Consider the following 114,746-nt stretch of genomic DNA (forward strand, 5'->3'; position numbering starts at 1 on the left):
CAGGATTCTCCTAGAATCTGGGAGAAGTCATTACAGAGGTAAAGTAGGCAAGAGGCTAGGATGGAAACAAATGCCTTCTGCGTAAAGCTAGTTATTCTGAGTCTTTGACAACTTCCGGGACCAGACTTCAGTGGGTGCTGGAATTTGTTCTCTTTACCACATCTTTTTTTTTTTTTAACTGTACATATTTACATATATACACATATGGCGAGGGAGAGGGAAAGTGATGACCTGAAGCTCTCCTTGTAGAACAGGAGGTAATAAGGATATAAAACAGGTGTCTGAGAAGGGGGAACCAAGAATAGCCACCATTCATTTAGACCGGCAAGAGTTCTCTGCAGGTAGCAGCCTGAGAGAGCTAACTGGTGCACGCTCTTTGGGGACAGGCTTTTTTGCTTTCTGTTTGTTCGCCTGCAGCCAGGGTGCAAGTTCATTTGAAACTGACCGAATTTCCTCCTCACGTCTGATCAAGTAGACGCTTCGAGACTAGTAGATATTTCTTTTGAATGCTATTGCTGTTGTTCAGCTTGAGGAGGAAGAGATTGGTAGAAATTCTGGCTGGGTAAGGGGGGATTCCCGGCGATGAAAAAGGGGGCACTTAGAAGCCGGAGGAAAAATCAGCAGCTCCCCACCTCCACATCTCCTGTACCCCTCACTCTCCGCCGGTGACCTGGCGTAGAGACCCCCCGGCGGCAGCATGAACATTTGATCGGATTTTCGTCAGCGCCCTGCAGACTGTCGCGCGAGGGGCTGTGGACGTTGCCCTCTCTGTGCTGCTGGGGATTCGGCTTTGGAAGGACAGGCTCTGCGGTCGCCCCCTCCCGGGGCTAGCTCTGCCCTGGGGCCAGGGCGCGGCGCCCACCATGCCCCACTGCCCGCCGCTCGCGCTGCTCTGCGCGCTGCCCTGGCTCCTGCAGGCGGCGGGGACCCGGGTTCAGCCCCCAGCGCCGCGCAATGACCGCGGCGACCCTACCAGGGGCGCTGACTTTGATCGCGTCTACAGCGGGGTAGTGAGCCTCAGCACCGAGAATATCTACTCCTTCAACTACACCAGCTGGCCCGGCCAGGTAAGACACTTGCTCCCCTCTCTCGACTCCTAAAACTTGCCGGATTTCAGAGCCCCATTGCTGCTTTGGGTTCCCCCTAGGGGATAGACCTTGTGAGACCTCAGGGACCAGGGAACCCAGGTTCCTTTTCTCCTCCGAAGCAATCACTGCGCTGCCGCCGACCTGCTGCAACCAGCCTCAGGGACAACTCTGCTTCACCTCGCGCCTCCCCTGGCCTGTCGCTGGCGTTCTGGGCTTTGCGGAGGCTTTAGTTTCCCGCACAGTCTGCAGGTCCTGGCTCCCCGCGGGGCGTTTCTTCAGGAAAGTCTCATTTCTGGAGATTCGGGAAGTGGTGTGAGGTGGGGAGCGAAAGGCCGCACCTCTGTTCCTAATCCCATGCGGGAAAGGAACCTCATCTCGTTGGGATGATCCAGCCAGCCCCTTCTGTTTCATGGCACCAGGGGAGGGAGAGCTGCTCAGAGCCTAAAATGGGAATTGTGTGCGAATGGACGGAAGCTGCAGAATCTCTGTGTTCAGTAGTCATTCCCTGAGTGTCTGTGCCGTTGTCACGCGTCAGGCTTCAGAGACGCCAGAAGACCTGGTCAAAGACATAGGAACTGCAGCCATCAGGTTTTGGTTTTAAATAAGAGAGAATAATTGTGTGAAAGTTCTAGACCCATTTCTGACAAGAGTTGAGGTCAGATGAGGAGGGAAAAGATGACTATGCCTTCGACATATATATTCTGATTATATAATGTAAGAAAACCCATATAGTTCGCTTTTTTCCTCTAATATGGTACCTCTGCAGCACAGGGTCGAGGGAGGAAGCAAAACTCCCCAGCGTACTTGCCTGTGGACCTATTTCTCATAGAAATGTGTTTATGTATCTTTTACTATGCCAGCATTTCCTGCTTCTCAGAAAATTGCAGAACCAAATAAATGATGGGGATCGAATCATACGAATACCTCTCTGATTCTCATTCAAGACTAGAACTCAAAAAACCTCATTGTGTCAGATAATGAGTGAGGCTGTACTGAACAGGAGGGGCCCCTGTGCGTATCAGTACTCCCAGACATCTTTCAGTTGTGTGTAGTGAGGAAGTGCCCTGAGTGCCCAGCTCTAGCCTGGCACCAAATCCTATGGTGTTGTAACCATGGCAGCACAGCCTCAGATTGTGTGTTTTGTAGCTAGTAGAGCGGCTGTGTGCAGAGCCATTCCATGGTAGATAACCAGGAGGGAGCAGTTTTTTGTTTCCTGAGCCTCACAAATCTGGCCTCTTCCTTACCTGTGGGATACCCACCCGCTGACTGACAAATGACATGGTGAGGTATGTCTAGCTCTGTGATTGGCTTGGAACAGAAAAAAAAGCCTGAACAACCGTCCTTTCTGGGGTAAGTGTCATCTTACCCCTAAATCATTGGTAAAGAAACTCAAATAACATCTGCCAAGTAAATTCTGAGACCAGGCTTTGATATTTCTTGCAAGGAGGAAGAGTCTCTGCTTTTGAAATGTTGCCTTTGCCTCCCCTGCCCCCTCATACTGTATGAGCTTTGCAGTTGAGATTACCTGCTTGACTTTTCTATTAACCTTGAGCTATTGAGGGCAGGGTCACAGTCACTTACTTCATCTCTGTAGCCTGGTACCTGTGCACAGTGTGGCACAGAAGAGGCTGATAAAAGTTTTTGCAAAAATGAATGAATAAGCAAAGAAAGGCTTAAAGAACCTTTAAGCTGAAGTTAAATAAAATGAAACATATTGTTGTTTTCAGCAAGTTGGAAAATGTGCAATCATTTCAGGTAAAAACATGAAGACAAATATTTTCTAAAAACAATTTTTTTTACAAAAACAATTTTTAAAAATTTTTTCTATTATACTATTTTTATTTGGCCTATATGTGTGTTGAAATGCCCTTTATTTTATGAAGTAATTAGTTTTTAAAATAAGTTTGCATAATACAACAGAAAGTTGACAACCTAAGCAATCCCTAGAATTTTCCTAAAAATGTTTCTAGTCTGAGAAATACAAAGTTGGGACCCATGGGGCTGGCAGATAACAAAGATTTCAGTTATGTTAATGCCAGTGTTCACTAAAAAATAAATCAGATGACCTCAAATCTGACAGTTTTTAGGGAACAATCTTTAACATGCAAATAAGACGGTGGAACCCTCAACCCACTTGCTATGGGAAATTATCCCCTCTCCTACCAGCCAGACCTGCTGGTTTCTCCAGAGATGACATTCTCCTAATCTGTTTGTCCAAACTATTATTCTCAGTCTCTGTTGGTGGCCTGTTCTCTTCTTGGTTCTTTTGGACCCGTGTTGAATACTAGCTCACAGCCCTTTCTTCTATGAACACGAACCTGTTGGATGTAGCAGAATTTTACTGAGTCTGGACTAACATAAGTAAATTACAGCACAGCACAGAATAGGTGACAGATTAAGTCAGAAACCTAGGCAAGACTGTCCCAATGATTTACCAGCTACTCCCTACCAGGGAGGCATCCCAAGGTAGTGGCACTTTCTTTCACACCCCCAAATGCTGACCTCCACCCTCAAATTTTTGTTACTCTCCAATGTTGTGCAAGTTTTGCCTCCATTGCCAACCCTAAACTCACTAAGGGGCTTTGCTAGATAAAGATCTGTGATCTCCAGAGCAAAAGCATAGACATACGTATTTTTCCTTTAACCAGAACAAAGTCATGTTCAGTTAGATCTTGCCACCTTCAGGGTCATTATCTACCACTACTCTTCAGTGTAACAAAGAATTTGGTTTAGGGGGGAAAACTCTAGTTTTTGAGCTTCAGAACTTTTTGACTTAGTTCTTCAAGCCACTGTTGCTTGCCATTGCTTTTCCTGCGCCTTGCAGAAGAAAGTCAAATAAAGTTTAGGCTTTGGTGAAGGGAGGAGGCTGTTGTGGTAGGCATTGCTCCCAATCTTTCCCGTCAGCCATTGCATATCCGAAACCAACACCGTCCCAGAGAACTCTGTAGCAACCTCCTGTCATGCTAGTTGGCTGAACTCGGCACCAGGAAAGGTCTCTCATGCCTTCCAGGCATAAAGTAATGTAAATAAGAAGTTGCCTTTTAAAAAAGTTCACTGGTTGTTGTCTCCTTAGCCATACAGAAGCTTTTCAGGTTAATGAAGTCCCATTTGTTTATTTTTGTTGTCGCAATTGCCATGACAGTCTTCTTCATGAAGTCTTTCCCCAGACCAGTATCTTCCATATTTTCCTATGCTTTCTTTGAGGATTTTTATTGTTTTGTGTCTTAAATTTAAGTCCTTTATCCATCTTGAATCAATTTTTGTGAGTGGGGAAAGGTGTGGGTCCAGTTTCAGTCTTTTACATGTAGACATCCAGTTCTCCCAACACCATTTATTGAATAGGGAGTCTTTCCCCCAGTGTATGTTCTTGTTTGATTTATCGAAGATTAGGTGGTTATAAGGTGTTAGTTTCATTCTTGGTTTTCTATTCCGTTCCAAGTGTCTATGTCTCTATTTTTGTGCCAGTACCATGCTGTCTTGACCACTATGGCTTTGTAGTACAGCCTAAAATCTGGTATGCTGATGCCCCCAGCTTTATTTTTATTACTAAAAACTGCCTTAGCTATATGGGGTTTTTTCTGGTTCCATACAAAACATTGAATCATTTTTTCGAAATCTTGAAAGTACGATAGGAATGGCATTGAATAGGTAGATTGCTTTGGGAAGTATAAACATTTTAACAATGTTGATTCTTCCCATCCATGAGCAGGGTGTGTTCTTCCATTTGTTAAAATTCTCTGCTATTTCCTTTCTGAGGATTTCATAATTTTCTTTATAGAGGTCCTTCACCTCCTTCGTTAGGTATATTCCTAGGTATTTCATTTTCTTTGAAACTATGGTGAAGGGAGTTGTGTCCTTAATTAGCTTTTCATCTTCACTGTTATTGGCATATATAAAGGCTACTGACTTGTGGACATCGATTTTATATCCTGAAACATTACTGTATTTTTTGATGGCTTCTAGGATTCCTGTGGTTGAGTCTTTGGGATTCTTTAAGTTTAGGATCATGTCGTCAGCAAAGAGGGAGAGTTTGACCTCCTCTGCTCCCATTTGGATTCCCTTTATTTCCTTGTCTTGCCTAATTGTATTGGCTAGAACTTCCAGCACTATGTTGAATAGTAAAGGTGACAAAGGACAACCTTGTCTCATTCCAGTTCTAAGAGGAAAAGCTTTCAGTTTTACTCCATTTAGTAAATATTAGCTGTGGGTTTGTCATAGATAGCTTCAATCAGTTTTAGAAATGTGCCACCTATGCCTATACTCTTCAGTGTTCTAATTAGAAAAGGATGCTGGATTTTATCAAATGCTTTTTCTGCATGTATTGAGAGGATCATATGATCTTTATTTTTGCCTCTGTTAATATGGTGGATAACGTTTATGGACTTGGGTATATTAAACCAGCCTTGCATCCCTGGGATGAAACCTACTTGATCATGATGTATGACTTTTTTGATGATAAGCTGTAATCTATTGGCTAGGATTTTGTTGAGAATTTTTGCATCTATATTCATCAGTGAGATTGGTCTGAAATTGTACTTTTTAGTTGGGTCTTTTACTGGTTTTCGTATCAGGGTGATGTTTGCTTCATAGAATGTGTTGGGGAAGATTCCTTCTTCCTTGATTTTTTGGAATAATTTCTGCAGTACAGGAATAATCTCTTCCTTGAAGGTTTGATAGAATTCTGGAGTGAAGCCATCTGGACCAGGGCATTTTTTGGTTGGAAGATTTTTTATTGTTTCTTTAATCTCGGTGCTTGAAATTGGTCTGTTCAGGAGCTCTATTTCATCCTGGCTAAGTCTAGGGAGAGGGCGTGATTCCAAATATTGATCCATTTCCTTCACATTGTCAAATTTCTGGGCATAGAGTTTCTGGTAGTATTCAGAGATGATCTCTTGTATCTGTGTGGGATCAGTTGTTATTTCCCCTTTATCATTTCTGATTGAGGTTACTAGAGATTTTACTTTTCTATTTCTCATTAGTCTGGCCAATGGTTTATCTATTAAAGCAAAGAGACAACCTACACAATGGGAAAGGATATTTGCATATTTTGAATCAGACAAAAGCTTGATAACTAGGATCTATAGAGAACTCAAATTAATCCACATGAAAAAGGCCAACAATCCCATATATCAATGGGCAAGAGACATGAATAGAACCTTCTCTAAAGAAGACAGGTGAATGGCTAACAAACATATGAAAAAATGTTCATCATCCCTATGTGTTAGAGAAATGCAAATCAAAACCACCCTGAGATATCATCTAACACCAGTGAGATGGCCCACATCACAAAATCTCAAAACTGCAGATGCTGGCGTGGATGTGGAGAGAAGGGAACACTTTTACACTGCTGGTGGGACTGCAAACTAGTACAACCTTTCTGGAAGGAAGTATGGAGAAACCTCAAAGCACTCAAGCTAGACCTCCCATTTGATCCTGCAATCCCATTACTGGGCATCTACCCAGAAGGGAAAAAATCCTTTTATCGTAAGGACACTTGTACTAGACTGTTTATTGCAGCTCAATTTACAATCGCCAAAATGTGGAAACAGCCTAAATGCCCACCAACCCAGGAATGGATTAACAAGCTGTGGTATATGTATACCATGGAATACTATTCAGCCATTAAAAAAAAATGGAGACTTTACATCTTTCGTATTAACCTGGATGGACGTGGAAGACGTTATTCTTAGTAAAGCATCACAAGAATGGAGAAGCATGAATCCTATGTACTCAATTTTGATATGAGGACAATTAATGACAATTAAGGTTATGGGGGGAGGAAAAGCAGAAAGAGGGACGGAGGGAGGGGGGTGGAGCCTTGGTGTGTGTCACACTTTATGGGGGCAAGACATGATTGCAAGAGGGACGTTACCTAACAATTGCAATCAGTGTAACCTGGCTTATTGTACCCTCAATGAATCCCCAACAATAAAAAAAAAAAAAAGTTCACTGAAAGAATGGAGTGTCTAGTTCAAAGAAGAATAATGAAAAAAATAATTGAAAGTGCAGGTAGGGCAAGATCATGCTTCATTTCATTTCTCTGGAGGGGAAGTGTCTAGAGACTCCCTTTGAGAGGAATAGGGTTACACTGTGCAAACAGGGTGTTCTGTAACCACAGGGCTCAACCAAACTGGAAGGAAATCATCTTGCTGGGAAAGTTGCCATGGATTCATTTGACTGGGACAGAGGGTACAAACACAGGTTTACTGGGAAATGAGAATACACTGGTAGAGACAGGTGGCAGCCACAATCAGATGTTTCTGTTTGAGCTACATGGTGATAAGAAATCTTTAAATAAAAATCAACCGCTGGGCAGCTTACTGTCTTCTCTGTGGTTTCCAGTAACAGGAATTCATTGTTCGCCATAGAATTTTTGAATTTGAAATGTTTCTCTGGAAATAGTTCTTTTATTTTGTATATTAACTGAGATATTTATCTTTTAATGATGTATATCATACATTTCTAAGCCCAAAGAACAATTCTTGGCCTTGTTAATATCAACCAGAAGTTGTATAACTTGAACCAGTTATACCAGTTTTTTGGGTGGACTCTCTGTGGTAAGTTCTGGCTATACACATAACTAGTTACAGAATTTAAAACTTTGATATGATGGCCTACTTCACTCCTTCTTGTATAGGAAATGATTGCTCTTTAGGTACTGAGGCCAGCAAGCTTCTTCTGCTGTCCTCCTCATCCTTGTGTTGAACTAGACTAGTGCTTGTTGGAGGAACAGATCATCTCATTAGCATATTACGTGGATGATTGGTCACTGTCTCAGTCCATCTGGGCTGACATAATAAATCAACTTCAGCAAATTCCATATCTGGCGAGGGCCTGCTTCCAGCTTGTAGACAGCTGCCTTCTTGCTATGTCCTCATATGGCCGAGAGAATAAAGACAGGAAGCATGATCTCTTGTATCTCTCATTGTAAAGGCACCAATCCTACCATGAGGGCTCCACTGTCCTTGCCTCATTACTTCTCAAAAGTCTTATTTCCAAATACCATCATATTAGGGGTTAAGTTTCAACATATGGATTTGGTTACAGTATATGACCATTCAGTCCATAGCAGTATCTCCAGTATCTCCCTCATTTTTCTCCAAGACTCTGAAAACAGTTGTTTATAGGCTGAAATTACTCCAGTTATGGTTCAAACATTATGGTAGACCTGCCTTCTACTGCCTACCTCCAGACTTGATAATCAGGTACTAAATTATAAAATGGATTCTCTAAATTTGTGCCACCCAATATTGTAGCCAGTATCCATACCTGGCTAATGAGCACTTAAAATGTAACTAGTATGAATTGAGATGTGCTATTAAGTGCAGAATACATACTGTATGAAACAAATAATGTAAAATGTGTCATTAATATTGGTTTTATGTTTGATAATTTTTTAAATTTTTTTTAATTTTTATTTTTTTATTAAATCATAGCTGTGTACATTAATGTTATCATGGAGCACCATACACTAGTTTCATAGACCATTTGACAGATTTTCATCACACTGGTTAACATAGCCTTCCTGGCATTTTCTTAGTTATTGTGCTAAGACATTTACATTCCACATTTACTAAGTTTCACATATACCCTTGTAAGATGCACCGCAGGTGTAATCCCACCAATCCCCCTCCCTCTGCCCACCTCCCCCCTCCGTCCCCTCCCTTTCCCCCTTCCCCCTATTCTTAGGTTGTAACTGGGTTATAGCTTTCATGTGAAAGCCATAAATTAGTTTCATAGTAGGGCTGAGTACATTGGATACTTTTTCTTCCATTCTTGGGATACTTTACTAAGAAGAGTATGTTCCAGCTCCATCCATGTAAACATGAAGGAGATAAAGTCTCCATCTTTCTTTAAGGCTGCATAATATTCCGTGGTGTACATATACCACAGTTTATTGATCCATTCGTGGATCAATGGGCACTTGGGCTTTTTCCATGACTTAGCGATTATGAATAGGGCTGCAATAAACATTCTGGTACAAATATCTTTGTTGTGATGTGATTTTTGGTTTTCTGGGTATATGCCTAGTAGAGGAATTATAGGATTGAATGGCAGATCTATTTTTAGATCTCTATGTGTTCTCCATATCTCTTTCCAAAAGGAATGTATTAATTTGCATTCCCACCAGCAGTGTAGAAGTGTTCCCTTTTCTCCACATTCACGCCAACATCTCTGGTCTTGGGATTTTGTGATATAGGCTAGTCTCACTGGAGTTAGATGATATCTCAAAGTAGTTTTGATTCGCATTTCTCTGACGATTAAAGATGCTGAGCATGTTTTCATATGTCTGTAGGCTGTGCGCCTGTCTTCTTCAGAGAAGTTTCTCTTCAAATCCCTTGCCTAGCCTGCGATGGGATCCCTTGTTCTTTTCTTGCTAATACGTTTGAGTTCTCTGTGGATTCTGGTTATTAAACCTTTGTCGGAGACATAACCTGCAAATATCTTCTCCCATTCTGAGGAATGTCTGCTTGCTTCACTTACTGTGTTCTTGGCTGTGCAGAAGCTTTTTAGTTTGATCAGGTCCCAGTAATGTATTTCTGAAGCTCCTTCAATTGCCCGGGGGATCCTCCTCATAAAATACTCGCCCAGGCCGATTTCTTCAAGGGTTTTCCCTACATTCTCTTCTAGTATTTTTATACTTTCATGTCTTAAGTTTAAATCTTTAATCCAGTGAGTCTATCTTAGTTAATGGTGAAAGGTGTGGGTGATAATTTTTTGATAGATTAAATATAGATTACAAATAGATATATTTTAAATATGAATATATTTATAAATATTTTTTGTATATTCATATATATTCATAAAATTATATTTCACCTGTTTCTTTTTACTTTTTAAATATGGACATTAGAAAATTCTCAAACTGATATGGTGGTTCACATCTTATTTTTACTGTATGGCACTGCTCCAAGTGCTATAAGACATGAAAAAAGTCACACATCCCACACAAAGCTTTGGTGGGAGGAAATGAGACCTGAGAAGGTCGTATTAGATAAGTAGAAGTTTGATAGACAGAAAGAAAGAGTTTCTCATATGAAAAAACATATCTAATTTCTTTTTTGGCAAGACTGCACCAAAGGTGGTATTGTATATTTCTCCCAGGGGGCACATAATGATTGCTTATCTCTTTTTTTGATGATAGCCACTGTTGATCATCATTACCTAGTTCCATGAATTCATTAGGAGCAGTAAGATATAAATATTTTAATTCTATCATTTATTTTTCATTTTATACACTGGAATACTTCTATAATGAGAAATTTCTCCTCATCAGCTAATTGGTTACCTTAAGCTGCTGTTTGTGAAGGAAACATGGAGTAATGATTTGTTTTTTACCTTTATTTACCAATTTTTAGAATACTGAGTTGGTCTTCTAGAATCCTAGTGATTAATGAAATTTTATTTAGCATAATCATGAGCTTATAAGTTTAAATATATTTGACGCATTATAATTTATTGCAGTTTTTATCCTTATTTAAATCAAAATGTTCATCTTTGGCCAGTGAAAACCAATTCAGGTTGGATCCTGAATTCTCTTGGTGAAATTTAAATGCTCTCTGACAGCTTCCTTGCTTTCTTGCATGAAAAGTTTTTCTTTCCCCATTCTACAATCAGCCATTTCTCTAGGAAGTTTGGATTCTTTTAATCTTTTTAGAGATCACAACTTGGGAAATAAAGGCCCTTACTGAGAATGGATAGATAGCTTTTTTCTAAGGCTTTTCAGTGGAAAGAGCTAAGACATACATTATATCATAAGTTTTACTATAACTTCTATTTCAAATTCACAAATATAGGGTTTTTACATAACCTCATTGGTATTATATCTCCTATCTGTTATGCCAAAAATCCTCATTCTCAACTAGATCAACTTAGTTGCTGTCTTAGTCCAGACGTGTTGCTATAAAAGCTAGAGAATGTACAAAGTGAAAAGGTTTATTTGACTTACAGTTCTACTGGATGAATGATTGGGCATCTGGTGAAAGCCTTATCCTGTTTCCACTCATGGTGGAAGAAGAGGAGCCAACATGTGCAGAGATCTCATGGTGAGAGAGTAAGCAAGAGAGGTGTAGGAGGAGGTGCCCCGCTCTTTTATCAACTGGCTCTCACTGGACCTAACAGATCAAGAACTCTTTATCACAAGGATGCCACCAAGGCATTCATGAGGGATCCACCCCTAAGACAGAAACACTCCCATTAGGCCCTACCTCTAACACTGGGGATCAAGTTTCAACATGAGGTTGGGGGCAGGGGAACATCCAAACTAGAGCATTTTCTTTATTCTATAGTACTCATACCTTTTAAATAATATTAACATTGCCATCGACAATAAGATTATTGGGAACAGTATAAGATTTATTTTTACAATTTTTAAAAACTTAGATTATATTTCATCTTGAGTGTTGAGTTAAATTACTGTTTCCTAAAGTAACGTGGCATAGTTCCTTTTAGTGCAGTTATGCTATCAGTTTGTTAGGTTCATTGTTATATTTTGCTCTGACTTTTAGAGATTGCTTTTTAGTTTTGTGTGAAAATTAAAAACAAAAATCAGCAAAATATGCTATATTCAAAGAATCCTAGCATCTACTCTTGTCCTCCACACCCCCTTCCTTTACTTTTTCTATATGTAACCATTTAAAAATGTATGGCCTATAAAATAAAATGGGTTTTTTTAAGCAAAGTTTTTGTCTTTGTTCTAATGGTTTCCTTTGTACTAACATGTGTATATAATGCCCTTAGTCTCTTTGTCTATTATTTCTCAATTATGAGCAATATTGAAATTAGCTAATAATCTTCCTCTCCCTTTCTTCAGCTCCCAGTCTAAACACTTAGTTAATCCTATAAAAAAATTAATGAGCTTGGGTGTTAGTGATCCTGGCTCTACAAAAACGTTTTTAAAAAAAATAGCCCTGTATGAGTATGTGTGCTTGTAATCCTACCTTCTTGGGAGACTGAGACAGGAGTATCTCTATAACCCAGGAATTCGAGGTTACAGTGAGCTATGATTGCACCTTGGCATTCCAGCTTGAGTGATAGAGTGAGACCCTGTCTCTAAAAATGAAAAAGAAAAAAAGAAAGAAAGAATGAACTTATTCTATCATATATTCTCTCCATTCCATTCACTTTTCATTTTTGTTTAATTGTATCTGCTACATTACAGCATGTAGTCATTACAAGCCATACTGCCTTGCTTATAACCAGTCTTGGTTCTATAGGTACATATATATTTAAAGCTCTAGTTTTTATGTTCATGTCCTCCAGTCATCTTGTTTGTCTAAATCTTATTCTCTAAAGAGTAATTGAGGAAGAAGTCCTGGGAACAATACTTCCAGAATTCTTTCATGTTTATAGCAGTTTGCCTGTTGTCTTTGTACTTGAAGGACAGTTTGGCTGGATCTGAAATCGTTGGCTCATATGTTTTTCTTGTTCTGAATATGTTACTCATTTGTCTTCTGGCAAAAGTGATGACAAAATGATTTTCTTTCCCTTCCAAGTAACTTTATTTTTCTGCCCAGATTTCTGAAACAATTTTTCTGCTTTCTTTAACATCTAACAGTTTTACCAAACTATATCCTATAGGACAATTTTCTCAGGTATGCAGTTACAGCTTTTCATCACATAGCTTCAATAATTATTTTTTAATTCAAAATTTTTTTTTAAATTAGAGTTTTTAGTATTAGTTTGTCCCAATGTTTGATTATCTCCTTTAGGAATTCCCTTTATACTTATGTTGGCCCTTCTTTGTTGTTTTCTATAGCTATCATTTAAAAGAATTACTTTTATTCTTTATTTCCTATATGAATTTAAGGCTTTTTTTCTTCATTTCACCTTCTATTTTCCTTTAGAATTATCAAAGTATTTATTACATTATTTTGCTCCTTCAAATTCAATATTTATTTATGAAATAATTTTTAAATTTCTAATTTTTCTGAATTCTGCCACATTCTTTTTTAAACTTTTATTTTCTCTAATAATCTCATTTCTGAATTTTTAGAATTATGATCTATATTGTTCTTTCATAGTTTTTAAAGGTTTTATAATTTTTAAACTCCTTTTTTAAAACCCAGCTATAGTCTTTATCTGTCTTATAGGCATGGTTTCCTGCTGCATGTTCACTATTTGAAATGATGATTTCTGTTTCTTAATCTCTTTAACTTAGAAATTAGGTTAGTAGAGTATTTAGCTGCAATCACCATTATTGCTCGTGTGTTCATTAGATAAGTATTCTTATTTTTAGAAGAAAGTAAGTATTCTTAATTTTAGAAAAGAAGCATAGATCTAGATGGATTTCCTAGCTTCCTTCTGTTGTGTTTGTGAAGTGATCAAAGTATGATTTTCTTTCTGAGAGCTGTTTCATAGCTCCCCTCCCCATTTTATGGAGACTTTCTCTTTCTTTTGCCCGTATATTCTCCATCCTGCTTGATTTGAATTCAACACACACAGCTTTTTCTATGGCAGAATTTTGTCTTGGATAGCAGTTTTTATTAGTTAATTTTGAGAACCGATGAGGCCCACACTTTTCTAGAATGTTCTATACTTCCTCAAGTATCCTTATACTTACCCTTCAGTTTCAGTTATTGTTCTCAGATTGGCCCTCTAGTTTTCTCAGTGAGCGCCTTTTGAAGAATTTTAGGGTTCTCTGATTCTCTGACCTATAGAGCTCCTCTGCTTCCACCCACAATTACTAACACTGTAAAGGTATTGAATCTATTGATAATTTGTTCCCACTCACTCACCTTCTAGGGTTTATGGGGATACCTTTTCATTTTGGGGTTTTTTAAAGATAGTCTCCATGGAATTTTGTTTCTATATCCCACTTACTCTGTTTTTGCAGAGGATGTCAAGAGGTTTAAAATCTATGCTGCTATTGACACCTTCCTAGAATCCTCTACCCAGCATTTATTTTCCTATAAATTTAAATTTTTAAATAACTTAAAACTTATAGAAAAGTAGAAAGAACAGTATAGTGCCCTTCTCTCATATTTCTTAATTAACGTTCTGTCAAATTTACTTTATAATTCTCTCTTGAAGCTGTCTACTTTTTCCAAACACTTGATTGCAAGTTATAGACATGCTGTTCCTTTGTCTCTAAATACTTCAGTGTATCTTTCCTATGAATAAGTGCATTTTCTTATATAGTCATTAAATAATTATAAAAATCACAAAATTTAACTTGATTATAATGCTACTATTTAATCTATAGACCTTATTCAAATTTTTCACCAATTTCTCAACAATGTCTTGTAAAGCAAAAAAAAAAAAGTGACACTTTTCATTCTGGTCCAGGGCCCAATTCAAGAATACATGTTACTTTTAACTGTCAAGAAATCTTTAGCTCCTGAATATGGAAAATTTCCTCATTCTTTCTTTGTTTTTTAGGACTTCAACATTTTTAAAGAGTATGGTCAGTTATTTTATAGAATGTTCCTCACTTCAGATACGTCTGATGTTTTCTTATTATTTTCTGATTATTTTCTTATTATATTCAGAGGATACAATTTTGACAGATTGACACCACAGGATGGACATCACATCCTTAGTGCACCATATCAGAGGCACATGCTACTGGGCTTTCCTATTACTAGTGTGGTTAACACTGGTTTCTTGATTGAAATAGCTTCTCTCAGCTTTCTCCACTATAAAGATACTATTTTCCTTTTACAATTAAAAAATAATTTGTGAAGAAATGCCTTGAGACTATGTAAATATCCTGTGTCTCATCAAACTTTCAACTAGTCTTAGCATCCGTTGATTCCTCTTGCCTGAATCAGATATCAATGTGATGGTTTCCAACTAGTAATTTCCTAATTCATTGTTCCTTTTACAATTATCAGTTGACATTCTACTGTAAGAAAGCTTTTTCTTCTCTTTCATTTACTAATTTATTTGTTTACTTATTTATTGTATTTATATCAGTATGGACTCTAGATTTTTATCAGATTCAATTACTCAATGCTTTTATTTACATTAAAATAACCTACCATTCTATGTATTATGCGATTTTTTCCCCTTAAAATCAGTTATATTATCTGTAGATAGTGGGTGTTTTCTAAATATTTCACAATAAAAGTGTTGACTTTTACCTGGACAAGGACAAAAAACAACTCAGAGGCAGAGCGGTACTGGAGTAGATCGTGAAGTGGCACACGGGAGATGCGTATTTTTGTCCCTTTAACTACCTCTAGACCTTCATCAAATCCTGTTTCCTTCCTGAGCTTTATTTTCCCCACTGATAACAAGATGAGAAAATTATATTTTTGATCCTATTTGATCATTATCAATATTCTGATATTTTTCTGCCATGTGTGAGATTATTTTTTTTCTTAACCATGGGCAAGTAGAATATACTTCTTGCAAAAAAAAAAAAAAAAAAAAAAGTATTTCTAACTCTTTAAAACAGGGGAATGAAAACTTCACTGTTCTTGAAAAACTACTTTTTTTTCTTCCTTTTGAAAAGTTTCCTGTGGGGCTTTACACCAGTTGGAAGAAATTTGTTTTGTTTTGTTTTGTTTTGTCTCCCCTCCTGCCACATGTGCTAAACTAGTATTCCAATTTTTTTTCCCTTGCTGGTATTTCTGCTGAATGTCATATCAATAAGCTTGTTACCATGTTGGGTTTGGCTTTGGGGTTGTCATTTTGTTTTATTTTCTTAACTGTTGTGATAGTCTCTTCCAAGAGGATATTTTAGGCATCTATGGAGAGATTTTTAATCTTTCTACCTTTCCTCTTTTGATTTCTACTTAATACTTGAAGCATCTTATATATAATTTCTCCACTCTGAACTTGAGTCTAAAAGACCAAGAGAGTTGAAGATATTATGATACCTGGAAACTTCTTTGATACTGAAAGATGTCAACATTTGTTTCTCTTTTCAAACAAAAATAACCACACAGTGTTGATGTTATCACATGTTGCCATTCAGCACCCAGCGTGTGTTAACCAGCTCTTCCTACATTGTTTAATTCTGAAGCTAATGGAAGTCCCATGTCAACACACCAAGATGGTGCATCAATCTAATTGATGCTGCATCAAATTAGATTCACAGGTGCATCTAATGACCTATTTGACTTGGGGCCTCACCATACTTTCTACTTATTTGTAAAAGAAAATATTGAACATATCATGACCCCTCAGATGGTACAGTCTTTTCTATTTCACTAAAACACACACACCACACACACACACACACACACTTAAAATCATTTCCTTTTTTATTTTCTTTTTCTGGTTTTTTTGAAAACGGAAACTTTGTGGTTTTCTTAGTACAATAGTTGGCTAGCAAGGAAAAAAAGGCTGAAGATACATATTTTACATAAAAACTGAAGTTAACAATAAAAACATTATATTCTGTTAAGTCCTAATTCTAAATCCTTTGGCTTTCATATATGGTAAGTCTCTAAGAGTATGTGTTAAAATAGTACATACAGGAAAAGCTGTTGATTTCATCTTAAAAGATAATGTTCTAGAGAACATAATAGAGAGAACCCAGAAATAAATCCATATGTTTGAAATGTTGCTAGGAAAACTGAATCTTCATAAGCAGAAGAATGACACTGGATCCCTATCTCTCATGATATACAAAACACAACTCAGTTACACCTGCGGTGCATCTTACAAGGGTACATGTAAAACTTAGTAAATGTAGAATATAAATGTCTTAACACAATAACTAAGAAAATGTCAGGAAGGCTACGTTAACCAGTGTGATGAAAATGTGTCAAACAGTCTGTAAAACCAGTGTATGGTGCCCCACGATCGCATTAATGTACACAGCTATGATTTAATAATAAAAAAATAAAAATAAAAATAAATGGATTAAAGACTTAATGTAAGACCCTAAACTACGGGCGGTGCCTGTGGTTCAGTCGGTAAGGCGCCGGCCCCATATACCGAGGGTGGCGGGTTCAAACCCAGCCCTGGCGAACTGCAACAAAAAAATAGCCGGGCGTTGTGGCGGGCGCCTGTAGTCCCAGCTACTGGGGAGGCTGAGGCAAGAGAATCGCTTAAGCCCAGGAGTTGGAGGTTGCTGTGAGCTGTGTGAGGCCATGGCACTCTACCGAGGGCCATAAAGTGAAACTCTGTCTCTACAAAAAAAATAGACCCTAAACTACAAACCTATGAGAAGAAAGTACAGGAGAAAAATTTCAAGACATTGTCTTTATGGAGAAGACATCAAAAGCAGAGGCAACAAAAACAAAAAATAGACAAATGAAATTACTAAAAAGCTTCTGCACAGCAAAATAAACCATCAACAGAGAAAAGAGATAACCAGAATATTGTGAAAAAATATTCATAAACTATTCATCCAAAAAGGGATTAATATACAGAATATATAAGGAATTCCAACAACTTAATAGCAAAAAAAATAATAATACAATTAAAAAATGGGCAAATGAGCTTAACAGGTATTTCTGAAAAGAAGATATATAAATGACCAACAGATACATGAAAAAAAGGTTCAGCATCACTAATCATCAGGAAAATGTAAATCAAAATCACAATAAGGTATTACCTTATCCCAGTTAGAGTGACTATTGCCAAAAAGACAAAAAAAAAAAAAAATGCTGGCAAGGATGCAGCAAAAAGAGAACTCTCATGCACTATTGGTGGGAATGTAAATTAGTAGGGCCATTCTCAAACAACTAAAAATAGAACTACCATATGATCCAGCAATCTCACTGCTGGGTAAAGCATACATACAACAGAAAGGAAATCAGTGTGTCAAAGAGATACCAGCACTCTCATGTTTACTGCAGCACCATTCACAATAGCCAAGATTTGCAATCAACCTAAGTGTCCATCAATAGATAATTGCATAAAGAAAATTTAGTATATACACACCCAACCACCCGCACACACACACACACACACACACACATACATATACAATAGAATACTATTCAGGCATAAAAAAGAACGAAATCCTGTTCATCTACAGCAACATGGACAAGCTTGCAGGCCATTATGTTAAGTGAAAGAAGCCAGGCACAGAAATACAAATGCCATATATTCTTTTTCACAAGTGAAAGCTAAGAAATTTGATCTTATAGAAAGAGAGAATAGAATAGCAGTTACTACAGGGAGGGAAAGGGAGGTAGAGGCAGAGAAAGCTAGAGGCTGGTTTAAGGATATGAAGTTGCAACTAGAAAGGAGGACTAGGTTCTGGTGTTCTATAGCACTATAGGGTGACTATAATTAACAATTTATTGTGTATTTTCAAATAGCTAGAAAAGCAGATTCTTAATGTTTCCAACACAAAAATATTATAAATGTTCAAGGTGATGGAATGTTAGTACCTTGATTTGATCATTGTACTTACTGTCAGAATATCACACTGTACCCCATAAATATGTATAATTTTTATGTGTCAATTAAAAATAATGATAAAAGAAAAAAATTAAAGAGAGTCTTTCATTCCTAGAGGGGGGAAATTTAAGCTGAGTGTTATACAGCAAATATAAATTATATATTAAATGTTATTAGTAATAAACTTAATTAAAATAGCTTTGCTGAAGTGATTCCTTACCTCAAATTCTCGTTCCCTCAGTCTGTTTGCAGTGACAATAAAAGACCTGAAATTGATTTTGCTGTTAGGAAGAAGTAAACAGAGATGCTGATCTTGTTGAAGATTGAGGGGGGCACTTGTCAATAGGTTGAATGAGAAGAATAAAGCTGATTTAAAGGTGTCTTATACTGAAAGGGTAAAGCAGAATGCAAGCCTTGTTTCCTGATTAGAAAGCTGTCCACTTCCCTGACAAATCTTCAAAAGACTGAGATATTTTCTCTCTACTTGGACCACTGAAAAGCTTTTTAGGAACTAGTTTTCAAATCATAATTTTAAGAAACTTCCTTTTGGACCTAGCTTTCTGCGATTGATCCCAAGGCTGGCCAGCAGTGTCAATGTATAATTATGAAAGTATTGGTTTATTTAAAGGTGAAGATTATATATTTTGGTTAAACTCTAAGTATTTGAGTAAAACACTTTTTTCTAAAAATGGTGGTAAAATTAAAGTTTATCTGGCATCACCAAGTAACTTGTCATCTGGGACAAAAGCATTTTCTGACATCTGGGATACTTACAGTTGATACTCTGGACCTTCCAGAGTGTAAACTAAAGCTTCTCTCTGCCTAATTCAGGATTCCAAAGTATTTCAACTTCATTTGCTTCCTCACTGATAACTTCTCTCCAACCCACCTTCAGAGTTTTCTTGTTTGTTTACATCTTACATTGTTGTGGTACACTAATAATGAACCAATATTGATACGCTATTGTCTTTATTATTAACTAAAATCTGTAGTTTACATTAGGTGTAAACTAATGGTAACACTCTTGGTGTTACACAGTTCTTGAATTATGAGAACCACACAATGTCATATGTCTGCCATTATGGTATAGTAAAAAATAACTTCACCCCCAGAGTACCCTCTATAGTCCACCAATTCATCCTTCCTTCCCTTTCACTGATTTTTTTGCTATTTCCATAGTTTTGCCTTTTCCAGAATTTCATATAGTTGTAAAGGAGTTCAGAATACACCACTCCAAAATATGTTACTCTGGCATATTGACAATTTCGAGTTAAAGGCACTTGGAAAACAACAGATGCAAAAAGATCACTCTAATCTTCATCCTGTTTTTTAAAAACAGGAAAGAAATTATGTGTGACAGATACCCTCCCTATGCTAAAAAGAAAGCAACATCCTTATCATTATGGGTCAGAAGTTGAGAAAGAAGGAAATCTGTACAAACATTGTTAGACTAAGACTTACCTTCTTGGGTACTTCTCCACCCTGTTAACTACCTTAGTCTAAGACCCCTTGTTTTTCACTTTCTCACAACTTACTACTGTTTGTCTACTTCAGTGTATACATGTTCAAATCTAACTGCATCTCTGGGTCTTCATTTCCTCGTGAGGGCTCTGAGTCATGCAAAACTTATATTAACCTTGTTTGCTTTCCCCTTGTTAATCTACCTTGTGTCAATTTAATTCTCAGGCCAAACCAGTACCCTAAGAGGGAAGAGATAAAATTTTGCCTTCCCTGCAGTTGGAATGCACCCAGAACGTAGGTTTTTCATACTTGCTTCTTGTATGTAGCACTGTGCATTTAAAGTTCCTCCATGTCTCTTCCTGGCTTGATAGCTCATTTCTTTTTGATGCTGAATAATGTTCCATTGTCTGGGTGTACCACAATGTGGTATTTTCAGATAGCTAAAAGAATAAATATTGAATGCTCCCAATACAAAGAGGGGTAGTATGATAAATATTTGAGGTGATGGATATGCTAATTACCCTAATTTGAACATTACATGTTATATTCATGTATCAAAATATCATAACGTACCCCACAAATACGTACAATTTTATGTGTCTATTAAAAATAATAATGAAAGCAAAAAAATTTTCATGATAGAGTTTCATTCCTCATGGAAGATGAAGAATATACGTTATTAAACAGTCGGTATATATTGTTGATTTTAGGATTCTACCTTTGTCAAGATAGAATCTTAAAGCTAAGTCTGCTTAGCTACAAAAATGCAATTGGGCCTTTTTTCTGTTCTTTTTTCCATAATTAAAATACCCCTGGGAGCCCTAAGAAAGAGCTAATTACATTTTAAACTTAAGAGCTCAAAGTATCTTTTAAATCACCCAATCTCTTCTCACTTAACAGAGCAGAAAATAGAGGGTCAGTGATACAAATTTCTTGTCCAAAATCATGTAATAATTCGAAGCACATGCACACCAAAGGATGACCAAAAAATAATAAAATAAAGAAAGAAAAAGGAAGGAAAAAAAATCAAAGCCAGGAATGTAATTCAGCTTCCAAAGGATCTTTCCTCAGAACATTTCTACAAAACCACTCTTCCTCCCATCAGAGTACATCTATTATGCTTGTCAAAAAAATAAAAACAATTCTAAAATATCATAGTCATACTTTAATAGACATGTCTTTTGATCATGTAATTTAAGAGCCTATACCTAACTCCCTTACAATTACTGAAAATTGAAATGAGATTTTGTTGTTTATTGTTTCTGCCCCTCGATGCCAGGCAAGGAGGATTAACACTAAGTCAAACCATGAAGTTGTCAGATTTTCCTCAGTGTGTCAAAAAGCCACCCGTGGTCTTACCCCAACTTCCTGTGCAGCCCAGAAGGCCAACCTTTATTACATGTTTTTTTTTTTGGTGTTTTATTTTCATCAATGCTGGGTTCCTTCTTTGTGCCAGTCACAACAAAAAGAAGGAAGAGACAGGAACATTTATCCTGCCTGTTACTTCAGCACAATATGACTTCTAAGAACAGGTATTTCTGGGTCTCCATTAAGCAGGCATGAAGATAAGCCGTGACAAACAGGACTGACTATTTCTGTCCCTCTTGATTTAATTGCCCTTTGTGGACAAAGTGACACACAACTATCTTAATTAACCTCCTAACTGGGTGCGTATGTTATAGGCCAGAAAGGTAACACATGAATGCCCAAAGTTTTACAGTGTTTTATATCCCTCTCCACTACGTGATAAAAAAAAAAAAAATCCCGTGTTTATCTTCCCTCACTCTTCATACCATCTTCACCAGGAAAGAGGAATTATAGCTTTCTGGGAGGGAAACAATGTTGACCTGGGTAACAAAGGGATATAAATATTGCCAGATAAGGAGAAAGACAAGCAGGAAAAGAGTTTATTATTATAGAAGGGTATTAAGTAGCTCTCAGACTTGAGTTACCAGGCTCAGGCAACATCTGGAAACCCAGGAGCCTAAGCTGCAGGAAACGGTAGCCACACTCATGTGGTAGGAACGGTCTGGTCGAGGTTCTCAGCATGGTACCACCTCCACTGCCATTGGATATAGCTGCCCCTGGAGCCTGTGGCCAGGTACCCCACTGATGCCACCATCACCAGTGAATTCTAAATTCTCCCTGCATCTTTGTGTCATTCACTCGAGAATGAAAGTACCAAGTAGGTGCCTCCAACTAGGTCACATATCTGGCCCCTTTAACATCCTTAGGCAGCCTTGCCTCCCTCAAACTCACACAGTGGGGTAGAATGGGGCAGTTCCTCCAAAACATGAAAGGGTTTGGGCTGCTGAGTAGCCCCCAAATCAACCCCAGCAAACGTCCTTATGGGGTAGGTTCAAGCTATATGGCATTTGTCAAAAACATCTATGTGGACTTAGACATAGGCAGGGATCAGGATGTGGCAGGAAGACAGCCGGGCTGCTGCAGCCCTTTATCTCTGCCCATTCAATGAGGATATCTCATCTGAGCATCAAAGTAAATTCAAGCAGTATACATCATCCCTGCCGTGATGTTTAGAAATGATATTCTCTCTTAAACACAGCCCTCCTTGAAGCCCCATCTGCTTGTCTTAAGAAACTGTCTTTGAAGACTTTGAAGAGGAAGATGCTTGCAAATGATGGGTTTTGTCTTGTTTAGAAAGCAGTTCTTATCAGGTAATACTTATATCCTGACAAACGCTCATTAGAAGTTATAAATGACAGTCTGACAATAAATTCTATTACCAAAATAAATAGCTGTGAATATCAGATCATAATTCTTACAATCATAATGATAATTTTCTACAGCTGTTCCATCTTCAGAGCATTAATTAAGTAGGCCTCAGAAGAGCTCCAGAAGAACTTTGCCTGCAGTGTGTTCCGTCAGCATATAAATAAAATCCAGGGAGTGGATTCTTGAGTTCTGCCACAAACCATAAAATAATTATTTTAGCAAGAGATAGAAATAAGCAGGGCATTTAGAGAGGAGAAAAGGAACCACGCACAGGAGATGAGTGTGCTCAGGCAGCTGGAAGGCTGGTGGATCAACCCAAGGTGCTGGCTGTCTCCCAGGAACAAAAACCCAGAGGTGCTATAGCCAGAGGGAGGCAGAGGGGCTGGGACATTCATGCAAAAACTGTGAGAAACACCAGACAGACAGGAAGTGGTTAGATCTTGGAGGGAGAGGCAAAGGCAGCCCACAATAGGTTAGAGCCTTTAGGACCTACCTGTCATGCCACCAGTTCCCGTGAAAATTGTCTAGAGCAGCGTTTCCCAAAGTGTGTTCTAGGAAACAGTTGTTATGTAGGATAAATAGTCTTGGTACCCACTGCCTGTAGGAAGGGTCGAGGTGGAGTGGAGCTTAGCTATGTTTTGACTGCCCAACATTGGAACCCCATTCCTATGTGTTTGGGGGAATTTCCTATTTCATGAGCCTCAGCTGGAGGTAGACCACGTTCAACTGCAGAAGCTGAACACCAGGCCCTTGGTTTCTCAATCCGCCTCTCACCTTCACCCCAGCAAGCCCAGGCATGGCAGGTGGCCTAGGCACTGCCAATCAGATCTGCCTTGCCCAGACTTTGACTTGAGAACCAATGACTCCAGAAAGCAGCTGCCCCCTGCAGCAATAGAGAGAACATGGGGTTTCCAGGGATAACTATGTCAACAGGGTGGTGGTACTTAAAACCTTCCACGGGTTTTCTATTGCACTTGTAATAGAGTTCCAACCTCCCTAACATGACATCACTCTTCACACAACCATGCTCCAGCCAAACTGACTCTCTTTTAATTCTTCAAGCATATTTCTCAGCCCCAGCCCTCAGCTCCCCTTTCCTGTGTCTATTACACTATTTCCTGTGGACATTTCTCTTGCTGTGTCCTCCCTACATTTTTCTGGTTAGTTCTTACTCGTCCTTTTGGAAAATATTCCCCCAAAGTTTATGCCGTGCTCTCCCATGGAACTGGAACTTTAATAGCTTTTTTAACTGGCATCTCCTAGGCAAACCTCTGCTCTTAAAGAGGAGAGTGACTGTGTGTACACTGCTGACTAATATACCTCCTGTGTCCAGAACAATCCCTGGCACAAGATAGCAAGTCAAATATTTATTGATGAACAAAGTTCATTCTAAAGTAGCCAGAGTCTGACTGTGTATCATTCTCTATTCCTAGCCTGCCAATGATTATACTTCTTTTCAACATTTGCCCATGTTTTTATGGGAATTGAAAATTTTAATATAAAATTTAGATCATAAACAGAAAGATGAATGCTTACATAAATGTATTTCTGTCTAGGTTATTGTTGGCATAATAAAATTGGTGAGATGAGGTCTGGAAAGCACTCTTCCTAGAAAAGTGTTCTGAATACAAAATGCTGAGAATTTAAAAGTATAGGGAATAAATAGCTCCCAAGGGGTAAACTGCTCTTTTCAGTAAGATGAATGAGCTGTTCCAAGCTAGCTGGAAACCAAGCTGTGAAAAGAAATCAATATCCTGCATGAGATAGTCCGTATAACCTTTTCCTTTGCCAGGCCTGATTGGGTTTATAAGCGTATCTCCACACACCGACAACAGACCGTCAATAACTGATTGATTGATGAATGGATGAGAGTGGGAATAGCTCTGCCTCCTGTACTTCCCGGTGCTCTGTGAGGTCACAAGACAGCATCCCACATCGTCTGCCAGGTGACTGATGAAGCTGCACAGGGACAAAGGCAGATGGAATAATCTGAGTGTTACTGTTCCCGCTCTACAACTGAGGGAACTAAGGCCCAGGGAATTTAAGTGATTTGTCCAAGACCACCTAGCTAGTAGATGTTAGGGCCAGAACTAAAACAGGGTCTACATATCTTTCTTTATTGTGGTGTAAGCATACAGAAGATAGTTTCTCAAGGCTGAATCAGGCTGAGGGAATTGTAAACAGTCACATCAGTAGCTATAGGAATTATTTTAATCTTTCTCTTTTAAAAAAGTCCAACCTATGATTGAAGCAGCTCAATTCTCTGCAGTAATTGTAAAAACCTTGGAATAAAATGCTTCATTTATTATGACTCTGCTAGCCTCTAAGAAGAAAAGGACTCGGGACTGCAAGGCCACTTAGCTCAGGGGCAGCTGTGTTATACAACAGACACATAATGGACTCTCCCCAAAGTCTTGCCTTCAATCAGCCCAGTTATGACACATGAGCCCATGAAAGTCTTAAAAAGTAAACTGAGCTGAATGCAGTGGTTCACGCCTGAAATCATAGCACTCTGGGAGGCAGGAGTGGGTGGATTGCTTGAGCTCAGGAGTTCAAAACCAGCCTGATCAGTAAGACTCTATCTTTACTAAAAATAGAAAAACTAGCCTGACATTGTGGTGGGCGCCTATAGTCCCAGCTACTCGGGAGGCTGAGGCAAGAGGATCTCTTGAGCCCAAGTTTGAGGTTACTGTGATCTCTACCCAGGGTGACAGAGGCAGACTGTCTCAACAAAACAAAAATAAACTGAAACACAATAATCTTTTTTTAAGAGTTTATTTTAGCAAGCAGCAGTTCATCAGTTGGGCAGCTCCAAACCAGAAGTGGTTTGGTGAACTCAGCTAAGGGGCTACAAGAGGACAGCTTTGATAGGGTAAAAATAGAAGTAAAGGAAAAAAAATTGATGATTACAGTTACACAATTGCCTTATTTGGTCTATCCTCTGGAAAGTCCCTATTATATAAGTTAGTTTGTGGCTTCTGATTAGTTGACCTTAAATTTCATTTTTCTTTAATATAGGCATTTGTAAGAAATAGCTCAATTTAAGTTTTGCTTATGTTTGCAAATCAAGGAAGATCAAGGACATTCATGAGCCTAACTGGCTTTGTCTGCTCAGGGATTCTTCAGGCCTATCCTAAAGAATTCAATTTACTTTCACTACAAGTAAGTACAAGCTGAAAATAAGATTACAGTCAGCAGAAGGTGAAGTTTATGAGAATGATTTATTACTTAAAAATCCTACAAACATAGGTTGATTTGCTATCCCAAAATATATGTTAAGGTCTTAACAACTAGAACCTATGAATGTGACCTTATTTGGAAGGATGGTCATTGGCATATGTGATCAAATTAAGATGAGGATGTTAGGGTGGGCCCCAATTCAGTGTGACTTAAATCTTTATGAGAAGAAGAAAATTGGACAGACACACACAGAGAAAACAGCATGTGGAGACAGAGAAACGCAGGGAAAAGGCCTGGTGACCACAGAGACAAAGAAGGGAGTAATGTGGCTGCAAGCCAAGGAAAGCCAGGGATTGTCACCACCACCAAAAGCCGGGGAGAGGCAAGGAACGATTCCTCCTGGAGTCTCAGAGGGAGCACGGCCCCACTGACACCTTGCTTGCAGACTTCATCTAGCCTTCAGAGCTGTGGAGAATAGATTTCTGTTGTTTTAAGCCACTCAGTGTGTGGTACTCTGTTACAGCATCCTGGAGGAGAAGAGAGGGGATGGGAGGGGAAGAGGGGACAGGAGAGGGGAGGGGAGGGGAGGCAGGAAGGAAGGAATGGGAGGGAAGAAGGCAGGAAGGAAGAGAGGACAATGGAGGAAAAGAGAAGGAGAAAGGAAAGGAGGAAAAAAGGAGGAAGGGGGGAAGGAAGGAGACAGAGAGGAAGAAAGGGAGGAAGGAAGGGAAGAAGAGAAGACCAAAGGACCTAAACCCCTGCAGATTTACACTCAGTAAACACACAGTTACTCCTTTCGCATTTGAACAAGGGAACATCAACAAATGGTGTTTTACAAGTAGAGTCAGCTTTTCAAGATCATACAAGCAAACAATGGTGTACTTAATAATGAAAACCAGTAATCTCTGATTCTTGATCTGATGTTCCCAGTAAAAGAGGCTGCAGTCTCATTATGTTAGCAAAAATAAGCTAGATTATTTTCATCCTTTTTATGCAACAAAAATACATTACTTATAATTTGGAATTTTTCCCTACATGTTTGGAAAGATTAAAAAGGGAGTCTCTAAGTTTTAGGACCTTTCATAACTGTGATCTGTAATATTAGAGATGGAAGTACTTAATTCTCAGAGATACACTTCAATTTCCTGCTCGTAGTAAACATAGGAAGAAAACAAGATCTATGTAGTAAAGTGCTCTTGTTGTCATGACAACAGGAAGAAGCAACAGGAGGAAGAATGTTAGGCTGTTAGGAATCGTCTGTTACATGGTGTCAGGGTCCACTAAATACGGTCAAAACCCTGGCCTTCATTTAGTTTAGCCTTTACAGGCTTACTTACTTCATTGCCACAAATGTAATTCAATTTTGTCAGCTGCACGTTAGCCTCAGGAAAGACAAAGCATATTCTGAACAGGCTCTTTATCTTTTCCTGGGGTAATACATTATCTGTTCGTCTTGAAAAGCCGCCCAGTGTGTTCTGTCGCCTACTCTCATTTTTTTTTTTTTTTTGCAATTTATTATGCCAGTATCTCTGAGTTTGTTTGTATTATGACTTGTAAGCTTATTATCAAATAATAAAAAAGCAAATGAATTACAAGAAACAGACCACAAATAAAATGAGAGTGTGGAGATGAGCAGAGCACTGGGATCAACACGGCGGTCATACCTCTGTTCTGCCAGATAGTTTCAGTCCCAAAGCATTAGCTTCCAGATGTGCTCTAACCCTGGTGATCTCACAGATGTGGGTCTTATAATAATGGACAGTTGGCAGATCACTGACAGATGGGATCATCCCCTGAATCATTTCTTTACAAGGGTCCTTCCCAAAGTATAGACCTCAAACCATGTACATCAGAATCTCCCAGCATGCTTGTTAAAAATGCATATTTTAAAGTCCCATTTCTGATCTGCTATATCAGAAATGCTAGAGGTTGACCTGAGGGATTTGGTTTGCTAAAAGGCACACTGAAATTTGAGAATCATTGCCTTAGATCAAAGTTTGAAAAAAAAAAAAAAATGAAGGAATTCCCCCTGTACTAAGTACCCAAGAGAGCAGAGGAGGTTGCCTGCGAAGTGAAAGAAGGGAATCAGACGCACTCAGGATGCAGCTCGCCTGCTTCATAGCTTTCCTTAGGTTTTACCTTGGCTCTCAGATTTAAGCCAGACTAAATGACACCGCAGGGTGCCATCAGCAAAACCCAGAACGTGGGACTTCTACAGAGTGAACTGCTGCTTTGTGAACTGCTTTCTTTAACAAATGCCCCCCCAAAGGAGGGAGGGGCACCCTAAAAGAGCCTCAAAAGAAAAATGAACCAAATACAACGTGTGGATCTCATTTTTACCCAATTTTTATTAAACTAAGAAGAAAGCAATGTTTTGAAACTATTGAAAAAATTCAATTAATCATTTCATGAATAAAATTAATTGAATAAAATTATAAAATATATAAATATATAATAAAACTGAATAAAATTCAATTAATTCATTAAAAATTCAATTCAATTCATTTAATAAAATTAACAAGTCTTTAATCTATAATATTGTGTAAAAAAGAATCTTAAATGCATATCATTATCTCATTTAATAAAATTAACAATTCTTTATAATATTGTTAATTTTAATAAATGAGATAATGCTATGCATTTAAGATTCTTTTTTTAATCTATGTTTCATTAAAAAAGAGGAGGCTTTATATTTTAGAGATAGAGATTTAACTGTTTACATATTAAATAATAGGATCTTTGGTGTGTACTTTAAATAATCCAATGGGAAATACGGAGGAAATCAGAAGAATAAACAAAATGAAATACATTTGTTAGTAATTATTAAAGCTGGATGATAAGTGCATATGTATTCATTATACGTCTTGTTATTTGGGGAAAAACTTGAAAATTCTTCAGAGCCATGGAAGGCCTTTTCAGCAGAGATGGGACAGATGAAATAGACATTCTGGGAATCCAGGCCTGGGCGTGGGAAGACCAGCCAGGGGGCTGACAAGGAAGGGTGCAATGGTGAAGGGCCGAACTGTAGAGTGCCATTGGGAGTGGAGAGGAAGGTCTGAGGACAGTAATAGGTAGAAGCAGTAGAACTGTTGATGGAGGGAGCTAAAGAAGGATCACATTTTACTCCAGCTTGGAGGAATGGCTGTAGGTGGGGCCACTCAATAGCAAGAGAACACAGAAGAAATTAAAGTTAGAGGTGAAAGGAGTGATGGCTTCCATTTCAGACACATTGAGCTGGAGGTGCCTGTGGAACATCCAGAGTTTAGGAAAGAAGGTCTGCCCTAGAGATCTGGTTTTGGCAATGATCAGCTGCAACATAATTTCCATGGCAACATGTAGGGTACAGGTAGGCACAAGAAAACACTCCCTGAGTAAACACTTCCTATCAGATTAATAAATTACTCTCGGACTGTTTTAACCTTTAGAAAGCAAAGCAGTGGTTTGATCATGGAGAATGTTACAAGAGAACCAAGCAGCAATATGTGATACCCGGGCTCTTCTTCATCCTCTCAATTTCCATACTGAATGTGTAAAAGATCGTCAGGGTTTAACTATAGGATTTTCTTCTTTCGTTTTCTTTCCTCCAATAAAGAAGCTTTCAAGAGAACACTGGGCATTAAAAAAAACACCTCATGTGGGAGATGAATTTCTGGTTTTGCTTTTTACCTTCTTTTTTTTTTTCTCTTCCAGGTTGCCTATGCTATTAAAAAAATTAAGCAAAACATTAAAACCATCTAAAAATCCAGGCCCAAAGTTTAATTTCCTATCTATAATACAGCCATGAATGGGTTAAATTCTTGGGTTGACAAGTGTATTTAGAAGGAGCCATGGAGCTTCTGCTTTTTAAAAAAGTATTTTAGGTCAGGGATTGATTTATACCTTGGAGCCAGACAAAGAGAGGAAAATTCAGCCCCTGCGATATCTGTTGCTGGGAAAGCGTCATGATTTGTCATTGGTGAGAACACAAGGCCATCTGCCATCCTTTAATAAAATGTGGTCATAACATTTTTGTTTGAAGCACAGAATGATTTACCAACCTCAAATTAAAGTTTTTCAGCAATGGAGGGTCTTAGAGGGGGAAGATTAGGGGTGATAGGGTTATTTTGTTTTTTAGATATTTATATTTTTAGGATTTATATTCAAATAAGAAGAAAACCATACCAGCAGCTTTGTGTTTGTTTTTGTTTTTGTTTTTGTTTTCCTGTTCTGGGTTTATTCTCAAAATCTTGTGCTGACTATGCAATTCCAACTTCTCAGCCTGCTATTTGAAGACTCCCTAATTTGGCCTCATCCAAGACCAACTGAATGAGAAGTTTGGCAGGTTGGACCCAGACATCATTTTTGTTGTTGGTGGTGGTGTTTGATGGTTTTAGTATCTCCCCATGCAATTTCAATATGCAATCAAATTAAGACTCACTCTGGTTACAATACAAAAATAACTGGGGCATTTGGATTACCTCTGGGGAGAAGAAAATGGCAGCAATTAAAGTTTTTCTGAGCCTCAGATGGCAGTTGCGCGCATGTGTGTCTGTGTGTGTGTTGTCTACGTTACCTCTCTCTGCCCTGCCATGCAGGTGACTGCCGTGCGGGTGTATGTGAACAGTTCCTCTGAGAATCTCAACTACCCAGTCCTTGTTGTGGTTCGCCAACAGAAGGAGGTGCTGTCCTGGCAGGTCCCTCTGCTCTTCCAAGGACTGTAAGTGAATTTTTTTTTTCCCAGACAACTTTGCTGCATTTGGTTTTCTTCAATGTCCTAACCGGGTTTTTTTCTAGTGGGAAAAGAAAACAGACATTTGGAATGTTGAGATATTATGCATACAGCATGCAAAGTGCAAACAAAGGTCATGGCACATGCTGGGGGTACAGCAGTGGAGAAAAAACAAATTCGCTGATCCCAAGGAGATTTCATTTTCTCAGGGGAGAACTATGTATGGCACTATAGCACCAATAAGAAAAATCTCAGAAGGCAAACAAAATGGGCACATAGTATGGTGTCACATCATTTTTAAGGGTTGGGGAATTTGAGGATTGCAATAATAACTCTGATAGCCTTAACTTGGATTTGGGGACTTCCATTACTCCTATTTTAGCAAAAGTTTGAAGAGTAGAAAAATGGAATCAGCTGGTTGTTTCATCAGGACAGTTCTCCCTCAAAATTGATATATTTGTCATCACTGAAGTAGGAGGATGGTTAAGTGTAATGTAGATGCGGCTTAAGTGAACTGGTCAGCTCAGAACAATCCTCATGTCCCTGTTTGAAATTTAAAACAAAAGGACTTGAAAACAAGTTTGGAAATGGGCCGTCCTGCTCATTCTCTTGTTCGTGTTGACTTATCCCTCCCTTGGCTGCTGCAGATACCAGAAGAGCTACAACTACCAGGAAGTGAGCCGCACCTTGTGTCCCTCAGAAGCAACCAATGAAACAGGACCCCTGCAGCAGCTGATATTTGTGGATGTAGCATCCATGGCACCACTGGGGGCCCAGTACAAACTGCTGGTTACTAAGCTCAAGCACTTCCAGCTCCGGTAAGCAGGACTCATGGTGGCCTTTCTCTGTTTACTTATCTGAGTTTCAGTTCAGCGTCCATCCTCCCAGACGAGCATTCTAGAAGCATATTATTTTAGCATCTTCTGAGCTCTCCCGCCCATATCGATGTCATAGGGACATAATAGGGGACTGCAGAGGTGCAGAGGGTAAGAGCAGTTGACCTCATAAGATAAATCTGGTTTGAAGGGCGGGGATGTGTGTTTGTGTGAGGGCCCTGTCCAGTCTCTAGTCCAGAAAAGAACTACTAGTGACTGGGTACTTTTGAAGTATTAACCAGCACCACACTTCTGGAGGAAAGTTTGTTTTTGTTTTAAAGAAGACTTTAAGCTATTTTTCCTAAACGTATTACTATTCTGGTTTTCTCTTTCCAGGTTAAGAATGTAGGTAGGAATGTGACTTTGTCCTTTTCTGGAGTGATTAGTTTTACATTTGCTTCTGTTTTTTTTTAAAAAAAATAAAACAAACATGGAAGCCCACTGAAAACAATAGGCATGAGACCTGGACCCTCCACCAAAGAAGCTACCCAAATGGTCAAAAAATACTGCCTCGTTAGCCATGAGAAATATAAACTAAAACTATGATGAGATCCCACTATAACTACCGAATTGCTATAATGTGAAAGGCCTGACAACAAAGTTCCACTCCTAGTTACATATCTGACTCTTAGATATGGAATTGTGGTATTCATTCAACGGATATCCCCTAACAACAGGGATAAATTTTGAAATGTTAAGCAAAAGAAGGCAGACAAAAGAAATACATGCTGGTTGATTCTGTTAATATAAAGCTTAACAACAGGCAAAACTATTCTGTGATGTTAGAAGTTAGGATAGTGGTACCTTTGGGGAGGAAAGAAAAAGTACATGGCTATGTTTACCTGGTGATAATTTTTCAGATATAACATATGCTTATAACTATATACTTTTCTATATAATGAAAAAGGTAATTTAAAAACATAAGAAAATTTGAAAGGAGTATATGCCACTTTTTTAGAGCTTATATTTCTGTTCAGAATGTTCTGCTCTATTGTAAATTTCTCTTTGAATTTGCTAAGGCAGTTTATAAAGATGTCTGTAGCCCATGGAGTTGCTTATAGGAATTAAATATTTATCTCAGTCTGCTCTACTCCCTTTGCCATGGTGCTATACTGTAGAGACAGCCAGACAGAGGGATGAATGAATGAGCACAAGGATAGAGAAATCCTCATTTTTCCCAAGTCCTTCCATTAATTCTGGTGTTGAAAAAAATGATCTGATAACGTCAAGAGCAAAGAGTACTCTATTCCCCACAAAAATAAGCAGAAAAAATTCTTTAGTGCAGTGGTTCTCAACCTTCCTAATGCTGTAACCCATTAATACAGTTCCTCGTGTTGTGGTGACCCCCAACTATAAAATTATTTTCGTTGCAATTTCATACTATAATTTTTGCTACTGTTATGAATTGCAAGGTAAATATCTTATATTAGGCGACCCCTGTGAAATGGTCGTTCAACCCCCAAAGGGGTCGCAACCCACAGGTTGAGAACCGCTGCTCTAGTGGATATAGTCCATCCAGATCAATTAAATGAGGATCTCTGGGGGGAGGTTTGAGCACTGGTATATTTTTGGAACTTCCCCCAGGTGATTCTAATGTACAGCCAGAGTTGAGAACCACTATCTGAAAGCAATTTCTAAATATGATGCTGAAGTTTAATTTAATAACTTAAAAATCTATTTATAATATTTAGCCATAGGGGAATTCATGGATTTTTGATGGGCATGGTAGCACATTATAGTACTTGAACAGAGTGCAGTTGGAACTTCAGAGAAGGCTTGTCTTTACTGCAATCAGTAAAGGTCTCTGTGTCTTTGACCTGTCACTGTCACCTGGTGGCAGTGTACTTGAATTGTAGGGCTCATTTTCTGAGAGGTTAATTAGACCCTTTGGAGATTTAAATTCTGCAAAACGGAAGTCATAAGGTCACAATTCTGTGTAAGTGTCAATGAATGACTTACATGCTGCTGAAACTGCAAATCTATTTCCTCGTGTTTTCTGTTTTTATCTCTTAAAATATAACTTAGCCTCAGCCACCAGACATTGAGAGAATTTCAAAATGCACACAGTTACTAGGACTTTTATCAGAGCAAGATAAACCCGAGAAGAGATTGGTAGCTGAGATACATGTTTCTTCCTCTCTGGCTCTACTAGCCTTGCTGGTGACAGAGACATCCGGAGGATGGAGGGAAGAGCTGAGGATTGTGATGAGAACTGGGATGCAGGTATTGAGAGAAACACTGAAGAATTAACTCAGAATTTCTAACATTGCAATTTCTATGGTATGTTTTAGAGTGGCAGACTCTGGAGTGTGAATAGAACACATCTGGGGAATTTTTCCCCTACCGTCATAAATTTTAAGAATTGAAGGGCCTTTGGTAATCTAATCCACCCGCCTCCTTTTCAGAGATAAGCAAACTGATGCCCAGAGAGGGTGAGTGACTTGTTCAAACCCACATAGCAAGAAAAGGGCAAAATTAAGACTAAATTCTACTTCTGGCTGTCAGTCTGAGCTCTTCCCACCATAACATGCCATTTTTATTTTCTGTTAAAACTATCCTCTCAATTTGTATGTTCCCCTAAATATGTTTTTCAATTTGATAAAGTATTTATTTGTTCAAATCCATCTTTAAAAATAAAACAACTCTGACTTAACACTTTGCTCCCTGCCATCTACCTATCTCACACACATACTTATAACTGCCACAATTCTCCTCCCCACACTCCAGTGGGTGTTCAGAGTTGCTGGAGTGTGAAGTTGCAGGCAGGAAACAGAAGCAGGCTGTAGAGGCTGGTAGGCTATAGTCCTGGGGTGAGAGGAGCTTAGAAGCGATGTTAAGGAATGTGGACAGTAGCAAATGCTGGCATGGTTGTGGAGACCAGGGAACACTTTGACACTGCTGGAGGGATTACAGCTAATACAGCTTCTGTGGACAGAAATATAAAGAATCCTCAAAGAGCTAAAAGTAGACCTTCCATTTGATCCCAAAATGCCATTACTAGATGTCTACTCAGAAGAAGAAAACATTTTATCATCAGGATGTCCATACTAGAATGTTTATCACAGCTCAATTCACAATTGCTACGATGGGGAATCCACCCAAGTGCCCATCAACCCATGAATGGATTAATATACCGTGGTATATGTGTACCATGGAATACTATTCAGCCATTAAAAAAAGATGGAGACCTTACGTCTTTTCTATTAACCTGGATGGAGTTGAAGAACATTCTCCTTAGTAAAGTACCCCGTTTCCCCGAAAATAAGACATCCTCCGAAAATAAGACCTACTTACAGGAAAGATAAGACGTCCCCTGAAAATAAGATCTAGTGCATCTTTGGGAGCACACCTTAAAATAAGACACTGTCTTATTTTGGGGAAAACAGGGTATTGCAAGAATGAAAAAGCAAGTATCCAGCGTACTCAATGCTAATATGAAACCAGTACATGAACAACTACATGCCCACACAAGAGAAAAACACAATTAATTCAAGTGGAAAGGGAGAGAGGAAGAAGGAGGGCGCACAATTTAAGGGTGTATGGCACACCCCTGGGGGGAAGGGCTCAACTACAGCTTGGACTTTACCTAACAAACTCAAACAATGTAACCCATTGTTTGTACCCTCAAATTAACCTGAAATTTAAAAAAGACAATAAAGTTGTAATATAAAAAAAGACATGTAGACAATTGTCTACACTGTGATGGTTCAAATACATTCTTCTATAGTGTGAAGAATGGATTTGAAGGGGACCAGATTGGATGAAGAGAAGTTAGGAGGCCAATGCAATGGTCAAGATAAATAATGAGAAGGTGAACTGAGCAACTTAGGAGGTGAAACTGATAAAACTTGATTGGAGACGAGGGGAATAGAGGAGTCAAGAACAACCGTGCAGCTTGTAGATAGAGAGTGGTGCCACTAAATTAAAGCAAGAATTTCGAGGAGGGAAAGAACTGATGCTAAATTTGCTTTTGGATATGTCGAGTTTGAAGTACAGAGTTCTGGCACAGGGTTGGATATATGCCAGCGTGATACTCAGGGGAGCAGTCTGGGTTAGAGATAGCAGGGTAGTACTCTAAGGAAGTAGAAACCCCTCAGGAAGCATGGTCCACAAGGTGCCTCAGGCAGAGCTGGAAGAAACGGGGCTTGGAGAATCAGGCAGTACCCAGCCTTGATCTTTAAGATCTTAGATGCCGGCCTAGGGAGTTGATATTTCACCTTTCAGGTTATAGGAGCCATTGAAGGATTTAAACCATAGAATAGCATGGACAGATTTGATTTATACAAATGACGTTAGTGGCAGCGTGGAAAATAAATCAGATGGAGAAAAGAGTAGAGGCAAATAGACAAACTAAAAGTTGTTTGAGTAAAGAAGAATAAAAAATGATTAAAACTTGAATGTATATGGCCGCAACAAAGTTGTGAGGGAGAGAAAGAGGCAAATTATATTCATGGGGATAATTTACAAATTCAACAAATGCAAAGGGTGCCCCAAAAATGTATATACATTTTAAGAAGTGTTATCTCTGTATTACTTTCTGAAGTTGAATTGAAGTCTCCATTGCTGATCAAGCATATGTAGACATGATACCCACATCTATTTTACCTGCAGTTGATACACTTTTTGGGAAAGGTAGATCTTACTTCCACAAGATATCTTAAAATATATATAAATTTTGGCACCCCTGTATATGTGGCAGGATAAAAAATATAGTTCTATATGAATACTTGCAGGCTTCCACCATCCTCTAGCCTTCTCAGTAGCGATTTTGAGTCTGTTTTGAGAGGAGAGAGTATGTGAGTGAGATAGCCCAACTAGCATGCTGTGCAAAGTGATCAATTTTTTAGAGAAAATGGATGGGTAAGAGACTTTGAGTGCATTCTATGGGTTATACTGTAATCACCCTTTGGTATTTGGGGAAGATTACAGTAAAAGTTTACATTACCTTTCCTTGTTTTTCTTGCTGATGCTATACTGGGCAAAGATGGTGCTGCAGATAGGAACAGGTGCATCCAGGTTACTTTCACACTAACAGAATGAGGAGGTCTTAGTGATCAATCAGTTGTGGAAGGCGACAGAGAGGGAGGAATCCAAAATGGCTCCTACAGTGGCACTGGAATTCTGGTGAGGTTTACTGACAAAGAGATAAGGTCGGTCAGGACCGAGGAAGGGGAAGCAAGTCCTTTTTGATCACGAGGAGTTTGAGGTATTTGAGGGACGGTCAAGTGCAAAAGCCCATCGGGTGATCACTAGAGACTCAAAATTGACTGGCATTTTGTGGTATTTATAACAAATAAATATAAATGTAGACCTACATGAATATATAGGGCTAAAGGAAATGAGAAGATCAGAGAAAGACTGAGGGTGACATTCTTATTTAAGGGATGCTTAAGGAACAGGAGCTATTAGAAGAGGCCGAGTAGACACAGCCAAATGTGAGGGAGAAAACCAGGACAGCAGGTATCATAGAGGCCAGGGGAAAAAAAACAAAAGGAGTGTCAAATGTCACAGAGAAGTATAGTTGACAGTTAAGTGACCGGATTCAGTAATTGAAGGTGCTATTGTCTGAAGGTTTGTTTCCCAAAATTCCTATGTTCAAATCCCAGTTCCCCAGGGGATGCTATAAGGGAAGTCTTGGGGAGATGACTAGGGTATGAGGCTGGAGCCCTCATGAATGGGATTACTGCCCTTATAAATGAAGCCTAAAAAAGACCCTTGGCCCTTCCGCCATGTGAGGAAGCAGCAGAAAGTCACCATCTATAAGGAAGTGGGTGCTCACCAGACACCAAATCTGCAGGCACCTTTATCTTAGACTTCCCAGCCTCCATAGTGTGAGTAATAAATTTCTGTCCTTTATAAGCCACCTAGTCTATAGTATTTTGTTATAGCTGCCTAGACAAGACTAAGACAGGAGGTGACAATTACTCTTAGCAAAAGCAATCTCAAGGAGATGATAGAGAAAGAATCCTGATTCTTTCAGTAGTTAGAGGAAAGAAGGAATGAGAGATGTAAGTAGACTATGACAGAAGCAGCTGGTTTGTGAAGGGGAGGGGAATATAGGGCATTAAAGAGATAAGGGACGCATTTGGGGGAGCTATTTTGTTTATTTTAAAAATGGTTGAGACTGGAGTATATTTATAAACAAAGGGATTGAAAGGCAAATTAAGTTAGATGTTTGTAGAAGCAAAGTTGAGAGAAAGGTAGAAAGGATAGGAATTTAGTGTGAGTGCAGAGTTTATACTGAGACCTGAGGGATTCAGGGCAGAGGGCTGAAGGTGACAAGAGAGTGGGTGAAAAGGTTAGGTAATGAAGAAAATTCACAGCAGATGGCAGTGAGGAGATACCAGAGGAGGCTTTTCTGGAGTCCATAGTCCAAGTGGATAGTAGGGTATAATTTTCTTCAACAAGCAAAGAGGTGGTAGTTGAATGCCCACTGTGCTCTGTGCTAGGGCTAGCTAATACAGGACGAGACCAGTAAAGTGCCGTGACACTTGTCGTCTCTGGAATTCACCCAAAAACTACTGAACTTGTGTCCCTGCCTCTCTTTCTCTTTACCCTTTCTCCCCATCCCTTGCCTTTCTTCTTTCCTCATTTTGTTTGTTTGTTTGTTTTGTTTGGTGGTGTTTTGGGGGAGTTTTTTTGTTTGTTTTTGTTTGCTTGGTTTTTGAGACAGAGTCTTGCTATGTCGTCCTCAGTAGAGTGCCAATGCATCACAGCTCACAGCAACCTCAAACTCTTAGGCTTAAGCGATTCTCTTGCCTCAGCCTCCCAAGTAGCTGGTACTACAGGTGCCTGCCACAATGCCCAGCTATTTTTGTTGTTATTGTTGTTGTACTTGTCATTGTTGTTTGGCAGCCCAGGCTGGGTTTGAACCTGCCGCGTATGTGGCCGGTGCCCCGGCCGCTGAGCTACAGGCGCCGAGCCTCTTCTTCTGTTTCATTCTTCTTCTGTCTACATTTCTTCCCCATCTTTCCGCCCCTGCCATGGGCTCCTTTCTGCCTCTTCTTCTTGTGTCTTCCTCCACACCTGTATCACTCTGCCTCCATCTGTGGACCTTTCCCCTTCTCCCTATGTCCTCAAAGTAGCTCAAACAAGAAAACAAACTTGATTTTTAGTACTGAGTAAGCTTTTGCTTCTTCTGTTTATGTTTTGAAACAACTAAATAGAAACTTAACCTTCTTTCTCTAAAACTAATGGTGTATGAGTTTCAGTTAGGTAACTCTGTTGGTTAATGACCCTGGATGAAAGAAACCTTCCCCCCTGTTTGTTAGGGCCTGTGTGCAGGGAAGCAGAATGTTTCATTTGCAACAGACTCGTTTATTTTGCACATAGTGGTGATTCTAGGAGAAAGAAAGGACTTAAATGATAGTCTTCAAGACAATAATGTTTCCCAAGTTTGCATTCATTGTACTAGCAAATAAAATGAACAAGAAAAAAAAAACAGAAAATGTATATCAATATCCATGCATTTCATATTACAATTGAAATTCAAATAATAGGAGGATATTTTTAAAAATCTGGTCGAAAAAGACAGGTTGCTTCTGAAATATCATACTTTACGCTGTCTGTTGCTAGCCAAGAAAATTTGTGTCCTCTTCATTCTTCTGGCTTCTTGGCAACAAAGAGAATTGAGGCCTTGTGTTGTCATGGTAACAGCGGGTGACACTCCCCAGACTGCTGAAAGGGCCCTACCCCGCCCCCACACAGCACCGCAGGTCCTATCTCAGGCTTTGGACTCTTCTGGAGCAGAAACACAACTGGGTTTGACACTGACTTTGGCATCTTTAGGTGTCTTAAGACTAGGAGTTTTCAACTGTGTTTCCACAGAACCAGCCCTCAACATTGAAAATTATTTCTGTTGAAAGCAGTTATGTAAAAATTGCATCCATTGTTGCAAGCTAAATTCTGAGCCCAGTCCAATGACAGCCTAAATGGTTGTGTCATTACCTTTATAAAATAGTGCCCAAATTTTATAACTTTTAAATAGCACCTCTAAGTATATACTTCTTGCTTAAATATTTTGACATGACCCTTCTAAAGAAATATTTGATTTTTTAAAAAGTTAATTTTTATGAGAGAAAAATTCAGAATGGGAATGAGAATCTTCAGAGGGCTCAGGGTAGCCAGCTGATGAGGGCAATCCAGAAGTTTAGGTTTAGAAACCCAGAAATAAAGACTACCTCAGGAGGGTGGTAGCATGTGCCCCCAAGGGTGGCAACACAGCTGCCCAGAAACTTGAGAATGCCATAGACTTGTGGAGTGATCTTCATGGATGGCAAGGAGGCAAGAGCCAGAAGCAGCCCTTATAAAACTGTAGAAGAGATGAAATTTGCCTTTTTAGTTTCCAACCTTTTGAATGTTTCACAGACCACACTCTATCCTACAAATTTATGCTTCCTTCGTACACTTCACACTCTCCTATCCTCCAGTGCCAAGATCCTTGATTGCTGCCTTTCACAGAAGAAATGGAAGTAGCTAATAAAATTATTCACAGTAGGGCAGCACCTGTGACTCAAAGGAGTAGGGCGCTGGCCCCATATACCAGAGGTGGTGGGTTCAAACCCGGCCCTGGCCAAAAACTGCAAAAAATAATAATAATTAAATAAATAAAAAGTAATTCACAGTAAATTACTAATTGGAAGCTCGGCGCCTGTAGCTCAGCAGCTAGAGTGCCGGCCACATATACCAGGGCTGGCGGGTTCCAACCCAGCCTGGGCCTGCTAAAACAACAATGACAACTACAACAACAACAACAAAATAAATAAAAATAAAATAATAATTACTAATTGGAGAGAAACAAACTTCATTCTATTCTTTTGGTGGTATTTACATTTTAAAGGAGGGCCTTACAGAGCAATGCTCAACTCAAAGAAGACTAGATTTCAGAGAAGAATTTTGGCTGGTATGGCAGCAGCTGGGGAGGTGCATGAAGCAGGAAGAGCACACTCCTACCCCTAGAAGCTGTCCTGTGGTGGTCATCTAGTCACCATGTGAAAAAATCACCTTTTGACAGGGGTCCACGAAAATTATTTTGAAGTGGCATCTACATTATCCAAAAGGACCTCAAATCTGTGTTTTCCCTCTCTTTCAGCCCACTTCTGACACCTAAACCCTGTGTTTGAATTCTTAAGAGAGTCCTAAGGTAAAAGTGGTTACAAACGTAAACAGAGTACTCACTTACATAGGTATGGCTGCGTGGATATTTAAAGACATGAGAACAATGTCAGCCCCAGTTTGGTCATTCTTGAGAGTTGAGGCTATCAAGTCTCTCTATAGTTTATTTTAGCAGTTTGATCAGACCAGAGCTTCCTTCACAGAGGGTAAGGCTCTCCTCACATTTAGTTTAAACTGGCTTTCTTTTAAATAAATAATTTTCGCTTGCTAACTTATGCTCTTCTCTCACCTTTCACCCTTTCCCTTCTCCCACCTGCATTTCTCAGGACAAACGTTGCCTTTCACTTCACTGCCAGCCCCTCTCAACCTCAGGTAAGTGAAAAGTTCCAAGAGTTTTCAAGAGCCTACCTGTTGGTGTTAACCACAGAAACCATGGTAACAGGTAGAGTCAGCATGTGGCATTTCCCTTGGTCTTTCACAACTTGAGAAATACCTATATTTGTGTTCTGGTTTGTTACTGATGATACTGGGGTTTTGGATACAACATTTAATTTTATCACTTTAGTTGGTGTAAAACAGGAGGCATGATATTTGTTTTCAGGTGTTCCTTGGCTCAATCTTTATTGAGTAAATTGTGTGCCTACTCTGTACCAATCCGCCGCCCTAGTGTGGTCGTTCTTGAGAGTTGAGACCATCAAGTCTCTGTGCAGTTGATTAGACTGGACTTGGTGCTGGGGACATGAGGGTGAAGAAGAGAGAGACACAACTTCTTCCATAACAGATCTGGTAGTTGGGAGAAAGGGAGAGAGGAATAAAAGGCTGACACTAAACACATACACAAATAATAACTGATCTGGAAATATAATACAATAAAAATAAGACTGATTTTCATTTTTACAATGTTGTGGGTGGAATGAATTAGTTCCATCCAGAACATATTACAACATATTATATTAATCTGTTGTGAATCTTCTACAATCACTGATGTGCTAGTAAATATTTGACATATGATTCTCAGAAAGAAAGCCCTGATTTATAGTGTTTGCCCATTTCTGTGGTGTAAATACCTCCACCATGGCTGATTTCAAATTACCATTACAAATGTTGTTGAATGCTGAGTTGGGAAGAGACTCAGCTCAATCAGTTCATAGAAGCCTATGAGAACCAACTACCTCCCACTTTTAAGAGTTTCATCTCTGCTTTCAGTGTTAAGTCTCTGCAGTTAAGCCTCTACATACTGCCATCCAGTGGCAAGAGAGGACCACAGGCCCATGACCTATTGTCCTCAACATTAACTGACCATTTGATTTCAAGAATATATATATATATATATTTTTTTTTTTTTTTTGAGACAGTCTCATTCTGTCACCCTGGGTAAAGTGCTGTGGCATTATCATAGCTCACATCAACCTCAAACTCTTGGGCTCAAGGGATCCTTTTGCCTCAGCCTTCCAAGTATCTGAGACTACAGGCACCTGCCACTATGTATGCCCTACTAGGGTTTTTTTGTTTTGCTTCTATTTTTAGTAGAGATGGGGTCTCACTCCTGTTCAGGCAGAGTCTCACTCTGTTACCCCAGATAGAGTGCTATGGAGTCATAGTGCACAGCAACCTCAAACTCTTGGGCTTGAGCAATAACATCTTGCCTCAGCCTCCCAAGTAGCTGGAATTACAGGCACCCACAACTGCACCTAGCTAGTTTTTCTATTATTAGTAGAGACAGCACCCTTGCTCTTAGTGGTCTTAAGCTCAAGCAATCCATCTGCCCCTGCTCCGAGAGTGGTAGGATTACAGATGTGAGCCAACCACTCCTGGCCTCAAGAAATACTTAGAAAGCACCAGTTACTAGAAGCAATGGGAGATATCTAAAGAAAGAGAACAACTTTCACTCTAAATACAGGAAAAATATAGTCTAATAGTTCTTCATACAGCTATAATAAATATGATATACTAAATTTTATATTCACTATACAATATAATAAAAGAGCTTGTAGACTGAAAAATCAGTAATAAGTATATATTATGGCTTGTTTTTATTTTTAAAAAGTGTGTAAATATTAAAAAGTGTGTTTATATGCAAAAGTAGATTTGCATATAAACCTTGAACTGTAGCAAAATATACTTAAAACAAACCAATAGAACAAAACAAATTCTTTGACTTCTATGTAAGTCTGACTTTACTGTTCCCATTTTGGCTTGTATATTATATCCTCTTTGATTGCAAAACAAAGTTTTCTGTTTCCCTGGTTTCTTGTACCCTCAATGAATCCTCAACAAAAAAAAGAAAGTTTTCTGTTTCTATAAACTCACCCAAAGGACTGCACATTCTCACATAACTGATGTCAATCACTGTCTGCCTCTATTTCTGTAGATAGAATTAGAAACTGGGCAGGTAGTCAGGACCCAGATGGTAATTTTTAGCCTAAATTCTAGCCATTGCTTTTTGTACTTGTAATTTGCTTCTTTCTTTAAAAGTAGCTTGTCAGGGTAGGAGTCAAAACATTTATTTGAGCTTTACGGTAACTTAGAGATAAAAGTTGATAATATTTTGACATGTAGATAAACTTCCAGTAGGTGGTTATTGCTTGCATAAAATCAGTTACCATCCTATATAGAAACATATATGATGTTCTTTATTGCTGTCAGTAATCATAATAATGTCTTGAGTTACAAAGTCTGGTTCCCCTGAAGACCAAGAGTACCTCTTGGGAATTCCAGTCTACTCATCTTCCAAAGAGCCCCGTACTATATGTATTTGAATCAAGCTTCAAAATAAAGTGGCCTTTTGAGGGTATTGCCATCTGTTATGAGGTGTAAATCTATTTCCAAATAGCATGATTAATGACATTCCTTAATCTCAAGATGGTTTTCCCCATTAGAAAGCTCTGGGTTATTGAAAAACATTTTATTTTTATTGTCCCAGTGCTCAAAATACGGTTAGTAAAGAGGATGGCTGAAAACAAAATTAAGTTTTAATCTGTTTTGCCTCACTTTTAGAAATGATAAATTTATTAGAGTCTTAGGATCTGGAACTTGTTTGGATTGGTTTCCTTAAAATCTTTATCATAAGCTTAACATAGTTTCTCAACCAGTTGCCATATTTGTAACTACCAGACAGAATTCTCCTTCCTTCATCATTAACAACAGTGTATAATTCAGAGTTGATACATTTTTCCAGTGGATTCATAGTCTAAGTAGGTAAATAGTACTATATATAACTTCTTTCAATTAGAAATGTTTCATTTCTTTTCTTTATTTTTTTGAGACAGAGTCTCACTATGTCGCCCTTGGTAGAGTGCTGTGGCGTCACAGCTCAAAGCAACCTCAAACTCTTGGGCTTAAGCAATTCTCTTGACTCAGCCTCCCAAGTATAGAAATGTTTCTTGATTCTGGTGATATTTGAGAAATACTTTAAAAGATACTTCAGCTGCCAAAAATTGTGAAGATATTTCAAAGGACCATATGTAGGTTTTGATCTTTCAATCTAAATATCTTCTCAATATATTCCAGCCAGCAAATAAATTCTTCAGAAAAAGATGTAGGGGAAAGATTGGTCTAGTGCTAATTCTTACCTGTGAGAAGGCAGTCAAATTCTTCTTTTTTTTTTTTTTTTTTTGTGATTTTTTTGGGCCGGCGCTTGAACCCACCACCTCCGGCATATGGGACCGGCGCCCTACTCCTTGAGCCACAGGCACCACCCCGCAGTCAAATTCTTAAAGAACAGGCTAATCCACTTTCCAGTATGGAGCTTCAGATTTCACAGTGACCACACAGAAGTAAATTTTGTCTCATGTTATATCCTGCATATCTCTAATTCAAAGGAGTTGGGGTGACATTTCTTAGGTAGGAAATGAATAGAAATGTGGCAAAGTTTGGTTGAAAAAGAAATGGTCACACCACAGAAAAATGAAATGGTATCTTTATTTACTGCCATCTTCCTCATGTCTGGCACAGCACCCTGCATAGAGCAATTAGTTGCTCAATATGTGTGAGGTAAATAGCTGACTGAGATTTACATATGAATTTTGCACCTAATAGTAGAGAAAACAATCCCATTCATGTGAAAATAAATGTCCTTTTTTTCTTATTCTCAGTATTTTCTATACAAGTTTCCTGAAGATGTGGACTCAGTTATCATTAAAGTGGTATCTGAAATGGCCTATCCATGTTCTGTTGTCTCAGTCCAGAATATCATGGTGAGTGCTGCTAACTTGTCAATCTTACAATATGGAACAATTATATTATCCCAGAACAAATGAAAGACAGGGTTGGGGACCAGGTCACCCTCTTAATGTGTATCTCCCCAAAAACTACCAAATAGTAAGAACAGTATCTGTGAACACAAGTGGGCAGTCCAAGTTTGAACCATTGATTTAAAGAGATGAAGAATAGTTGAGTTCCCACCAAAATCAACAAAGAAAAAAAGGGGGAAGGAAGGGAGGATCATGACAAAAAGCAAGAGATCTAGTTGTGGGTTCCCCAAGAAAAATAAAACAGAAATCTACCATTTGTTTTTGAAATTTTATTATAACATTGGGTCCTTTCTGTCTTAACAAAAAATGGGAAAAGCGTTCTATTCTTTGAGACAGTTTATAGTTCCCTTCAATATAAAGTGACTAACTTTAGAGGACAAGGCACCAAGTTGTAGGACTATTTCTTGACTACCCTAGGGAAGAACATTTCATGATTTCTGTCTTAGTAAGGATGCCTCTGCTCTGTGATCCAGGTGCGTGTGGTATGACATTATATGATATTAAGGATGCTTTCCTTTTTAACCCTCACTCATGCTATAGTGTCCAGTTTATGATCTTGACCACAATGTGGAATTTAATGGTGTCTATCAGTCCATGACCAAGAAGGCTGCCATCACACTACAGGTAAGTCACTGCTTCTGTGGTCATTATTGTCGATGACAATCCTCAATTGATAGTTTACCTACTGGGCCAGCATCCAAAAGGAATAGCCGTGCACTGTGGACCTTGGAGCTCCTTCCTTTCTGATTTATTTAAAAACTAATATTACTATGCCTGAAATCCAAGCCTGAGTAATGGTAGACAATGCAACTCTGCCGGGTAGCCGGTGCAATGGGGTGCACATCTGACAGATTGCTTAGAGATCTAGGGCCAGAGGATTCCAATATACTCACTGGGGTGCCAATTTAAGGTGAAGTTTATTGTATCCATTTAAAGCAATTATTATCTGAACCAATAACAGCAAATAAAAGAGGACTTCAACTCTGAACAAAGTGGACAGGGTCAAGGGAAGATGAACCAGATTTGCGCAGCAGTGCACACTTTTGGTATTTGCAATTAAATGATTGTTTCAGTGGTCATTTTTTAGCAAAACATACACAGGTCATGTCAGCATAATTTCAAAGAGATTCTTTCCTGCCTTTAGGGTGGTATATACCTGAGGTTCCTGAAATTTGACCTGTTCTTTAGGGTAAGGTGTTGCTGTCTATTGAAAACAAGCAAAGAATGAAGGAAGGTTAATTATAATTTAGGTATTAGACCTAAAAATTAATTTTTGAGGGTCTAAGATTTAATATCCCAAATATCTGCTCCTGTTTTTAGAATTTATTTCTTCTTCAGAATTCCAGCATTCTGTGGTCCCAAATTAAAAAGGACAGTAAAATTCCCATAGTGGAGAACTTCAAATTTTACATAATCCAAGACACTAAGTTAATGAAGAGCAAAGCTTATTAGTCCATGTCTACCCTGGATGTGTTTGGCAATAAATTATTACTTCTCTTTTGGACCTGTGCTTCAATCCTGGAGCATGTTCTCAGTGATAGCAGAAATTTGGGAATTATCTTTTAAAAAAGGCAGAGTTGGAGATCTCTAATGGACCTTAAAGATCATCTTGTCAACCATACTTCATTCATGGATGAGGAAACGGGGACTCAGAGAGGCAAGTCAAAGCCTGGACCCTAACTCAGGTCTCCTGACTTGAGTCATTTTCCTCCCTATCCTAAATTATTTACTTAACTACTGACTGAGTGGCTTTTAGGAAAATTTATTTATGATTAGATTTTAAAATAAAAATTTAATATACAGTATTAACTATTAAACACATGTCATTGACATACTGTTTGTATGAGATCTACTATAGTTCTAAACATTCAAATGGGTACAAGATAGATTGAAATCAGAACAGTGTATCTATTTAATTTCTTGGATGTGACAATTATCTCATTGTGGATAGTCTGGAGCACATCATGGGTATGTGAAAATTCTTTCTAAGGAATTGAAGGACAGGGGTGAACTTTACTTTCCTCTTTCTTTCTGTCTACTCCCACCCCCAGGGACTTTCTCCCTTCTTCTTGCTATCTTTTTTACTTGCCTATCATAAGGTTGTTATGTCTTATGCAGAAGAAGGATTTCCCAGGAGAGCAATTCTTTGTGGTGTTTGTGATAAAGCCTGAAGATTATGCCTGTGGAGGATCTTTCTTCATCCAGGGTAAGAGCTAGTAAGGAATACTCAGCTATTTAGGAAGACCTGGGGATGCCTTTGTCAAGAAAGAGAGAGAGAGAGAGAGAAGGAGGAGGAGGAAGGAGAAAGGAAGAAGGAAGGAAGGGAGGGAGGAAGGAAGGAAGAAAAGAAAAAGAGAGGAAGGAAGGAAGGGAGGGGAAGATAAGAAAAGAAAGAAAGAAGAAGGAAAGAGGGAAGGAAAGAAAGAAAGAGAGGAAGGAAGGGACAGAAGGAAAGAAGGAAAATGAAAGGGAAATCAAAATTCATCTCTAGTTCCCACTAAGTAAGGGTCCCTCAGCAGTGCTTGGCAAGACAGTCTAAGAGATATTTGAGAAAAAAACAAAAGGAGGAAAACAATACTTCTAAAGGTACTAGTGACACTACAAAATATCATTAGTACATTTCATCCTGTCAAAGCTTTGTATTCCCACACACCATGTAAGGTATGTTCACTCTGTAACTATTTACTTAACAAATATTTACACTATAAAGCAATTATCATATACAGAGGATCAAAGTTCATTTCCCAAGATTAGTTTGATAGTCAGCAGCAATGGAGCCATGTAGATGTGTCAGTAGTCATCATTTTTATAAGTATGTCAAGGAAAATTCAGAGTTCTCCATCCCAGTTGCAAAATTGTACCTTGCAAGATAGTAGAAAAGCCAAGTATGAAACTTATCCCATTGACAAGGGGCTGCATGAGCTCATAGGCATAATACAGATAGTTTAAGTATATAGTTAACTACCTTGGAAATGGACTAGTCAGACCACCAGTCAGTGAAGAACCATGTGTGACTACACAGAGGGTGTTTACTGTTGAGTGCGACATGGTTCCCTTGGCATTTAGGTGAAATTTCTGTGTTTTCTTTAATCTCCTACATACATAGGTGTGGAGTTTTAATGTACCACAAGCCCTTTGATGGCTAGAAAAATGTAAACCAAAGGAAGAGATAGCTTTCTATTTTTGTAGCTGTTTTCTTCAGATGTCTATGGATATCAGGGGCCGGGTCAATCCTTTTCCGTTGGAGAAGGGTGTTGCAACCTCTCGTACATTGGTTAGTGTTACCGGAGTGTGTCTGAGCAAAGCCCAATTGAAAGAGTCTTAACCAAAAGGGATATGAGACAGTTTAAAGGTTTAGGGGTTAGACCTTCCTCCAGTTCTTGCTAACATAAGATTCAGCCACAAGAATTAATTCTGGATAAATTTTTAACAGCTGCTCAAAAGAGAAGCCAAGAATCTTATATCTGATTCACTGTGACTTGTTCTTTCTCTCTCTCTCTCTTTTTTTTTTTAACCAGCAAAGGAAAACCAAACCTGGAATCTACAACGAACAAAAAACCTTAAAGTGACCATTGTTCCTTCTATTAAAGGTCAGTGTTAACTCTTGAAAGCTATGGAGAGATTCTTGTGTCAGGAAATCTATCATATAATCCAATACTAATGTTGTCCTTCCAGAGAAAATCATCACGAGACAACGAAAAGTATATTTACCTTAGGTATAGAAAAGAGAATCAGAGCATTTTGCTAAATCCCTTGCAAAGAGAAAGGAAACTCATGAATTGTGTACAGGCAGTCCTTCTCAGCTCCTATTGGGAAGTCATCACTGTGAAAAGCAGCCTTTCTCGGATAATGTCTGGGTGACCCCCAGTAACATTGCCTCTCTGAATGAGCTTCTGAGGACTTTAGAATGGGTGTGATAGAGGTGGGCCCTGTAAGCTGCCTTGTCTCAGACGTGGTCTTCTTTACTCCTAAGGACAACTTGACCAAAGTTGTTTCTCTCCCCTCAGAATTTGTTTATGTGAAATCTAGCCTCTTCAGTGTCTTCATCTTCCTCTCCTTCTACTTGGGATATCTACTTGTTGTGCTTGTTCATTGCGTGAGGTAAGTCAAAGGCTTCCAAATGTTAACACCCCTTGCCTGTCTGTGCAATGATTAGAGCATGGACTTTAGAGCCATATTGACTGGCTTCAAGTCCCCTCAGCCACAGTGGGACCTTGGGCAAGTTACTTAACTCTCTATGATTCAGTTTCCTCATCTGTAAAATGAGATAATAATTTATAGGATAGAATATCACTGCAGTGTGTACATCAGTATCATGCACATAGTAAGGGCCAGTAGAGTGCTGGTTTTCATAGTCCATGAAACCTCAAAAAAAAGGCAACTTGTGTGTTTTTTAGACCAGAAGATACTCATTATAAATCCTACAGAATGTAGGAAATGATCGGTTTCTCCTAACATGGAGGTTTAGAAACAGCCTTAAACATTCTACCAAAAAGTAAATTTAGTGCCTTAAATAAAGCCTAAGGTACAATAAACAGTAGGGGTAATATGCTTTGATAACACATTACCCAGTGCTTTCCTGCTGTGGTAGCATCAATTTTGCAGTACAATGTCCCTTAAAGGAGAGGGAGGATAATTATGCAGCAACAGTGACCAAGGAAATTTCCCTTCACAAGAGTTTGGAGGCCCCTGATGAAAATAGCAACAGTCTTTCTTAGCCTCTGACATCACAGCGGGGTTAAACCTTGAGAATTCCATCTTTGTTGTGCTCTCTGTGAAACAACTACAAAAGAATGGCAGGAGGTTTACAATAAACAAATGTTCTTTCTCTTCTTGAACTCATAAAGAAAACAAAGTCACATGAGGGTTTTGAGACTATTAGGCAAGATTGACTCCATTTGTAGAAGAAAGACCTTACAGCTACCTCAGTGATACAACTACATGCCTTAACGACATGGGGCTATCTCTGACTCAAAAAATAACTCCTTTTTGTGACCTTTGTGAAACCTTTGAGAAAAATTTCTGCTTTAGAAAACAGTAAGTGACTACTGGCCAAATCTGGGGTAATTTGAGCTCTAAAGTTATTGAGAATAATGTATTATAAACCATTGGAAGAAACTGAAATTCATGAGTCCAGATTCACAAAGAAAGGAAAAACCTCAGATGTTCGTACACCCAAATTTCAACAAATTTACTAAACAGGTACCATTAGGGAAAGGAGCCCTTAGCAAACAATAGCAGTGGAAGGGAGGATCCTTGCATATGGCAGAATGCCCAGAGCTAACTGGTGAACATGGAGGGGCTGCTGGAGTTGAAAAAAATCACCATTTTGCAAACATTACAGTAAAGACTAGACGAGGTTAAGAATCATCACTGGATGCTAAATCTAGGGGGAGAGACCTGATGATGACAGAGATGTTTATATGGCCTCAATATCCTCACAAATTGCTTAGTGTTGTAAGTTAAAAGGCAGTAAATACACTGTGATGAAGTCAAACACATTGGGTGATCAAAATTAATATCACCAAAGAGAAGATGGACATTGTGGGCCTCTAGATTGACACCCTGAGAAGGACACAGAGTCATTTATGTGGCATTCCAGAGGTGCATACTTTGAAACTAATCGTGCAGAAAAATTAAACAAACACAAATGATAAACATTCTATTAAAATGTGTCATAAAAGAAAAAGACCATGGAAATGTTCCAGATTGAAGGAGTCTAAAGAGCTGTGACAACTAAAGAAAATACCTCATCCTGACAGGCTAGAGAACTAAAAGAAAAATATACTATAAAGGACATTATTGGATTGGCTGACAAAATTGGAATACAAGCCGGGCACAGTGGCTCATGCCTATAATCCCAGCACTCTGGGAGGCCAAGGTGGGTGGATTGCTTGAGCTCACAAGTTTGAGACCAGCCTGAGCATAAGCAAAACCCTGTCTCTACTAAAAACAGAAAAACTGAGGCAAGAGGATCATTTGAGCCCAAGGTCGAGGTTGCTGTGAGCTATGATGCCAGGGCACTCTACCCAGGGTGACAGCTTGAGAGTCTCTCTCCAAAATAAATAAAAATAAAAAATAAAAACAAGTGGAATACAGATAGATATTTGCGGAATTTGTTAACTATATTGTCATTTTGTAATAGAATACCTTTAGTCTTTGAAAATATTTAGAGATATCTAACGAGTACCTGCTCTGCACCCGGAAGTGTGCTAAGCCCTCTAAGTAGAATATCTCATCTGATGCCCACAACAGTGGCTAATATTATTGTCACATGTGACAGTTAAAGAAATTGATGCACAGAGGGTTAAATAATTTGACAAAAAATTCACAGCCAAGAGATAAAGGAGTTAGCATTTGAACTCAAGCAGCCTGGATCCACAGCATTAGGTCTGAAGTAGCCTGATCAGGATAGGTCTGGAGTGGTCAAGATATGTGATTCTCCCTGTCCACAGAGGCCGGACCAAAAGCCTGGCGCCCAGCAAGGATCTGGTTGAAAGAGCATTCAGAATGCTTCTATTTTGCCTAGGATAAGTTGTAATGTCACGGAAAAGAAGTTCTTCACTTCTGCCTTTCCTAGGAAGATCATCTCTACTACCGATGTTTTAGATTTTAGAAAACAGGATTGCTCCTCTTTATAAGCTGGTATGCATAATTAACATATAAACAGACAAAAAAAATTAAGTTAATCACTGATTATCAATCTCTCTGAAGTTGTTGGAAGCAAGCACAGTGTTTGAAAGCCATGATATCAGACTGTTGAAACTTCTAACTTGCAGATTATTTTTCTGCAGTCAAATGCACAAGCATAGATTTTTTTCCAAATATAGATAAACTGGAAATAGAAATCTGGAGACATGAGAACTATTTGGCATTCTAAATAAAGGAATAGACCAGAAAAAAAATGCTAATAGAACATGTCATTCGTTAACAAAGCAAAATAACAAAGTTTTCTACAAAACCATATGAAGCCAGTCCTCTCATCATAATGCCATTTACTTAACAAGGCCCTGAGATCTTATTATTAATACATATAAGATTTGTAGTGCATGCTATGAGATCATGATAGAAAACATTGATAAGAGGCACGGTCCCTACCCTCCAGGAGCTGAGAATACTAAACGTCTTTATGCTGTATTGGCCTGAACTTAAATACTGCTCCCTTCCTATGCACCAGCCCCAGTCCATTCATCATGTAACATTTACTGATCTCCCTGCAGTGAATGTGCAGGCTCTCAGCCAGGCACGGCATATGTGTTTCTTATTTGTCTTTCTCAACCCCACTGTCAGACATTCAGTCCAAAGTGCCCAGTCCTGATTATTTTCCTTGCCTTTGGTTCTTGTATTAGTTATCCATTGCCACAATAATGCATTTTAAAAAGTCACAAAAATTCCAGTGGCATACAGCAATCATAAATCAGTGGGCCAGCTGGTTAGTTCTGCTAATCTGGGCTGGACTCAGAGATCCCATCTTGGTGTGGTCATTGAGTGTGATCCACTGGCAAGTCAGTAGAAGTGGTTGTTCCCGGTTGGCCTCAGCTGTACTTGTCCCTCCTCCCCCAGCAGCCTGGCCTGGGCTTACCTGTCTCTGAGATCACAGAAGGCTGCCAGGCCTCCTTAAGATGTAGGTTCAGAAATGGCACAGTATCACTTTCCCCTCATTCTACTGGCGAAAATAAGTCCTGATGCCAGTCTACATTTGAATGCTGAAGATGTAGACTCCACCTTGTGGTGGATTCACCATGGTGCTAGATACAAGATGAGGTTGATTGATTTTGCAATCAATTTAGTTCAATTCTCATTTGCTGTTGTTCCTTTATTCACTGGATACTGACTGTCTCATTCTAATTTTGTAAATCATTTAACTCTTCTAATGAAGAATTTTATCTGTTCCAAACCCTTGCGCAAATGTGAGTAAGACCCATTAATGCAAATACATAATCCAAATACATCATCTTCTATAAGTCCAGATAATTGCTTGTGAGTCAACATCATTAAATTTTTAAAAAGAAACTTCACTATAGTTTCATTTGCCTGCTAGAAGAGTCAGGCCAAATCATAACTGCTCTCCTTTTTTTTCTTTTCTTTTAACTACTCTCCTTAATGATCTACTTTATTCATTCAACAAATAGTTATCATTTCCTGTGTGCCAGCCATGTCCTAGAGGTTAGAGATATAGGACTGAACAAAAGAATCCAGATCCCTGCCTTGATAGAGCTTACATTGCAAAGGGGAGAAACATGCAAGGAAGTAAGCAATTAATAAGGAAAATTATTCCAGCTAGTGGCAAGAAGGAAATAAATACAGTGGTGTGAGAGAATGATTGGAATGGACAAGCTAGTTTGGATTTGATTTGGTCATCAGGGAAAGCCTCTGAGAACCAAGACCTGAAAGGCAAGAAGCAGCCACACTTTTAAGGATGTGGGGAGAAAGTGGCCCAGCCAGCAAACAAGAGGGAAGACCCAGAGGCAGGGATGAGTTTGGTGTGTCTAGGAACAAAAGAGGCATGAAGAGATGTTCTTCCTCCAAACATACCAGGATCAGTGTGTGCAACTTCTGGGGTCTCCATCTGGAAGCAAAGAAGAACATGTACCAAAACATGAGCATATTGGCCCTCAACGTTTCTCCCCGACCCTTCCAACCTCATTTTGGGAGAGGAGGGAAATTCACATTTTAATTTTTGACAGATTATTTCTAGATTAACATGCAAAAATCAGTTGTATATCTATACACTAGGAATGAACAATTAAAAAATAAATTAAGAAAACAATTCCAATTCCATTTATAAAAGCATCAAAAATAATAAAATACTTAGGAGTAAACTTAACAAATTAAGTATAAAATTTGTACATTGGAAACTACAAAATATAATTGGAAGAAATTAATGAAGACCGAAATAAATAGAAAGATATCCAGGCCCATGGACTGGAAGATTTAATATTGTTAAGATGGTGTAGTAGACAGATGTCCAGGTCTTAATCTTTAGCACCTGTAACTATTCTACCTTACATGTGAAAAGAAACTTTGTAGATGATACAAAGTTATGGAGATTATCTCGGATTATTTATGGGAGCCTAGTATAATCACACAGAGCCTTATGAAGGAGGCAATAAGATCATAGGAAGGAGATCTGAGATGTGACAAAGCAGACGAAGGTGTGCTTTAGAGATAGAGGAAGGGGCCATGAACCAAGAAATGCCTCTAGAATCTTGAAAGGGCAAGGAAATGGATATTCCCTTGGAGCCTCCAGGAGGACTACAGACCCTGACACTTTGATTTTAGCCACATAAGACACATTGTAGTATTATGGCATCCAAAACTATAAGATAATAAATGTGTGTTATTTTAAACCACTACATTTGCAATAGTTGGTACAGCAGCAATAAGAAACTAATATATGTACACACCAGTACTCCCCAAGTTGATCTACAGAGTCAATACAATTGCTACCAAAGTCACAGCTAGCTTTTTTTTTTTCATGCTGTATTATCTTTAAGCACAAAGACCTTTTAAAACATGTCACCAGCTGTAAAGACCATTCACCCACTGCTCTGTTTGGCTGCCAGTCTCTTGTTCCTCTCTTCAGCAATGGTGAGGCGGATATCTTTTCCTCAGGGAAGAGAAATCCATGGTTTGTTACCTTTGCCAATAATAAAAATGTTGGAGAGGCGAGTGGCAAAGCTGTTGCCATTGGCATCTTTCACATGAACTACATCAAAAGACCCAGGATGTCTTTCTCTGTTGGTGATCACACCAAATCTTCCCAGGTTAGCACCTCCAGTCACCATACACAGGTTACCTGTGTCAAACTTGATGAAATCAGTAATCTTGTCAGTCTCCAAATCAATCTGAATGGTGTCATTCACCTTGATGAGAGGATCGGGATAGCGGATGGTATGAGCATCATGGGTCACCAGATGATGACCCATGATGCTCATCTTTTGTGCCCACAAAGATTTTTCTCACTTTGCACAACTTGTACTTGGCCTCTTCAGGTGTAATACGACAAACAGCAAAACGACCCTTCATGTCATAAACCAGACGGAAATTCTCTCCAGTCTTGTCAATGCTAATAACATCCATAAAACGAGCAGGATAGGTTATATCAGTTCTGACCTTGCCATCAATCTTAATGAAGCACTGCATACAAATCTTCTTTACTTCATCTCCTGTCAGGGCATACTTACGCCTGTTCCTTAGGAAAATGATGAGTGGAAGACACTCTCTCAGCTTGTGGGAACCAGTGGATGGACAAGGAGCAAACACGCCCGTCAATTTATCCAGCATCCAATGCTTTGGAGCCGCTTCAGAGGCTTCTTGGGACCATGAGCCATGGCTGCGTTAGGCACAGAAAGAGCCACAGCTAGCTTTTTTAGAGAAATTGACAAACCGATTTTAAAATTTATGTGGAAGTGTAAGGGTCCCAGAGTAGCCAAAACAATCTTAAAAATAAAAAAACAAAGATGGAGGACTTACACTTTCTATTATCAAAACTTATTAAAAATCAAAACTCAATGACATAAAGAAAGACATGTAGATGAATAGAATAGAATTGAGAATTCAGAAAGAAATCTTTACATTTATGGTCAATCAATTTTCAATAAGGATACCAAGACAATTCAACCAAAGAAGGGTATTCTTTTCAACAAATGGTGCTAAAACAACAAAACATCCACGTGGAAAAGAATAATTTTTATTTCTAAACACCACATACAAAAATTAACTCACAACAGGCAAAAGACCAAAGTAGAAGAGTCAAAATTATAAAACTCTTAGAAGAAAATATAGGTGTATAAATCTTCAAAACCTTGGATTAGGCAATAGTTTCAAAGCACAAGTAACAGAAAAAAATACACAAACATCATAAAAATGAAAACTTGTGTGTTTTTTTGTTTTGTTTCTTGTTTTTTGTTTTTGAAACTGAATCTTGCTCTGTTGCCTGGGCTAGAATGCAGTGGTGTCATCATAACTCAGTGTAACCTCAAACTCCTGGGCTCAACTGATCCTCCTACCTCAGCCTCCTGAGTAGCTGGGATTGTAAGCACACACCACCACACCCAGCTAATTTTGCTTTTATTTTTACAGAGACAGAGTCCTGCTATGTTGCTCAGGCTGGTCTCAAATTCCTGACACGGAGTGATCCTCCCATCTCAGCCTCCCAAAGTTCTAGGATTACATGTATGAGCCACTATGCCCAGCCAACTTTTGTGTTTTAAAAAGTACTATCAAAGAAGTGAAAATACAACCCAAAAAATGGGAGGAAAATATTTGCAAACCATTTTTCAAGAGTCTAGTGTCTAGACTATATAAAGAATTCTTCAACTCATAAAAAGACAACCCCCACTTAAAAATAAGCAAAGGATTTAAACAGATATTTCTCCAAAGAAGATATACAAATGGCCAATGACCATACAAAAAGATGTTCAATAGCATTAGCTATTAAGGAAGTACAAATCAAACCTAAATAATTAAATGTCACCTCCATGAGGATGGCTATAATAAATTTTTTTGTGGAAATAACAAGAGTTGGTAAGGATATGGAGAAATTGAAACCTTCATACATTACTAGTGGGAATGTAAAACAGCTCGTGCTATGCAGCCATTGTGGAAAACCGTTTGGGAAAAAAAAGCAGATTTACCTTATGGCCAGCATTTCCACTCCTAAGCATATTCCCAAGAGAATTGAATATGTATTTCCATACAAAAACTTTTACAAATGATAGCCAAAAAGTGGAAACAAGTAAAATAGTCATCAAATGCAAATAAACAAATGAAAGGTGGTATATACATTTCATTTTTCAGCCATAGAAAGAATGGAGTAATGATACATACTACATCATAAATGAACCTTAAAAATATTTTCCAGATATAAAAATTCACATATAGGATGATTCCATTTATATGCAATGTCCAGAATATGGAAATTAACAGAGACAGAAAGTAGATTAGTGTTTTAAAACACTACTAGGGGGAAGTGGGTAATAGGGAGTGACTGCTAATTGGTTTGGGATTTCTTCCGGGAATGATGAAAATGTTCTGGAATTAAAACTCACTGAGTTGTGCACTTAAAAAGGTGAATTTTACAGTATATGAATTACATCTGGAAATTGATGAATGAATGAATGAATGAATGAATGATGTGTATGCCTTGGAGTGAAATTGCTGGGCCATATAGTCATAACTCTATGTTCGATTTTTGAGGAACTACCAAACTGTTTGCTAAAGTGAGGGTACCATTTTCTACTCCCACCAGCAATGTGTCCAATTTCTCCCAATCCAAACGTCTCCTAAAAAGTTAAGAGATACTAGAAGACAAACCTGCAACAAAGTCAGGGAGAAAGTGTAAAATGCTGAGGTTGTTTCTGTCTTAGGAGTATATATATGTGCTTGTTTGCAGGTTTCAGAGAAAATCTATCGATGGAAGCGTTGGTTCCAATGATGGTAAGAAAAATTCCTTGTTTCTATTCAAAATGATGTCAAATAGCACATCCCTAACACCCCAGTAGGCGCTGCTTTTGTCTCTCTTCATTTTGCAATTTACAAACATTTCCTCCATTTCTATCCTACTGGGAACCAATTTCATTACTGATAATTATTGAGATGTGGAGCTCACAATGTCCATTGTAGTTATCCACAGACCATTTGTCAGCCATTCATCTTTTTTTTAAGTTTAATCATTTTTAGGACATAACTGTTCATCCTGATATTATCCCAAAGCTAATGTGTGAATAGTGGTAATTTATTATGTCAACTCTAATACAGAATTTGCTTTCCCCAAACTGACACAGAGGCTTTTTTTTTTTCATTCAAGTATCCAGAAAACTGAAATATTTAAGACTAGCCAGTGTAACAAAGAGGATAATAAGTTTGGGAAATCCAGAGTAATTTAATATCCAACCACTGTAATATTTCCTTTTCTCCGCTCTGAAAGTTTGGACAAAGGAATTCAGCTGCCCAATCTTTTTAACAAAACTTAAAAATGTGAATGCCTTTATTTTTGAAAACTCTAAATCAGCATGAGTTAATCAGTGTTCATAAGCTATTTGGCACAAAGGGAGAAACTGGAAAAGGAATGATGAAGTGCAACTTGATTTTTAAGTCGCATGTAGCAGATGTCTAGTTTTCTGTTTTCTGAACTTAAATGAATCCACAGAATCTTAGAAAGAGGCAAACTCACTCCATGCCCCCACCCAGCAGAACATTTCTCCTTTTGTTGAAGGGCTTGCTTTCTTTTTTACATTCAATTTCCTTAATGTCAGCATGTCTATTTTTCGAGCCACCCAGGCACTTTGTTTTAATAAACATTCAGCTGCCAATATAAAAGACTGTAAAAGAACACCTGCTTTCCAGACTCTAACATGCTAAGTGCTCCTTTCCCATAAAATGCTAAAAAGAATTTGTATTCTCTCTGGATCTCTTCTTTTTTCAAACCCTGCTCCCAGATTTTATTATTACTTTAGGCCTAGTTATACTTAGGCCTGGACTCAATTAGGTACTAGGTACACTCTAAATGGATGGTCTGCTATATTTTATCATATGCATGAAGTTATTTTATTATTGCAATACCACGTATTAATTAAAGGAATTTCATGTTCAGAAGGGTCTCCTGAACATGCAAGCATAACTAAACAGAGCTGGGCCAAATCATGGTCCAGGATCAGGAAGCCTCTGAAAATTATCTAAGAGTTAGACAGCACCCTTCAATGGCAAGCAGCAATGAATGAGTGACCAAAAGGAGTAAAGTTGTGTCATTAATACGCATGCGGTTGCAAGTAAAAACAATACAGTATATCTCAAACTGATCATTGATCATTAAAGAGTCCTCTTATCTTGGAAGCTGAGCAAAAGGATGGACCTTGAGACTGATTGAATCCAGTGGCTCTTGTCCATTTCCCTGCTATTCTCTTGGCTCCAGTTTACCCCCTGGGCTGGAGATGAGATAAGTCAAGGTTCACACCCTTACCTGGCAATTTCAGAAGGTAACACTTTTTCCAGAGCCCCCAACAACTTATCCTTATGTTTCATTGGCCTAGAGTGGATTATATACTAACTGTTAAACCATTAACCCAAAGGAATAGATTTACCTACACATCAAACAAACTTACTTTTACAATTAGGGTGAAGTTCTCTTTCTCTAAGACCAGGGTTTTTCAAACTCAACATTATTGAAATTATAGGTCAGATCATTCTTTGCTGCTGGGGACTATTCTGTACATTAAGGATGTTTATCAGCATCCTTTACCTTACCCACTGGATTGTAGTAGTACATACACTTCCTGCTCATGACAGCTAAAAATACCTTCCGACATTGCCAAATGTCTGGCAAGACTGTCCTCCTTCTGTTTGAGAACTACCGACCAACACAGCAGTGACAGGCACAAGTGAGGAAAAATGAACAAAATGCCATCTTCATTAGGAAGTAGGAGATAGGAATGCTCACCACAAAGGGCTTTGAAATAGCAAGAAAATCAGGGAACTTTAGAGAGTCCACAGGGAAAGATGACACCAACTCCAACAATGACCAGTGAACCAAGACCTGGATGCTTAAAACAAGAGCAGAAGACAAGCTCTACCCAAGGGAAGAACCAATTAGTAACTATTTTTTTCTGCTTGCTTTTTTTTATTGTTAAATCATAGCTGTGTACATTAGTGCAATCGAGGGGTACAATGTGCTGGTTTCATACACAATCTGAAATATTCTCATCAAACTGTTCAATGTAGCCTTCATGGCATTTTCTTAGTTATTGTATGTAGACATTTGTATTCTGCATTTAGTAAGTTTTCCCTGTATCCATTCTAAGATGCAATGTAGGTGTGGCCCCACCCATTACCCTTCCTTCACCCTAACCTTCCCCCTCCCTTCTCCTTCCATGGCCCTTTCCCCATATTCTTGTGCTATAGTTGGGTTATAGCCTTCATGTGAAAGCTATAATTTAGCTTCATAGTAGGGCTGAATACATTGGATGCTTTTTCTTCCATTCCTGAAATACTTTGCTAAGAAGAATATGTTCCAGCTCCATCCATGTAAACATGAAAGAGGTAAAGTCTCCATCTTTCTTTAAGGCTGCATAGTATTCCATGGTATACATGTACCACAATTTGCTAGTCCATTCGTGGGTCGATGGGCACTTGGGCTTCTTCCATGACTTAGCAATTGTGAATTGGGCTGCAATAAACACTCTGGTACAGATGTCTTTGTTATATTGTGATTTTTGGTCTTCTGGGTATAAACCTAGTAAAGGAATTATAGGATCGTATGGCAGATCTATTTTTAAGTCCCTAAGTATTCTCCAAACATCCTTCCAGAAGGAACATATTAGTGTGCATTCCCACCAGCTGTGTAGAAGTGTGCCCTTTTTTCCACATCCATGCCAACATCTCTGGTTTTGGGATTTTGTTATGTGGGCTACTCTTACTGGGGTTAGGTGATATCTCAAAGTAGTTTTGATTTGCATTTCTCTGATGATTAAAGATGATGAGCTTGTTTTCATGTGTTTGTAGATCGTGCATCTGTCTTCTTTAGAGAAGTTTCTCTTCAAGTCCCTTGCCCACCTGGAAATGGGATAACTTGTTCTTTTCTTGTGAATACATTTGAGTTCTCTGTGGATTCTGGTTATTAGACCTTTATCAGAGGTATAACCTGCAAATATTTTCTCCCATTCTGAGGGCTGTCTGCTTGCTTTACTCACTATGTTCTTGGCTGTGCAGAAGCTTTTTAGTTTGATCAGGTCCCAGTAGTGCATTTTTGATACTGCTTCAATTGCCTGGGGAGTCCTCCTCATAAATATTCACCCAGGCCGAATCCTTCAAGAGTTTTCCCTGTACTTTCTTCAAGTATTTTTATAGTTTCATATCTTAAGTTTAAATCTTTTATCCAGTGAGAGTCTATCTTAGTTAATGGTGTAAAGGTGTGGGTCCAGTTTCAGTCTTTTACACATCAGCAGCCAGTTCACCCAGCACCATTTGTTAAATAGGGAATCTTTTCCCCACTGAATGTTTTTACGTGGCTTGTCAAAGATCAAATAACGGTAAGTAGCTGGATTCATCTCTTGGTTCTCTATTCTGTTCCAGACATCTACTTCTCTGTTTTTGTGCCAATACCATGCTGTTTTGATCACTATCGATTTATAGTACAGTCTCAGGTCTGGTAGCGTGATTCCTCCTGCTTTGTTTTTATTGCTGAGTAATGTTTTGGCTATTCAAGGTTTTTTTCTGATTCCATACAAAACGTTGTATTATTTTTTCAAGATCTTTAAAATATGACAATGGAGCTTTAATAGGAATTGCATTAAAATTATATATTGCTTTGGGTAATGTAGACATTTTAACAATGTTGATTCTTCCCAGCCATGAACATGGTATGTTTTTCCATTTGTTGACATCTTCAGCTATTTCTTTTCTTAAAGTTTCAGAGTTCTCTTTGTAGAGATATTTCACGTTCTTTGTTAGGTATTCTCCCAAATATTTCATCTTCTTTGGCACTACTGTGAAAGGAATAGAGTCCTTGACTGTTTTTTTAGCTTGGTTATTGTTGGTATATATAAAGGTTACAGATTTATGGCTGTTGATTTTGTAGCCTGAGACACTGCTGTATTCCTTGATCACTTCTAAAAGTTTTGTAGTAGAATCCCTAGTGTTTTCCAGATATATGATCATATCATCTGCAAAGAGTGAAAGTTTGATCTCTTCTGACCCTATGTGGATACCCTTGATCACCTTTTCCTCCCTGATTGCAATGGCTAAAACTTCCATTACAATGTTAAATAGCAATGGAGACAAAGGGTAACCTTGCCTGGTTCCTGATCTAAGTGGAAATGATTTCAAATTAACTCCATTCAATACAATATTGGCTGTGGGTTTGCTGTAGATGGCCTCTATTAGTTTAAGAAATGTCCCTTCTATACCAATTTTCTTAAGTGTTCTGATCATGAAGGGATGCTGGATATTATCAAAATCTTTTTCTGCGTCAATTGAGAGAATCATATGGTCTTTATTTTTTAATTTGTTTATGTGGTGAATTACATTTATAGATTTACGTACCTTGAACCAGCCTTGAGACCCTGGGATAAATCCCACTTGGTCATGGTGTAGAATTTTTTTGATGTGTTGTTGGATTCTGTTCATTAGGATCTTGTTGAGTATTTTTGGATCAATATTCATTAGTGATATTGGTCTATAATTTTCTTTTCTTGTTGGGTCTTTCCCTGGTTTGGGGATCAAGGTGATGTTTGCTTCATAGAATGTGTTGGGTAATATTCCTTCTTTTTCTATATTTTGGAAGAGGTTTAGTAATATAGGTACTAGTTCTTCTTTAAGGTTTTGGTAGAATTCTGACGTAAAGCCATCTGGTCCTGGGCTTTTCTTTTTAGGGAGATTTTGTATAGTTGATGCTATTTCAGAACTTGATATAGGCCTATTCAACATTTCCACTTCAGTCTGGCTAAGTCTTGGTAGGTGGCGTACTTCCAGGTATTGGTCAATTTCTTTCAGATTTTCATATATCTGAGAGTGGAGTTTCTTGTAGTATTCGTTAAGGATTTTTTAAATTTCTGAGGGGTCTGTTGTTACTTCATCATTACCATTTCTGATGGATGAAATTAGGGATTTTACTCTTTTTTTCCTGGTTAGGTTGGCCAAAGGTTTATCTATTTTATTCATCTTTTCAAAAAACCAACTTTTGGATTTATTGATCTGTTGTATAATTCTTTTGTTTTCAATTTCATTCAATTCTGCTCTGATTTTGGTTATTTCTTTTCTTCTGCTGGGTTTGGGCTTGGAATGTTCTTCCTTCTCCAGTTGCTTGAGATGTCCCATTAAGTCATTAACTTCCTCTCTTTCCGTTTTCTTGAGGAAGGCTCGCAGTGCTATAAATTTCCCTCTTAGGTGTGCCTTTGCAGTATCCCAGAGGTTCTGATAATTCGTGTCTTGATTGTTGTTTTGTTCCAAAAATGTAGTGATTTCCTTCTTGATCTCGTCTATAACCCATCTATCCTTCAGCATAAGGTTGTTTAGCTTCCATGTTTTTGTATGGGTATGCTGGTTCCTGTTGTTATTGCGTTCAATTTTGATTCCATGATGGTCTGAGAAGATGCAAGGAATAATTTCTATTTTTTAAAATTTGCTGAGGTTAGATTTGTGGCCTAGGATGTGGTCGATTTTGGAATATGTTCCATGGGCTGATGAGAAGAATGTGTGTTCAGTTTTGTTGGGATGAAGTGTTCTGTAAGATGTCTGTTACGTCCAGATGTTGAATGGTTAAGTTTAAATCTTAAATTTCTTTGCTTAGCTTTTTTTTGGAGGACCTATCCAGCACTGCTAAAGGGGTGTTAAAATCTCCAACTACTATGGAACTGGAGGAAATCAAGTTGCTCATATCTGTTAGAGTTTCTCTTATAAATTGAGGTGCATTCTGGTTGGGTGCATAAATAATAATTGAAATCTCATCATATTGAGTATTACCTTTAACAAATATGAAGTGTCCATCCTTATCCTTCCTTATTTTGGTTGGTTTAAAGCCTATTGCGTCTGCGAATAGGATTGCAATGCCTGCTTTTTTCTGCTTTCAATTTGCCTGGAGTATAGATAACCATCACTTCACCTTGAGTCTTAATGTAAGAAGAGATTCTTGTATGCAGCAGATATCTGACTTGAGTTTTTGTATCTAGTCAGCCAACCTGTGCCCCTTTAGAGGACAATTTAAACCATTCACATTAATTGAGAATATTGATAAGCCTTCAAAAGTTCAGTGGACATTTTTAATCCAAGTTGGAATTTGATCAAAATTTTCTGGGTGGGTTTACTTTTGTGGTGGAGGGTTATGCTCATCTTTTTTTTTTTTTTTTTTTATTGTTGGGGATTCATTGGGTTATGCTCATCTTTATGAAGGACAGGTCTGAGAATATCCTGGAGAGCTGGTTTAGTTATGGAAAATTTCTTCAACATGTGAATGTCGTTAATGTATTTAATTTCTCCATCATAAATGAAACTCAGTTTAGCTGTGTACAGGATTATGGGTTGAAAGTTATTTTGTTTTAGGAGATTAAAAGTCAATTGACCATCCTCTTCTAGCTTGAAAGGTTTAAGCAGAGAGATCTGCAGTTATTCTAATATTCTTCCCCTTATAGGTGATGGTTTTCTTTCGTCTGGCTGCTTTCAGAATTTTCTCCTTCATATTAACTTTATTTTATTTATTTATTTATTTATTTTGTAGAGACAGAGTCTCACTGTACTGCCATTGGGTAGAGTACCAGGACATCACACGGCTTACAGCAACCTCTAACTCTTGGGCTTACGCGATTCTCTTTCCTCAGCCTCCCATACAGCTGGGATACAGGCACCCGCCACAACGCCCGGCTATTTTTTTTGTTGCAGCTTGGCCGGGGCTGTGTTTGAACCCGCCACCCTCAGCATATGGGGCCAGTGCCCTACTCACTGAGCCACAGGTGCTGCCCAAACTTTAATGAAATTGATTATGATGTGTCTGGGGGGTGTCTTATTTCGGTTAAGTCGTGCTGGAGTTCTGAAACAGTCTGCTATCTGAATTTCAGAATCTCTTGGCATGTCTGGAAAGTTCTCCTTCATAATCTCATGGAGAAGAGACTCTGTGCCTTGTGAAGCCACTTTGTCACTTTTGGGGATCCCTATAAGATGAATGTTGGTTTTCTTCAAATTATCCCGGAGCTCTCTGAAAGAGTGATCTGTTTTTGCCCTCCATTTCTCTTCCTCTTTGAGAGTTTGGGAGCATTCGAAAGCTTTGTCTTCAATGTCAGAAATCCTTTCTTCTGCTTGATCCATTCTGTTACTGAGGGATTCTACTGGGTTTCTCAGATCTTTGAGGGCTGCAACTTCTTGTCTCAATGTGTCAAAATCTTTGGTCATTTAGTCTTTGAATTCGTTGAATTCTTGAGATATTTTTTGGGTTACTGCTTGGAATTCTAATTCGATCTTATTTGCTATCCAGATTCTGAATTTGATTTCTGACCTCTCAGCTATTTGTTTGTGCATGGGATCTTGTGCTGTATCTTCCCCATTGATCCTTGGGGGATATTGATCTACTCTGATTATTCATATTGCCAGAGTTTTTCTGTTGATTTCACCTCATGATTGTTTTTCACCGTTGCCTCTGGCCGTCTCAGAGTTGGGGAGGTACTGCTCCAAGATTAGACCCCAGCAGGATCACTCTATTGTTGCTGGATCTTTGTAGGGAGTGACCCTGTGTAGTTCCTCGGGGGCTGCCCCAGCCAGGGAGTTCTGGTTGTGGAAGCAGCTCCAGAGTGTGACACACCCGGATCCAGCAACAGGGCGGGGGGTGGTACACAGGGTTCTGGGAGTGCCTGGCACCCAGTGACTCTGGCACAGAGAGCCCAAGGCTCCAGCAGTCTCTGGCCAGGAGAAAGGCTCCGCACAGCAGCAGGGAGGGCTCCGGAGGGCATGCGGCTACCAGAGTCCCTGGCCAGACGAGCGGGCTGGTGTGGATGCAGGGAGGGTACAGGAGGGAGGACGCGGGGTTGCCCGGCTCCTGCAGTTCCTGGTCTGGGTGTGCAGAGGCCCGGCAGGCATGGGTCACAGGTTGGGGGTTGTGGCACAGCTCTTACCGAGGTCCAGGTGGGTGCAAATTGCGGTAGCAGAGCAGTTCTTACGGAAGTCTGGGCGGCACAGCTGTTACAGAGGCCTGGGTATGAGCCGATCATGGTCCCAGCACAGCTCTTACAGAGTGCTAATACCATGTGGTTGTCTTGAGGTTTTCATCATCCAACTGCACAATGCTGGATTGTGTTGGTTTATGACAGTCCTTACTGATCACAATCTCATTTGACTGCAGAGATGGGCTTTTTTCTGAAGAAGTAGGCAGAGTGTCTGCATCCAAGAGGTTACAAACTTCTGGTCCCCCTTCTGACAACAATGTAGTTGAAGGGATAACAGAAGGAGGTATTGCTGGCAAAAGTGGCTTTGGATCTTCATCATAAAATAGTATCAGGTCGTCTGTTGATTTCCAAGCATCAATCTTGAATGGAAGTATTTCCTGGGACAACACAGTTCCTGTAGGCAACAGACCATCTTGGCACTGCTCTTGTTTCAATCCTGCCTTGGAAGAGTTTTCTGAGAGGAGGGTCCAGCCCCGGCATGGGGGCCATTTCCCACTCAAATTCAAACCCCTAGGTCCCAAGGATACTTCTGGCTCCTCTGACCAGGCCCATGTGCACCCAATTAGTAACTTTTTAAAGCATTTCAACCAGAGCATTGAGAAGTCAACCAGGAGCTATATACAGAGGCAAGTAAGGACCTTGAAAGCTAATGTGAGACATTCAGGGAGGAACCTTTGGAGAGCACTGAGGCCACAGAAATGTCTTTTTCTCCCAAGTCCAGGTTCTGGGTATCTGTGTGCACAAGAAGTTCAATAGAACTCATAGCTACAGAAAATGCCGTGGGGGGTTGTGTCCAGAGAAAATGCTAGAAACAGTTTTGGAAAGGGGAAGGGATACCACTGGCCTTCACATGTCTGCCCACATCATTGTGGAACTAAACATCCAAAGAACTTGTCCTAATGCTTTCTCCTTAGGTATGAGGTGGGGGACAGGAGCCAGGTCCTGTAGGTTTCCTGGTTGGTGTCAGCTCTGTTTTAGGTAGGTCGTGATAGGAAAGCTGCCCTCAGAGGATCTGGAGGTTACTCTGCATTTGTTTTTCTTTGATAAGCCTCCAGTTCCTTAATTAAGTTTTTTTAAAAAATGTCAGTGTTGGCTCCAACTATACTAAAAAGCAAAGGGATGTTTTTCGATACTTTATGGGATTAAGAAGGACAGAAGACCCTGGAAACTGGGTAAGAAAGAAATGAAAGGGGGATTTTTTTACTGTGGATACTGGACACTGCCCTCTCCAACCATCACTTAACATTCAAGACTGGGGCCTCTGTGTTAACTTGAGGCTACTGAGAAAGACCCTGCTCTGAAAACATTTCCTCCATTTGTTCTGTCAGCAGAGAAACCTAAAATCTCATATCATTTTTAAAGAACCTCTACAGAAATTCAGTTACCAGCTGGGAAGAAATACTAGTGAAGCCTCGCCCACAGGCTTCTGGGACCACATGGGCTGCCACCATGAACCTGGGCACAGCATAAAAAGGATATCTTCCCCAAGGGACACAGCTTGACAAGCTTGATGATGTTGTAGATGAAGAACCAATGGCCAACCCAATACTTAGCCTCTTAGCCTCTCAGCAAAGAGCATGGTCCAGTGGGGAGAAGATAAGGAGTATGTTGACTCTGGAGGACAAAAGAAACACAGTCCAGAGGCAGACTCTGGCAAGAGGGTCTCAGTTCTGGTCCTGGCTTGCCACGCTTCTTTTTCCAAATTTCCTTGACTTCTCTTGCCCAGATTTTTTGTTTGTCTGTTTGTTTCACATTCATCTGCAAAAATGAATGATTTTTTTCACCTTCTCCTCAACTTTTGAAACAAAGCATGCGACTAGTTGGGTTTGGTAGCCAACTGGCATCAAAATACAATTTCATAGCACCAGTTCACTTCATTTCTGACTCCCTCTTCAGCTTCCAACCCCCTGAGTCTTCAGAAACACAGCAGGGCAGAGACAACTATAACTGTGAAGTCCCTGAAAGATTTAAGCATGCTAAAATGAGATGAAAATTTTCTCCTCACATGTAAGAGAAAAAGCAAGCATGCAAGCATATCCTGTTCTATGTTAGTGAAGTAGACAGATGGCAAGGGGCTCATGTGCAGAGAAAAATACACCAAAACAAGTTTCCTTATTAAGATGGGATCATTCACAATCTTGTATGTTTGCTATTCCCAGCCAGAACATCTCGATCTCTCCTATAAACTGATAGCTTGTGTTTAATTCTGCTTTCTAAATGCTATCCTGTTAAATAAAGATAGGGCTTGCCTTCCAAGATCATACTTAAAGTTTAGAAGGAAATGCTTTGGGTTTTGCCTTCTTAAAAGGCCTGAGACATAAGCATAACTAACAGAATATTGTTATTTCATGTTGGCCCATCACATATTTAAACTGTGCATATGAAATTCTACAGAGTTAAAACATTTTGGGGTATTGCACATGAAAGTCTTGGGGCTCCTAACTATCACAGAACCCATGGTGTTGCAGTTGCCCCGAAGTCAACAGGGCCGGCAGTGAGACCCAAACCAGATCATGCTCAATTATGAGCCAGAACTGAGCACAGAAGTCAGTGATTCATCAAGTCTGAGCAGACCTACACAGCTGGCTTTTTGTTTTTAACGAAGTTGTCACCTAACAAAACAATGATTGTTTTTGTTCATTTGCTTGCTTTGATTTTAGCATTTGCTTTTATTTTTCTTTTGATTACACATACATGAAACATTGGCCCCCATGAACCATTTCAACGACCTCCTGCCACAACGGAACTGAAGCGTTGTCCCACACTCACTTCTTCCCATAGCAGGGGGCTTCCTGTAACACCAGAATGCCAAACACTCTGGGTTTTATGATTTTATTGGCAGTCTTCATTTTCTATTTACATGTGTAATAATTTTTTCAATTGCATTTTAGACGGGAGGCTTAGGCTAATGGTTATAAATATGGGGCTTAAGCTTAAAAAGAGAGAAATGTGAAAAATACCAAGGGAAATGTAAAAAACATCACTTAGGAATGGAACCCATGGAGGGGTTACCTGAGAATCCACAATGGACTAAACAGAAAGAAGATGCCACGTGACTCTAGCCTGATAGAGAATCGTGAGCAAGCAGCCAATCTAAAAATCAAAAGTTGTGCTTACTCTTTTAAAAATATAAGTTTATTCAATGAAAATGCAAGTTAGCTTCAACCTCCTTTTCTCTTTGGAAGATATTCTTTTGTTTGTTTGTTGTTTTTGTTTTTGTTTTTGAGACAGAGTCTCATTTTGCCATCCTCAGTAGAGTGCCATGTATCATAACTCACACTCTTAGGCTCAGACTCTTGGGCTTACGTCTTTCTCTTGCCTTAGCCTCCTAAGTAGCTGGGACTACAGGCGCCCACCACACCTGGCTATTTTTAGAGGTGAGGTCTCACTCTTACTCAGGCTGGTCTCAAACTCCTGAGCCCAGGCAGTCCACCCACCTTGGCTTCCCAGAGTGCTGGGATTACAGGCATGAGCCACTGCTCCCGGCCCTGGACAGATATTCTTAAGCACTACGTGAAAGTAACGTATTTACTGCCAATTACTCATATGTTGAAGGAAAATCTCCGTATTTTGTAAGGATGAGAGAAAAGATGCCCTTTCCCTTGAAAGTTCACTAAAAGATCAACTTACAATTAAGGCAAATTAATAAGAACAAAGTTTATTTACCAAGTGCAGGGGGAGAATCATGGAGTGCTAAATCAATAGCCCAATGAAGTTCTGATATTTTTATACCTGTCTTTCTCGAGGGGAAGGGAGATGAGGAATGCAGGTAATTCTGTTTAGGAGTGACAAATGGTGTTAAGGAGGACAAATGGATGGGGAAAACAAACTGACTTGTAAATTAACCTGAGAGAGAGAGGTATTGTGTTCAGAGTAATTTCTGCCAGACCTGGTTGCTTTCTGGATCTTCTTTCCTGCAATATACCGAGATAACAGGGAAAGAAAGGGAAGCCAATTGTCTCTTTGATCTTTTGATCAGGTCAGTCTGGTTTATGTAGATACAGGGAAAGCCTCTTCTAAGGGCCTGTTTATCTTTAAGAGCCTTTCATTCAAAATACTCTTTTTGGCTTAAACTCAGCTGGTACACCCAAGACCCCCTGGGCACCAACCCTAGTCCCCCGCGCAGCCCGCGCAGCCCCCTTTACGCTCCGACAAGATGAAAGAAACTATCATGAACCAGGAGAATCTTGCCAAACTACAGGCACAAGTGCGCATTGGTGGGAAAGGAACTGCTCGCAGAAAGAAGAAGGTGGTTCATAGAACAGCTACAGCAGATGATAAAAAACTTCAATTCTCCTTAAAGAAGTTAGGGGTAAACAATATCTCTGGTATTGAAGAGGTGAATATGTTTACAAACCAAGGAACAGTGATCCACTTTAACAACCCTAAAGTTCAGGCATCTCTGGCAGCAAACACTTTCACCATTACAGGCCATGCTGAGACAAAGCAGCTGACAGAAATGCTACCCAGCATCTTAAACCAGCGTGGTGCAGACAGTCTGACAAGCTTGAGGAGGCTGGCTGAAGCTCTGCCTAAACAATCTGTGGATGGAAAAGCACCACTTGCTACTGGAGAGGATGACGATGATGAAGTTCCAGATCTTGTGGAGAATTTTGACGAGGCTTCCAAGAATGAAGCAAACTGAATTGAGTCAACTTCTGAAGATGAAACTTGAAGAAGTTACTGGGAGCTGCTATTTTATATTATGACTGCTTTTTAAAATTGTTTTTGTTTATGGATCTAATAAAATCTAGATCTCTAATATTTTTAAGCCCAAGCCCCTTGGACATTGCAGCTCTTTTCAGTTTTTGCTTATACATAATTCATTCTTTGCAGCTAATTAAGCTGAAGAAGCCTGGGAATAAAGTTTGAAAGAAAGGTTAATAAAGTTCTTTGCCTAGTTAAAAAAAAAAAAAAATACTCTTTATACTAAACAGTCATATTTTGGGGTGAAATGTCCTGAGCTCTTTCGATTTCAATTAAGAAGATAATTTTGTGGCATGTATATACAATGGAATATTACTTGGTCTTTATAAAGGAAATATAGCCATTTGCAACATGTCCTTTATGGATGAACTTAGAGGACATTATGCTGAACGAAATATCAGAGACAGAAAGAAAATGCTGTATGATCCCACTTATATGTGGAATATAAAAAATAGTCAAATACAAAGAAACAAAGTAGAACCATGGATACCAGAAACAGGAGGTCAGACATGAGGAGGTACATGGCAAAGGGAGCAAACTTGCAGTTATACAGGGTAAATCTAGGGGTCTAGTGTACAGCAGGAGGACTATAGTTCAAAATATTGTACTCCATGTTGAAGAATTTGCTAAGAGAATAGATTTGGGGTACTCTTACAATAACAAAAAAGAGGGAACTGTGACAGGTGATGGACAGGTTAATTTGCTGGCCTGTAGTAATCACTTCACACTGTGTTTCTGTATACACGTGTATATTTCTCAAAACACAATGCTGTACGTCTTAAATATGTATACTAAAAATAAATTTTTAAAAAGATAAGTTTTACCTGAGACAATACAGTGAACTACTATCCATCCACTGAGTGGCTGAGCAAATTATTTGATCTCTCCGAAGTCAGTAAAATGGTGATAATAACGGTACCCACCTCCTAGAGTTGTTGAAAAGTAAAAAGAATAAATTCTTAGAAAGAACTTAAAACAGTGCCTGATACAGTAAGTTTTCAATAGACATTGGTCAGTAGGAAGAGGAGGAGCAGCAGCACTGGTAACAGTAATAAACACAGTGGCGGTGGTCATGATGGTGGCCCTTGTGATAGCCAATAGTAGCAGTAGCAGAAGCAGCAGCAAAACTTCATGCTGCCACTATGGCCAAATTGCCCTAAGTCAAAGAGTCAATCAAATTATACATGACATCTTCACACAACTCTGTTATTGTGCTAAAACTATTTTATCTTTCATACTTAAGAGTCTGAAAGTAACCTCTTTGCCTTAAACTTGAATGAAAAGCATACATAGCATTCATGCCATGTTACATATGTATGGCTTAGCCCAAGAAAGGCCAGGGAACACCTAATTTCTCTAAATAATAAAAGATAAATCAAGAGATCTCTAAGGCCAGACATAGTGACTCATACCTGTGATCCTAGCACTCTGGGAGATTTAGGTGGAAGATCACTTGAGCTCAGGAGTTCAAGGCTACAGTGAGCTATGATGACGCTATTGCTTTCTAGCCAGAGCACCAGAGTGAAACTCTCAGTCTCAAAAAAAGGAGAGAAAGAGAGGGAAAGTGAGAGCTCTGGAAGCCTAGCAACAATGCCAAGGAGTATGCTTTCTAAGGACCAAAGTTTGCACTCTGAAGGCCAAGGTCTACATTCTATGGAACAGCCCAAGAATACTGCATTAGTCAAAACACTTGCTGTCCTGCTGAGCCAACTCTTGGCTAAGATACCAAAAGGAGAAAAGGAAAATTAGTCTCCAAGGCCATCAGATTTGTCTCTCCTCACTTAGCTAAATGTTTTGAACTTTTAATTTTTCTTTATGGAGGAAATTAATGGCTATTGGGGTTTGGGAAATCTTGTTCCCCAACCCCAGTTAACCTGGTTCAATTACTCAGCAGAACTAGAAAGTTCAACAGAGGTACGCAGGAATCAAAAGCAAAAGTGGGTAGAAATTGAAAGTAAAACTTGAGCAAGAAATAGAAAGCAAAAGTCATTTCCAAGCTTTAGTATAACAAAGAGAAAGTTTGTTTAAAAGCAAAGAGAAAGCTTTGAGCACTATCAAAGGGAGCTGGAAGTGGGGCCCTTTGACCAGTGAGAAGACAGAGAAACAGGAGAGCCACATAAAGATACAAATACCCTCTTTCTTTCTGTTTGAAACTGTCTGTAACTCTTTCATTGGTTTCTGGAACCTCCGGGCATTATTATCCCTTTCTATTGGTCATTGATTATTGACCATTTTACTGGGGATTGGTTACCTGGTTACCTCACCCCACATTCTTTTCCCCTTTTGGTGAGAATTGCTGAGTGCTGATCTAACTATTGAATGTTCCTAGGGGCCTCCAGACCTCCCTGCTCAGCAGGCCAGGCTTTCCTCCCACCCCCCTTGAAGCCTCTTTCCCTGTCCCTTCTCAATGGCTACAAGAAGAATAAAAAAGCATGATAAAGGCTACAAAGTTGGCTCATAAGCTGAATATTTTTACTGCCCTCCAATGAAGTTTGAGAGCTAGAGGAAGATAATTGACTATAACAACTAGGATTATTTGAGGCTTTCAGTTTTTCTGCACATTAAACACTGTAGCTTTAATGTAAACCATGATGAACTCTATTTTCAGTGAATACATGAAAATGTATTTACAGTGAGGACATTTAAGAATATCCTTAGTTGTGTTTCTTCACTGAAAATATATTTCCCTGAAATAGTACAAGATACTGATCAGTGAACTCACAGACTTTCTTGCCTGTCATGTGATATGACATAGAATCTTATGTCTCAGAAAGAGAAATTTACTGAAATTCCCGCCAGCCTGATAATACCCGGACCCTTCGGACATCACAGATGGCAGTGAAGAAACGAAATGCATTTGCATGGAAGGGTATAGCTCCGAGACATGTTGTGGACCTAAATCAGAGAGAAACTGCCTAGATGCTCACTCATTCATGGTTTCTGATCTGTTCAGTTGGGTTAGTTCTCAGAAACAGATAAACTCAATGGGGTAGCATCTTGCCTGAAAACCAGTAAGAAGGCTGGGAAGACCTTTCTCTGGTACTTGTGGTGGGATGTCTGCAGGCTCTCAGAGCAATGAATACACTCTTTCTGTTACAAGTACTTCACTGGAAAAGTTTGAGAAGTATTATTATCTTAGAGTCTGTTTTTCTCTTGCTGCCAACGAGCAGTAGGCAACAAATAAATCTGTTCTACCTCCTCGATGTCCTCAAATTAATTCATCTTCCTCCACATCCTTAGTTCAGGTTGTTGTCATTTATTGCTCCAGTAAGTACAGTAACTTTCTTCCCATCCGGGCTTTCTGCCCATAGGTAGGGTATTACTAAATGTTAGGACAATAAGCTTCCAAATCACAATGGCTTGATAATTAGAGTTTTATTCCTATTGTTTCTGTGTAGTGGTGGCTTCCCTTCAGTAATTCCAGACCCTTTATTTTTGTGATTCTACAATACTGTCAGGAAAGAATCAGCTACTTTTTTTTGTAAGGAGCCAAATGGTAAATATGTTAGGCTTCTGGGATCCACAGGCTCTGTTGCAGCTACTCAATAGTACTATGGCGGCACAAAAGCAGCCATTGAATTTCTCCAAAAAGCACAGCTGTGTTTCAACAGAACTCTATATACAAATAGTGAAATTTGACTTTCATATGATTTCCATCTGTCATGAAATATTATTCTTCTGGCCGAGCGAAGTGGATCACACCTGTAATCCTAGCACTCAGAGAGGCTGAGGCAGGTGGATTACCTGAGCTCAGGAGTTTGAGACCAGCCTGAGCAAGAGCGAGACCCCATCTCTAAAAAAAAGTAGCTGGGCATTGCAGTGGGCTCCTGTAGTCCCAGCTACCTGGGAGGCTGAGGCAAAAGGATTACTTTAGCCCAAGAGTCTGAAGTTGCTTGAGCTATGATGCCACAGCACTCTACTGAGGGCAACAAAGTGACACTATGCCTCCAAAAAAATATATATATATGTATAATTATTCTTTTTATTCTTTCACCAAACTATTTCAAAATTTTAAAAGGAGCTGGGCTCCATAGTTAGTGTTTGCAGTCTCTGCTAGTGCAGAGTCTGTAGTGGGCAGATCACTTGAGCCCAGGAGTATGAGACCAGCCTGGGAAGTATCCCAAGACTCCCATCTCTAAAAAATAAAAATTAATATTAAAATTTGACAAGTATTCTTAGTTCTAGGGTCATATAAAAGCAGGTAGCATGCTGGATTTGCTATATGAACCATAGTTTGGTGTCTCTTGTATTAGTAAAAGGAAAATCAAATTTAAATTGTTGTGGACTGATAATTCAAGCTACTTAGTTTTGTGTTGTTTTTTTTTTTAGCAACTGTACGTAAAGTGTTTGCCTTTTGCTTCTTTTAACAGGCTCAGGAAACCTGGTGGTATCACATCCCATTGCTGCCAGCACACCTGAAGGGAGCAATTATGGGACAATAGGTATTTCCTACAATGAATCCTTCATGGAAGTATTTCCTCAGTCTGCAGAGAACAGGCCCTCCAGCCACTAATAACTGTGAGCATGGGCCAGGCAGTCATCCTGGGATTGTCTTTTATATGTGAGATGAATTATTTGGAGGATCTGGAAGCTTCCTTCCAGCTGAAACTTTCTCCAGTTCTATTGCTCTGTTTCTTAGATCTGCTAGCCACACTTAAGCAGAATTCCCTACAATGACTGTTACTTAATACCAGGGGACTTTTTAGAGCATGAAAGATGTATCCCAAGGAGCCTGACATCAATTGACCAGTTGTTTCATTCTCAGGTTTCAGTGGAGTAAGGGAGATCGGAAGACTAAGGCAGTGCTGCAGATGAACATGGCCGTAGGCTAACAACCCTTCATTTTTTCTAACTTCATAGTTGAACCTGCTCTCTGCCGCCCAGTCACATGGCAAACCCCAGTGTTTCTTAAGTGGCCTGAAAGGAAAAGAATCCTTATACCTGCCTTGCTAGAGTAGGAGCACACTGAGCTGCCTGCCCCTTCCATGTTGATTGCGGACCTATGAATGGTGCTCCTTAAAATGTCAGTGTAGAGCAGTGGTTCTCAACCTTCCTAATGCCATGAACCTTTAATACAGTCCAAAGGTGTTGTAACCCACAGGTTGAGAACCACTGGCAGACTGGGAATCTCATATTCCTGCCCTGTTATTCTTTCTGTAACTTTGAGAAGCATGTGGGCTCAGCAAAGGCTACTTATTTTTAGTTCTGTAAGAACAGGATTTTTTTTAAACCATCTGAACAGAAGAAATAAAGCGGAAGGTAAGCTCAGCTCATGTGCTCATCAAGCTGCACAAATTCCCATCTGCTCTGGGAAACATTCAAGGGAACAGAAGGATTCTTCTTCCCAAGAATGTTTTCATTATATAATCATAGATACAGCATGTGGGGGGATTTCTGTGTACAAATACTCTATCCATGAGAAATGTATAGCTGCCGAATATGTGTGTGTTTACACATATATGTGATTAGATGCTATACATAGCTATATGCATGCGTATGTTTATACATGTATGTCCACCTTTTAAAATAGGAAACATGAAATATAGGCACTATGTTATTTCTGCATCCAAATAGTTAACAGAGCAGATACTCTTATATTCTAATATATATTTAGCCCTAGAGATAGACAATTTAAATATAAAAATAGGAGAAGAGGAAAAATAAAACCCATTGAGAAGGAATGGAGGGAAGGAACATGTCTCCTGGGTAAGGAGTTAGTTTGGACCAACACAGTATTTTCTGGAATGAGTCCACACTGTGCTTTTGGTAGGCAGGAATAAGCTTCAAAGACTCTTCTTGGCTTTTGAAGGCAGATGAGTTTTTTCTGTTTCAGATGAGTCAAGCTCCAGTCCTGGAAGGCAGATATCCTCCTCCGATGGTGGGCTGCCCTGCCAGTCAGACACAGACAGCTCAGTGGAGGAGAGCGACTTTGACACCATGCCAGACATTGAGAGTGATAAAAACATCATCCGGACCAAGGTGCCTACCTCTAGCCAGCCATACTCTGAGAGGGCAGAAAATTTAGCAGTAAAATAAACTTCAGCAATGGCTCAGTTTCCTTTATTTTTTTCCTTTGAGGAAGTTAGATTTCCCAGAGGGTTTAGATAAAACATAACTACACACTAAAAGCCATACTCTGTGAATTAGCACGTTTTTCTCAAGGAAGAAAGCAAGCATATTAAAAAGAAGGAAGAGAGCATTAAAACATTCTCAAGGTCTGGAGTGGTTGCCTGTGGGCAATAGGGATGAAAGAGTCCAACCACATGGAAGAAAAGATGGATTTGAGGAGTATGCCCGGAAAAGGTTCCCTGGTTCTGTACATATCATAAAATAAGTCATAAAGTTGATTTCTTTCTGGCATGTGTAATATTGTCCAGTATCCAGTAAAAAGTGTGAAGGTGATTTGCACAATTTCAACCCTGTGTAATTTAAGAACCACACAGTGGACATCTCTGAAATCTGGGAAACCAATTCTTGAGATATAAGAAATAGTCAAAGGCAAGGTGCGGTGGCTCACACCTATAATCCCAGCACTTGGAAGGCCGAGGCAGGTGGCTTGCCTGAGCTCATGAGTTCAAGACCAGCCTGAGCTAGAGTGAGACCCCATCTCTAAGAAAAAAATAGCCAGGTGTTGAGGCAGGCACCTATAGTCCCAGCTATTTGGGAGGCTGAGGCAAGAGAATCGCTTGAGGCCAAAAGTTGGAGGTTGCTATGAGCTATGACCCCCCAGAACTCTACCAAGGGTGACAAAGTGAGACTCTGTCTCAAAAAAAAAAAAAAAGTAGTCAAGACTCTAAATAGATTGCCCACATCCGTCAATTCTGACTATTCCATGAGAAATATTAGGATTTTTGTTAAGGTATTATGGGAAAGCAAAATTAAGAGAAAATCCTTGAATCCTTTTAATATTAATTTAATTTTTAAATTAAATTTTAATATTTTATCTTTCAAATACTTTTAATAATTTTAATTGAAATTGAAGTTTGTAAAGTTCTTCCTTGTATCTTATACATAAAAAGCCAAGTACAGTTTTGTGTTCTATTTTTATTTGGCATCTCAGATGTTCCTTTACCTGTCAGATCTGTCCAGGAAGGACCGGAGAATTGTCAGCAAAAAATATAAGATTTATTTCTGGTAAGTAGATAAGCAGCTGAATCATGGTTCCCATAAGTAAATGTAAACCTTTCTTTGTAAGAACCACAACCACTTATATCACAAAATTCTAGTGTCTAATGAGCCACAGGCTTAGGTGATGATATGACCAACCAATGACAGATGAACACAGCCTCCCTCCTAGCCAAGGAGCAGAGCTGCCTAGCAAGGACCCCAGGCTGACTCTTGTCCTTTTTTGACAACTCCCTGCATTATTTCACTTGGTTACAGATATTTTAGGGAAACAAGGGACAGTGGGGCCACCTGGAATTTCACAGTGGGACCATCAGTTGGCAATTGAGGCATCTAAGAGATCTACAGCTGCTTTGTGTGACCCATCACCCAGTACTTGTACTCTGATGTTTAATCTACCAACATCCTAAGGACATAGGCCCTCATGGGTGATTTGGTTAAAGCAGAAGCCTCTATTATTTATACTATTTTACAAAATGTTGTATGAAAAGAAGGGAGAAAAAAATCCTAATATTTTTTTGAGTGTCAACCATTAACCTTCAAATACACCATTTCAGTTAGTATTTTCACTGTTCTTCTCTGCAACGGAACTTATAGTAGCCAAGGGGAGTTTTGCTTCACTTCTTTACCTCCCCTTTAGAGAAAAGATTGTGGACCAAATGCAAGAGACAGAGAGAGGAAGACTGGAGAAACAGGAACTGCACAATCAGCTTCTAATTACTTTCGCAAGCTAACTATGGACCTGAGAGTGGAAAGATTCTTTTAAAAATATTGAGCAAATATTCCATTGTCAATTTGGAAATAACTATTTCTGGTTCTCTCTGCCTCCAAAGGAACATCATCACCATCGCTGTGTTTTATGCCCTGCCCGTGATCCAGCTGGTTATCACCTACCAAACAGTAAGTGCTGTCCCGCCCCAAAGCCCAGCTTTCATCCCTCAGGGAAAGTCTTCACAGTGACTTACAGAGAAAAGCACAACTTGGGATCAGTTCAAGAACGAACTTCTGAAGGGGATTGGTGGGATTACACCAGCGGTGCATCTTACAAGGGTGTATGTGAAACTTGGTAAACGGTCTGTGAAGCTAGTGAATGATGCCCCATGAATATATCAATGTACACAGCTATGATTTAATAAAAAAAAAAAAAACAAGAACGAACTTCCCACTTGGGTTCCAGTTGGACTTCACCACAGCTTCATCTTTAACTGACCTTTTGATCTAGTTCCCAGTTTTTTAATCACAAAGGGATCTGGGGCTTCTTCTATTATCTTGTCCATCAGTCTGAAATGATTGCCTTGTATTCACTCAGTCTTAGTGTCTGTCAGTTGCATCTGTTATTTACCAGTCTGAGCTTTCTGATCATCATGGGGTAATGAGTAGAAGAAAGAAAGTTCCAGACCAAAACAAAGAAACCCAATGTCTAATTGAGCCTGTGCTTTCTCATTGAGGGTAAATATTGTTTGTAAAATTAAAAACAGTTTCATGAAACTAGCAAAAAGTTAAAGTAAAAGGAAAATACAAAATAACGGAAAATGTTAAACTATTACAAACAAAATACATACTGAAACAGTTTGACAATCCTCACTGCTCTTTCATAGAACTCTAGCATCTGGGTCCACCTAAGTGACCTCTAGAATTTATTACATAAGGGAAAGCCCATTTAGAATAGCACAGCTGAAAGTGTTTCTAATGTAGGAGCTCTCAGCCTTTGCTGTGCTTTAAAATCACCTCGAGAATTTTTAAAAATCCCAGTGTCCAGGTTGTACCCCACATCAATTAGATCAGAGTCTCAGAGAGTAAAACCAGGCATCTGTATTGTTTAAAACCCCGAGGATTCCCATGTACAGCCAACTTTGAGAGCTCATGGTCTAATAATATTTAGTCAGTCCCATACTTATTATGTAATGAGGACAAGGACTTCATGAGATTTGAGAACCACTGTTTATAATCTAAATATTCTCTGCATACTTTGGGGCCCTGTCAGAAGATACAGCTGTGCGGTGATTTGGGAAGTTTCTTGATCAAGATAGTGACAGATCCAGAAAACTGAACATTCATCTCCTCACGTCAACCTGCCTGACATCATCATTTCTACCCAGAGTATAGGACAGCTCCATATCCCCCAACATTAGTCTAGACAGTGTGACATAGCACTGTAGTCCTAAAAGGCCAGTCCCAAGGTTAGCATCCTTTCAAGAGTCTTTTTATCATGACGACAAAGGAAACGTACTAGTTGAACTCTACCTTGAGGCTGCATAAGGGTCGCATGAAATATTTCCATTCACCACAAGATGGTAACATTAAAGGAAACAAACGTGCCTGTGCTGTGTCATGGTGGCAGATAATGATCCATCCCGCTAAGAAGGAGCATTGGTTACTTTGCAAATCCGTGATTGAGCATCCCTGGGAGAATCCCTGCCTACTCTTTCTGATTTCAGACTCAGGAGACAACGAAAAAACCACATTTCCTCTTTTCACTCTTAATTTTACAGGTGGTAAATGTCACTGGTAACCAGGACATCTGTTACTACAACTTCCTCTGTGCACACCCATTGGGCGTCCTGAGGTAAACCCAGTCCTCCAGTTGTCCCTAAGGCATTTAAAGATGCCTTTCTGTCTAAAGTTGTCATTTCAGTTTTTCTAAATACTAAAAATAATTGTTGAAACTTATCCCAACCAAGGGTAAAGAGGTACTGAACCAAGAAGTTGAGGTGAGGTATGCCTCTCTCATTCCTGTCTGAGGGCCTTGGGAAACCTTCCTAAGGAGAACTTCTGAGAAGAGTATAACAATGTTTTTGAAAATGTCAAGCACCTAGCTGTGATGGCATTTGTTCACAGGCGTGAGCTGGCAGCCTACTGTCTCATTCAAGCCATTAAACAATCTCATGAGACAGACATTGTTACCCTTAGTTTTAGATGAAGACAGGTAAGGATTTGCTAAAGATCCATCAGCTACTAGTGATGTTAGGACTGGACCTGCACCTGCAGCCTCCAAGACCAAGCTTCAGCCACTAGATTTTGGCAAAGTAGAAAGAGCATTGACCTGGCTGGGAAGCTGGCTTGTTGCTCCAGAGCTACACCAGCCTTCCTCAAAGAAAGCTGCTAGCTGTGATCAGCTTACATTTATCCCGAAATTCACAGAGTTGAATATTGACTCTGAACAGTGGTCCACCTGTGAGAATTCACTCTCACAGTGTTGCTGAAACATTTGCCCATCTTTGGAGCAGTTCTCTTTCCATGCCAGTAGATTTGTACCATGCCAATGCCACTGGGACAAGAGAGGATTGGGCAGGTGGTAGGGAAGCTGAGAGGGCATCCCTGAGAGGAAACACAGGCTAAGTAAACATCATAAAATGAAGTAGTTAGAATAAAGAGGATTTCTAATGATTTTCTGATTCTGAAACCTTTAGTGGTAGTAAACGCTGAATGCTGAGTTAACTCGCCCCTTCATACATTCATTCATGCTCTGAATCCCTGTGGTTGCCTTGCCTCCCTCATGAATTCTCACTCATCCCTGCAGCGCCTTCAACAACATTCTCAGTAACCTGGGCCACGTGCTTCTGGGCTTCCTCTTCCTGCTGATAGTCTTGCGCCGGGACATCCTCCATCGAAGAGCCCTAGAAGCCAAGGACATCTTTGCTACGGTGAGGAGAGGGTTGCCAAATCAGAGGAGAGAACTAGGAAGGGTTGTGGTTCCAAATGGGATCTGCAAAGGGGAGGGACATCTGGCTTAAGGGTGTGATAATATATTATGCGTAATGAACCATATGGGGCCAAAAGCATGGGCTTGCAGATTAGTGGCATAGTGGATAATTCACCAGTTGGTATCTTTCTATTGACCACCCTTTCTCCTTTTTCAGGAGTATGGAATTCCCAAACACTTTGGTCTCTTCTATGCTATGGGCATCGCATTGATGATGGAAGGGGTTCTCAGTGCCTGTTACCACGTCTGCCCTAATTACTCCAACTTCCAGTTTGGTAATTAGAACTTATGTCTACTACACTTATTTGAGTTATGTGAGTGTGGACCCCCCCCCAAATGCTAAAGTCATATTTGCAAGAATTAAATGGCATTTTATGGGAGCTAAAATGATCTAAGAACCCCTCACCATAACATTGTTTCTACCAGTTTCACCTACTGGTAGGTGTACCACCAGTGTACTTTTTCTCTCTGACCAACACTGAAAGATGATGTCATGGCTAGATTTGAAAACAGACATTGGGCTAAGTGTTAAGCAACAAGTCAGACAGAATCCACCATCAGACTTCTAGAAAGTTCCCTTGGTATAACTAGGCCCAATGTGGCAGTTAGACTGGTTTGCGATGAAAGTAATAGAAAATCCAGTTCAGATTGCATTGAATAATAAGGACATTTATCATCTCACCATCTGAAGGTCCAGCAGTAGAAAGGGGTTGATCTTGCTCGTGGCTCTGGCCCCATTTCTCCGTGAACCCGCTGGTTGTACTTAGCCTATAGATTAGTTTAATCCTAAGGCTATCTTTCCTCATAGTAGCAAATATAGCTACAGAAAGTCCTGGCTTTATAGCTCCACCTCACGAAGGCAGCAAGCTGGCTTTCCAGGAGTCTTCATTTAAGAGTAAGGAAGCTTCTTTTCAAGAAACCCCCAGATAATGTCCTCCACATCTCAGTAGCTTCAACAGTCATGAGCCTGTTATTCTTGAATCATTCCCTAAGTGCTGGTCAGCTTGGGCCTGGGTTGCTACATCAATCAGTAAAAGAGGTGGGATTACCCTTAGGCCAATCAGACCCATCCCCGGAGCCAAGAGTGGGACTTGCTTTCATGAAGCAAAGGGAATGAGGGTCAGTGCACTTCTGAACTGAAAAGGGGGGATAAATTGAATTAGTATTGAGATGCTATTAAGATTGAGGAAGGGAAGAGCTGATGGTGGTAGGCAAGTAACAATATCCTCCCCACTCAAGGATAAGTCATTTTATATTTGTGCATATTGGTATATTTTACAACAGTCATTTTATATTTGTGCTCTGGCCTCTAGCTGTTAACTCAGAGCACCACAGAACTTCTCTGCCACGTTTAATTTTTTAAATTAGAAAACATTTTTCATAGAGAAAACTGCAGATAACACTATCATTCACTGTGCATTATGAACAAATGTCAACATTTTAAAATACTTGCCTTGGATCTACAATTTTTTTTTTTTTGAGACAGAGCCTCAAGCTGTGGCCCTGGGTTGAGTGCTGTGGCATCACAGCTGACAGCAACCTCCAACTCCTGGGCTCCAGCGATTCTCCTGCCTCTGCCTCCCAAGTAGCTGGGACTACAGGCGCCTGCCACAATGCCTGGCTATTTTTTTGTTGCAGCTGTCATTGTTTGACGGACCCGGGCTGGGTTCGAATCCACCAGCTCAGGTGTATGTGGCTGGCAGCTTATCCACTTGAGCCACAGGCGCCGAGCCTTAGATCTTTTTTTTTTTTTTTTTGTAGAGACAGAGTCTCACTTTATGGCCCTCGGTAGAGTGCCGTGGCCTCACACAGCTCACAGCAACCTCCAACTCCTGGGCTTAAGCGATTTTCTTGCCTCAGTCTCCCGAGTAGCTGGGACTACAGGCGCCCGCCACAACGCCCAGCTATTCTTAGATCTACTTTTTAAGAAAGAAAACATTATGATGAAGGTCCTGTTTTGAAGCACTTCCCAACCCTAATGTTCTCCCACTCTTGCCAGAGGTAACAAGTATGATTAATTTCGTATTTATACTTCCAGTTTCTTCTTAAAAATTTGTTAAATCTGTAGCAAACTGATTTTAGTTGATCACAATATCTTCTACAACCTTTTTTTCAATTAACAGTAAGTTTTCAGGATTTATCAATATTGAATCAAGGACACCATTGAGAAGCCAGAACAGTGCTTTAAAAAAAATTATGAATCAGGCCAGGCCTAGTGGCTCATGCCTATAATCTTTTTTTTTTTTTTTTTTTTCTTTTTTTTTTTATTGTTGGGGATTCATTGAGGGTACAATAAGCCAGTTACACTGATTGCAATTGTTAGGTAAAGTCCCTCTTGCAATCATGTCTTGCCCCCATAAAGTGTGACACACACTAAGGCCCCACCCCACTCCCTCCCTCTCTCTTTCTGCTTCCCCCCCCCCATAACCTTAATTGTCATTAATTGTCCTCATATCAAGATTGAGTACATAGGTCATGCCTATAATCTTGACACTCTCAGAAGCCCACAGCCGGAGGATCCCTTGAGCTCTGGAGTAGACAAACCTAAGCAAGATCGCAACCCCCATCTCTACTAAAAATAGAAAAACTAGCTAGGTATTGTGGCTGCACCTATAGTCCCAGTTACTGGGGAGGCTGAGGCAAGAGAATCTCTTGAGCTCAAGAGTTTGAGGTTACTGTGACCTATGGTGATACCATGGTACTCTTCTCAGGGTGACAGAGTGAGACTGTCTAGAAAGGAAAAAAGAAAGGGTGGTGGCTCAAGGAGTAGGGTGCCGGCCCCATATGCTGAGGGTGGCAGGTTTGAGCCCATTGCCGGCCAAAAACTGCAACAACCAAAAAAGAAAAAAAGGAAAAGAAAAAAGAAAGAATCAATGACAGGTAGTTCATTCATTTGTAAATATTGTCATATTCTGTAATAAAAATAGACCAAATTTATCAATTCTGCCATTCAACAACATTCACTTTCTGCTAGAAAAAAATCTGGACAGTATGTTGCTATTACAGACAATGCCACAGTGAACATCCTTGAGCCTGAACCTGTGCACATTACAGGGGCTCTCTAGAAGGAGAATTCTAAGTCACCTTGTTTGTACAGCTTCCATTTTACAAAAAAATTAACAAGTTTCTCTCCAGAGCATTAATTCACTCTCATTAGCTGTGTGAGAGTTCTTATTTCCCCATACTCACTAACATTTGTTATAACATTTAACATTTAAGTATTTATAAAGCTATATATGTGCAGTGATCAATGTGGTTATATTATTTCAGGATGTTGAGAATGACCTCCTGTACCCACTCTTTTATTGTCACACTGCCAAAACTATCACCTCAATGAGGGACTCTTTTGTTATTGTTATTGAAGTCTAGTCTTTAAAATGCAAATACCCCAGAAAGTGAGGATAGTCAGTTATTTTATCGTGTCAAATACTTGTCTTCTGTGAAAGAGGAGTTATTTTTGTATTTGTTATTTGTTGTATGCTCTTCTTCTGTGAATTCAGAATAGCCTTAGAGGTGTTTAAAAACAGAGTGTGATGCCAGAGGTGGCGGGTTCAAACCCAACCCCAGCCCAAAACTGCAAAAACAAACAAAAAACAAAGAAGCTGAGTGTGAGGGTTCTGCGGAGAGAAGGTGTCTAGAGAGGCTGACATGTTGGAGGTCTCCTCACAGTCTGAGGGCAGCAAATAATAAGTCCATGGACTGAAGTAAAGGGCTATTCAGAGGCTGAAGAAAAGTCTAGAAAGTATCGTCTGTCTGTCACTTACTGAATCCTGACGTCCTGGCTCCTCCTCTGCGTCCTCAGACACCTCCTTCATGTACATGATCGCGGGCCTCTGCATGCTGAAGCTCTATCAGACCCGCCACCCGGACATCAATGCCAGCGCCTACTCTGCCTATGCCTCCTTTGCTGTGGTCATCATGCTCACCGTCCTCGGAGTGGTGCGTCCCTCTCCACCTGCCTGCAGTCTGCCTCTCAAAAGCATCCCCTTGGGATGCCTGTTGCTGTTTGTTTGTTTGTTTGTTTGTTTGTTGGACCTCGGGTGAACAGGTTTGGATTAACCATAATCCTCCGTTCATGACGTATTCTCATCCTTGACCTATTCATGGCACACTTTTACTTAGTTATTCAGTCGGTTATTTTTAATAATGTATTGGGCACCTATGTCAAAGGGCCCCTGAATAGTTTTGATATAAAGTTGGGGCCTGACTCATGTGAAGTTGGAATATATACCCTGATTGGAGAGACTGACTTGAGAGAACAGAAACCACTTTCCAAATGTGCATGGGCAGCTAGCGTTGGCTGTCTTCAGTTATTTGAAATGCTTCAGCCCAAACTATAGACCTACTGCCCCTTCACTGTTGTTATTCATCTCTCTCTCCTATTTCTTCCCTTTGCCTTTTCCACTTACCAGTTAGCCATTCTTTTTCCTGCCCACCATGCAGGAAGATCTCTGTAAGTTTCATCCAAAAATGGGGAAAAAACAGAATGCATACACAGCTCAGTTTTTGACTCCTTGTGTGAAAGAACAATTTTAGTGAATTCTCTCACTAAAGGTAACTCCCATCTTTACTCCCAGGTATTTGGAAAAAATGATGTGTGGTTCTGGATCATCTTCTCCGCAATCCACATTCTGGCCTCTCTGGCCCTCAGCACCCAGATCTACTACATGGGTCGTTTCAAAATAGGTGAGTCACCTGTCATCCTATGCTAAACTCGTGGATTAACACACTGAACAAGGAGGCATTGCCTTCACCATCCTAAGTGAAAGTGTAACTGGTCACCATGAACATTTGCACTAAATTCTGATTCTGTGCAGTGTTTAATAGCTATATATTCTCTCTAGGAGCTTTCTCTTCCTTTTCTGATTGCAATAGGCTATTATCACTAGTTTTATTTTCAGCTGAGAAACTAAGCTTGCCACACCTCCCAGCTGAGGCATACTTCCTAGCAGCAAACACTTTACAATCTACCATTTTGAAAGTGCATTTGGAGAATGGTATGATCATCATAACACTAATTCCACCTAGAGGAACGTTTTTCAGTTTGCAGTATTTAAAAGGAGCATTTCTCTAACCATGCTAAATGATTGTCAAGAGTGAACTATATATTTTCAGATTCTAGGGCTGGAACTTTTTGAGGCCAACTTGCCCATCTTAAAGATAGGACACCTGCTGAACTCCATCCAACAATGTGAACTTCTCAGGGAACACTGAGTGTTCCACAGAAATCAGCTTGTGGGCCTGGCATAGTGGGCCCTGCACTCTGGAAGACCAAGGCAGGAACATCACTTGAGGCCAGGAGTTCAAGACCAGTCTGAGCAAGAGCAAGACCGCCCCCCATCTGTACTGAAAATAGAAAACATCAGCTGAGTGTGGTGGTGTGCACCTGTAGTCCCAGCTACTCAGGATGCTGAGGCAGGAGGATCAATTGAGCCCAGGAATTTGAGGTTGTTGTGAGCTATGACTGAGCCCAAATGACAGAATAAGACCCTATGTCAAAAGAAACAAAGAAAAAAAGGAAGGAAGGAAGGAAGGAAGAAAGGAAGGAAGGAAGATTCTGACCTCTTGGTCAGTCATAATACATGGGAGCAGATTCAAGTTGTTTTAGAGCATTTAAATTTATCAAATCACTTTCAGTTCCAGGAAGTCAGACTTAAATATTCTTTTGTATACTTTAATACAAATTATCATGTGTAAACACAGACCCACCCCTAATATTTGCAGAGCCCAGAACAATAGTGCAAATAAAATCCTGCATCCCATATGTATAAGAATTTCAAAGTTATGAAGCAGACTAAAAAGCTATTAAATTTTTTAAAGAAGAAATAAGGAAAGGACAGAAGGAAGACAAACAAAAAAGTAAATACACTGTCATACACATTCATACACTTAGAAGGGTCAAATTTAGAATTCTTGGTCCCTCAAAAAAATACTCCAAAACAACTGTGAAGGAGAACTTGTCCCCAGCCCCTCCTTTTTTCCCTACCTTTGTTTCTGTCCTATATCTTGGGTCTCACAGCGGTACAAATGGACATCCTTCCCCAACATCCAATGTCTAGTCACATGCCCCACAAATAGTCACAACTTTCCTTACCTCAGAGGTGCACACCAGTGGTCCATCTTCCCTCAGGAAGACAGGTGACAGTGGAAGGATAGAAATGCAGGGCCTGAGAGCAGGCTCAGAGCCATCTATCTGGGCAGGAAATCCTACAGTCCAGGAATTAAGAAGGTGGTTCTGAAGTCAAAAAAGTCGTCCCCTCCTGAGCCCTAAAGACTCATGAGGTAATAAGAGGCCTCTAAAATACAGGATCCCTCTTGACCAGGTCTAAGAGCAAGTCTATAGAAACAAATGGCTTTAAGACTAGAAGACTGAATAAAACAGTTGCTCCTTTTTGAAGTCTAGATTTCTCTTTTGGCATGATCAGCAGATTTATGGCTTGACCATAGCCAACCCCCCCCCCCCAGTTACGTTAGCCAATTGGGTAGAACATTCACTCTGGTGCCTTGGCCCTGCACCATCCTCCATGCAGCAAGTGAGTGAAGTCACAGAAACTTCTTTCAAAAAGAAAACAATGTGGAACAGTGCTGTTCTGGTTTCTTCCAGAGGTACAAAAAAACTTCAATGCAGGTATACAAAAATGGTCACAACCACTAATACATAGAGGAGCTTTAATATATTCATAACACCTTTGCCACGTGCAATTTTGCAATACTAAATTATCTTTTTAAAGAAGGGGAATTTAACATATTACCATAGTTTTCCATGTACAATGCACACCCACATTGTTGACCCAAACTTTCAGGAAAAATCTTTCATTTTAATTTTTTAATTCACGTTTTATGTGTTTATACTTAGATACTTGTTTTTGTACTGTAAAGGAATTTTAGCATTTATTTTTTAACAGAGTTACTTTTAATGCATAAGCATGAATAAAGAATTAAAAACATTTATATAGATGAGGAACTAGCACCACCTATGTATAATGTACCTCTGTATTTCCCCTCAAAAAAAGTGCACATTGTACACAGCAAAATACAGTATCTTATGACGATGTAATAACTCATTAGCGTCCCAACAGGGAAAAGATGTCACACACAAAGATGGAGGTAGATTTATTCACAAAGAGTCTATTCACAAGATGTTGCTGAGGTGAGAGAGCCAGAGGGATAGCTTGGTAATCTGGCCTCCTCCCTGAGGAATAGTAAACTTCCAAATGTTTGAGACAGGCAGAAAACATTGTGTTCTTTTTGATGAGCAAACATTACTTTTACAATCAGGAAACAAAATTAAAGCCATTCATTTTGAGAAAAAATAAAATGAGCAGTAGTTTACCTGTTTGGCTACTTTCTTTAAAATCTTACTTTTTTCTTTTTCTCATTTCTCCTCTGCTTTCCATCGAGTCAGATGTGTCTGGCCCAGGTAATGTTCAGCCACCCTTCTTGGGGGTTCTAGATTGTTTCCTCATCAAAGCAACTCACCTGGCTGTCAGCCAGCTTGGCTCCGGAACATCCCTCTCCAGGCTGGGCAGGCTCCGCGGAAGGCGGGAGCCGGCACTCCAACCCAGCCTGCTAGCTGTCATGGGTCAGGCCTCTCCTCCCTCCTGGTAGCCTTGAGAAGTAGCGTTCACATCAGAGCTGAGATCCGCACTCACTGAATAGCTTGCTTTGGGCAGACCCCAGCTTGCATCTGATGTGCTCACAGGACAGCCCTGCCTTTGGCCTTGACTGTCCTTTCAAAAACTGCATTTAGAAAAGCCTTTCCTATCTTTTTCTCCCCATCTTAACTTACATTCCTTTGATTATTGTTTTAGTACAGATGAGCTTTCTGAATGTACTTAGTAAAGTGCAAGACCCTTGGTTCAATTTTTACTAATTTATAACCACATTGAGAAATATAGATTTGAAACTTTACACCATAAGATTTCCCATCCTCTAGGGTGAGCAGATGTTTTAAGGTGGATTTGAGGGACTCTATAACATCTCTGCTATCCCATCAGAGTAAACTAAACAAAAGGAAGCTTAGCTGAAGGTGACAGAATAGGGCCACCCAGTCACCCACATTATTTGCAAGTGCTATTGGGAGTGTCCATCTTGCCTGCCTTTCTGCTGTATGGTGCATGGATATGGCATCCCTTCCACGACAATATCACCCTTTAAAGCAAATACTTATTGCTCACCTATTATGTACAAAGCATTCTAATGCATTTTAATGAAGTGGAGATGACATCATCCTGGCCCCACAAGCATGGGCCACCCCTGAGTATTTGTGTTTTCTCTTACTAAGCCTTCTTACCACATGATTGTGTCATCAGCAGATTTGGGAATTTTCCGGCGGGCGGCTATGGTGTTCTACACAGACTGTTTCCAGCAGTGTAGCCGGCCTCTGTACATGGTATGTGTGTGCTCCTGTGTTCCTCGGTAGGCGGGGCAGGCTCGTGGCAGTCACTGAAGGCTCCTGAAGTCAAGAGAGCCAGATGGTCCTAGGTGGCTGAGGTCCAGTTAGTGCGGGATGAAGCATGTTGCTTCCTCTTTTTCATAAAATACAAGCTAGGATGTTGCCATTTTTGTAAATGAAATAATTGCTGGTACATAAAGAAAAATATGTATGTGCCCAACGTTAAACAGTGACAATTACTACGGGGGAAGGATCAAGACAGAGAATCCCTATAAATACTCATCCAAAGAAGTGCTCTTGTGAAAATAAAAGGGCACTCTATTAATAATTACACCAAGACAGCAGGCATAAGACAGGCCTGTCCCCAGCAAACTGTGACGTGTGATCACTCCAACCAATCACTTCCATTAGGAACTCACACTTCCACCTTATGCATTTCTATTTTGTTTGACTTTTAGAGTAAGAATATTTTTTAAAATTGTGGTTATTACCTGGTGGTTGAAATACACTTTCAAGAGTTTGCCCTTAAAGTTTTCAGTATATAATATACTTCTACGTGAGACCAGAGATCAGGGCCCTGGTCCCAGTTCTGTCTTAGCTCACTGACCTTGATCACTGGACCTCCGTGATCTTGGGAAGTTACTTACCTCCTCGGAGCCCATGTCCCCTCACACTCCCAGCCTTTGCACAGTGCCGTGGTCAGAATCAGCGACACTGTATGGCCTGGCACACAGGGATTTAGTAAGTACCTTTATAATCAGAAGGGGAATCTTTTAGCTCTCTAGAGCTTGGACGAGAGCTATAGGCACTAAAAACTTGAAGAAGTTGAGGCTGGAGGGTTTTAGTCAGGGTAGAATTAAAAAGCCCATTAGGACCTATTGAGAGTTAATCATACCTTAGCTGTGAACCAGTGGGGGCAAGTAATGCTTTTCGTTTGTTTGCTTTTACATTAACTGATACAGGCTTGCTTTCTTTCTCTTTTTAATAGACTTTATATTTTAAAGCAGCTTTAGGTTCACAGCAAAATCGAGCAGAAGGTGCAGGCATTTCCTGTATAGCCTCTGCCCCTCCCCCCCCCATACACACACACACAGCCTCCCCCACTATTGACTGTGGTATGCTGGTTATAACTGAACCTACAGTGACACATCATTGTCTCCCAATCCATAGTCTACAGCATGGATAGAGTTCACTCTTGATGTATGGGTTTTGACAAATATATAATGACATGGACCCACCATTATAGATCACACAATTTCACTGCCCTAAAAATCCTCCGTGCTCTGCCCGTTCACCACTCCCTCCCTTCTAACCCCTGGCAACCACTGATCTGTCTCCACAGTTTTGCCTTATAATTGGAATCATACAGTATGTAACCTTTTCAAATCGGCTCCTTTGACTTAGTAATACGTATTTGAGTTCGTAGCTTGTTTCTTTTTAGCACTGAATAATAAGCTATTGTCTGGATGTCCCACATTTTACCCACTCACCTACTGAAGGACAACTTGGTTGCTTTCATGTTTTGGTGATTAGGAATAAAGCTGTCATAATATTCATGTGTAGGTTTTGGGGTAGATATAAATTTTCAACTCATTTTTGTAAACACTGAGGAGAGCTAATGCTAAATGGTATGGTAAACACACATTTAGTTTTATAAGAAACTGCCAGACTGTCTTCCAAAGTGGCTGCATCATTTTGACTTCCCACCAGCAATAAATGAGAGTTCCTGTTGCTCCACATCCTTGCCAGCATTTGCTTTTGTCAATGTTTTGGATTCTGGCCATTCTAATGGGTGAATTAATGTTTCTTTAAAGGAAGATATTGCCTGCAAACTGGATGGATCACATGCAAAGACAAAGAATCACTGCTTTTAAGTAGGAGATGAGTGTCCATGAAAATTAAAGTCTAATCAAACCATACCCAAAAGTTTTAAGTAGGAACAGGAACAGATTGCAAATAAATCTCTAGCAGAGTCATTGTCCTTTGAGATGGACCTTTCCTGTCTATTTTCTCTTCTACCCAGTAACTCTCTACAAAGCCCATAAATTGTAGAGACCAGGAGCCTGAGAGTTGCAGGACCTCCTAGAAGACAGAGTAATGGGTACAAAACTAACTTCTTACAGTTGAGTCCCACCAGTTACAATAGAGGCTATCAAGTAGGATAACCTGGAGAAACAGTCCTTGATTACATAGCACCAGTGACAGAATTCCTTTAACTACTAAGTAATAAGCACTCATCACCAACCTCTCCTCTGAGAAGTGGGCCCAGATGCCCAGCTCTGTGAAACACTGGGGAGAAATAGCCAGAGCCCTTCTTTGCGGACCACATTTCAATTCATGGGGATGAGCTCAGGTCTGTTTGCAGTTTGCAGTTAGAAGCCTTACCATGTAGTCCCAATAGGGGATCCATGTCAGACTGTAGGCAAGGCCCTCTTAGAACCATAGAAAAGTTATTTTTTTCACTGAGGTGATTGTTTTCCCATAGTTGATGCTTTCGCCACAGCAGGTTAAAAGAAAAGTAGTATATATGGCCTTTTGTTCGATATTTTCCTTCCTCTTTTCCAGGATAGAATGGTGTTGCTCATCGTGGGGAATCTGGTTAACTGGTCCTTGTAAGTAGTCTTACAAAAACACATTTATCTTTATTTAGTGTCTGTCGCACTGTGGTTAGCTTTCCTGGACTATTATGTTTTAGGAAGAAACCTGAAATGAAGAAGGTAAAACTGCTTGCCCTGGAGACTTAAAGAAAGATACTTTTCTTCTTGCAAGGAAGGCAGCAGGACACTCATGTAGATCAATTGCAGCCTTTCTTAAAGCACTGATGCATAGAGTTCATTTCCTTAACAAGACAAGCATCAAAACTTCCTAAGGAGGGCGGCGCCTGTGGCTCAGTCGGTAAGGCGCTGGCCCCATATACCGAGGGTGATGGGTTCAAACCCGGCCCCGGCCAAACTGCAAACCAAAAAATAGCCGGGCGTTGTGGCGGGCGCCTGTAGTCCCAGCTACTCGGGAGGCTGAGGCAAAAGAATCGCTTAAGCCCAGGAGTTGGAGGTTGCTGTGAGCTGTGTGAGGCCATGGCACTCTACCGAGGGCCATAAAGTGAGACCCTGTCTCTACAAAAAAAAAAAAAAAAAAAACTTCCTAAGGAGAAAAGGGACCCATCTCATGGTAATGAACATCCAGAGACTATGATTCCGGGGCTCAGAACCACCTGGCTTTTATCTGCCTCTCACATGACTAAAACCAAACCCACAGTCTGCTTATAAGATGAGGTAAATGGTCTTTCTCCCCCCAGACATCTCTGTGGGACAGCAGGGCCTACAGGGATGAAGGCAGCATAATGACACACTGACGGTGCGATGATCCCATGCAGGGGTGTCCAACATGCAGCCTGCAGGCCACATGCAGATTATGTGAAGACTGCTTTGCTTACATGTGGTGTTGGATATGGCAAAAAAAAAAATATATATATATGCAAAAAACTTTTTTTTTACCCATCAAATTTGTTAGTGTTTGTGTATTTAATGTATGGCCCAAGATAACTCTTCTTCCAATGTGCAACAGAGAAGGAAAAAGGTTGGACAGCCCTGTAGAGGGTCACCTTCTCTCAGCTGCTCTAAAAAGCCATGGAGTGATTTAATATGAACATCACTCAGATGGTGTTAAAGAAGAAAAATGGTATATGTGTGTGTGTATACCATATAAGTGAATACCCCACATACATAGACAGAAATGTGTGTGTGTGTGTGTGTTTTCATGTGCTACTTCAGAGGCTGAGGCAGGAGGATCACTTGAACCCAGGGGTCTGAGATTGCTGTGAGCTAGGCTGATATCATGGCACTCTGGCCTGGCAATAGAGTGAAACTCTGCCTCTAAATAAATAAATAAATATTCATGTGGAGAGAGAGAGAAAAAAATGGCAAAATAAATATTGCAAAATGCAATAATTGGTGAATCTGAGTGCAGGCTTTACAAGAGTATTCTGGTAAACTGAAAGATTTCAAAATCCGAGAGGAATATATTTTCTATATTGCACAGAACAAAGTTGGCTGGAATTCAAAATGAACAAAAAGAGGGTCCATTAATAATAGCTTTATACTTAAGACAGTTAGAAATAAATCTTGAGAGATGTACAGAATCTTTCTGTAGAAAACTAATTACCTTATTAGGAGACCTAAAGGAAAACTAAATGAAGAGAAGATATTGGGCCCTGGGTGGCAAGATTGACTATGGCAAAAATGTACCTTTTCAAGTTAATATATAAATTTAGAATTATAATTGTAATTAAGTTAGTAGGATATAATTCTAAAATTTATTTGCCTACTTAAGCAAAATTTTCAAAGATCTCTGAAAAAGAAGAGTAACAGAAGGAAGGCAGGGCAGAGGGGTATAGTGACTAGCCCAGCATTATCCAGTAGAACTTTCTGGAATGATGTAAATGTTCCACACTGCACTATCCAATACAATAACTGCTAGTACATAGACCCTGAGAAGTTGGAATGTGGCTAGTGGGACTGAGGAGCTAGGTTTTCAGATTTTTTTAATTTTAATTAATTTAAATGTAAATAGATACACGTGTCTACCAAATAGGATCACACAGGCCAACCTAACCAGATATTCTAACATACTATAAAATAATAATGAAAAAGTGAAGCACTGATCCAAAATTACAAGTTAGAAATATCAATCAAGAGGGGCAGAGACAAGATGGCTGACTGAAGCCAGCTTTCCACAGAGGCTCCCATCCAGAAGGAGAGTCAAAAGACAGAAATTTAGCAAGTAACCTGGTGGATTAGAGCTGCACCAAGAGAGAAGGTTGAAGAATGCACATCAACCAGCTGAGGCGAGCTGCAACCCCAAGGATACAAATAAAAGGTACAAAATCCATCAACAAGCGGATGGGAGTCCCCTCCCCCATGAGAATGGCTCGGAGTGCCCCACAAACAAACGAGCAGAGTTCAAAGGTCCTCCCACTACACTCCACGGGAGAGACACTCTAAAAACTGGACCTACCTCCCCTACTAGGGTGCCACGGCATTCTCCTGCCAGTCATAAAACTGTATAAAACTATATATATTCTCTACCTGCAACTCTGAGCTCCCAGCACTCCCCTCCACTCTCACTCTGAGGTCTGGAGGCCTGTCCCCCATGAGTCCAGAATCTTAGGTGATTTCTCGAGGGGTGTGGACAGGGCCTAAACTGCAGCTGGTCAGTGCTGACTCTGCAGCATGGGAGTGAGGAGAGTACGGTCCGCTGAGAGGGAACAACGCTGGAGTGGTGGTGCCCTGAGGCGCAAAGCAGCAGCAGTCTTTTGGCAACAATAGGCCTCACTCCCGGATATTCTGAAGCCACAGACCCTGTCTCCCTGGGCAACCAGAGGAGGCCAGGCAACTACTCAGGTGGCAACCACCACGGAACAGATCTGAGACGGAAACGCAGGCCCCGTGAGTAAAGGGTTTGCCTGAAGCGGTACCGGCTTGGGTGGAGCTCGGGGACTAGAAACACACGAGCAGAGCCGGGGAAGTTCCCAGGGTGGGGCTGACCCAGAGGACCGCTTTACTGAGCCTAAGATGCACCTGGCCCTCAGGGGATCATCAGCCTATAGACAAAGGAAGAGAGGTGGCTAGAACTGACAGCTAACCGAATACAAACCTGCAGGACCAAAGACAGGACCTGAAGCGCAGATTCTGGGAACTCAAAACAGCTTCTCTTCTGCAGGGGAATTTAGTAGGGACAGAAACAAACTCCCGCAAAGTAGTTCTGTTCTGTCAGTAACATCAATCAGGAGTGGGGCAGGAACTGAGTAAACACCCCCCAGCCTCTGCCCAAGGTTGTCAGGCCTCACCTCCCCCTCCTGGATAGAAGCAAAGAGCAGCAGCCTGGCTGACCAGACATAGATTTCCTTGTGATTCAAGCAGGTGCAAACCTCTGGAATATCTGCTCATTGGAGGCAACTGGGTGACTGCCCTGTGTGGTTATCAGTGACTGGGTGTGACAGAGGTGCAAGGTGGGGAAGGAGGCATCAACCTTCCCAGACTGATCTATTTGCTGGGTGGGTCCTCCTGCCCCCACAGAGCACCAAAGCAAGCCATATCTGAGTAATCACCAGACCCCTGTGATCCAGTTCCCAGAGACCTTTTAAACTCTCCCACCTGAGACAGGTGCTGACTGAGACAATTTATTTGGACTTTTTGAACTGATCCAATCACCCGAGGACTATTCGGGTGGTGCCCTGGGTGTGTGGTTGTAGGAAGGTTTCATTTTCCTTTTTCAATTGTTACCTTTGGGGGGCAGGGTGACTTCATTGCTGGTATTTCTCCACAGCTGAGACTTCAACCCAGAGTAACTGTTTCACTTGGGTTGAACAGTGACCAGCCGAAAACAAGACAGAACCACTTAGCCCCACCACACCAAACAGGTCCCCAGTTTCTCAGGCCATAGCACTGTACGGGTCCTCAACAAAGATCCAGGGGAAAAATCAAATGGTGTAAAACAATCATGGGGCAGAATCAGTGGAAAATCTCTGGTAACATGAATAACCAAAATAGATCAACCCCCCCCCCCAAGGAAAGATATGGCAGATGTAACTGAAGATCCCATTCATAAACAGCTGGCCAAGATGTCAGAAATCGAATTCAGAATTTGGGTTGCAAACAAGATCAATAGAATGGAGGAAAATTTGGAATTAGAAATTCGAAGAGCAATTCAAAAGTTGTCTCAAGAATTGAACGAATTTAAAGACAAAACCACCAAAGATTTTGACGCACTGAAGGAAGAATTTGCAGCCCTCAAAGATCTCAAAAATACAGGAGAATCTCTCAGGAACAGAGTGGAGCAAGCAGAAGAAAGGATTTCTGACATTGAAGACAAAGCCTTTGAACGCTCCCAAACTCTCAAAGAGGAAGAGAAATGGAGAACAAAAACGGATCATTCTCTCAGAGAGCTCTGGGATAATTTGAAGAAGGCTAATATTTGCCTCATTGGAATCCCTGAAAGGGATGAAGTGGCCTCGCAAGGCACAGAGGCCCTTCTACATGAAATTATGAAAGAGAATTTTCCAGACATGCCAAGAGATTCTGAAATTCAAATAGCAGACAGTTTCAGAACGCCAGCACAACTCAACCCGAATAAGACATCCCCCAGGCATATCATAATTAACTTCACTAAAGTTAATATGAAGGAGAAAATTCTGAAAGCAGCCAGATGTAAGAAATCCATTACCTACAAAGGGAAAAATATTAGAATGACTGCAGATCTCTCTGCTGAAACTTTTCAAGCCAGAAGAGAGTGGTCATCGAGTTTTAATCTCCTAAAGCAAAATAACTTTCAACCCTGGATCCTGTATCCAGCTAAACTGAGTTTCATTTATGATGGAGAAATTAAATACTTTAATGACATTCATATGTTGAAGAAATTTGCCATAACCAAACCAGCTCTTCAGGATATTCTCAGACCTATCCTCCATAATGACCAGCCCAATCTTCTACCACAAAAGTAAACTCACTCAGAAACTTTTGATCAAAATCCAACTTCCACAGTAGCAAAAGGATTAAAAATGCCCACTGGACTTTTGAAAAACTCGATACCCAAAATTTTACCAGACTTATCAATATTCTCCATTAATGTGAACGGCTTAAACTGTCCTCTAAAGAGGCACAGGTGGGCTGACTGGATACAAAAATTCAGGCCAGATATTTGCTGCATACAAGAGTCACATCTTACCTTATAATATAAATATAGACTCAGGGTGAAAGGATGGTCCTCTATATTTCAGGCAAATGGTAATCAGAAAAAAGCAGGTGCTGCAATTCTATTTGCAGATACAATAGGCTTTAAACCAACAAAAGTAAGGAAGGATAAGAATGGTCACTTCATATTTGTTAAGGGTAATACTCAATATGATGAGATTTCAATTGTTAATATCTATGCACCCAACAAGAATGCACCTCAATTTATAAAACAAACTCTAACAGACATGAGCAACTTGATTTCCTCCAGCTCCATAACAGTTGGAGATTTCAACACTCCTTTGGCAGTGTTGGATAGATCCTCCAATAAGGAGCTGAGCAAAGAAATTTTAGATTTAAACCCAACCATCCAACATTTGGATTTAGCAGACATCTACAGAACATTTCATCCCAACAAAACTGAATATACATCCTTCTCATCAGCCCACGGAACATATTCCAAAATCGACCACATCTTAGGTCACAAATCTAACCCCCGTAAATTTAAAGAAATAGAAATTATTCCTTGCATCTTCTCAGACCACCATGGAATAAAAGTTGAACTCAGTAACAACAGGAATCTGCATACTCATACAAAAACATGGAAGTTAAATAACCTTATGCTGAATGATAGCTGGGTCAGAGATGAGATTAAGAAGGAAAGTGCCAGATTTTGAGAACAAAACAACAACAAAGACACGAATTATCAGAACCTCTGGGATACTGCAATGGCAGTCCTAAGAGGGAAATTTATAGCACTGCAAGCCTTCCTCAAGAGAACTGAAAGAGAGGAAGTTAACAACTTAATGGGACATCTCAAGCAACTGGAAAAGGAAGAACATTTCAACCCCAAACCAGAAGAAGAAAAGAAATAACCAAAATTAGAGCAGAATTAAATGAAATTCAAAACAAAAGAATTATACAACAGATCAATAAATCAAAAGTTGGTTTTTTGAAAATGTCAATAAAATAGATAAACCTTTGGCTAACCTAACCAGGAAAAAAAAAGTAAAATCTCTAATCTCATCAATCAGAAATGACAAACACGAAATAACAACAGACTCCTCAGAAATTCAAAAAATCCTTAATGAATATTATAAGAAACTTTATTCTCAGAAATATGAAAATCTGAAGGAAATTGACCAATACTTGGAAGCATGTCACCTTCCAAGACATAGCCAGAATCAAGTGGAAATTTTGAACAGGCCCATATCAAGTTCTGAAATAGCATCAACCATATGAAATCTCCCTAAAAAGAAAAGCCCGGGACCAGATGGCTTCACATCAGAATTCTACCAAATCTTTAAAGCGGAATTAGTACCTATATTACTCAACGTGTTCTAAAATGTAGAAAAAGAAGGAAGACTACCCAACATGCTCTATGAAGCAAACATCACCCTGATCCCCAAACCAGAAAAAGACCCAACAAGAAAAGAATGTTATAGACCAATATCACTAATGAATATAGATGTAAAAATATTCAACAAGATCCTAACAAACAGAATCCAGCAATACATCAGACAAATTATTACATCATGACCAAGTTGGTTTTATCCCAGGGTCTCCAGGCTGGTTCAATATACGTAAATCTATAAGTATAATCAGCACATAAACAAATTCAAAACCAAAGACCATATGATTCTCTCAATGATGCACAAAAAGCTTTTGATAATATCCAGCATCCCTTCATGATCAGAACACTTAAGAAAATTGGTATAGAAGGGACATTTCTTAAACTGGTAGAGGTCATATACAGCAAACCCACAGCCAATATCGTATTGAATGGAGTTAAACTGAAATCATTTCCACTCAGATCAGGAACCAGACAAGGCTGCCCATTATCTCCACTGCTCTTTAACATTGTAATGGAAGTTTTAGCCATCGCAATTAGGGAAGAAAAGGCGATCAAGCTTACCCATATAGGGTCAGCAGAGATCAAACTTTCGCTCTTCACAGATGATATGATTGTATACCTGGAAAACACCAGGGATTCTACTTTAAAACTCCTAGAAGTGATGAAGGAATACAGCAACGTCTCAGGTTACAAAATCAACATTCATAAATTGGTAGCCTTTATATATACCAACAATAGTTGAGCTGAAAAAACAGTTAAGGACTCTATTCCATTTATAGTAGTGCTAAAGAAGATGAAATATTTGGGAGTTTATCTAACAAAGGATGTGAAAGAGCTCTATAAAGAGAACTATGAAACTCTAAGAAAAGAAATAGCTGAAAATGTTAACAAATGGAAAAACATACCATGCTCATGGCTGGGAAGAATCAACATTGTTAAAATGTCTATACTACCCAAAGCAATATACAATTTTAATGCAATCCCTATTAAAGCTCCACTGTCATTCTCTAAAGATCTTGAAAAAATAATACTTTGTTTTATATGGAATCAGAAAAAACCTTGAATAGCCAAGACATTACTCAGAAATAAAAACAAAGCAGGAGGAATCACGCTACACAGACCTCAGACTATACTATAAATTGATAGTGATCAAAACAGCATGGTACTGGCACAAAAACAGAGAAGTAGATGTCTGGAACAGAATAGAGAACCAAGAGATGAATCCAGCTACTTACTGTTATTTGTTCTTTGACAAGCCAATTAAAAACATTCAGTGGGGAAAAGATTCCCTATTTAACAAATGGTGCTGGGTGAACTGGCTGGCAACCTGTAGAAGACTGAAACTGGACCCATACCTTTCACCATTAACTAAGATAGACTCTCACTGGATAAAAGATTTAAACTTAAGACATGAAACTATAAAAATACTAGAAGAGAATGCAGGGAAAACTCTTGAGGGAATCAGTCTGGGTGAGTATTTTATGAGGAGGACCCCCCCGGGCAATTGAAGCAGCTTCAAAAATACACTACTGGGACCTGATCAAACTAAAAAGCTTCTGCACAGCCAAGAACATAGTAAGTAAAGCAAGCAGACAGCCCTCAGAATGGGAGAAGATATTTGCAGGTTATGTCTCCGACAAAGGTTTAATAACCAGAATCCACAGAGAACTCCAACTATAAGCAAGAAAAGAACAAGTGATCCCATTGCAGGCTGGGCAAGGGACTTGAATAGAAACTTCTCTGAAGAAGACAGGCACATGGCCTACAGATACATGAAAAAATGCTCATCATCTTTAATCATCAGAGAAATGCAAATCAAAACTACTTTGAGGTATCATCTAAATCCAGTAAGATTAGCCCATATCACAAAATCCCAAGACCAGAGATGTTGGCGTGGATGTGGAGAAAAGGGAACACTTCTACACTGCTGGTGGGAATACAAATTAATACATTCCTTTTGGAAAGATGTTTGGAGAACACTTAGAGTTCTGAAAAGAGATCTGCCATTCAATCCTATAATTCCTCTACTAGGTATATACCCAGAAGACCAAAAATCACATCATAACAAAGATATTTGCACCAGAATGTTTATTGCAGCCCAGTTTATAATTGCTAATTCATGGAAAAAGCCCAGTGCCCATCAATCCACGAATGGATTAATAAATTGTGTACACCATGGAATATTATGTGTAATATGTACACCATGGAATATTATGCAGCCTTAAAGAAAGATGGAGACTTTACCTCTTTCATGTTTACATGGATAGAGCTTAGTAAAGTATCTCAAGAATGGAAGAAAAAGTATCCAATGTACTCAGCCCTACTATGAAACTAATTTATGGCTTTCACATGAAAGCTATAACCCAGTTACAACCTAAGAATAGGGGGAAGGGGGAAAGGGAGGGGAGGGACGGGGGAGGTGCGCAGAGGGAGGGGGATTAGTGGGATTACACCTGCAGTGCATCTTACAAGGGTATATGTGAAACTTAGTAAATGTGGAATGTAAATGTCTTAGCACAGTGACTAAGAAAATGCCAGGAAGGCTATGTTAACCAGTGTGATGAAAAGGTGTCAAACGGTCTATGAAGCTAGTGTATGACGCCCTATGATCATATCAATGTGCACAGTTATGATTTAATAAAAAAAAAAGAATGAAAGAAAAAGTATCCAATGTACTCAGCCCTACTATGAAACTAATTTATGGCTTTCACATGAAAGACAGTTACAACCTAAGAATAGGGGGAAGGGGGAAAGGGATGGGGGGGGCGGAGGGAGGGTGATTGGTGGGATTACACCTGCGGTTCATCTTACAAGGATACATGTGAAACTTAGTAAATGTAGAATGTAAATGTTTTAACACAATAACTAAGAAAATGCCAGGAAGGCTATGTTAACCAGTGTGATGAAAATGTGTCAAACGGTCTATAAAACCAGTGTATGGTGCCCCATGATCGCATTAATGTACACAGCTATGATTTAATAATAATAATAAGAAGAAGAAGAAGAAGAAGAAGAAGAAAAGAAATATAAATCAGTGAATCAGAATGGGAAGGACAGCTATCCAATAAGCTATTGATGTAGACAGAGATATTTCTTAATTGAAAGCTTTGAGACAAAGTATGTTATGATCTGTTATTTTTCTTCCAAGAAACAAAGTCAACAGCATACTTTCTTTTTCTTCTTTTTTTTGAGACAGAGTCTCACTTTGTCACTTTTGGTAAAGTGGGGTGGTGTCATAGCTCACAGCAATCTCAAACTCCTAGGCTCAAGCTCTTGGCTCAAGCGATCTTCTTGCCTCAGCCTCCCAAGTAGCTGGAAAAACAGGCTCCTGCCACAACTGGATAGATGGGGTCTTGCTCACACCCAGACTGGTCTCAAACTCCTGAGCTCAGGCAATCCATGCCTCAGCCTCCCAGAATGCTAAGATTACAGGCATGAGTCTGGTGACAGAGTCCTTTCCGATTCACCTGTGCAAGTTTCAACTTGCTAGGCTTACTGGTGCTTCCAGAAGGGCCTCATTATTTTCCAGCTGGTCAAATTTTATGTTTCTTCATATTTGCATATCTCAAAACTTTTGTAGTGACCCATGTATGTGCGTGGAAACAGGGGCGGCGCCTGTGGCTCAGTGAGTAGGGCGCTGGCCCCATATACAAGGGGTGGTGGGTTCAAACCCAGCCCCGGCCAAACTGCAACATAAAATAGCTGGGCGTTGTGGCGGGTGCCTGTAGTCCCAGCTACTTGGGAGGCTGAGGCAAGAGAATCGCCTAAGCCCAGAAGCTGGAGGTTGCTGTGAGCTGTGTGACGCCATAGCACTCTACTGAGGGTGATAAAGTGAGACTCTGTCTCTAAAAAAAAAAAAAAAAAAATTCAAAACAGCAAAAGGAATACTATGTAATAAAGGGTTTGTTACAACTGAATAGAAAGTGGAATAAAAGTAAGTTAAATCCCAACCCAAATAAACTTCACGGCCAGCAAAAATTTGGGGATGTGTATCAAGCTGAGTATGAAGACGATTCTAGCAATCTATTGTAAGGAACAAATAGTAAATGAAAAAAATTAGCCTAACGTGTCTGAAGGTATTCATTTATTCATCACAGTTTTCCTTATTCATAGTAATAGTGAAAAAACTGAAAGATGTAGGGAAAACCCTCCATTTCAACCAAAGAGGAAAGATAATTATGGTAGAGTCCCTTGTGAGAACATTACATAGTCTTTAGGTATGAATGTTCTTGTAATAAATTGAAAGTTACTTATAGGTTAAAGTGTTTGGTTTTTTTAAAACTGACCCCCATCAATGGGGATGAGGGAGTGAAAAACCCATCAGGGTTACAAATCCACCTTCACTGCTGCCAACATTCCTCCTGTGTCCTCAGCGCCCTCTTTGGATTGATATACCGCCCCAGGGACTTTGCTTCCTACATGCTGGGCATCTTCATCTGCAACCTGCTGCTGTACCTGGCCTTCTACATCATCATGAAGGTAGGCCTGGGCGTGGGGGCAATGCTCTGTCCTCCCGCAGGCGGTGGCTCCAGCTCCACTACGTCTCTCTCCACAGCTTCGCAGCTCGGAGAAGGTCCTCCCGGTCCCGCTTTTCTGCATTGTGGCCACCGCTGTGGTGTGGGCTGCTGCCTTGTATTTTTTCTTCCAGAATCTCAGCAGCTGGGAGGTAAGAGAACAGTTTTCTTGTCCAAAAATAAGGTCTCTCTCCACCTCGCCTTTTTGACCTTTCTTCTTCCCTCTCTTAATGTGTTTCTTTCTTCTGGTTATCCACTGTTCATTCTTGAAAATGAGACCTTTCTCTAAAAGGAAGGGTTTTTGATATCCACACATAAATGCATAAGAACTGGCATGCAGTTCTTCACAGATTTGTAAGCCCAGGCTGGGCATCATGGCTCACGCCTGTTATCCAAGCACTTTGGGAGGCTGAAGAAGGAGGATCACTTGAGACCATAAGTTCAAGAACCCCCTGAGTAAAAGTGAGACTCTATCTCTACTAAAAACAGAAAAATTTAGCTTGGCATGATGGTGTATTCCTTTCATCCTAGCTACTCAGGGGGCTGAGGCAGGAGGATCGCTTGAACACAGGAGTTTGAGATTGCTGTGAGCTGCGCTGATGCCTCTGCACTCTAGCTGGACAACAGAGCAAGACTTTGTTTAAAAAAAAAAAATGTGGGGCAGCACCTGTGGCTCAAAGGAGTAGGGCGCTGGCCCCATATGCCAGAGATGGCGGGTTCAAACCCAGCTCCGGCCAAAAAAAAGTGTAAGCCCTATATGAGGCACAGATTTGATTTTCATTATATGTTGTAATTATGATCCTAGTCCCAATGGATGGTTCACTTGTGCAAAAACCCTGATAAGTGTGTATCTTCTCTGCCTTTCTCATAATCACCATCCATCAACAAATACCAGGTGTGGGTATTAATTACACCTATTTCACAGTGAAACTGAGGTCTAGGAAATTAGTACTATATCTGAGGCACAACAGGAAAGAGGTATTTCCACATGACAGTCACCACGATAGGTTTTAGAACACTTTCCTTACCCCAGAAAGAAACCTCCTGCATATTAGTAATCACTCCTCATTTCTCCCTAACCTCTCAATCACTATCAAGTTGCCTAGTCCGACATCTCATATAAATGGCCTCACACAATACGTGGTATTTGCATCTGGCTTCTTCCATTTAGCACAATGTTTCCTAGGTCCAGCCATGTCGTAGCACATATCAGGACCTCACCTGTCTTTATTGCTGAACAATATTCCAGTGTATGGGTATTCCACATTGTATCTATCCATTCGCCAGTTGGTGGGTGTTTGGGCTGTAGCTGCTGTTTGGCCATTCTGAATGAATGGTGCTGCTGCGAACATCTGCATGCAAGTTTTTGTGTGGACAAATGTTTTCTTGGAAGCTGACTCTCTGAGCCTGATGTTTAGGAGCAGCATTGTCGCTTTCAGGATGTTCAACCCCTACATAATCCACTTGTGGGAATCCTGTGTCCTCCTCACCCTTCTCCAGGGCACCCCAGCTGAGTCCCGGGAGAAGAACCGGGAGTGTGTCCTGCTGGAATTCTTTGATGACCATGACATCTGGCACTTCCTCTCTGCGACGGCCCTGTTTTTCTCATTCCTGGTGAGTTGGTTACTTTCTTCCTGTACATCTTGTACTCTCTCTCATTGTTGTTTTTTCCTGCTCCTCCTGAAGTCCTCTTTTATATTGCTCTCTAATTTCCCCCTTCAATTCCTCATTATAATTCAGTGTACAGATGATCTTACTTCTTTTTAAAATATGATATCCTTCGGATAGATCTTTATTTTTAATTTCCTTTCTTTCTTTAATACTTTTGGACAGAGTGATGAAATCATTTCCCCTAAGTTGCACAGCACATTTGGACTAAAACGGTTATTAGACCCACACACCCAGAATTCCCCCAGGAGCCACTTTGGGCATTCACCAAAATTCTGGTAACACTGGATTATTCCTTCTCATGCCATGCTCATGTCCCTCCTCCTCCTCTAGTCTCACTGAATGTTTTATAGACATTTTAAAGATTCCTGGAGGGGCTCCGGATAGCAGCCAGGTCTCTGTTGCCTTCTAACCAATCTGTCCAAAATCTTTCTTGTATTCCCTCTATTGTTTTACCCCAGCCCCTTTTTCAGAAGCCATGTGCTCTTATGTCAACTCTGTACGACAGCTCCTGGTATTCTTTAAAACTAATGTTGACTTTTCCAAATTCAAAGCCCACGGTGCCGGACGTGAGTCCAGCGGGCAACAACCTTTCAACAGCGGCCACGCAGTCTCAGGCCTGCCATGTAACCGCAGGAGTGTAGCAGGGCTACCCTCTAGTGGCCAGTTTGGGAAGTTTAACCGATCAGTGCCAACATTCCTGATCACTTCCATTTCAGATAGTCTCCTTCTTTAGAGACAGAGGCAAACAAAGTGGTGCGGAGCTAAGGTTCCATGTGGAGGCAATGGTGGGCAAGGGAACTAGAAATGGAGAAAGAGGGTACATTCCTTATATATTATAGAAATGCTTTAGATCTTGATCTGAATGTCCTCTTCTCAGTAATGACTTCTCAGTAAAAACCTTTTACCTCGCTCTGCTGGCGCCGCCCGCGCCCACCCTGGCCACCGTTCAGCAGCTTGTAGGAAGATGGTACCTGGTGGATAGCAAAGGCTTTAATGAATACATGAAGGAACTAGGAGTGGGGCTAGCTCTACGAAAAATGGGTGCAATGGCCAAACCAGATTGTATCATCACTTGTGACGGCAAAAACCTCACCATAAAAACTGAAAGCACTTTGAAAACAACAGTTTTCTTGTGTCTTGGGAGAGAAGTTTGAAGAAAATATAGCTGATGGCAGAAAAATTCAGAATGTCTGCAACTACACAGACGGCGCACTGGTTCAACATCAAGAATGGGATGGGACAGAAAGCAGGATAACTAGAAAATGGACAGATGGGAAATTAGTGGTGAAATGCATCATGAACAATGTCACCTGTACTTGGGTCTATGAAAAAGTAGAATAAAATTCCATGATCACTCTTGGCAGGAATTAGTTATGAGAATGAACAAGCTCAGTTCAATGAGCAAGCCTCCCTACTGCTTTTCTTTTTTCATTACTGTATCCAATTATCTTTATCACAGATATTTTACATGCAACTATTTCAAAGTGTTGGTTTAATTAGGTTTCTCTCTTTGATTAATAAATAAATGTTTGTGTTAGTAAAAAAAACCTTTTACCTCCCAACACACCATACTTCCTATATTCCCTCCCTAGTTTAGTTTTTATCCTTAGTGAATAATACTATCTGGCAAACCCTGTTTTACTCGTGCATTTTTTTATGTCCAAAGTCTTTTTTTTTTTTTAATGTAAGCTCCATTGAGAGTTGAGATTTTTGTCTTTTTTGTTTCAAGCTATATCTCCAGCATCTAGAATGGCACATAATAAATCCTCAGCAATAGTTTTATTTAGCTGATAACTGAACCATGTAACCATAGTAAATGCTTATTGAGAGCAAAGCATTGCAGAGAGCTGCACAAGATATGGAAGTGAGCGAAGGGCTCAGTCCTCAGTCTGGGGGAGCCTCAGAGAGAAAGTAGGCACTTCTTAGTGTGACAGTGGCTGTACAACCCTTTCATCTCTCTGTTCCTCTCATTTCAGGTTTTGTTAACTTTGGATGATGACCTGGATGTGGTTCGGAGAGACCAGATCCCTGTCTTCTGAGTCGCTGACATTAAGAGGGGGAGAGGGTGCTATCAATCCTGGTGCTGTTCAAGAAAAATACAGCAACCACCACAAAGTAACCACTGCCAAATGCTCACTCACCCTCTGTAGGGTCAGCTCTAGAAGGATAAGCTGGGGGAGCTAAACCTGCAAGAAGGAGGCCACAACTGCAGCTCTGTGAATGAGGCAAGGACTGAAACACATTTACATTGACTCACTCTCTGGGAGCCCTGCCACCCTCACATGAGACTGGCCGGCAACAGCAGGATCCCCCAGCTGGAAACTTCTGCTTGTCTCCCTCTGCACTGCTGTGACACCCACTGCTCTAGATGTCACTTCCCCCAAGGTCCCAAGAGGATGTGATTCCTCAGAGTATGGTGAAGAGATGGACGCAAGCCCCACCCACTGCAATAGATGTTCTAGTGGCACCAACCAGTCGCCTCCTTAGAAGAAACACCAGAGGTTTCCCCCAAGGTTCCCGACGCCACTGGAGGGACATGAGATTGGGCTTTGTCTCTCAGACCAAGGCCTGTGTGCTCACTTATTCCTTTGTGTCTTCATCTCACTGCTGTGTGTGAGGCCATCACTCTGGCACCACCTCAGAAAGCCCTGTTACTCCAGATACCTGGTCAGCTCCAAGGTGGAAGAGCAGACAGGAAAACCTCTTCTAGCAGCAGAAGCAAAGGAAATAACTCAGCAGTGTCAAGAGACTGGTAACCACGCCAGCAGGCAGGCATCACCTTACAGATTCCTCAAAGGGATCAGCACTTAGTCTCAAATTCACACAGCTCAATGCTGTGCCCACATCACCTTTGAGGAAGAAATAAGTGTTGTAACCAGGACGTACCCCAAGGGTCCTCCCCAGCGAAGCCCCTCATCTGTCATTTCATGTATATCAGGGTTTCACACTTTCTCCCTGGAGTTCCCAGGACTAACTCTTCAGGAGGAACACACTTTCCTCGTCCCTTCTCACTGCCAAGAGCACAGCTAATTTAGTATTGTATCTTGGTTGCATTTGACTCTCATTCCCTCTCCTTTAAGGTGTTGAAAAGCTGAGCGTCCCAGTTCTACTCACACATGGCCTGGCAGCCCTGAGAAGCACCATTGTGACCAGGCTCCCTGTTGCCTGGAGTGTGATATAATCAAAAAATAGACAAACATGTGAGTGCATGCTTATACATTTGCTTGTGAAATTGAAGTCACCTCTCACCTCTGCTTTCCTGATCATTCATTACAGAAACTTTCTTTCCAAAAAAATTATTCTTTATCTAAAATATTTGTATAGTGTTTAAAATTACATTTTAGAAGTGCGAAAAGCAAGTTTTCCTGACTTTAAAAACACAAAGATGCTTTTAATGAACAATGTAGTGATTTTTTAAAATGCTTCCAAATTTATACTTGGTCTGTTGTTATTCTTTACTCCTTAAAAATTGTTGGTCTCCATAGGCCATATGAAGGCCACCAATTAAATGATTCTGTTAACCTAACTGCTAAAAAATGTTTGAACTTGTTTGACCTAATTTGTTTATTTTAAGGTGCTCGGTTTCTAATCTGAAAAGGACCCACTGAGGAAATGAAAACAACAAAGTCCACTCAAGTAGGAAGTGAATAAATGTTAAGATAGGTACATTGCCTGTTTGGTAGCTTGTTTGGGAGAATGTCAGAGGGGGCCCTGTAGAAAAGGATGGATTGTCCTGTATTCTTGACCGTTTTCTGATCCTGTGTGTCTTGGCCTATAAAACTGTGGTAGTCAGTTTTGTTCTCCGCAGTAGGTCTGAAAACCAAGACCAAGCTTATTTTATAAATACCAATTCTAAGAGCCAGGTGCAGTGGCTCATGCCTGTAACCCAGCACTCTGGGAGGCCGAGGTGAGTGGATCACTTAAGCTCAGGAGTTCAAGACCAGCCTGAGCAAGAGCGAGATCCCATCTCCAAAAATAGCTGGGCATTGTAGTGCATACCTATAATCCCAGCAACATGGGAGGCTGAGGCCAGAGGATCACTTAAGCCCAAGAGTTTGAGGTTGCTGGAAGTTATGATGCCACAGCCCTCTACCCAGGGTGACAAAGTGAGACTTAGTCTCAAAAAAAAAAAAAATCATTTATAAATGAAGCTAATTCTCTCTGCAGCACCGATCTGATGGTTGTAGAAAGTCATTTGGTTGCAAGCGTGGGATTAACACAAGTGTAGGGGTGGAGGGGAACAAGGAGAGTCAGACAGCTGAACAGTGCAACATGTGGTGCGGTGCCCGTGCTGACCCCTGCCTGTGTTCATGGACATCACTTTTTTAAAAAGAAAGTAAGGCTAACTCAGAAAGCTAAGTTCAACTGGAGGGTAACTGGAGAAAAACAGTCACTCTGAAGAGGCTCCTGGCAGGACAAGCTCAGAAGAAATGAGAGCACTTTAGCTGGAGCAGGACAGAGCTGTGGCAGACAAGAGGGGTGAAACTGTGCACATAAAAAAAGGACGTTTCCACACCTCTGACAAATGCTGGAGAGGCAACTCCCCCTGTTTACACTGGACAATTTAGTGAGGGATTAGCCTGGTTTTATTTTAGCAGTAGGAGAAGCCAGTGGAAAACCACCGTCTATCTGGAGAAGGGACTTTCCATGACTGAAAGAGATCACCCTATCAGCTCCTCGGGGCAGAGAAGGTGGCAGCTGCTTCCTTTGTAATTCCAAGCACTTGCAAGAATATTCTGTGGAGTTGCAAAAGGCATGTCAGTAAATCAAGTAATACCCAAATGTTTCTCACTCTGGGTGATAATTTCTATGACTAAAATGTGAGGGAAAGGGAGAAACAAAAGCAAACATTCTTCAGAGAAGGAACAGTAGAAGCTGAGAAAGATTCTGGAGTTAGGGCAGCACCTGTGGCTCAGTGGGTAGGGCACCAGCCCCATATACCGAGGGTGACAGGTTCGAACCCAGCCAAACTGCAACAAAAATAATTGTCACGGCAACTGGGGAGTTGCCTCTCCAGCATTTGTCAGAGGTGTGGAAAGGTCCTTTTTTTATGTGCACAGTTTCACCCCTCTTGTCTGCCACAGCTCTGTCCTGCTCCAGCTAAAGTGCTCTCATTTCTTCTGAGCTTGTCCTGCCAGGAGCCTCTTCAGAGTGACTGTCACAGGCATTGTGGCGGGCACCTGTAGTCCCAGCTACTTGGGGAGGCTGAGGCAAGAGAATCACCTAAGCCCAGGAGTTGGAAATTGCTGTAAGCTGTGACACCACCGTGAAGCTCTGTCTCAAAAAAAAAATGATTCTTGGAGTCAGACTTTAGTCCAAATATGTCTACCTACTTGCTGTGTGACTTTGGATAAGTCACTAACGCTCTCTGATCCTCAGCTGGCACAGCTCCAGGACACTACACAAGGGCCCGGCAGCAGTGCCAGCACAGAGGCACAGAGGGAGTCTCAGCTCACACCTCTTTGCTCCCGCAGGGAGCGAGAGCCAGCACAACTGTGCTGGCTGGCTGGGGACTTTCCTTCAGGAGCCCCTGAGGGCTGGGAGGCCTCTTCCCCTTCAGAGACACCTCCCAGAGCGTCCAGCCTCCTATCCTCTATCCCTGCACGTCCATGATTAATGCACATCACCAACTCTGGCCCTTAATATGCTGCTTTCAACTCAGATGAGAAAAGTGCTGCTGAAGTCAGGCCCAAGTGGAAAGCCTAGCTGTGTACAGTGTCACGCCTCATCACTGCCATCTCTGCCCTGGGACTCTCAAAGGAAAGAAAACCTAGCGTTTCTCCTCTCCAGAAGCAATTACAACCGAGGGTCAGGGAGTGCCACGTGCAAATGCTGCGTCCACCCTGCCCCCCAACACAGATGTTTTGTTGGGCAAGCTTGGTTGTGCAGTCTATGTGAGGAGAGGGCTTCCACCTGCAGGTGACAAAACAGGTCCCAGAAAGAGGAAGCAGGGGAGCATCACTCAGGTTTTGAAATGACTTTGCTCTGATGCTAATGTCAGAGCTAAGAAAAAGCACTATGAGTAAGGAATCCGCTGTGCCTGGAGCTGCTTAATATCCTTGTTTATCATGATTCTGCACAGCTTGTAGTAGTTGGGTCATTATTTATAGCACTTATTTTTTAACACTTGGAGGAAACAAACTATATTTACATGACTAAACTTTACTGTCTCCTCAATATTAAGGTACCATGGTCAATCAGGTGAAGTGCCTATGAAGGCTTGGGCTTTGGCTGGGTGCAATGCTATGCACCTATAATCCCAGCTACTTAGAGGCCAGGAGTTCAAATCCAGTGCAGCCTGGGCAACAAAGCAAAACTCTGTTTCTTAAAACACTTTACTGCTAAGTTTCTAGAACACCACAGGAATAGAGTTTTAGCTTGCATAGGACTCTTCTGTAAAAAGAGACCACCTATTAGATGAACTCCAAGGGGGGACATTTTATACTGAACAGTTTTGTGAAACATGGCCTTGCTATTCTCATTGAAATTCAAACAAGAGTAGGTGGTACATTATACACAATTATCCTTTGCTCCCCCAATTTCCTCCAAGAATTAGAGCTCTTCCCTCTTCCTAAATATCTCTAGATTAAGAGAGTTCATTATTTTCCCTGAACTCTTACATGTTTTAAAATTCCTTAGGTCTTTCCTATATCCTTTTGGCTGCCCTAAAGTTCCTATCATCAAAGGCATATCCATTTCATTGGAGATGAACAATAGCTAACGTACTTTAACATATTTTAACATAAGATAGCTTTGAAGTCATATTGTATTTCATCCAAGTGCTAAATAAAGATTCCACGTCCCATCTCTTGTCCCAGTATTATAGGTCTGATTTAGAAAACAACTTTAAACAATGTAACACTTTCAAATCAGGGCAAGAGAAATCTGATATACAATCCTACTATGGCTAGCTTCTGGGACCCTCCTTTATATTTAATCTAAATCTTGACATTTTTGTGAATGACAACTCTTAGTCTTTTTTTTTTTTTCTTAAGACAGAGTCTCACTATGTCACCCTCAGTAGAATACCAGGACGTCACAGCTCACAGCAACCTCCAACTCTTGGGCTTAAGCAATTCTCTTGCCTCAGCCTCCCAAGTAGCTGGGATTACAACGCCTGGCTTTTTTTTTAGAGATGAGGTCTCAGGCTGGCCTTGAACCGGTGAGCTCAGACTAACCACCTGCCTCAGCCTCCCAGAGTGCTGGGATTACAGGCATAAGCCACTGCGCCTGGCCTAACTCTTAATCTTTTAAACAAAGGATTATCCAAAATAATTCATAAACTCCTTTTATGTTACTGAAACATTGCCATCACAAACAGAAGTTGATTGCATTTTATCATCTTTATTATATTGCTTGTCTGAGCCTTTCACCACATGCCCTGGTACTAGGCAGGCTCGTTCCAGGAAAGATGATAAATTCAGGCATGAAGTTGGCTCACTTCTTCAATATTCATCATCACAGATCTCAATGTGAGACACCGTGTGAAGTAATATGCTTTCTTGGGGAGTGCATTTCCCCTTCATTCTTTCCTTCCTCACACTTCTCTGTACACTGACATAGAATCAGAAATATAACTTTAGTCAATAGTCAGTGAAGAAATATTTGGGCCAGGCACTGTGAGTAACTGGGACACAGCAGTGGGTAAAACACACCATCTCTTCTACTGTGTGGTCTAAAGCCCAACAGGGAAGATGGATGTGAAACAATACATGATTATAATTTGTTTATGATAAGCAGACAGAGAGCTGCTAATCCAAATAATTATCAGCAATTTTTGTCCTCAGATTCAAGCTCCTAATTGCTGATACAACTTAGCATCTCTCTCACAACCAAAGTCCCAGTGAAAATATTTGGCTCTATTGGTCTCCATAAGCGACTTCCTCAGAGAGGCGCAGTCTTTCTCCATCTGCAGTGCCCAGTTCAATTACAAAACCAGACAAAGAAATAAAGTGATCAGGGAAGACCCTGCTTGGATCTGGTGTCAGGGAAGCGTGCTGCTTCTCAGGGATGAAAATTTTTGGAGAAACAGTCTTCTTGCAACAATTGCTCCAAACATGTCTGAGAATTCCCAGGGAATTTTCAAATGCCCAGAATGATGTGGATGGATCATTAAGGAAAAAGAAAAGTGAGATGAGGCGATAATAATAAATGTAAACCTAAAAGATCAAAAGGAGACTCATGTACAGAGTCACCTCGAAGCTACAGGTCACCTTGAAGCAACAGGTTAGCTTCGAGCAATAGTGTTTCCTGAAAGCCTAAGCAGGAAGGGAACGGGTAAGATTTCAGTCTGAATTATCTCTAAAAGCTGTGAATGCGGTTGGTGGCTCTAAACAAGACGGTAAAATTAGGCTGGATTGGGACATGGAGGAAGGATAGTTGCTTCTTTGGTAATGGTAAAGATAAGCCAGAAGGAAAAGGAAATTGTTTAACTTCATGAACAACAGAGTAGGTTTGATACATCTTGCAGCAGGCTTCTCAGTGGAAAGTGATGATACAGCCTACCAAACATTGTTTGGGTGAGAATTCCACGAAAAATGTTGGGGAAGTGGGCCTGGACCAAAGGAGGAGGGCCAAACTTTTGATGTGGTGGGATTGTGGGTTTGGTTTTGTTTGTTTTTAGGTATACAAAAAAGCAAAAGGAAGAGACTGTTGGGACCCACTGAGCTGAGACTACAGAGACCACTCCTTCTACAGGCAGCATTTTGAAAAACCGTGTTTTAACTGATAGGGAATTTTACATTCTGTTGGACTTCTACAGTCTGGCCTGTCGTGCCCAGAAGAGGAGAATCATTATCCATTCCAGATAGAGGGGGACAAATTTGAAAAACAAAAGAGCTGCTTTAACTGACAACCTCCGTTTTTTCTATAGATAAAATGAAAGTCCCAGTTTTAAGCCCTCTAGAACAGCAGTTCTCAACCTGTGGGTTCTGAACCCTTTTTTAATAATGAAAATACATTGCGGCATTAGGAAGGTTGAGAACCGCTGCTCTAGAATGAGGGATGGTCAGAGGGGTGATTTTCATGCATCCTTAAAGAAACAAAACGGTTCCATGTCCCTGATTTTTCCTAGATGGCAACAAGCTCCTCTGCTAGAAGACAAGTATGGGACTGCTCTTTTAGTGGGATTTTACTGTTGGAAGCTTATGCCCTCCCTCAATCCTAATGCCAACCTCACAGTGGTTTTCAATCTTCCTAATGCCACGATGTATTTTCATTGTTACAAAGGGGTCATGACCCACAGGTTGAGAACCGCTGCTTTAGCACATTGAAGTTGGCAAAACTCTTTTTAACATTTCTAGTACGACAGGTATGGTATTGATGAAATCCCTCAGCTTTTGTTTGTTTCCAAAATAAAGATTTTGGAAAATCTTTATTTCTCCTGCATGTTTGAAGAATATTTTTGTAGGATATAATATTCTAGGATCAATGTTTGTTTTCCTTCAGCATTCTGACTATGTGATTCCTCTCTCTCCTGGCCTATAAAGTTTCCACTGAGAAGCCTGCTGCAAGATGTATCAAAGCACGCTTTTTTCTGTTCTCTTTCCTCCCTAGGACCTTTTCTTTATCCATTGCCTTTGGGAGCTTGATTATTAAATGCCTTAAGGTAGTGTCGAGAGTTCTTCAATTTTGAAGAAAAGGACTTTAATGAATGATAAGAAATCATCTGAAGGTATACATCTCACTGGGAGTACACAAATATAGAATACTCTATTGCTGTAACTGCAGAGGGTGTATAAACAACTTAAATCTTAAGTAGAAAGACTAAAAGACAAATCTATCAAAAGTAACTGCAACAATTTTTTCAGAGAAATAGTATAGAACAACAAAAAGTTAAAAGCAGGGGGGATGGAGTTCAAGGGTAGATTTCTGTTGGATTTCCTCTTTGCTTGTTTATTTGTAAGCAGAGTTGTCATATGTTTAAAATAATTGGTTATACAATTATTTTTGCAAGCCTCATGGTAATCTCAAATAAAAAAATCTACAATGAAAAAAAAAAAAAGAAGAAGTTGGCAGAACTGATGATTGCAACAGCCAACATTCATCATCTGGCATTCTGCCAAGGGTTTTGTATGCATGACCTTATATAATACTGAAAACCCCCTAAGAAATCAGTGCTATTCCTATCATGTCCATTCCCCAGATGAAGAAACTGAAACTTAGAGAAGTCATTGTTTGCTAG

General features: G+C 40.1%; 2 protein-coding genes and 2 pseudogenes across 7 annotated transcripts; 3 read left to right on the plus strand and 1 right to left on the minus strand.

The window, feature by feature from the left end:
* Positions 1-423: 423 nt before the first annotated feature.
* Positions 424-107,315, plus strand: SIDT1 (SID1 transmembrane family member 1). Of its 5 annotated transcripts, XM_053565112.1 has the most exons (26): positions 424-1,067; positions 30,347-30,468; positions 31,128-31,298; positions 40,796-40,841; positions 44,564-44,665; positions 45,263-45,346; positions 46,841-46,928; positions 48,241-48,312; positions 48,730-48,823; positions 57,120-57,163; positions 74,445-74,516; positions 75,908-76,053; positions 77,135-77,208; positions 78,033-78,099; positions 79,692-79,765; positions 80,720-80,843; positions 81,060-81,177; positions 84,705-84,841; positions 85,480-85,588; positions 88,308-88,322; positions 89,218-89,294; positions 91,863-91,909; positions 102,752-102,857; positions 102,934-103,044; positions 104,393-104,506; positions 106,540-107,315. In XM_053565112.1, exons 1-26 carry the CDS (start codon positions 864-866, stop codon positions 106,600-106,602), a joined length of 2,481 nt encoding a protein of 826 aa, XP_053421087.1. In that variant the 5' UTR covers positions 424-863; the 3' UTR covers positions 106,603-107,315. The 5 variants fall into 5 exon arrangements, with proteins under 5 accessions (XP_053421087.1, XP_053421088.1, XP_053421083.1 ...); XM_053565113.1 differs by lacking the exon at positions 88,308-88,322; XM_053565108.1 differs by lacking the exon at positions 106,540-107,315 and having other exon boundaries at positions 104,393-105,434.
* LOC128567685 (40S ribosomal protein S4-like) lies at positions 54,252-55,056 on the minus strand (annotated as a pseudogene). Its single transcript, XR_008374911.1, has one exon. The product of XR_008374911.1 is annotated as a 40S ribosomal protein S4-like (transcript).
* On the plus strand, positions 69,509-70,269 carry LOC128567686 (transcription factor BTF3-like). Its single transcript, XM_053565120.1, has one exon. It carries the CDS (start codon positions 69,524-69,526, stop codon positions 70,010-70,012), a length of 489 nt encoding a protein of 162 aa, XP_053421095.1. The 5' UTR covers positions 69,509-69,523; the 3' UTR covers positions 70,013-70,269.
* Positions 105,421-105,922, plus strand: LOC128567687 (fatty acid-binding protein 5-like; annotated as a pseudogene).
* Positions 107,316-114,746: the final 7,431 nt, after the last annotated feature.

Source organism: Nycticebus coucang, chromosome 16 (assembly GCF_027406575.1).
Source record: "Nycticebus coucang isolate mNycCou1 chromosome 16, mNycCou1.pri, whole genome shotgun sequence".
Lineage (NCBI taxonomy): Eukaryota > Metazoa > Chordata > Mammalia > Primates > Lorisidae > Nycticebus > Nycticebus coucang.

Excerpts from the sequence above, each read along its gene's own strand:
- SIDT1 (XM_053565108.1), top strand. The coding sequence starts at position 864 with ATGCCCCACTGCCCGCCGCTCGCGCTGCTCTGCGCGCTGCCCTGGCTC. Across the intron at positions 48,313-48,729 it reads CATTGTTCCTTCTATTAAAG|AATTTGTTTATGTGAAATCT; the intron begins GTCAGTGTTAAC and ends CTCTCCCCTCAG. Across the intron at positions 74,517-75,907 it reads GAGCAATTATGGGACAATAG|ATGAGTCAAGCTCCAGTCCT; the intron begins GTATTTCCTACA and ends TTTCTGTTTCAG.
- LOC128567686 (XM_053565120.1), top strand. The coding sequence starts at position 69,524 with ATGAAAGAAACTATCATGAACCAGGAGAATCTTGCCAAACTACAGGCA.